Source organism: Tinamus guttatus, unplaced genomic scaffold (genome assembly GCF_059628265.1).
Source record: "Tinamus guttatus ecotype Peru unplaced genomic scaffold, ASM5962826v1 Tinamus_guttatus_pri_ptg000260l, whole genome shotgun sequence".
Classification (NCBI taxonomy): Eukaryota; Metazoa; Chordata; class Aves; order Tinamiformes; family Tinamidae; genus Tinamus; species Tinamus guttatus.
Genome location: NW_028288794.1, coordinates 1,405,968 through 1,550,146, shown reverse-complemented (window position 1 = coordinate 1,550,146; position 144,179 = coordinate 1,405,968). Strand labels below are relative to the sequence as shown.

Below are 144,179 nucleotides of genomic sequence, written 5' to 3'. Positions count from 1 at the left end.
CAAGGCAAGGCAGAGATCAACATGGGGAACAGGTTCCCTGCTGAAGAACATCCTGTGTAATTCAATATGACATGTATATGGAACTTTCTACATAAACAAAGTTTTTAGTGTTTAAAGCTGGTTATCAATATTAATACAAGACTTCACTGCATTTACTTCAGTCCAGAACTCAGATTTTAGATCAGTAAGACAGGAAAATACTTTCATTTGACATTCACTCTTTAGTGTGACTGTATTTGAGAAAGTACAGGTGTCAGATCGCTGTGAGAAAATCCAGCAAACGCTTACAAGTTTAGCAAAGCAATTGAGGACTAAAACAAAGGCTTGAGAAGTGTTAATAGAACTGCTGTACAGTGGTGTATCGTGTTCTAGTAAGTAGATTAGAAGTTTACATTAATAGAAATAACAACTTTCCCTTTTGCTCATGCTATCCAATTCAGCAAAAATGCAGAAAAAAAGGGTCAGCAGGTTTTAATCTTTTCCTTATTTAAGGAATTACTCACACAGTAATTGAGCAAAGGCATCCATCCCAAACTCCAAACTCTGGTGCACTTGCCTACTTGGATAAGTGAATAATAGATTGGTTGATTAAATATTCCCTTCCACATGAAGGCCTTGGAGGTCCATAACTCTAAAAGACCTCCTTAATTCTTGTCAGGGTTTTAACACTGCCATAAAGAAATCAACATATTTATGGAAGTGACTTTCTTTGCGTGGTGGTTACAGCATTCTCTTGGTACACAGAAAACCCCAGTTCAATTCTATATTCAAGTATACATTAATTGATAAATAATAGGCAGAAAGGTCCACCAGACTCTTAATACCTGCTTATCATGCATATACACAGGATACATACCAAATTACACATTTAATCCTCACTTCTAACACAGGTCTTTCAAACCATGTAAGGTAATTCAGAAATGCAAGGATCAATATAGTCAAGAGTCACAAAAAGTCATATACTAGTATTAAAAATAATATTTAAGTAATTTCCTACCCATCTTTTCCCTATTATTTCATGTGATTCATCTAAACACCTGCAGAGTAGGGCCAACAACACCCCATGCAAGCAACACTGGCTTCCAAGCCTCACGAGTACAGGCATTAAAAATTCTGTGTACAGAACATGAGACAGAGCAGACAGTGCTGAGGGGAAGAAAGTTATTCAGAGTCACAGAATAACACTTTTCACTTTCATATGTTTCTAGTCTGTCTATTCAACATAATGATTTAAAACTTCTGGACAATTCCATACATCACATTGCCTGAAAGGTAAACTACATGAAGTTTTTATAATACCCAGTAACACTGGAGTGCCTCCAAGGAGAAACCATAAGCCTGGAACAGTTTAAACTTGAAAACAGCTTTTTGTTATCTTGATTTTTAGGCAACATAGACCTTTATAAAAGTTACAAACACCCACTTAAAAATAACAAAGGAACAACATGACTTCTTAATACTTGTCCACCACATTTGGCACATCTCAGCAAGTGCTTCTGCCACATCAGGTTGGTCACTATGAAAGTGATGGTGGGGACAGAGGAAGCTCTAATAGATGCAACAGGCTCCTGATCCTCAGGAAGGCTTCTTTCTCAGTACCAGAAATACTGCTGCAATAGAATTGTTCCCACAGGTTACTAGTGCACTCTCCAAATAGGCAGACACTTCCAGGAAATAGATGCAGTAACAATTTTAACTATTAATTTTCTGGGAAACTCCTATTTCCAACTGAGCTATTTTTATTTGCTTTGTTTTTTAAGCTCAGGTCTTCAGATTGTGTGGACCATATTATCCCATTTCCTATCTTACTATCCTATTTCAGGAAGGAAACCTACAATTTAAGAGAGCTTCTTGAAATTCATTTCAGGAACATGCCCTCTAAACATGAGGGAAGAAGCTTTTCATCACAGACAGAGCAGTGAAAATGCCTCTTTATCAGTAGAGACAGTTTTTCATCTGTAACTGTTCCTTGTTTTGTGTAGTTATCAGCAGAAAGAAAAAATCCTTTGAAACAGTTTCAGAGTCTCACACACACTTTGTTCGCTTATCTCCACTGCACTATCAAATCAGTATTTTAGTGGGTAGCTGAACATTAACAAACTATATGGACATATCATTTTCCATTTGGCAAGTCTGCAGTGAATTAACCTGAAGAGGAAAGCCAACCTGCTCTCAGAGCACTTCTGTTTCTACATTAATTATCCTTGCTAGTTTCTAACATCCTTTCAGGATGAGGCTGGGAGGACCCTTTCTGCAGGTTCTGCAGGAACCTTCACCTTCTGTCCTCCGCATATCTGCAGGGAGGGGAACAGGAACTCTGTGCATGGGAGGGTCTGGCTCACCATTAGGTGACAAGACCTTGTCACCATACTCAACACTTCTACTATGACCACTGGAAAGGCCAGGATCTGCACAAAGAATGATGTTGTAAGGCAGGGTTGCAATTACACAGAAATATTTGTTACAGTAGCCCGAGTACTATCAAGGCTTCACCTTGCAATTCCTTTGTCCTGTACTATACGAATATTTCCTCATTTCTTTTCACATGTCTCCCTCCATTTCCTAGTCCTGCAGTAAATAAGCGGCTCCTGGTATGACTCCTGCCTTCTCCCTCCAGCATCTCTAATGGAGTTGCTAGTTACCACAGCACAGCTAATAAGGCTGCTGCCATTTCAGTACTATTTTATGTATAATATACTTACTTCTGAGATCCAATTTTCATTTGCTGTCAGAAAGCCCGTGAGGAATGTGTCCCAAGTAAGGGCTCACTTATTTTCCTCATTCTTCCCCTTCCTTCCTGAAGGAGTTACAAGACATGGATAATCATTCACAGATTTTTGCACAGCGCTTTAGGCAAGTATGTCACATTGAATTATTCTGCTTTCTGATAAGTATTTGGACCCAAGGCAAAAATGTAAGGGTTGAGACAAACAGTTTGAAAGTAACAGATCCTTGGAGGAAAGTAGCAGCCTTGGAGGAAAAATAAATAAATAACTCTACAGCCTGGGGTAAGCAAATTGAATCCAGACAATTCTTTGTGGCAAACACTGTAATCATCTGCAGCATGGCCATGGAAGGGACATCTAGCAATATTTTGAAGGGACAAAGGCAATTTTAGTAAACCCGAGTTGCTTTCCAATGCAAGTGACAACTCAATTACAGCTTCTCAGCATTTTCATTACGCTCCCTGTTCTGTTCCCGCAGCAGAGGCACGATAGTGATTTTACATGCACTGCTCCAAAATGTAAATGGATCGTATCAGACAGCGGGTATGATAACCCAGCAATGGGGCTGCACAGAAGAGCCACGATCTGCTTGCTTCTTTTCTGTAGAATAGCCTGGTTGCAAGGTCCATTCTTTGTCTTTAATCATACTTATTAAGAAAATAAATTGTGGATTTTGTGCAAGATACAATCCCCAGAAACTTCTATAGATCTTGCAGGTTAGCACAAACAGAGGTTATGTTATAACATGTTGGTTGAAATAGTTATCCTTTCTTAGGTACAGAGATGCTTACAAGGAGTTTCTCCTTCTTTGATACAAAGTTTCACAACTTCTCTTTTCTCAAATGATCCAAGTGCATAAAGCATATTTTCAGCTGCTATCCCCTTCAGTGATCTCATTTAAACATGAAGTAGGAAAGGTGATGGCATAAAATCCTTCAAGATTGTCCTACTAAAAGATTAGATTCCATGCTATTTGCTACAGGGGATGAACTGAAACATTTTTCAAGATGAGCTGTCCTCACACCAGTTCAGAAAAAAAGTATTGCTTTCAACAGACAACAAAACAAAATTAGTATTTTCTTGATTTAACCAGCCACTTCCACTAATGCTAATATTAGCACAAAAGGATGATCCAAATGAATTGTTTCATGCTGGGACAACTTTCTCAATAATGGTTCCTCCAAAAGGAAGTGGTTCAAAGCACATTTTTGGTATAGAAGTTTACCATATGATAACAGCAAATACAGGAACTCTCTTTAAATGCTTTGTTGAGAGAAAGACTTATATGCTTTTCTTTAGTAGCCCATACCTTCTTACTACATTTTGAATACTCAATAACATAAGACTTGCAATTTGCTTTGGTTACAACTTAAGACATTACCAGTTCCTGGAATGCACTTCAAGCTTGTAACTTCATCAACACTAATATAAGTACGTAGCAAGTTTGTGAGAAAACACATTTGAGCAACAGCAAGATTTTGTGGAAACACTAGTATTGGGCAGTGACTCTAATAGTTAATATATTTAAGTTGATCTGAAATCTTTTAAGTGGTGCCACAGTGCATGAAATGGCCAAAAAGGCTATTTCTAGAATTTTACAACTCCTTACCTGAATCTATTTTCTATAATGTAAAGCTTCTTTTGAAGAAATTCAAAAGCACCTTAAGAAATAGTCTTGGGTCACTGTCAACAAACACTGTCAACCAACTGAAATAGTCTTGGGTCACTGTCAACAAACACTGTCAACCAACTCTCATAATCACATTTACTTTAATTAATGTAAGCTAGTAAATAATGGCATACTTTACACAGGGCTACTTTAGCATACTGGAAGTTTCTAACAAATAAAGCCATCTCAAAGAGCTTGAAGCAAAGTGTTGCAGGCGAAAGAAAATAAACAAAATGGCTACCTAAATTTTACTTTAAAATCCTAAACTTGGTTGTAGCCTTGGTTGGATTGACACTAATAATGACCCACATCTCATATTTCTTCAGTTTTTGAATTAAGTTGGATTAATAATATAATGTTAATTTCTTTTAATATAGCAGCAAGACCAAAACAGAATTCTCAAAACAGCAAGCAGTTCTCCTAGTACTACCTGACAGTTGCTTTGTCAGAAGATTTGTCTTCCAAACCCATTTTCCCCTAAAGTTTGAAAATATTTCTACTTTTGATAAGACTTGGACAGAATCAAGCCTGCTATCTAACACAGAATGACTATGTAAGCAACTCTGTGCCATCTTGCATGTACTTTCGAAAACAAGAACAGGCTATGCCAAAAAAATACACAGCAATATGATATATAGTAAAAAGCTCATTTTCCTCTTTCCTCTGCTCTGTAACAGGAATCCACACAGTGACTTGATCAAACTTGAAAACTGCTTAGGTTCAGTTCATTATCCAAAGCCAGGCAGACTTCTTTACAGCTAGCACAGCACTTGGGCAGCGCATTGAGAACAAGGACTCCTTGACAGAACTGGGTCACCCATCTGAACAGGCCAACCTTGCAGGAAGCCACTGACAGAAGACAGGGTTTGACTACAGAACCAAGCGTCAAGGGTAGCTTCCATGCAGAATAATAACATGAAGGGAAGCCCATCACGATGAAGCCTTATTGCTTTGACTCTTCCCTTCCACCCTGGAGGCTGAAATGAGAGGATAGGTCTATCTTGGTGGCATTTGCGTGACTGACATGAATTCACTATTGCATACATTCCCGCTGACAGAGGAGACGCTACAGACCTAGGAAGTGCAGAAAGGGATTCCAGATATCAGCTTTCTTTTATATGATACAGAAATCGCTCATCTGTCCATGTTGAGGACAATTTACTCAGAGCTATCTATGGAAGATGACTGTACCCAAGTCTGGCAAAAGGCACATATTTCTTCAAATGGCTCATTAACTCACTTTGCTTCCAAGAATAATAATTCCTCCATCATTTTTGCCTGTTCTCATTAAGAGGCAAGACACCTGCCTTTATACCACTATCTGTGATGAGTTAGTGACATGATTGCACCTTTAACCTGAAGACCTTAGTGCACTTCACCCTTATCTACCAGCTTACATCTGTTCCCATGCTACACCAGGATACCACCTGGATAAGTGTGTTACTTAAAAGGCTTGACAGGGGCAGGGGGAGAGGAATCTAGCGAGCTGCTTCATTTACTTAGGCTAGAATATTTATTTCCATTTCTCTCTTCAGGGACAGAGCATTATAGAAGTCACCAAGAGTGAGTGAAAAGGAGTAAAATCCAAGAGGGTTCAATTGCTACTCTAAAATTCCTCAAGTAATTACACATTACACATTTACATTACACATTTTGTTTTCTAAGATCAAGGATAGTATACTAAGTAACAAGATGAAAAAAACTACTGTCTTCACCCCTTAAGTCAGAACCCGGTACCAGAATTTACTTTTCTGAAGAGAAAGCAAACCCCAATCACATTACATATGCACAGAAAGGGTTTAACAACAGAATTGAAGGCCCTAACAGAGAGGGGGGAGGCAAGATATATGGAATGATTCAGAATATTTTAAGTTAAACTGAAAAAAAGGTCTGGAAATGGGTTGCAGCGAGCAATCACATCAAGTGTGAAATAGACTGAGCAACCTATTATGCTAAGAGACTGTATGCATCACTTCCAGAAACCATAAAAAAGAACAAGAAAATCCACCTAAGCAATATACTTTCTATACTCTATTCAAAAGACACATCCATCCACAGAGATTTCCATCTTGATTTTTACAAATAAGAACACTTTTGTACAATTCTTTCCATACTACAAAAGTACTATGAAAAATTTCAACTATACTCATTTCTTTTTCTTGGAATACCTTATTCTCACTTCAGACATAACAGCTGAAAGTTCAGTGTTCCTGTATCAAGGAACACTGAAGTGAAGGCTACAGATTGGTTAGAATACTAAAAGACTGTGTTTATTCCATGATGGTTATCTGCACTATTTTTAAATGAAAATATATACACTTTGTGTTTTTAAATACTTCCGTAAATCCCTCACACCCAGTTTGCTACTGGCACTGAGAAACTAACAACATCTGACAGATAGCTTGCTTATTCATTTAACAGGAGAATGATCTATGCTTGACACCCTATTGATATTTCTGGGAAGCTTATTTTGCATTGTTTTCCATGTTGATCACATACATGGGGCAGTTTTCATCCATCAGTGGAAGATGTTACTAGTTCTTTGCAAAGGGATAACTTTTTACTATTTTTCAATTCATTTTATTATTCCAGTTATGCAGGAGGCACATTTCAGAGACAGTCACTATTTCAGCCCAAAGGGCTTCAACAGGCCAGTACCAGAATAAACAGCAAGCACCTAAGTGGCAGGTAGCAGCACTTTCAGGGGTTCCTGTCTTGAGGGCCACAAGAAAGAAAGCAAAAAGAAAGAAAAGAAAATCTAGTTACTATTTAAGAACCACTTTTTGTGGTAATTTTATTCAAAGAAAAATCTTTGACCCACTTTCTTCTCACAGATTCTTTTTGCTCCTTGTGCAAATTTTTGGTGTTTCCTGCTAACACTCAAATCCCAAAAAGAAGCAGGAATTGTCACTTCACTCACCCACGAATCAGGAAAACACCAACTTCTTTAAAAAAAAAATGGTTAAAACTTACATTTATTTTTGTTTTCTATTTTTCCCAGATTTTTTTATTCTCTAAACAAGAGCACTTTGCCAGTAACACTCACAGAGTCACAATGAAATTGGGGCAAAAATTGCATTCACATGGGGTTTGGGGTCTGGCTGCTTGCAGTGGCCCTTGCAACAACAGAATTACCTTTCCCAGTTCAGTCCTTGGCGATGGGGCAGTGCAGGACGCAGTACCTGACATGCCATGCAACACATGCACAGGTGACTGAGCCCACAACATGCAGCACACAGTGACAGGCACATGGGCTGTTCATGCTGTCCCAGCCATACTTAGCAGCATAAGCAGAGAGCCACCTGTATTAGGTTCTCCACACTCTTTGGAGCAAAAGTCCCAGAGCTCCTCACTACCAAGTGAGCAGAACTGGAAGTGCTTGGCTAGTTTACAAAACAATCATACAGATGGAGCCTGACAGGAGTACAAATGCTAAGCCCTTTAATTGCAACATCAGTAGAGGCCAGACTGATTACAACCAACATTTTAACCTGACCATTTCAGCCCTCCAGGACCCGGTCTGCAGCCCATATTACTAGAAATTAGTCATGCCTTGTTCATTACTTCAAAGGCATGTAACTGAACTCAAACATGCAACTTGGAATCTTCTTTGGGCAGCAGTGAATTCTTCAAGAAAGTTAAACAGATGTAGAAAAATAATATTTCTTCTATTTTTTCCAAAAAAAAAAAAAGTGTTTCTATTGAACATCCATCTGCTCACTTAACATTTTAGCCTACATACATCCAAGGGTTACAAAAGTATCTAATCATATCTTATCACTATGTAGTGGCACAAAACAAAACCAGTGACCTAATTTAGGAAGCCAGAAAGGAAGCCAAATTCATCTTAAATAAGAGGAAACAATCTGTTACAAAAGTTACTTTAACTTGCACAGCATTCTTTTCACATGCTGGAAATAATTGAATAATTATCTAGATAACAGACAACTAAATATAGACAACACATGTGAAAATCACTAGCTCCTTTCCTTTAAAAGGAAGGCAAATGAAAGCCAGATTTATCAAGCACACATAAAATAAACTTGCTCTTTGATGCAACACAAAAAACTTCCTTTATAAATACATTTAGTGTCCTCAGAGCAGGCCTTAATTAAAAGTTACAAAAGCCTTCACTACTTGTCCTTTCTTATTAATATTGAAAATCATATAACCACATTTCAAAAATGGTTTATTAAAGGTGTTGTTCATAAGCTTTGAGCAGCAAAGGCTCACTTGCAGATGAAGTGCAGAATTAATGTCACACTAAACCTATACATCCAAGTCAACCATCCAGAAACTGCTTTTGGAAAAAAAACTTCAATTAATGTAACTGCTCAAGCAAATCAGGTGTTTGTCTTAAAACAGCTTTGCCCTGGACATCAAAAATCAAAACCAACCAACCAAACAAAACCCCAAAAAATCCTAATTACTACAAAAAAAAAAGCTTGAAAAATATTTCTTACTCTCTTCTCTCCTGAATCAATAACCCATTGACACCTGCATGAGAATAGGCCAACTCCTAAAAAAGCACAATTGAAATTTTAATTAAGAGTTATATTTTGATGATCTACAACATCTACCATCAGTGTTAAGACCATAATTATCAGCATCACAGTAGGATAGGTGCCATCATCCTAAATATAGGATAAGGACACTAAAAGAAAAATTTCATTCCTGAAGAGCTTACCTTAAACGAATATTGGAATATGTGAACAAAAAAGATTCTTCTAAATATCCTTTTTTTTTTAAAAAAAAAAAAAAAGAGAAAAAATCCAAGTGACACTTGAATTGGCGTATTCCATTAAACACTTTGTGCAATGCATTTCTGAATCAAATAAAGACACATTTTGAGGCAAAAAAATATTCTTAGCAAAGCGATAATCAGCTCTAATTTAAAGTTATAAACCTGGCAGATGTCTACAAAGGGGGACTTCAACAGCATCTATTGCTTCATTAGCAAATATTTTGTGATTTTCCATTTTTTCCAGTGAAGCTCAGAGGTCCTGAAATTCTATCTTTTAAAAAGTTAAGTTGGGACTTGCCAGTAAGGAAAATTTAGTTCTAAGGTTCTAATTTTCTTTTTCCCTTTCTTCTTCCTGTTTGGCAAACATCATTAAATAAGAGGCAGACTTTTACAGCTCCAATCACTCTTTTCCCATCCAGAAAATATAACCTATATCACATCTTCTGTTACTTCAAAGTAGCTGGAAATTTAGCCTACAGACTCCCCAGCTTCAGGAAATGATTTTTGGCCACTGTATAAATAAAATCCATTTTTTTTTTTTTTTAATTCAAAAGGCTGCTGCAATCAAGGAGAATCAGAAAGTAAGATGTTACAATTTAAGTAAAATCTACTCAATTGCAGGATGGGACAGAGGCCGAGTCAGTGATGAAATATTTCATAAATCCAAGGGAAGCCTATCCAGGCTGGAGACCAGCCACACAGATTTAATAACTGTTTGTATTACCTCTTCCGAGAATTCTTGGTTGGGAAGTTACTTTTGATCTCTAGCCAGTTTGAGATGATATATTGTTTTGTTAAAATGTGATTCCATAATACACACTACATTACTAGAAATATTAGAAATCTGTCTACAATGGGTTTAGAGATTAGATTTAAGGGATCATATTTAGAACAAACATTTTCTAAAAGGCATCTACACATACCATTTAAGATTTCTTTTTAAGATTTCCTTCACACTATGCCTGAATTTTTTTAAAAAGTGTCTGAACTCTACTCTTTTCCACCTCCCTACTCCCAAGTCTTCAATATCTTTTCAGACTTTTTATTCTTCTCTGCACTTTGAAAACATTAATTTCAATATTATGCATTTGTGAAGTCTTATATTGATCAGGGTAGTGAATAAGCAAAGAATAGAGTTTCCTCAATGACATTGCCATAAAATAGTTTTATGTTTGCTTAGGGAATTTTTTTTTTTTTCCCTCCAGAATGCAGATCTTGTGTTCTTTTGTGGTTGCTTCAGGGAAGACCAAAAACAGCCTTGTTACTGAGCTTATTACAGCAAATCAAATGAGTCAAAGACTAGATCGAGCAAGGCTTCAGGAAGGAATCTCCAAGAACAAAAAGCTGCTTGCTTTTCACTTGCAGACTGCAAAGGAGAAGGGACAAGACACATAACAGCTCCTTCTCTCACATGAAAACCATTAGCATTTACCAAGACGGGGCTTAGAGAGAGAGAGAAAAAAAAAAAAAAAAAAAAAACCACCACATACACACTCTTCCAGCAATGTTCTGCAAAGGAAGCCTCTGGAAACACAGGCTGAGTTCAACTAAACAATGTGCCAAGCCTGCTACAGAGCAAGAAAAACTGAATGTCAGAAATTTCTTCCTCCCTCTTCCTCTGGGGAGAGCAGAAAGGCTTTAGTTGTCTATATCTAGCCCTATACCGAAGTGTCCAGAAAGTTCTTAGCTCTTGGTGTATGCTTATAACAATTCAACACATCAGTACAATACACTCCATCCAGTATGTTACCTATCATGCAGCAGCATAAACAATAATGGGAAAGGTCAAACGATAATGCAAAAGTTTCTCTCTTCTCCATACCTAGTAAACTAAGACAACTCTCAGTTTGAATTCTGAAAAGGATATATTTCTCCAAGACTTACCAGACTGTTCATTGCTTTGAAATAATAAATACACATGGATATAAACTAAACCAACAATTAAATTTTCAGTCAAACCCTGTTACTAGCTTTCCTGGAAAGTTTCACACTTCTCTTCAGGTGAAACTCTCCAATAGACATCTTTTGTTGTCACCTAGCTCAGGTTTCAGCAAACACTTTGCTGTGAGTAAACTTATGATGCAAGTTCTACATGCCATTTAGAGGGTCATATAGACCCTGCTTCACTTACCTTTCCTTTCATTTCAGTTGAAATAAAGTCAGAAGAGTATTAAATAATTTTACTTAAGAAAAAAAAAAAAGAATCAATACAGAACTAATCCCTGCAGCCATTTGCATTAATTTTCCTTACTATAACACCACACATACACAAACTTCTCTGTTACAGCCACTCAAGCTATGTTTCTCTCCTCTTGTTTTTCAGTCCCACAAACAAGAGCCTGTTTACCCAACACAATCAAAAGCCCAAACTACAACCTAGAAACCTTCATCGCCATAGCATCCTACCTTCAGCATTTTCCTTCTTCCTCTATGCTACAAATGAAGCCCTCACTAACCATGTACATACCCAAGGTCCAAGCACCTTCTGTGGCTGCAGAGCCTCTTTCTCTGCTCCACCCTCCACCCCCTGATGAGCTAACGAGTGTCACCTGCTGCAGGCCCTGCTCCTGACAGCCTCCACCTGTGCTGCGTGTAGGAGTTACTCCTGCACACCTCACGCTAGCCAGTGCTCTGACTTTTTTTGCAAACAAAAGGAGAAGCCAATAATGACTGTAAAGCCAATAAATAATCTTTCAAAAAGCTGCTTCCAGTCATACTTTCCATTGTTTCCTCAGAACAAAACGTTCCTATGTCACTGCCCTGACATGAGTGTAGAAAAGCATTCTGTAGCTCCTGTCCACCAGGAGCACACAGAGATATGCAGGCTCTTCTGCTTGGTCATGCTGCTTCCGAACGACCAGCGGATGTGGATCATTAACCACAGCTGACATTAATGTTCTTATAACCTAAAACACCTGCTGTCACATTTTCCCATAAAATGTATCAGGTGCCCAATAAAACTTATTGACAGATTGCAAAAGAGTTTTTTTTTAAGGAGGATTATTATTATTATTATTATTTTCCTGACATCCCATTAAGAGTGTTTCTGGCTATGGTATGAGTTCTGCATTAAAAAAAAAAAAAAGGTAAAGAAAAAGAAAGCTAGGGTACATAGAAATTTTAAGTATTAGTGTTGTTTAGGCCTAATGCTTTCTGATCTCATTCATGTTAAATGTTCAAACTAATGTTCTGTTCTTTGTATGGTGCTGACTGTTTTTGTAAGTTAGTCTTTTGGGTGACACTGTACACAGTTCTTTACTGTTTTTAATGGGATTATATCTAGAAATTCTTTCCTTAGTTCTTTTTGTCTTGAACCTCCAATAACTTTTTTTCTGCTGATTCTTTCCTATAAAATTCTCATGTGTCTACTTTGCTTGGTTAGTTTTATCAGTAGAGATAAATGAACTTATTCAGTGCCATAATAACTTGATAAAATTCATTAAAAAGGGCGGGGGGATCATTGTATAAGATAAGACTTCCCTTTAGACATATCTTCTGCTTATTAATACACACTTTCTCTTTGCAATGTTTTTACAGTCTCAGTTCTTGCCTTTAAGATGATGAACTAATTTGAAATAGATCTTCATGTCATGAAGGTTGGACCTTGTTCTAAAAGGATCTCTATACCTGCTTAACTTTATGAAGTCTACTGCCTGTGCTCCATTCTGTTAATCCTCCTGAAGTCAAATAAGTGTTAACAGTTATATTGAAGAACATTGATGTTCACCTTAGAGAGTGTTCATAGGAAAACATAATACAAAACCTGGAAAGAGTGGTGCAAACTTGTATTCTTTGTATTAAATGGTGTTGCTAAAGTATATATGAAAAAATAATCTTGTTCTAGTATCTTATCCTTCATATCATTTGTCTTTATTCTCAGGACAGGCATATTTGTAGGAGACTTGTGATATTCAAATCAGGAGCGTGGAGAGCTTCATACTTCATCTTTACCTTGTTAGTGAAGACTATTTTTTTTAAACTGGATTTGATCTGCCCTCAGACACAAGCTTCTTGGGTGTTGTGTAGAAAAACACAAAAAACACAACATATTCTTCCAAGGTTTTCATTTCAGTAATTTTGCATTTGGAAAACCCACTTTAAAATGCTTACTTGTCTGTTTTTATAGTTTTTTTTTTTTCCCCTCCTCTATTCTTATCAGAAAATTCTTAACCCTTCTGCAAAGGAATTTTGTTTAAAAATTTTAAGACATTGTTTTCTATTAGACCATGGTTTAGTACAGATAAGACTCTTCAGAATGCAAATCCTCATCAGATTTGATATGAGAACATCCTTTTAAGAAGTGTGCTTTCTTTTTAGTCACTGTTGCTTAAAATTAAGTGGATCACTTAACAACAATCATTAGCTACAGGTTTTTTGTTTGCACTATGTTTAGTGTTTTCCCAAATGGTAATTTCAGATGTTACTGAATAAATGAAGTGTCAGGATATGCTTTTATAAAGTCTAATAGAGCTATCTCTGTAAATCCATTCAGTACATGTTGCTCTAAAATTGAGGCGTAGTTGTACTTCATTTACTCGTGGCTATACAAACCTGTTCATGGGAGAAGCCAATGAGTCATTAGAGCCATGAATGTAGTGAAGTTTTAGTTTACAAACATTTTTTATCAGAACATGCTCTATTCTGTACTGATAAAGCACTGGGAAAGCAATTTTAACTTTTTTGCTTAGAGACTCATGGATGAGCATTCTTGCTTTAATTTTCATCCAAGGAATTCAATAACTTATGCAAAAGTAGCATCTGTGGAATAAACAGAGGAGGCAAATGCAACCATAGTATTTATCCTAATGCACAAATCAGCAGGTATTACAGTACAGCCTGTTGAACTTCAACAGTTCTCATCTGTTTGCATAGGAATACACCCAGGACAGTTAATCACTCAAATTCCCTTCCCGGAACACATCCTTGCAGCACCTGCTCTATCCCCTTTCCCAGCTAGTAAGTACTTCAGCATTCCACAGATTATGATAATTATATTAATGAATTAATCATGAATATGCCAAATTCCTGGGGTTTAGATAGCTAAAACAGCTAAAACTGTGTAGCTGTGACAAAGCTCAGTATATATCTCTTCAATTTTTGGAGAGGTAGAGAATGTTATATAATATAGGGGAGTTGGCAAATGTGCTGGGTCAGCAACATTAGCAGCAACTCGGAGCACATTAATAATGGAAAAAGACCAATTTTTTAATAAGAAATGCTGAAGACAAGACCTGCCAACAAGAATGACAAAGGCAGCAATTGGCAAAGCACACTCTTCTGTTCTGATTGCTTTGAAGTGTGTAAGGGCAAGACAGTGTTGTTTTTCTGGAGGTATTATTAATTTCTTTTGCTGACATGGAAAATGATTTTTTTTTTTTTTTTTTAGCCTAAGTTACTGTTGAAAGTGCAAGCTACAAACAAATGAGTGAAATTATTTGTTGCAACCCTATATTTGCTTTTTGAATTTCAAGACTTCTTGTTTGTAGTAGTAGTGTGAAATGAAAATAGTCTTATCTCGGGGACTAATTCCCAGGATATGCCAGCTACTTTGTTCATGGTAAGCTTGGAGAGTCCTTAAAAAGTTTAAAGTCTCCTTAGAGGGCAACGCAACAGACCAGTTTTCTTTCTTGACTGCTCTGCTCATTAGGTCTTTATCAGAAGTCATCATAGAGTAAATAATTTCAAAAGTTTGTAAATGTAGTTTCTGAAATGCTAGGTGATTATTTTACAGCAGGTGGACTTAAAAAGTTTAAGGAATCTCATTAAAAAGTTTATAGTGGTTTTCGTCAAACCTTTGGTACCATTAAAATAATTAATAAATAATGCAATTCTGTAGCTCCAGATTTACTCAATTTAAAATCAGGTAAACTTTGAAGATTTTTCCTCTACATACTTCAAAAGTAAATATATTTGAACATTGATTTTCAGCTTATACATAAAGAAGCAAGCTGACTGATAATACTCCATTTATTTAAAGACTTAAAACTGGAGAGTTATTATGCTAGCTAGATTCCATCCTGCACTACAAGCTTTTGCCATGTTTAAACAGTAAGGGTAATTACTTAAGTAGCACGAATTTAAGACTTCAGGAGCCTAAAAGTTTGAAAAAATCAGAAATGAAATGAAAATTATTACAATCTCATATTTTTCCACTTATCCCCTTGGAAGGGAGCTAACCGTAATTACTACTTCTGTGCCCCCATACCTAAGGGGTTTACTACTGCAGGTCACAAAACAGTAAGGAGCATGTTTTTCCCTGGCTTAATCTTCAGTTTAGCTTTCTTCATAGCTGGAGGGAGAAGATGGAATTAGAATAGTATTGGTAATTTGGATGTCCAGAATTCTGTCATGTGTCTCCAAGGGTTTTCAGCAGACTCTCATTGGATAAATTGGGAGGAATTTGTCAAAACTGGCAGCACATTTTATTCCTTTTTCCACTAGTATTTCCCTCTGAATTTGATAAATCCACTTTGCCTCGTGAAATCAGACAATTTCTCAAAGCAGGCAATATGTATCTTAAATTGAGAGCTTGAGTCAGGCTGCTTCTGTATCTTTTTGGAATGAGATGAGATTTCAGTCTCTAAATAATCTTAGATGAGGTGTGTCAGGGCTAGGGTGAGCGTGGACTGTGTTAATGCACATTCTTCTTTCCGAACTGGATTGCATTAGTGAGGCCCTAAGTAGGTATAATGCAATTTTGGGAGGATTGGTGTGGGTTGCAATAATCTTATCAAATTTTCTTGACAATTCTTCTGTCTTGCACAGCAACTCAAACAAAGCCTTTCAGGGCAAGTTCGGTGTTTGTACAGTGCTCCATCCCTGATCACCGCAGCACCAACGTCTTTGTCTTTCCTCTTCCTCTGCGGGTAGCACATCCCTCTCAAGGAACGTGTCTGCACAGCCAGATGAAGCAGGAATGTAGCGTGTGTGTAGTGCGCTAGTCTTAGTATAGCAGTAACCATCAGACGTTGCAGTAGAGCCCTCTGCATGGGGCTACACCTCCAGGACAGGCCTGCTGAGGAGCCAAAGTAACCCCCTGGGAAGGTGGTTTTTTTTTTTTTTTTTTTTTTTTTCTCTCCCCTGTATCCGCAGTGAGTGTTTAATTAAACCTAAGTCCCTTAACGTTGATGGGATTTTGATGTGTAGAGCTCTGTGATTTGCCTTCTGGAGGCACAAAACACTTCTGCCATCTCTGTATCATTGCTGGTTCAATACTTCTATTATTTCCTTTTGAGTAAAGCTGTACTTTGAGAGCTATTGGGAAGAAGGCATCAAATACTTGATGTCTGTGTCACATGTTCTAACAAAGACTTTCTAGATATAAGGAAAACAAGATAGATACCATTTGGGAGACCATACGGATGTGATATTATCATATATAATCTCTCATATCTTATTCTATTGTATGAAGTGGAAAAAGATTATTCTTTGGGTTTGTTTATAACAAATTGCCAACTTTCAAATAACAGCAATGATCTCATCAGAAGTGATACAATATGTTCCAAAAGACAAAAACCCTTTGCAGACAATATGAGGATGGAATAGTTTCAAAAAAAACCTCTCATTTTCTAAGAGAAATACTACTGAGACTTTTGTTTAATTGCACACACACGCGAGAGAAAAAAAAAAAAATTAACTGTAAGTCCTTGATAATGCAGCAAAACTCCTATATGGAAGATTATCAACGGCCCTTTCCATGCCGAGTAATGTAAAGCCTTAGGTGGAAGAAGTCTTTGGAGTTTATTCCCCTGCAGACATAATTTTAAAATGATACTTTTATATCTGTTTCTGACTCACATACCTATGGAACGGGTATAATATCTTGAAAATACTGTGATTTTTCCTATGGGTAAGTATTAACAGTTTCAGAGCTGTTTGCAAAATATAATCAAAGACTTTATATAATCGAGCAGTTTCTCCTAGGGAGGAGAGAGAAAAAAAAAAAAAAAAAAACACTAATGCAAATGACAAGAACATCCTGTCAAATTAAAACTAGTAACAAATTAGACTTTCAAGATTGGACAGATTGTCCAGGTGCCCAGTGCAGTAACTGATGACTGTCTTTGGCATAAGGTAAATATAAAGCCAAAAGTCACATACTAACTTAGAGCTTCCTGGAAAACTAGAACCTAGTTTCAAAATGCTCAGTGTTATGTTACTTATGTGCCAAGAAAAGAGATGGGAAGCATTCTCATTTATGTTCACTAGAAAGAAATAGCTTAATGATCATTTAAGTATTTCTCATTCATCTTGTCCAAATATTTTCATTTCAGCCTTTTATTTTCATTTAATCAAAATAGCAAAAATTATAAACTGACAAAAAACGGCATTCTGCATTTTAAAGATGAAAGCGAATTGCTAACTTTTTTTTGGAAAAAAGAGTTTTTTTCCAAAGCAACCTTATCTCATGCAGACAATGAGCATTTGATCACAGAAAAATACAGGTCATAACGAATGTCCAGGTTCAAGAAAGACCATCTGACCATTCAACAGAGGGGTGACCTTCTTGACTGAATACAGAAAGTCAGCCCCCTTTTTCTTCTTTTCCTCTTTACTATATGGCCTCTTTAGACTGTAGGTATTGGCTTTCTGGCATTGTCAGAAATTATTCTAATTCATGCTTAGTTTCTGTATTTTGCAACGCTTATTCTTCTCCAAGGTTATTTAGTATTTTTTTTTGCTGCTAACAGTGCCCACCTTCCACACTGAAGAAAAGTTTTGTTTTTAGTTCTAATTGGGGTGACATTGAATACAAAAAGCTCTTCCGGAAGAAATGATTCTCCATTACTGCCTTTTGAACAAGCTTAATCTTTGTATCACACAAAAAAAAAATAAAAAAAAAAATAAAAAGGAAAAAGAAAAAAGACACTGTCATGCAGGAAAAGAGCTTCTCTTATTGAACACACACACTACTGACAAAGCAGTGTAGGCAGCAAGCATAAAAACATGCAGCAATATGTCCCTGGAGCTACTAATGGAAGCAAGGATCCACTGTGAAGAACCGGAATCCTGTACAGACAGATCACTAACCATATGGCACAGAGATGAATGGACCACTGCATTTATTTAGTTAGATTTGGAGAGGAGGAAAAAAAAAATCAGAACTAAAATTCTTTTACTTCATAGATGTTTTATTTTGAAAAAGCAAACGGATAAAGAAGAATCTGTGATGTTCTGTTAGATGCTGTTTTTTATCATCAAGTAGAAGAATTTCAGTGCTGATGGTTTTTTTTCATCACACATTCTTCTTCATCTATTTGCTTTTTCAAAATAGAACATCTAAGTGAGACTTATTCTGGATTGATTGTTTATGGTTAATATTTAGGCTAAAAAAAGTAAGGAAAGACTGGGCAGTATGCTTGGAACTATTTATGAAGTATTAATGAAGAAATCTTTGCAAATAAATCAACCTGAACTTATTTAAAGCTCTTTTATCATATTTTATATTGTGTTCCAAGTATCTATTCCTTTGTTTCTGTCTTACAGATCAGGGGTGATGACTGAAGCTATTTCAAAATAGCAGCTCCTTGTTTTCTGCTTTAGGCATTGCGATCTATATAACTAGTAAATAAAATTTGACCTTTTCTGAAGAACAGACCTTCAGCCTGAAGAAATGCAAGTTTTTGATAAAGTGGGAGGTTGGGGGGGAGGGAAGGAGAGAAATCTCTTGTCATGTCATTCTAAGATGTACTAAATAACTTCCAGGAATGTTTTATGTGACTTTTTTTTTTTAAAAAAGCTAAGTCTCAACATTGATTGGCAATTTCATGATAGGGAAAAGACATTTAAGGAATGTATTTTTTGAAAAGTTTACAAAATGAATAGCCAGGGAACTTGGATACTGAATTGGCATAATAGCTATTTCTATCATTTATGACAAAATACTAGTGCACTAGTGGAGTGGAGCACTCTGGTACTCTCTGAATTGTATTTCAAATACTGAATTGCAGTAATAGCCCAGCATCTTAAAGCAAGGAGTTTTTGGTACATAAGCAGCTCATTATGTTTTTAAAATATGTGTGTGTGTGTGTGTGTGTATGTATATGTGTGTGTATATATATATATATATATATATATATGTAAGCAGTGGGATACAGTATCTGAGGGAAGCTTGAGTAACCTGTGGAAGAAATCCAAAAATGATTTAACATGGTTCAGTCATAGATAGCAATAGTTTCCATAAAGCTCGATGTAATTTATGACGACATTTTACAGATGTTTGTTGTGGACTGTTATATACAACAGTCTGTATAAATAAGCAGATTACAAAAGAAGTTTTTATAAGCAGTGTTTTTTAGGACTAAACTATTTTTTTTTCCTGTGATGATGGCAGATATGCTGAAGTGACTCAACGCTACTTCTATTTCCTTTATAGTTGCTAAAAACTCTTAGGCTATATATAGTATAAAAATTAATGCTATCTTATCTGATACATACTGAATTTTATGACAATGTATTCATTGAAGAATAAGTTATAATAAAGAAAGATAAATTTAATCATAAATAGAATTCTTATCTAACAACCTCTCAGAAAATTAAAGAAAAAATAAAAGGAAGAAAAAAATCTCTTGTTGGCATAAACTAGTTCTCAAATATGTGATGGTGATCTTGATTTCAGGAAAGTTACATGATTGGGGCAACTTCTCTGCAGAAAGGTATGTGGCTCAAGAATCTTTAGGCATTCTTGAAATGTTAAGTGATAACAGAAGGTGGCAATTGAATCCTTTTTACATTATACCTCAGAATATAAATTTTCTGTATGTTTTTGCCTCATATTGTAAATCAGACTATATCTACTTGGCTTCTCAGTTTATTGAAGCATAAAGGATTTGTTGTGCCCATTTATACACAGGGGAAGCACAGAAAGAGTTCTCCTGTGTATAAACAGGTTTGGACAAACTGCAACAACCTGCTGGTTATTGACAGTAAAGTCTAAGCCTCAGATTAAAGTTAAATTTAATTGTAAATGAAGAAAGTTTTTGAATTAATCAAAAAGATTAATTATTTTCTCTTTTAAAAGTTAAATAATTAAACATTAAATCATAGTTGATAATATGAGGTCACATGTATGCTGCCTTCAAATACTCATTTCACAAGAAAAAAAGATAAGTGACGCATTTTCAAAATGTTTTTGAAGTAAAATTATATCCCTTATGCAATTTTTGTCTCGTTTCTTTTGGGGCTTTTCTTGCAAGCTGGGCTCAGTATGTATTTTCTTTATCGCTGACTTGAATAGTGCTGTTCTCTATCTTTTCCGAAATTCAGAAACTGAACGGATTTTGAAAGGTTTGATTAAAGGTACAAGTGACAGCATCAAGATATTAATGACAAAGTGTCTGCTTTGCTGATTTGACATCTTCTGAGATGATTCTTTCTGAAGGCCTAATATCTCTAGCACCTGTCTGGTTCCTCCTTCAGATGGCCTGCATTAAGGAGTTGAGGACTCGAATGGTCTATATCAGGCATATTCGCACTCTTTGCGTATTTTCTGTTCTGTCAGGTATCGCAGGATGAATGAAGATTACGATTTCATAGCTATTTCTTCACCAAAAGAGTTGTCACATATTCTCTTTTCAAAGTCTGTATCGAGAAAATAGCATTATAATATGCTTGATAATTTCTGCAATGCTGATGCTGGCAACAACCAAGCCTAGCCTCCAAGATGGCATTAGAGAAGAGAGGCCTATAAATTCTTTTTTTGCTACACTGTCTTCTGTAGTCACTTTATTTTTCTGCTTAACCAGTTAATTATCTTAGACTGTTTTCTCATACAGTCTGGCTTTGTCAAAGCCTTTTGGTCCTCTTTGGCGAGGTGGCTGCAGGAGACTATCTTGGCAGGTTCATACCAAAGGCTTAAACAAATTGGGTTGGTTACTGCTATCAGTATGACGAAGCTGAAATCCTGACCTACCTGCACCCTTGCTGTGCCCTAGTTCAACAAAGCAAGTGCTTTGGAAAGAAGAATTTGACAAGACATTATGGTTTCTCATAAGCGAGCAGTTTACAATCAGGTTAACAAAAGATGTTCATAGTCTCGGTCAGTTTTCTTAGCCTAGTTTTCTAAAGAATGCTTTGACCACATGCTTTGACCTTTTCCCAGTTCTCTCTTCTCCTTTTCTTCCACTCCTTACTTGAATCCTGCTACAGTTTCAACCAAATTTGACAGGAATTTAAAATATTTTTAGCTCCTGTAAGTTTCACTAAAACAAATGTTCAAGCAGACGGGTGGGAGAAGCCAATATTAACGCGACAGGTAAAGGAAAAGCTGCAATGCGTGTTCAGCTGTGTTGCGAGAAAGTCCATTTCAGAGATGGTATGTGATATGGCACATTATGTTTCAAGACTTCTACTAATCACACAGTATTTTATTTAAACTACTTACATTTCTGCTTTTGTCTGAATTACAAGTGGCTGACAAGGTGCAAAGGTGAGGGGAGAATGTCAGGCTGCTTTGATTTAAACACTAAATAAGGCATGCAAGCAATGATGAGATTTTTTTTCAGAAAAATACTATACTTGAGAAAGACTTGTCTTGTTTAGAAGACACAAATAATAACTGTCCCACTGAGAGTGCTCTGTCACGTTCCTGCAAGTAAATTTGTTTTCCATTTGTGGTTTCTGCCTTTTCCACACTGCTGATGATACTGGGTGTCAAGGTCTTCTTGATAAGACAGGCCACAAAAGATGACAAATGAGAAATGCATTTTCTTCCATACTTCCCTTCCTTCACCAGGTAGCCTTTAAATAAATCTCCAGCAGAAGGTTTATTTTCATGAAGAGCAATACCAATAGTCTCAGGAGGACCTGGTGCAACTAAGCCAATATCTCTTTTCTGGCTAGATTATCTGGCATGTTTCAGTGGGTGGAAAAAAAAGGGTAAAGTGAATCTAGACCTTTATGAACTCTTTTACAATGTAAATAGCAGATCTGTTTTCTTACTGAAATTCTTACTCTCATCTCTTCCCACAGAATAATGATCAAAGACAGCTGCTTTTTATATCTTCATAATAAATATACCTATTTGTTAAAGAGAAAAGAAAATAAAAGCAATTATTTCTGTAAAAGAAAAAAATATGCCCTGGCCCTGAGAAATGTATACTTATTTCTCTCCTTGTATTTATGTACTTTTTTCTTTTCTCATGATCCGTTAGATACTGCCGATCCAGTGGTTATGCAGTACTTAGATTTGCTATACTTTGATACTCCTGTAAAAAATCTCAAGTTCCCTTTTGGAGATACAACACAAGGACAGATGGATCAATCTTCTGAAATTCCTCTTGTATTTTTCTCCTGGGCTCTTCCTCAGGATTACAGCTGTCAAAAAAAACCTAACCTGGAAGGTAGAGAAGAGTACAGGGTTTTTTTTCTTTCCGCTGAAAGAAAAAATACCTTGGCATCTCTCCCAGTTAGTTCGCATGGCTGTCATTTCTAAACCTCAAGAATTAATGTCATCTCTATTGGCTTCAAGTTGCACAGAGCCAATGTCAGAAATGTGAGCAGAGATCAAGCCTCTCCGCAGAAGGAACTGTCTGCATTTAATTCTGTTTTGCTCTGAACTGGAGCTATATTTCTTCTCTGCTCCACAGGTACCTGTGCTTTTCTTTAAATTACAGAGTCCATTATAACGACCTATGCCAAGCAATGGAAAAAGAAGCAACTTTTGATATATCAGCAAGCAAATTTGTTTTTTGCATACAGTCATGAATCATTCCTTGAATTAATTAAGAAAAATCGATACACTGTTAGGTAGTGTTACTTCCAGCAACATCATTTTATTCTCTGTTTAACTAGACTTGGTCACTAATATTTTATCATTTGAATGATTCACTTTAACAAAGGCTTATTTTACAGTCTGTGCAACAGTAATCTAAAGGTAATCTAAATGCCCTGTCTCAGAGCCTGTGTGTTTACCTGCATGAAATTTAAGGAAATAGCAAGACCTACTGTAAGCACACTAGTGAATGCATTTTGTATGCAAGCTTGCAGTGCATATTTCCCTTCAGATTCAGGGCTGATTTTAATCAGTCTTCTAGAGATGCATATTAGAGCTTACACAAAGCGCAGGGGGCTTGCAAGGACCCCGGCCTATTCTGCTGTCGTGCAACGAAAGGCCCTGTGATCTTACCCAAGCTTCTGGCAAAATTTGCAATGTCTTGCACACTGTAATGCCAAGAAGTTGGGGCTTCTCATGGTGTTAAATGCACAGCCTATTGTCAGGTAGGAGGAGAGAGGAGGGGGACCCTCTACAAGTAATTTTGCTCTAGGGCTTCCTCTCACCTGATTCCTGTTTTACAACGTAAGAAAAAAATCAAAACTTATTGTAGCTCTGTTGAGATCTAATCGTTTTACGTTTATGGAAGCTGGATATTGTCTGCTAAACTCTTTTTCCTTTTGGTCCTATGAATTAAGAAACAAAGATAATTATGCAGCTCTGTGCAAGGATTTCTATGCTCAGAGAAAGGTGACAATCAAACACCTTGCTATTTTTGTAACTTTAATGCCTACCAAAGTATATAGGAAAAAAATGAAGCAATGTTTCATTTATTTTGAAGAAAATGTTTAGAAAAAATGCTCTCATTTTCTTTCCTAAACGCATGCTCTGTATTTCAAGAGGGGGGTATGTATTTTTCAGACTCATGTTTCTAACAGAGGCTCAGTTCTTGAGCAGAGCACTCCCACTCCTGCTCATGTTAAATCTTTCTCCAGCACTGCTCGCTGGATGATTTTGATACCACAAGTGAGGTTGAAAAGGCTTTATCCATCCATGGGGAACAGTAAGAGCTACTTAGTTCTTTCTGGCTAGTTTTTAAGGAAAGCTTCCTAACCAAGGACATCAAAGTGCTTGCTGTTTGAACTGCTCACTTGCAACTGTACTCATCTTTATTTTGGAAGTTTTACTTTAATTTTTTCTAAATGAAAAAATATTTTTGCAGCTAAGTGAACTACTCTTTCCCAAAACAGCTGTTTAAACTTGTAGTTCTGTGTATACTTTGAGTCTGTTTTGTTGTACTCTGGTTAGATGTTTAAGTTTCTTTTGGAAAAGAATATACAGGCCTAAGCAGTATTTTGACTGACGCTATTGATGTTAATTTTCTTCAAACCTAAATCTTTTAAGCCACTCTGTGTTTCTTATGTTCTTTTTTTCCTATTATTATTTTTATAATGCTGCCTTCTCTTTGCCATGTAAGAAAAATAAACAGACCACAGAACCTCTCTGTTCTGCTGCTCATATGCTGAACACATACACTTTTTATGCATTATGACTGGGACATAAAATCCAGCTGGCGCTGATTTCAATAAGGAGATGTTAATCAAACATGCTTATTTTTTAAATAAAATGGCAAAAGAATGCTCCCAATTGTACTAACACTGAAGACATCTCCAAAATAATGAAACAGTAAATAGGATGGCAAAAATAGCTGTGCCTTTGTGAATGCTGTTTTCAAAGGCATAAACTTAACAACTGGATGTTCCTTGGCATTGTGTAGTACAGTGGGATTCAGGAGGCAGCAAGAGGCAATGGTATGTGCTGCATGCTGATAAATGCTCTCAGATAAAAGTGCGCTACTGCACAGAATAAGATTTAGCTTTTCATACATTAAATATGTAGTATCATTTTTCTTTTGAAAATCCTGTTGAACTCTAATGTTTTTCTTCTCTCTCTTGCTCTTTTTTTATTATTTTGTACATAAGGTCATGGTTTCCTAACTGGAAGTAGAGTAGGTAATACAAGGTACTGAACTTTGGGGAACCACTATGGAATAGCAGGGTATAGGCTGAGGGATCTTTGGGGTCTTTTCAGTATCTGATTTTGAAACCTAGTTTATAGTAATAATGCTAAATAATTCTGTCCGAATGCAGCAAGGTTTAGTACAAGGAAAACTTAACCGTGGTAGGCTAATGTTCTTATCTCAAGTAGATTTTTAATGAGTTGAACTTGTGGTCCTATGTGAGAATCTTTTTCTGTATTGCTGTAGAACTGTACAATTACACACCCGTTTTTTTTTTCCCTTGGATAAAGAGCTCTTTCTAGGGCATTTCTTTTAACTGAGTTAGGCCTTTTCCTTAGTTTCATGTTAGTTTCAAGCAGCCTCTACTTCAGAGATAGTCACACACATGGTCCCAATCCTGGGGAATGTTTGTTTTACTTTATTTTGTTCATTAAAAGTATCTACCCATCATGACCAGAGCTTTTAATGCAATACTAACTGCACTGGGTAAGCAGAAGGCACTTCCTTCACAATGTGAGAGGACTGGACAGCACTGACTCGGGGACTGTGACTGCGGTAACTAAACGCAGGGCACAAGATCACAGTTATTTTTGTTAGAAAGACAATATATTTACCTGAGAGAGTTAAATCAATCCCAGGCCTTTTGTGTTTTTGTTTTTTTAGATGTCTTTTAATGTTTTGCATGTTGCATATATCCCTTGCACCTGTTACTTTATTTTATATAATAAACTATTATTTTTTAGAAAGAGTTGAATTTTAACTGCTGTATCTGAGTGCATTTACAAGGTGTCTATAGGCTGGGAACTATCTTATCCCTTCTAAAGCATAAAAAAAGAGATTATTATGAAAGGGCAAACTCAGTAAAAATTATGCTGGATACCAAGAAAATGGAAAAAAATAAATTAAATTTTGGCAGAGGATAACAGAAGTCTCATGCTCTAATAGCCCTGGAAATATGTAAACTTCTGGCTGGAAAAGGGGCTTAAACTTACAAATGTGTTCATAAATCATATATATATAAATTCTCAGCTAATAGTTCTGTAGTTCATTCCATACTCCTGTAACTCAAGTTACAAAGTCTACAGGAAAACATGGAAGTTAATTCAGACACCTGTCTGTTGAAAGTTTGGATTTGCTGGTATGTTGGCTCAGAAGTTCATTTCCAGTGATGAGGTGGTGCTCTATTCATCTTCCTTGCTCAGAGATGCTGGTTTATATGCTGGCTTATTTAAGTTGTTTTAAAGTGACTATATACCCAAGTACAGTGAGAGAGCTCATTTCCGCAGAACACAAATAATAGCGATAATTACACTCCAGAACTTTGTGTTCAGGACTACCATATACTTGTAACTGGATGTGTGTTTTCCCTCTCTAGATCTTAGTATTTATTATACATATGTTCCATGACATGCTTTAATTTCTTTTCTAATATTTACTTTTTTCTCTTTCAATATTAATTCTATATTGCCTTCAGCATTCATACCTTTCTTCTAGCCTTCTACTGCTAGCACATTTCTTTTCCTCTTCTGTAATTTTTTAGCTTTACATTGTTTGTGGAAATAACAGATATAAACTTACACATTAAATATATCACATCTCACCAAGACTGTGATTTATCCCTCTAAGATAATCTGTGTAATGTGAAAAAAGTAACTCATCCAAAAAAGCAAATGGATCTACATCTGACCTTCTACATCTTGAATAAAGTAGAATAAAGTCTTACCAAAGACAGGCAAAGAAAAAGAGAAATCACTGGATTATGAAACCATTTGAAATATACATATAACATAATAATTTGGCCTTGATTAAAGGACTCCAAGTAGTTTTGGGCTTTTGTTAGGCCTTGCCTAGACTATTTTACTACTCAGTTTTTGAAGATTTTAGTTTTCAATTTGACTGTTGGTAAATACGTATTGTTTGCCGAGGGTACAGAATTTTCTCCAAAACTCATAAATTCTTTTCTAACATTTTATCTAAGGGAAGCCATAAAAGCATAGGCTTTACCAGATGTTTTTTGCCTTTTGAGGTTTTATTCTTGTGTAAATATTTTATTAATGTATTACTATGCTGTCTTTGAAGTCTATGGGAAAACTTGTAAGTTCGGTGAGAGCTGACTTGGAATTTTTCTTTGGTGCAGGAACTCTGAGTACATTTTTGTAGTTGCATTTTTTCAAAAACCAGCTTATTTTGAAAACTGATGATGTTCTCATAGTGTAAATGACAGAAGTAATATTTTCTTTTATTCTCTGTCTTAAAGTAACTAACCTCTTTTTTCTTTTTTTTTCTTTTTTTTTTTGTTTTGGTTTTTGTTTTTGTTTTACATTATTTTTCAAGGAGCAAGCAACTTAGACCATCTCAGGGAATTTCCTGAATAATGTCCTGCCACACTTTAAAAAATAACCGCCTCAGAAGAGATGGCAATATTTTACACTCCTGTGCTTTGCAAAGAACAGATTATATTCCTATTAACTCCTTTGCTTTTAATGAACTTTTCATTTGCTTCTTTCTTCTCACAAAACATTACAACTAGGGGTTTAAATTAGAGGCCTTAGCAGCATTTAGGAATTAGGAGTCTTTTTCCACTTGGTTTTGCAGATGTCAGATATATGATCTGCAATAAAGCCTGTGAGAAGTTTGCATGAGAAATTGCTTTCCAATTTTGAAAATAATTATTAATGGTGGCTACAATACTCTTAATTACAATCTTTGGTGAAAAGGTTCAGAGATAAAGAGACTGACCCTCCCTGAGAAGGAAATTCTGTGATGAGCAACACAGAAGATCTTATTAGTTAGGTAAACTGGAAGTCAACCTCATGCAATGATGAACAGCGACCAGTCACTCCTATCATTTCTAGTTGAGCACTGGTGACCCCCTACTCATCTGTTCTCTGAAGAGACAGTGTTCAGCATACAGATCTGAAACTGCTCAGGTTCCATAACTGGTGCAATCCCTAAACCTGTTCCTTCTAATAACTATTTCCTGGTAAATCATTCTAAGTGATTAATGTTTATTCTTTGATTTCAGCATAGTTCCAGATCTGAAAGAAAGCTGTTTCTATTCCTTTTGATCATCCTCTTTTCTTTCCACCTGGTCATCTCATCTGTTTATATGATTGGCATTCTCAGCCTCATGAGAACCACAAAACAAATCCATTCTTAAATACGCGCTTGCAACTTGGCTCCCTGAATGAATGTGATTTTGTCCTTGGCCTTTCATTTTTTTTCTGCATGTTTTGTTCAGCCCCTCTGCAACATTCAAGCAAGGGATAGCCCCAGCAATGATCTCCCTGTCCGCTGCAGGTTTCGGAGGACCTATGTTACACAGCACGACGGTTGTATTCTTCTTTACTCTAGATTTTTCCTAAAGCACACATTTCAGCATTTAAGATGAAAAGATAGCACTGTTAGAATTCCTACATTTTCACTCTACTTCTCCTCTCTTAAATACTGTCCTAATTTCATCCCACAGGTTGCCATTGATAAAGAGTAGAATGACAGTAGAAGAAAGAAACTGCTATGCAATGACATGTTCCTCTATTCCCTTCAAGAAATATGCATCAAATTAAGTTGAAAATAGATTTGTTCTGTATTTCTTTATTTAAATGTTGAAATACATATTGTGTCAAAAATATATCACAGAAACAAGAACAGGGAGCTTCCCATGTACTGGATATTTTTTCTGGTATTACAAAATGATTCTATATTTAAGAAAAAGTGGCATGAGATAATATATTCTATACTTATTTTTTTTTACTGGTTTTTAGAAGTGTCTTTTGATTTTGGATAAAATCTACCCTTTTGCTTTGCTTAACTTTGTTCAACATAATTAAAAAAATAAATCTGGTCACTTAATAAAAATATCTGCGTATCTTAATCTTCTCTGTTAAAGAATCTGCTATGGTACTGTAAAAGCATTTACCTTAATTGTACATATTTTTACTTGCCTCCTAAACTGCATTTGAAAAATTGAAGGTAACGTATTTCTGCAGCCAAATCATTTTACCTTTGTCTAGCACATGATCTGCTCTACTGCTGTGACTGATGAGCTAGAGATCCTTAGTACTTTCAGGAAAATCCTACTGAGGCTTAGTTTTGAAAAACATAAAACATGTAAGGGTGTCTATGACTTTACAAACAAATGTGTATATTTCTAACAGGTAGATTGAAATGTTGAGACTACATCTATTACCCAGACCGCAGCTGAGATAGTGTAATCAAAATAACAAACAGTACATTTACTGAACAGGTTTATGACTTCTTGTCAAATACAACAAAGGCCAGCTTGGGATGTATGTTATGAAATGTCAAATATATAAAGATGATTCCCAACACTGAGATGAATTACAGTTTTGCCTAAACAAGCAGTATAGGAGCTGCTTTGTTTCCTGAAAAAAATCAATCCCAGAATTACAAAAAAACAGACAACTAAAGTCTGAATATTTAACATAATTATTCAGACTCACAGTGGATTAAATTACTGTGGGTTTTCATTTCTGAGAAAACACTAGAAAACAAGACTCCAGGTAGCAATTTGCTTTTATTTTTTTCCACACTCACATATCCTTTCTGACCGTGTTTGACAGCAACAAATGGGTGAAGAGATGCATGCAATGCTGCTGTCAGCTCCAACAAGATGCTGGAAAAGCGTGTGCTGAAGTAGCTGTCAGAAGCAACAATAGAAGAAAAGAGTATTTGGAGCTCCAGAATTTATCTGTGCAGGGACTGCTCAAGGGTCAGATGTGAATAAAACGAAGACATTTTGCTTTAACTCATTAGACGTTTCTCCAACTCTCATTACTATTGCAGTAAAAGTAGAGATATGGTGTTTTCTGTTTTGCTTCCTTCTATTCAGAGTTTCATTTCTCACTATTTATTTTTTTTTAAATTTATCAAATTCTGCCACATCAGAACTTCCTACAAAATGGTGCTCTGGAAAAGTTTCCTGTCCTGTGTTAGTTTGCCAGTAGTTTACAAATAGCTCTGAAAGTGTATGCAAAATTGACATTCATTTTCTTTGTGGGAGAGAATGATGTGGTGGAAAGTTTCAGAAGTGTTATAGTGCCCAGCACAGACAAATGTTATACAAAGTTTCTTCATTTCTGTGCATTTTTTGGATAGTTTTGGGGGATTAGTGAATGGAAAAAGCAGCTGCACCAGTTAACTCCCCATGTAATTCACATCCATATGCACTGATCTGGGTCTTGGTTTCTACCCTTCATGCATTTTCCGTCATGATCTTTCCACTTGCAGCTACAAATAACCAACCCGAATTTTGTTTTCGATCTTACCTCTAAAAACACACACAAAACCCCACTACACAGGCAACACGTTTGCTTTGACTGCATTGACAGGTTTTGCTCTGCCAGCTAAATGACCGTTCCTGAGGTTTCTCTGACAATTAATGGAAAATGAAAGGCCAATATTAAAGTGGTCCTGTGTTGTGGGGAAAAAAAAATCAGGAGAAGGAATGACAGATGAGTGTCCCACCTTCCCAAGGAAACTGCATGTCGTCTTACGGGCAGTTCCATCGCAGAAAGCCGCCAGGGCTAAGTGGAGCACGGCCAACACGAGTTCCTTGTCTTTCCATTGGGAGCAAGTTTTCCCTAAGAAGCATTTCACATGACCACCCTTGGAATCATACACATCCACCCAGCACATTTCAGCAAGGCACATGGCACAGTCCGCGTCTGCAGACACAGACTCCGTTTCAGTGTTACCCAAGAAATGTACCTCCCAAGAACGTTGCCCCCGTTAACCCTTTTGTTTCTTGGTGGATGTTTTCTTGGGGCACACCTGTCTCCACCATGCTCTCTTCACCAGCCACAGACTCCCAACAGACTCGTGTTCCTTGGGTGTTTCTCCCGTCTCCATCTCCGCCAGCCCTTCCAAGCACCACAGCCCACATTTACAGGAGCCACCGGCTCCTTGGGGAGCTTCCCACGCGCGGGATGCGCGGGCCCTTCCACTTCTTTCTCCGCGGGCCCCGCCCCGCGCAAAGGGGCGGTTAAAAGGGCGGTTAAAGGGGCGGTTAAACCTTCCCGCGGGCACCGCTCCTGCCCGTGACGCCGCAGCTCGCGATGGCGTCAGCGAGGCCCCTGTGTGACTTCATACCTGCGCCCTCCAGCACGTCCCTGCCGCCGCCTCGCGCCGGTCCCCGGGGAGCTGCGCGCTAACGGCCTGTAACGGCCGCCCCATAACGGTCGCCGCCCCGTAACGGTCGCCCCCCAGCGCGCGCGGCGGCGGCAGCGCGCCCCCTGTCGCGCGCGCGCGCGCCCCCGCTTGCGGCGCGGGGCTCTGGGGCCGGCGGCAGGAGGCAGGGGGAGCCCGGGAGCAGCGGCGGCGCCCCGGCCCGGCGGGCAGCGAGCCCGGCAGCAGGCGGGGGCCCCCCGCTCGCCTGCCCGCCCGCGCTGACGTCAGGAAACTTTCTGGGCGGCTGGAGCAGGCGCGGGGCCGGAGCGGGCGCCGCGAGCCGGGCGCCGCGCTGCCCCCATCGCTTCGCAGGTACCGGGGCCGGGCGGCGGCGCGGGGTCCCTCCCCGGGGCGCGGAGCCGGGGAGCGGCGGGGCGGGGAGCCTGTTGCTCGCGGCGGCAGCAGCGCCGAGCCGGGCGCCCGCCGAGCCGCTGCCCTCGCCTTGAAACTTGGCGGCGGCGGGCGGGGACGGAGCCGAGACCGGGGCCGCCTGGGCCAGCGGCGTGCGCTGGGACTTGCCGTGTTTGTGCCGCTAACTTCGAGCCGGGCCACTTCGCCAGCGGCCGCAGGCGCGAGGCTGGGCGTGCGTTGGGGCTCTGGGAAGTTCTAGGAGTTAGAAGCGGCCAAATGGCTCTTTCTTTTTCTTTCCGAGCCCCGTGAGCGCCGCTGCGCAGGCGGCCGCTCCGCAGGAGGGTCGCGCAGGGTCGCAGCGCGCCCGGCGCTTCCAGCTGCCCGAGCAGCCGCGCGCGGGGCGGGCAGAGCCCCCCCGAGCAGCGGCTCCGGGCACGGGCCTCCAGGCGAGGCGGGAGGTGCGAGGGGCTTCCCTTGCAAGGGAAGTTTTGTGGGAAAGGTGCCTTCCTCCTTTCCCTGCGCTGTCCTTAGGGGTTGTTGTAGGGTAATGAGGATCAATCAAAGGCCTGTAAAGGTTAATTGTATCCTTCACACAAAGGGATTAGTGCTGTTCGGGAGGACTAGCTTTCTGCGGTTTTGTTTTTGTAATTTACCACTGCCTCGGTTTAGATCAGCTAATAGTTTAGAGCACTCATTACATTTAAAATTTAAATGCCTTGTAACTCTTAGTTTGTTGCTTTCATTTCTGCGAAAAACACAAGGTCTTGCTCCTTGTTGTTTGACTTCTGATAGTTTCATTGAAGTCTTTAAAAAGTCATCCTTAGACAGAGGTAACTGGAAACATGCTCAAAAGCCTTCAAATTGCTTTGGAAAGTAAGTTTTATGTGAAAGTGGTTTAAAGATGATCTGTATGTATGCCTATACATATGAAATGTTTTAACAAAATACCTTTGATCTTCTCAGAATAAGTTATTCTCTAATTTCTAGTTACAGAAATAATTATGAACCATGTTTTTAGAAACAGGTTCTTATCTGTGCTTTTCCTCTCCTGCATGTTATACTAAAAGTATCGTTTTAAAAATACCTTTTAGTCACTGCAGTGATAAGCAGTACTTTGGAGATTCAGACTTTTGCCATGAATGATGATGATCAAAAAGAGACAAAATAGTTCCTGCCAGAAAAATCTTTTTGGTAATTGAGTTTCTATTTTATGGCAATTTGAAAATGAACAGAAAAGTTTGCTTTCCATTACTGATTTACTCAACTGATTGGTGGAGTGATAGTACATCAGGCACAGCCTGTAATGTTCAGAGATTACCCATATGTGTTCAGGGAGAAGAAAAATAAAGCAATATGAAAATGGTGATAATAAACATATAATTATTAATGCTGTGCTTTTTGGTATGTACTGGTAATCTAAAAACAAAAAATACTTTTTGGGCCTCCTTGAAGTCATGTGTTTACAGAAGGAGTCGAACAGAGAAAGTGAGTCGTGAATAAAAACCTAGGAAAATGGCACAATGTGGAAGGATGCAAAGGAAGTTGAGATTGTGTTTTGGAATGGTACAGGGGCAGGCCTAATAGTGAAAAGAGACTGGAATTAAGAAGGAAGTACCAATTAGATGGCATTGGAAGTAAGGATGACAGTCTTAGACATGACATGCGTAGCAATAGCAAGTATCTCAGTGATGAGTATAGAAATGAAAATCCTTGTGATCCCCAGGAAAGGGGATAACCCCTACATTGCAGCAGTGAGGTGCTACTACAGTGTTCCGTGTGTTAGGACCACACAGTGAGAAACAAAGCTAGTTTTGGAGGAGCAGAAAGGAGGAAGGGTTGCTGCTCCCTCATTAGTCCTTGGCAGCAACTTGGTAATCTTTTCCAGGCTAGAGAGTCTTTGAGTTCAATTCATCTACCATCTGTAAAATGTTCACGTAGTGTAAACTTTCAGAATTTCCTTACAAGCTCATGAAAATAATTAATATTTTGACTTTAGACAGCGCTACTGTCTAAAGTTATGTTCATGTAGCCATACGTTTTTTATGCCATTTGAGTGATTTTGAATATGCAGTTTGGCAGCAGTGTGCTTGTTTGTGTACCCGGTTGTGATAAATAGGACTTGTAAAAAATAGTGGATGCTCTAAAAATCACATGATCAGAACAATGCAACTTGAGAGGTCATATATAGTAAACTGATATTTCTATCATAGGTGTAGAGTGCATCTTTCTCTTAAGATGATCCTTGGAGTATGTTGTCTGGACTACCAGATGCAATAATTAAGTGCAAACTTTAACTTGAACCAAGGGACTCATGTAATCTGAAAGAGAGCAAAAAATGAACTAATTATCCTTGAGTTGTTGACATATCTAATGTAACTTGCAGCAGGATTCTAATTCGGTCAGTTTTTTGTAAAGATAAAGTAGTGCGATGAGAGCCTGAAAAGGCCACCAGATTCACTTCACCAAAATAGTTGATTGCATAGAATTTGTAGTTACTGTCAAGGGTGAAAGGAAGAGCAGAGGTGGAGACTGTATTTCAAGTGCCTCAGCTCTTATGACAAAAAAGATCTGAACTGATCTCTGAATAGAGCTCTTACATAAGAACATGCTAGTCAGGCATAAACAAACTTTGGCCCTTTCTTCTTCTTTTTTTTTTTTCTTTCTTTTTTTTTTTTTTTTCTTTCCTCCTCCTTACTGTAATCTGATTTTTGTAGGGATAAGTGACCACAGGGAATCACCTTGTGCCCCAGACAAGGCCCCACAACGCTATTGCTGTTAGCAGTACAGCCAGAGCCTCTGCAGAGCTGCTAACAGCATCACCCTTGATACAGCCTTTTTCATTCAGGAATAGTCATTAATATCCTTGCTCCCAACCTTGAAGTCGGGCTCTTGGCATCTCCTAACCCCCGAGGTCGCAGCCTGCCTGTTATTCACACCACTAGCCTCCCTGGCCCACAGTCAGTGTTTCCCTGAAGCCGTCTCATGACGGGATGCTGCATCAAGCAGCTTCTAGATTTGCTTTTCTGGACTAGCATTTGGTACCCTTTAATATGCAGTGCTAACATGGCTTTATGCCTTCCCCCTTGATGGGGAAAGCGGGAAGGGGAGGTATTGTATTTATTTTTAATTTTCATTTTGTGGACTAACCCCAAGGCCTAGCTGTGATCTAGTGGCAGAGTGCTGTAGGAGACTTATGGTGAATTTCTGCCCGCTCTTTTAGTTTCAAATACAAATATGGATAAGGCAGGTGTCATTTGGTTGCATACTGAGGACCCACTTAGATTTTTACCCTGCTCCATGGGCACTGAAATATCCACTACTGACTATTTCCAGATTATTTTGGTTTTAAAAAGGCTTGTTATATGGTCCACAGCCTCACCCAGAATAGCAGGAAGTTATCTGAAATGTCTTGTCTTGTTGGTTAGTTTCAAAACATGTTTGCTACACGGAACATGAAGCGAAGGAGGTGATGTTACCACCCAGGTTTTATTCAGAGGTTCAGTAGAGGTCCTGGAGACCCAGCTTGAATTGCTAGGGAAGAATTCAGTCTTTCATTCCTCTTCCCCTCTGCCATTTTCAGCTAATTGCTAGCCAAGAAGGTGCTCCATGTTAAAATGTTATCATTTCCTTGAGTTGAAATGATTCACTGGTTTTGGTATAATTGTATATTGGGAAAAGAAAGTAAAACTGCAGAATTTTCAATAGATATTCCTGCAGAAGAGATGAGAGGTTTCCAACAGATACTTAAATAGCGAGGCTTTACTGGGGCAAGAAGTAGAACTTGTTTCATAACACCTGCAGTTGCACACAGGCTACTTGATAATGTGGCAAATCAGTACCAATAAGCCTCTTAAAGTATTTAAGGACTGTATTTGTTGAGTTTCTGCAAAGTTATTTTCTGTTTTGAAGGACAGACAGTACAAAATTCTGCTTATTTTTGTTCCTGAGTCTGACCTAGTCCCTTTTAGTCCTGTATGTATTTTTATGTCCAAGTTGCAAATGCAGATTTGATTGAGAATTTAGCTGGGTTCTTTCTGTCTTACTTCACTTGCAATTCTAAAGCATCAGAAACATCTGTGAAGCCAAATTGTTCTCTGATTATTCTGTCAGTGACACTTGATCAACACCAGTGCCTTGCACGAGTTTGCACAAGTGTAACTGATGGTAACCTAGTAAACAAATCTGTTAATGATGTGCTGGTTGAAGCAGAGGTTTCAGCTGGCTCAGATGCTTTTGATAACTCTGTGAAGCAACTAAAACTGTTTTTTGTTTGTTTGTCATGGGGAATGCTGGGCACTCTTTTGTGTGTATATGTGTGCGTGTGCATATTCACACAGAGTCAGAATTCAGGAAGTGTAGTATGTAGAACTGTAATCTGTGGCATCATTGTAGGCATTCTCATTGTTCATGTGTTGTAGAGAGGTCTTGATCAGTGCAAGCAGTAATTAATGCTGTTTTGCAAATATGCTTGATTTAAGGCAATCTTTTGACAATTCCATGTACCCAATGGCTCTTTCTGATGTGCATGGCTGCTGTGGAGCAAGGAGTAGAGGTTCTGTTTTTCCTGGGAGAGCTTTAAAACTACATTCAAATTTCTGTGCATTATTTTTATAAATAAATGAAATACCTTTGTGGATTATGGGATTCTCTAGATGTGTTCAAGTTTCTGAACGTTTTTTTTTTCTTTCTCTGTTATATCATCCCCCCCTTCCCTTTGTCCCTGCTTTTAATGGCCCTGGTCTTAGACAAAGTAAAAACACAGGAGCAATGTAGCGTGCAAAGCAATCTTGAGTACTACCTGCTGCGACATTTAACAGTCTATTCCAGTTTTTATTTTTCTTTTTTCAAATGCAAGGCTTAGATATTCAGGCAGGATAGGCCATTAGTAACATAGCCATTGTACTGAAATTTTCCAGGTGATGCAGGATATACTAAATCGTTGTTATCCTTCAAGTTGTTTCTGAGCTCTTAGCAATGTGTGCAAACTTGGCTTCCCCTGGGTGAAAAGCTGAGGTAGAATATGCCCCACTGGGGATGGCTGGACATGTTCCCTATGGGCCCACAGCTCCCTGGAGCAGGGACACCTCGGGGAGAGCTGGGCCGTGGGCTGGAAGCTGCCGTTTGGCTCTTGCTGGCGACTTGCTCTCTCTCTCCCTGTGCAACTGGTATTTTGCTTAGGTGTAGAGATATTTGGCTGTGTACAGACACTTGCTAATATTATCAATGTATCCACTTTCTATTTTGTCAGATTGGAAGCTTTTTGTCTATTTCTAGAATATACTGCAACAATTTTTTTTATCTGTTGTGAAATCTTCTGGAAAGTCTAACATAAGTGAGGTAATGAGCCTAGATAGGGACTGTGTTCTCAATAAAAGACGATGTTTCCTGCAATCACATCTTGAGATGTTGTTTGGAACAGCAGTTATCTTTTCATGCCAATTAAATTAGGAGTTGTTTCAAAAAAAGGAAAAAAAAAAAAGTTTGGTGTGTCCTCCAACTGATTTTTCAGAATATTTTTCTGGACCATCTTTCCAGATGTCTTGCTGTTCAGATATGTGCTGTTCCTAATTCTTCTTCTTCCATGCTGTGCTGGCAGCCGTATGCATTCAAAGATCATGAGTCACATTCCCCCTGTAAAATCATTAAATGGATTTAAAAATAATGAGATTAATACACATTTTCGCTTGGTCTTTTTTGATTTAGTGTGTCTTTTTCTTCTATAAAGCTCTATTCCAACTATGAAAGGCAGAAACTTGAAAACGTGTTTTTTTGTTTTTTGTTTTTTTTTAAACTTGGGCTCAGAATTCCAGGACTACTTGTTCTGACTGCTTGTTCATGTGCTGGCTGTAGACTCAGTGAAGTGGAGTCAATGCTAGAGCTACAACATAGTTCATAGGAGGTTTTTGATTCCCAACGCATAAGGTGTTAGCATGGACACAACCTTCACTTCCACAGCAGCGGCCTCTTGTTGCGATTCAAATAAAGGATGGGTTCATCCTGCAGGTTATGATATCCATGAATTAGTCCCATTTAGGGGTTAAAGGAATGTCAAACACCTTGTCAAAGTGGACTAATAAAAAACAATGAGAGGAGAAGTACATGTGATGCAGCATGGTAGGAAATCTTTATTAGGGGCAGAAAATAGTAGCAGGGGACTCTGTAGCCAGCAGAAGGCAGTTTGAGAGACTCACAACTACTTTTGTGCCCCTTAATCTGTTTCACATGTGTAGGCTTTAAAGATGTGTGCGCTGTGGATTTGCAAATGCAAAGGTCTTTAGCATCGGAGTTTGGTTTTGAATGTTTCCTTGATTCAAGAAAGAACCTAAAATTGCAGTCTTAGTTTTGTAAGCTATATAGACATAAGATGGAAGACACTTGAGGAAGATGTAACAAATTTTGCAGCTGGAGCTGACGTGAATCTCTCTACTGCCCAGTAATTGTAGTAAATTTTGTGCTGTGTTTTGTAGTGTGAAAGGCAGAATGTCAACACAGCTAAATTGCAACAATAGTTTGCATAATGCTAATGTTTTTGGAAGAGGTAACTTGCTAATTTGTCACCTAATTGAATGAAATATTTCACGTGCAGCTGCTGTGTATGTGGTGCTTTATACTTCCTTTTGTATTAAAAGTTTTCATCTGTTTTTTCTCCATAACTGGTTGTTCTTGTATTGAGTTTTAATGCACATTTTTGTATAGCATTTTTGACTCATAAGCTAAAAAGCACCAAAAACTGTGGCTGGGAAAGCAGGATGTTAAGTTAGCAGTACTTTCTTTCACAGTCTCTTACAACTGTTGGAATTCCCATTAAATTGAATGATATCCATATAGCTTAGTGAAAGTCTCCTAGATTGAATCTCTTTTTCTATTTAAAAGAAATATACAGAGATGTATTTGTAGATCATGAGAACTCACATAAATACATTTCCCTTTAAAAAAAAGGGGGGGGGGGAGGGTTCCACAACCTGAAAATACTGAGAATCTATAAATGGATTTTATTTTAGTAAACTTAGATTGCTGATAGAACCTTCTAACTTGAGAGGAAACTCACCACTCTTAGTTACATGAGCAGAATTGTCCTTTCTTCTCTTGATGTACAAGAAAAGAGTTGCTGTAGGACTCCTTACTTTGCAGTCTGCTCAGGCTGTGAAACAACTTGTGAAGTGTGGAGCATTCACTGGTCTGTAGATGCTGGCAGAGATGCCGTTTCGCAGGGGCTGGAAGTTGCTATTTGGAAGAAGTGAGAAGGACCTCCTGCTGCTGATGGGGTGTGTGTGTGCTGAGCAGACCTGTCCTCAGTGCCTTGCTAGCGAAGGAGAAGGGGGCTTTGGGCATGGAGAGTTCAGCAGTGGAGCCTAGGTCAGGCTGCTGCAGGGACCGTTAGGAAAAGGTTTGCTGGAAAACCTCAGGTGCCCCTTTCCCCATATTACAGATGCCTTCAGATATCAGGGATTTGAGAAGCCTTCACTGATGAAAATACAGGGTCATAAAGTTCCTTTCATTGCCACATTTGTTGCTGCATTGTCAGGGACTGAACTACTGGGCTTTGTGCCATGCTTCATATTTGAATTCAAAACTTTCTTTAGATATTGAAGAGGGGCCATTATGAAACATGTCAGCAAGTCTGAGGAGGATATTTTACTAGGTGTTCCTGTAGTAGTTTAAGTGGCTAAGAACCTTTTTTTTTTCTTTTTCCCTGTGTCTGTAGTTTTTATGATTTTTATTGTGAAAAATGAAGGTAATTCAATACAAGACATATACAGTGCATTTCCTGTCTGCCCAAGAGCCTTATGGTTAAAGTCTGTGTGGATAAGTTAGGAAACATTAGTTGGTCTCTCTCAGGTATAGGGAATCCATCCTAGAGCTTTTGCATCTCAAAGGAATGTTAAACTAATATATAAAAATGTAGTGTCAGGCTTTTCTACTTTGATTTCTTCGGAAATAAAAATTAATTGGTGTGAAACACCTCGAATAACTATGATTTTATTGTGCTAATTCTGTAGTATTTCTGTTTGATGGGCTTAGCTCCCTGTTCAGCATGCAGGTTGCTGGAAATATCAGCATTGCTGGGAATATTTATTTCTTCTGCATAGTCTAAAGATTCTGGCAAATGGATTCCAGGCTGGGACCGAGGATGGCTGGGGAAGTCTGAATAACAGATGCCCTAGTGATTAGCTAGGGATGTCCCACTCTGTGGTTCAGCCTGACTCATGGATGGCCAGGAGTTACGTGGTAGAACAGGAAATTGGTCCAGTGTCTCTGAAGTTCCTAGGTGGTTGCAAAACTATTTACGTGAAGAAAAAGATGCATCTACAGAGATACGCTTAATTGGAGTCCTTAAACCATTTCTTTTCTTCTCTTGGATACATGTAGAAACCAGCTTGTGGCTTATTATTCTGGAAGATAACGGTGGTACTTTTGTGGATTGTTTCTTGACTAAAATTCTGTTTCAAGCTGCATTGTAACCTTGATATACTGCCTGGCAGGCTTATACTTTGTCCCGAGTAGTTTGTTGTTAACAGCAGTTGAAAGTTTGAAGAATATCAATTATATGTTTTCCTCTTTTAAACTTAAGGTTTTTAACTGTATATCCCAGGTCCATTTCCCATGTCTTCCATCCCAGGATGAAAAATGCAGTGTTTTCTGTAGTCTGAAAAATAGCTATTGAGTCCAAACCACTAGCCAGCATTTCAGCCCCATATTCCTAAAGAGACAGAGGCTTTGGAAGTATCTACAACAGTTATTCTCCATGGTCAGCTGTCCTCTTGGTTTTGATTGGAATGACATAAGGTAACTCCTGCTCAGAGACATGGCAAGTCTGCAGGTGTGAAAATGCCCAGACTAAGCCCAGCCTGTGTAGGCCTGGTAATAACCTACCAGAAACTGGTTCTCACTTGGGTTATTACTTTTGAGTAGCTGCTTTGCTGCTGTGTGTTGTGTACACTCTACTTGTCAGTCTTTGACCAGTGCAGTGGAAGTGGCTGCTGATGATCTGCAACTGCTGATGAAAAACTGTCATGCTGTTTGGAAGTTCCCTTTTGTTGCTGGGTTTTCTGAGATTAAAAACAGAGTGAGGAGGTGGCTGCTTAGCAATTAGAGGGTGCCATGGTAATATATTGTATGTAGTTCAAGTAATTTAAAAAAGGCAATATATATTGTGTAGAATATTCTGAACAAGCGTTTTGCAAATTTAGTAGGCACACACTAAAACACCTACTTTACCTTCCTCCCAATATAACTAATGACTTTCAATATCTTCTATCTCCCAGATAGAGAGTGTGTTCCACAATTTTTTTAAATAACCCTAGATTCAGTAAAATGTGCCTTTGTGCATGATTTGCAGAAACTTTTACTCTTTTCACTTTTCATTTTTTTTACAAGCTGGAACCTAACTGAATACAGGATGTCCTAAGAGATGTTGACAATTTGCTGATAATTTGTATCTTTCTCAAAACATTTATGTTTTTACTTCAACATCAGTCTTTTTTTAATTCCCAATTTTCATAAATCAAGCAGCAACCTAGTGTTTACTTTCAGTTCTTTAAATGCAGAAATTCAGGCACTAAAAATAGGAAAAACTTTTTTTTCAACATTTGTTTACATATTTTATTGCAAGCAAGATGGAGAAATGAATGTTGATACAGATAGGAGAAGTGGTGTTGTGTGGGGCGAGTGAATGATTGTGAAATGTGGATAGATGAGACCTCAGAAATGAGATTTTTGCAGAGACGGATTGAATAAAAATAACAATACCTTATTGCTGTGAATAGCCTGCTTGCAGATCTGTGGTTTAACTTGGCATGGCAGGCTGCCCATGATAGCTCACGGTGCGGAACTCTGTGCGGAAGCTTGCTGAAGCATCGTGAGAAAAGGCCCGGCCAAAACTACTGTGCTCCCAGGGTTTGAGCCTCTGCTCGATCATTTGTTCATTGCCTACCCCCCAGGTTGTGGGGGGTCTTAGTCTGGGCATACCTAAAAGAGTCAATCAGTTACCATTTGGCACTTAGTCTTATGTAGGCTTTGGTGTGCTTGTTTTTTGGAAAAGTGAAGAAGAGAAAAATACGTAGATCCTTCTTAGACTGGCTCAACTGATCATTTAAGATGGACTATGAAGCTCTTCTCTGCAGCAGCTTGCTGACCACAGAGGTGTTTTTGGGCACCTTTCATATGCGCATGTGTTTCGGCAAAGCGTTCAGCAGTCAGCAATGTTTTTCATATTCTTAAGAATTTACTCATCATCACTTTCCCAAACCCACCCTTATTTAAGGAATCTCGGGTGCCTCAAGCAGAAGTTTTATGTTTGAAGTGTCGGTTATCCTCCCGTGTGTTTGCATCCTTTGTGCTGAAATGAGAAGCCAAACTCTTGCTGCTTTCTTTGCAAAATACGGTGGTGATTCCTCGGGGATCTCTTTCATTATTTCACTGAGAAAACATCAGCATCACACCAAAATTTTCCTGTTGGTGAGTTCTTCCTCCCTCTTTGGATGGAGGTGGATAAGAAGGAATTTGTTCCAATTCTTCCTCTTCCTCCCGAGTTTGAAGAAAATAGAGCCCAGTCATATTCTAATAACAAAAAGGCCTATTTGATATTTGGCATTTCTCTTGCAATTCTTGGAGGATATCCTGAGTTTTTGTAATTTAATGGCTTGTAAAGAATGCCTAAATGAGATTGTGCTCCCCTTTCCGGATCTGAAATTGTTTCCTCTGTAGCATTGTTGGGTTTGATTACAGTCTAAGAACTTTTTGAGTAGTGAGAAGGAAACAAAAGCTAAGCAAGTGAAAGCTGAGGAAGAGGTTTTATTACTGAAATGTGTAACTGAAATTGCTTTGGCTCTGACCTATAAATACAACTCCTTTTTCCGTATGTGCAACTTGACAAGTGCAGTGCATTCCTCAGACTAACTTCTGGGACACGCCTAGATGTTTCCTTAGAAGTTCTTGAAGAAAAAGCTTTCAACACTAATATCTGTCGTATAAATACCCAAAGCAAAAAATAGACATATAGGCACAAGCACGAAAGTTTACTTTGCAGGTCACTATCTGCTTTTTACTCACTGTTATGACCTATGTTGTGGTTGTGTATATGTTCAAGAGTGGGATTTGAGTTTGTAACTTGACAGTGATTAAAAGATATGAAGAAACATGACCAATGTACCATGAAATGGATCTTTAGTGAGAGATCAACTAAAAAGTATACTTAAGAAAACGAATGGATTATACTTGAAATGTTATATGTTACTGGGATAACTTTGACTCCTTAATGGCAGTTGCATTTGGTAGGACATTCAGAAGTTACTTTTGATAAATAAATTTCTTGGATTGCTCAGTCCAATCGCAAAGGAAAAAAAAAATCCAAGCAAAGAAAGTTGCCTGCATAGTAAGGAACATAACAATGCAGAAGACGGCAGTTCTGGAAAAAATTAGTGGTTGGCTGGAAATAAATGCTTTGAATTTTTTGAATTCATTCTGTTGAATTTTGCCAGATGTTCTTAGAGAGCCCTCCTGTATGAGTTTCTTATACTTACTCTGCTGTTTCTTGTACTTCTGTTTCACTTGATAGCTTACATTCTAAACACATTTTTTTCCCCCCAGACGGCATTATCCAATTGCATGTTACGTTCAGCTGCTTTTTGAACATCTGATGCAAACCTAAGTCTTAGCCAGTATTTGTGTAAGAAAAATAAATGAAACTTACTACTTTTTAGCTGGTAAATTTATTTTGATTTTTTTAGTATCTTGATATATTTCAGAAACTAGCTTTTCACTGGGTATCCAAGAATATATTACAGTGTAGGATCTTTAAGGAGATGCTAGAGCTCAAAAATATTTTTATGTTTGGAGAGGGAGTCTTGATACCTGTGTCCTCAGCATCCTGCTCCACAGCAAGTTGTGGGGGTGGTCTGTTCCAATGATCTGGACTGATCATTCCTTTAAATCTGCCCTCAGGTGTATCCTAGGAAAAACTAAATTTGTGTATGTCAAGGTATTGACTAGCTCAGTAGCTTGCATATAGAAAATGGCTTTGTAAATAGCTGCAATTATATTATTACTGATCCTGTTTCATCTTGGATGTATGAATTCTGTTCATGTCTGCTTTGACTTCTCAGACTTGCTCGGTTTGGACAGTTGCACTGTAATTCTGAGAGTAGCTCAAGCAAGCAGTGATGCTGCTGAAGTAGTCAGAGCTTTTTATGATCCGTGTCCCCACTGTTGCTGCCTAAGACACCTTGTCTCTGGTGTTGGCCCAGAGGCTTGCAACATTGCAAGGGGACCTCAGTGAAGCAGGACTCAGTACTTGGGGTGGGAAAGGAACAGCCCAGCTGTCACAGGTCCAAACTGCTTGTAGAGCAATTGTAAGGTGCAATAAGGTATCTTTTTGAAGCAGAACTTGTCCTAAGCTGTGAGCCTTGGTCCAATGTGTGTAGCCTTTATTACTGATTGAGCTAGAATCAACTAGTAACTTGACCAGAACAGGTTGATGCTTGTAATCATCCTTCTGTTCATTCACAACTGATGGGTGTTTATGCTCTTCAAGGCACATCCACTTTAACATGTGAGGATAAAGCCTGTGCAGTGTTGTAAGGAACACAGAGCTTGTTCTTACTGTATGCAGTCTATTAGACTTTGTCATAAATTCAGGTTATAGTAAGCATGTGTATTATAAAGGTTGGTTTGTTCTCCTGCTGAGGTCCAACAGAAAAAAAATACAAAACTCTCTCTTGACTCTTCTATTTCTTTCAAAATAGAGCATGCAATGACTTCAGAATACAATGGAATGCTGCTTTTATCCATTAAATGGTAACAGAGAAGAAAGAATTAGAGAAATCCTTTAGCTCACTCTTTGTGTTTGCTTTCTAGTCAATAAAAGACTTCTGTGGGTGACCCTGGTGGTCGTTTACAGGAGAGGAAGGTTGATAGTGTTGTTTTTTGTGTTTAAGTTACTAATATAATATGCCTTTATCAAGTAGGAAGGATAAGGGTTGTGGATTGAGTGTTCTTTCCATTGCTAATGACCAAGAATGTTTTAGCCTTGTCTTTATAGCACTGTAAATCAGGCAAGTCAACCGTTAGGCTAGACTGCCTGCTCTTCAGGCAGATCTTGGTGGCACTGCAGCTGTCAGTGGTCTCTCTGTGTGCTTCTGCCTGCCTCCATCAGAGCTAAACGCCTAAAGTTAATGCACAGAACTTAGGTCCCAAGTTTCATGTGCTTATAAAGATACAACAATTTCCCTGTTCACCGTTGATATTGCAACCTGCACTTCAGTTCTTCTACTTGGAAGTTTCCCAGGGTTTTTAATCAATGTTGCTTGTGGGTGCCTTTGTATTTCTTCTATATTTTTGGATATTTCTTCTATATATATTCCTTTTGTTGCTTGTTGTTTGATGCTTATTATTTTTTTGTTTGTTCTAGAAGATTTTTTCCTTCCAGTTTTTTCCTTGAATGTTCTATTAAATTTTCATCCATATTGCTTCTGTGCAACACTTTCTACTGTTTTTCTTCTCTAGATTTATTTATTTTGTTCTGTCTCTCTAGCTAGTCTTTTTAGCTGGTTGCTTGACCTGCCACCTAGTCCTTTAGTTGTTTTTCCTTCAATTTCTTATACTTCTGTTTATCTACCAGTGTTCTGTGTTTTAACCTTGCAAATGCAGGACCTGTTCCCTGCTTGTTACAGTTCTGTTGCTGATTTCTGCTTTTCAGTAGCTGTTAGTGTCTGTTCCTTCTTTCCTCATGGTAACTCTGTTGCGACTTTCCAAGGGCTTGATTTGTAAGCTTGTTTCTAAGATCATTGCAGTTTGTAGATAAGAAGTTTCAAAGTATCTTGTTAAAGGTAGTCTGGTGCTATCATATGGATTAAAAGAAAAGATGAATCATGTTCTGATTCTGCTTTCCTCTCATCTGTTCTTCTGTGGTGTCACGTAGCAAGATTTTTTTTAACCTCCTGGGTTTTTTAATACTTAATATGTTTTACAAAAGAGGCTTTTCCTATTATTGTTCTTCTGTTCTCTGTCATGAGAAATGCAAATCTCCTGAAAAAACACCACGTATAATCTTAACAGGAATACACTGCTGTTCTAAATCAGTAGGACTGTCATAGCAAGTGTGATCATCTCACAAGTCTCAGCAAGCCTTTCTGAAGATTTAAGGTAGCCATTAGTGTCAGTGTTTTTTTCCCCTCTTCTGTCTATTTTTCAAGTTCAAGAAGAAAATGGCCGTTAGACAAATCTGTTGAATAGCCTTCTGTCATAGGCATATGAAGCCCACAAAATTTACTGATTAGTGTGAATGGTATACCCAGGACGTGTGTGTGCTTCCCCCTATCCTGCCCCCCAAACTATTCCAGAATTGTCTCTGCTTTCAGGAGGCAGAACTGCCTCAATCCCTTCATAGGATCCAAATCCTTCCTAGGCTATCAGGAATGCTTGCTGTAAAACATGCTACTCCTGTTTTGCAGCATCTAGCACATCTTCTTTCTTCCCTCTCTCCTCACCTCTGTTCCCTCCAATCAATTCTGATGTTTCCACCCTCGGAGGGTTGTCTCTCACTATCTATCTTAACTGAAGATTTTTGGATACCTTCTACCAGTATGGTTGACTAAACTATGCATTACTGTCAAAAACATTTAAATATTAAAGTCTAGGTGTTGTGACTTTGCAAGGTAAGAGCAGACACTTTGCATATGTTTTAGCTGGATACTAAATCTTAATCTTTCTTGATGTTGGTTTGATACTTGATCACCTTCATCCTGGTTACTTAAAGTTAATTATGGCCAGTAGTTTGTTTTAATTACTTGCTCTGAGCCAGCTGAAAGAAACCTGCTTCCAAAGAAAGCTGGAAACCTTCTTGAAGTTCTTGAAGTATGTGTTAATCTTAGTGCTAACTCAAGCTTGCATATTTGTGAGCTTCGATATCAAAGTGGTAGAAGATTTGTTACTTGTAAGCACAGGGTTTGCTGTCGTGCTCTCCTCTATCATCCAGGAGTAACAAACCTGTTTTTCCATGCGAGTTAGCAAGCGCCAGCTAAAGCATCCTTTTTGTTTAGTCCACAGCAATGAACAGGCCAACATAAGACATAAATGGTTGAGACTGGGTTAAGGAGTTTATAATGTTTTAAATTATTAGACATGTCTATGATGACAACTTTTGCAGTCCTATAAGGAGTCTTACAAATTAAGCAAAACTGTGCAATCCTGTGCTTGAGGGTAGGAAACTGCTTAAGGAGCATGTACCTTGATCATTGCAGACAAATCTGAGCTCATCAGCCTCTGCTTTGAGCTGTCCATGTGGGAGACAGCTCCATTCCAGAAATAAAATAATGGAGGTGTGAACACAGTGTTGTGCTTCAATAAACAGCAAGAGAATCCCATTATTTCAGAGCCAGGGAGTGTTTGCCACGATGATAGGTCATAAATGGTGTCAAGTCTCACTGGCAGTGCAGACTTGTCAGAATTAAAAAAATTCATGAGGCCAACCAAGTGGGATGCTGAAAGACAACCTTTGGAAATCTCTTTAATTTCACTGTGGCCCCTATTTATTAGTGTGACTCTACTTACTCTATTTATATTTTTGTCTAGTGGTGACAGCCTCTGCATTGTATATAAGTAGAAAAACCTATTCAGATTATTTTTGTAACTTCTTGATAGTTGTTATTCAAATTGGGTTAGATTTTCTAGTACCTGCAAACTAAATCATGTTTACATGTCGACAGGGGCTATTAGGTTCATTTTCCTATTTGCCAATAGGGTGATTGGTGAGGAAAGAGAGTTTCCTTGTGTGTTTGACCCAGGAAATCTGTGGTTCATAAAAATAATTTCTACCTCTGCAGAGACTTCCTCTGTATTTCTAGTAGCCTAAGGATTTCATGCCCCTTCTGTATGGGGTGTGTTTTTAAAAGCTCTGTGTACATATAAATATATCCCAGGCTTTTGGAATTAAATAATTGACCTGAACTGTTTTTTCAATTGAAAGAGTATGTGGCAAATGGAAGGAGAATACTGACAGCTGTAGAGATTTTGGCTGGGGGAGCAGAGGCATGTGGCAATTCCCATGTGAAAATTGGTGTACTTCAGGGAATCAGGATTTGTAGCCTGTTACAGCTGTCAGCTTTAGATGTGACTTCTTTTGCACTGCTTTTATAAATAGGTTTTTCTACAAAGCACTGACATACCATCCTTTGGAAACAAGCAGGTCCCTTGTGAACATGGTGAAGACTGAAAACAAATTTGCCTAAATAAACTTTGTCATTTAAAGATTAAATTGGAAAAAATGTGGTATCGTAATGACCTCAAACTAAAAGTTAAAATACCACTTGTCAGTTATTCCTACTGACCTGTTGTTTGTCTTAAGAAATTGGTCAAACAAGTGCAGTAAGTTCACTTGCGTCTTTGGAATGCCATTCTAGAAGCATCTGACCCTGAGACTAGACACCAGGCGGAATCCTGTCTCCCAGCAGCAGTGTGCAGGTGCACATCAGTAACGGAGATTACAGAATTTATCTAAGACTGTCAGACACTTGTCACTGCAGGATACAGCTCTTAATACTGCCTTCTGCTATACTCCCACCTTTTCTAGTATGTTCCTTAAGTTGCATTGCTAAAGCAAAAAAATCTTGGAAAACCCCTGAAAATAAAGTCTGGAAAATATTAATTTACAGTGCTTCAGTTGTACTTATCAAATTTTAGGCATTTCTTATCTGAAAATTTGTAGCAAGTTACTGATTTGTACCTTTTTTTCCCTCATAATCCTCGTTCACTGCAGTTTTTTTCACAGGGCAGTGGCCGCCTACATATTATTAAGGGCCTGGAGAAGAACAAGAAGAAGAAGAAGAAAAAAAAAAAAAAAACAGTACTGAGAGCTATACAAGTAACTGGTTTGTCTTGGTTGTAAAAATTAGATGTAAATGAGAAATGAAATTTGAGCATATGGCACCGTGTTAACAATTACAGGGATTAGTTGTTAAGCTGGTGTATTGTATCTGCTTGGCACATGTTTACATTGCAGCTTTCTGCTGCTAGATATTGATGGCAACTGGAGACAAAATGCAGTGTATTTTCCTGATCATGAGTTACAGCCCTGTAACTAATATTAATAGACTTGTAAAAAATCTAGATATACTCTGAATAGTGTATCTCCTTCTAATCCCTGCTGATGGAGTTATATATAAATATATTTCCTTTATATTAAGAAACTTTAAGTGACTGAGGTCAAATGCTTTCAATTTTTTTTTTTTTTTAACCTCCAACATCTGCTTGAAAACAACCTAATGTACTGGTATTTTATAATGCTGTCAGCAGAGAAGATAGAAAATAGGTCTTTAAAGACACTGATGCCTCTGGCAGAAACTTTGACCACATATATCTGAAGCTGTCGAGTGCGGAGCACACCACACCTGGCAGTGGTGTGCTCTCAGCTGCTTGATCCTCTGTAAAGCAGAAGCTCAGAAACATAAGCCAGCTTTTTCTTTCTTCTCAATTTAACATTCGGATGCTAACTGGGCTGTACAATTTTGATTTTTTTTTTTTATATTCAACATATTCAAGTTTTAAATGGTTTCAATGTAAGCAAGTCTGGAAATAAAATGACTTATCTAGGATTTGCTTTATAGATTCCAAAATGTTTTTTGCATGTGTGAGTTTGTATGCAAATTAAAATTGACATCTTTGGCCCTATTGAGAACATAGGCTATTCTGCAATGTACTGTTGTCAAGAAAACTGATTTACCTTTCAGAGTCTAGTAAAATTTGGGAAAAAAAAAAATCTATACATATGGATGGGCTCTGTATCCAGCCTCTTTAAAACGTAAAGAATTTAGTAACTTCAGTTAGGCTACAAGGGGTCTTTTAACACCAAAACAGCTAGCTCTTGATATACTGCATATCTCTAATTCAAGACTTTTTTTCATATGTTATTATTAGGTTTATTGAATTAACTGAAGCCTGTAGGATGAAATATCTGGGTGTTGTCCTGAGGCTTCACTGGACAAGGTATTTGGGGCGCAGGCCCTCATTCCTTTATGTCAAGGTGCTTGTTGCAGTTAGCATCATTGCTGAGAATTCCTGCTTACATAGCTGGTGTTCAGGATGCAGCCTGGATATCTCGTGCTTTGGAGAGCCCTCCCTGCATTGCCGGCTGCGGTAAAACCAGCCCTGATTGGGGACAGGAGGGAGAGCGGAGGTGGAGAGACTTGTGGTCACTTAGACATCAGCTCTGAGCAGCACAGATTATGGAAAGTAGTGTTTTAGTTGCAAATATGCAGGAGAGCTAGTTTTAATGTTGTTCTCAGTTATTGAGACAATTTTCTGGAATTGCCTGCATTACACTTTGGTAAGTGCAACCATGAATGTTTAATGTAAATTAAAACAGAAGAATAAATGAAGTGCTTCTGATGGTATTCATCCTAAAATTGAGAGGTGATTATCGGATGATTAATTGTCAGGGTTGTCTCTGTATAATTTCCTTTGGTTGGATCCCAGAAATACTCATTTTTCATAGTGATGAAAAAGATGAGGGGCTTCTCTGAGTCTCCTGATTTCTTTGAGTCTGAAGGATGATGTGTGGTCATGACTGCAGGTGTGTACACCCTTAGGGCAAGGGCTGTGCTGGGTTTTCTCCACAGAGTTCTTAATGAAGTTAGCTGTGATTTGAGATTGGAGTTCTGAATCCCAGTGCCAATTTAAGTAAGTAGTAAGTATATGAGTCTTCTCCTCTTAATTTGTTCTTTATGCTGAAGTGGCAATTTTCAAGGAGGAACAGTGAAGGTTCACAAATGTACTCACTAGTACTAAGTAGAAGAGTTGCAGTGGTTTTGTATCCCAGAGTGTGTGTACCTCTCGCAGGACTCTCCCCTGCCTCTGCCTTAGGAAATCAATTAGTCCTGGGTATTGACACTATTATCTCTCTGGAGATTTAAATAAAAAGGATCAGCTATGCCAGAAGTAATCACTTAGCCTATGTCTGACCAAATATTAGGCAAGATGGAGCTAACATTCATGTGTTGGTAATACAGGCAGGTGTGAGTTGTCTGTTGCAGATTGGAAGATTTTCATATCATTTTATTAGTGATAAAGAGTTTGATCCAAAGATTGTGGTTTCTGCTGTAGTTTGGCAGTTTTCCTGTAAGGTGAGATATGAGACAGGTGAAGTAAGAGAGAAATTTTGGACCAAGTTGTTCATTGCCTCTTTTCTAAGTAATAAGCTTTTCAGTCTACTTCGGAGCTTGAGCATCTACACATGATTGTGCAAGTATGCTTTATAATACTAAGTAGCAGCCAGTTTCATGTGCTGCTTTATGTAGATAGTCAACTTTTGTTCTTTATCTGATTTCATGTTGTTGGGTCAGAAATTAGACACAATGTTTTACTGTGGTGTTTACATAGAAGAAAAACCTATAACCTTCACCAAGTCCCTCAAGCTCTTGTCAAGTTTTGTGGTCTCTGATACAGTGCATGTGTTGAGTTAGTGATGGCAGTGGCAGAAATACTGCTGCCTGGTATTAAATGTGTGGAGGACTTGGCACATTCCTGTAGGTGCTTGGGATCAGCCTTGTAGGCTTGATTTGCCGGTGATCACTAGAGTGCACAGAGGGTTTACAGCAGCTTGTTCACCTCCCTGAGCGGGAATATGATGTGATAGGTGGAGCACTAATGTGAAGAGCACGGCAGGCGTTCCATAACACACGTCCCGCTGTCTGAGCCCTTTCTGTGGTCACTTCAGGGCAGGTGGAAGCGCAATGGCTGTGATGAAAGAAGCTACCCTTGATCCTACACTGCTGTGGTGAAGACCTTTCTAAGCAGCACAAATCTCCAGACTTGCCTCAGCTGCTGCTGCTTCTGATTTCTCCATGACATTTTTTTGGATATTCTTCTTCACCTTCATGTGTTGTTTGTTTTATCTGCTGCTTTACTTTTATTTCATTGCTCCTCCTGTCAGCTTAGATCAGAGAATGTGTAGAAGCTGTTGTCAGTGCTATACAAATACTATCTTGTGTCTCTTTATTCAGAATGACATTGTTACTGCTTAGGGAGAGAACAGAAACCTGGCTGTTTTACTGCTGCAGCTTCTTGGGAAAGTGCGATGCTTCAAAAAGAGAATTACATTTCTGTTGTACTTGCCCAGCGTGTTCTATGTCTCTTCAAGTACCCATACTGGTATAAAGGGCTGAGAAGTGGCCTGGGCAGGTTGATTTTTATTTATTATTATTACTATTATTATTATTTGAAATTAGTAGTGCTCCATGTGGTTGAGCCATTTGGGTTATGAGTTTAGATTTTGAGTTGTGGTGCAGGGGAGGGGGAACCTTTCTGTCCTTTAGAAGGCACTTTACCTGTGAACTAGTAAATAAGCATGGATTAGTTCAGGTGAATACATAGCACAAGTTAGCCTTGAAATAAAATACCAGGATATTTTGATCAGCTGACTTACAGTAAATTTTATAATTCTCTCTGAAGGTAATATTGATTTTAACCTGGATGATTTATGGCCTGAGAACATAGTTACATTTCAAATGAGGCTTGTGTTTAAAGTTGGGTGGGAGGAAACGTGTCTATGGTCCTGTACTACATGGTGAGTGATATTAGATAAGTAACAAATGATGCTCTGACCTGTGCCAAGCTCCAGAGCAAATGCCAGATTTCTTTAGAAGAAAGAAATCAAAAATAGTGAGAATGTCTGACAACATTGCATAGCTTGTGAGATGTGGCAGCTTAGTAGAAATTGTGTAGATTGAAGTTGAATTGATAGCATTGTATAAGTTGGTGGGTTTGGTTTTGCTTTTTATTTACTTCTTATTTGTACATAGGTGGTGTTTTCATATCCGGTGCTGACTCTGATCTTCTCAAGGGTCAGTTTAAGTAGATCAATTGCATAAACTGGGAGACAAAAATGTAGAAATATTGGAGTTATGTGAAATGAGCAGTGCATAGAAAGTCTTCCCAAGTTCCAATCAGACATTTAAGAATAAATTTCAGCTGTAATTGTTGGTGTCAGAGCAATATAAATGGAGTCTTTTTGCTTGCCCGTGTCACATGGGACAGTCAGTCAGCTTTTGTATGAAAGAGTCTGTATGAGCCTTCTTTGTGTCAATTTTTTTTTCCCTGCCTTCCTGTTTGAAAATAAAACCTCCAGTTTCAGTGTATGCATGGTGAAAATTATTACATTGTTCAGTTACAGTGGGCAGCCTCCCTGGATTGTCTTTATTGGGTAAGTAGGAATGGGGTGAATAGAAAGTTGTTGTTTTACACTTTTAGTATCTGTTATCATCATACTCAATTTCTAAAGAAAACTGCCTTGGGATTTTTAAAATTGTTTTCTTTTTCGCTTGGTCTGCTGAAGTGATCATACGGTTCCTTAATGCTGGTCTAATATACTCTAAATGACATTCATTCCAAGGTGGCTCTTGGCATCATTAGCCCTACCTGTGAGATTAATGCACGATTTTACTCTTTCCCTCCTCTCCTTCACCATTAGAATAATTTATGGAGTTAATTATGGTTATTATGTCCAAATCAGACACAAAAAGAATTGTTCAGGAGGTATTAGATATAATAAATAATAAATAAATCAGTGCTGGTTTTGCTCTTTCTAGGAATAGGTGGCAGCATTGATCTAAGGCAAAAAAGGAAAAATGGTGGAGCCTGTATGCAATGAAAAAGAAAATACAATTCCTGTCCTTCATCCAGATGGCTTTATGGCAAGAGAAGCCTTCACCAGACCAACTATGCATGTGTTAGTCATCAGTTGGGGTGAAGTGGTTACCATAGCGTGCTTAAGGAAAGATGATAAAATCTGACTAGTTTAATAAACGCATTCAGCTTATGAATTCTTATTGTGTAAGTCTCTGGGGTAGGGAATAGTTCTTAACGTGGTAAATGTACAAATATTAATCTTGATGTGCTCAGATATGCATGTCTCTTTACAAGTTTAATGAGAATCCCTCCTTTATTCCTTTCTCTTAGATGTAGAAAAGATTGATTAGTATTTGCCAAAGAACACTGCAAATATATCTGCATATTAACCAGAATAGTAAAATCAATAGCTAACAGATGCAGCATAAGGCACAAGGTGCAGAACAAATGGAGGGAAAGCAAGGCCTGATTTAGCCTTCAGTTTGCTGGTGTGGCTGTATTACAGTGATAGAAGGCTTTATTCTCAGATGTGCCAGCCAACTGCAGGCCCAAATGATTAAGAAATAAATTCTTAGTCTTAAATGTCCCTTTTTTAATGTCCTAAGGTATTATTTCTAGGCAGCAGAGATTAGCTCCATTTTGAGCAGGGCTGAATTATTAGGAAGCAATAAAATTAACATAAATAGTGTCTACTGAATTTGAAGGGGTGAGGTGGAAAATAGGTTTTTTGTCAAAATGCAGATGTTAATGTGCTATCTCTCCTTTTGGGTTTTAGTAGGAGAGGTGCATAATTTTCATTTTGCAATTTGTCATCAATTCCAAGACAGTTAATCTGTCTGGGTTTTAAAGGAGGGACAGAGTTGCCTTCCCAGTCTTCCTATTTGAGCTGAGATTCACAGGAAGCACAGGAAAAAAAAAATATGGCATGTTGGTCGGTTTGTCACCAAAGGCAGAGGAGCAAAGACCTTTTTGCAGGCATACAAGGGAAGAGAGGTCAGTATTGTTCGAAAAGTGGTGCTTTTGGCTGCAAAGTTGAAGGCTGGCATCAAATCCACAGGGCCCAGCAGTGCACTCAGAGGAAGAGCTGGGCCAACACTGCGAGTCTGCTCTGGCTCCATGAGTTTGGAGATGGCTGCGCCTGTGGCCTGGGGAAGGATTCCTCAGGACAGCCGTATATGAATCCTTCCAGATTATGCTAGGTTTATGCTAAGTCTATCCAGAGATGCTAGGTTTCCATGTGGCAGTCTTGTTAAGAAGTAGGAATTTCATCTACGGTCAGGTTTGGGGTCTGGTGTGGGCATGTATTTTAAAAGAGGAGACACCAGTTTGGATTTCTATGGTACAGTCGTGCACCATTTCCAAAAATTCTTCAGTTTATCTCTACCAATTCTTCTTCAGTCTAATTTTACTAAATGGGGAAAATGGTGTGCTGGTGTGATGGAGACAGCAAGGTTGTGGTAGAACTGTTGTCAGACGAACTTGAAGAGATCTAGTCATCCTATAACCCTTGCTTTTGAGTGATCACAAGAATTTATTTGGAATATAAATTTCAGAAACTATTCTAAGAAGCTGAATGTAAAAAGAGTTAAGACCAGCTTCTCTTTAGAAACTTACTGCACTGTTTTGAATTCAGAGCACAGGGAAGTGGTGACCACATGTCCTTCTTGACCCTTTTATGTCAGCTGCCTAGTTGGAAAAGATGGTATTTGCTCAGCTGAAACTCTTTCATTTTCTAGGCTGAATCTGAATGATGAACTGGCAGTCCTGTAACGTGTCACGGTTAAGTTACCTTTCCATAGGAGAAGAGGAGGGGGGAAAAAGAGGGGAAAGGTGTTTGGATCATTGGAATACAGCAGTTTTTAGTGCCTGTCAGGAATCTTGCTGTGTTGCTGTTTGTTCTGTAGCAGCCTTCATCTGGACATACTGCTTTGAATACTGAGCAGGCCAGGGTTTACCTTTTGGCCTCTTTCTTAGAGCCCACAGTGCAGGAATTGGTAGACTAAGTGGTATTTTGAGGCATTTTGTTTTCATTTTCTAACTGCAAATGTACTTGCTCTGTGATTTGTTCATGCTACTGTGCACGAAAGAGCACACGCTTTCCTTTGGAAAGGGCAACTTGTTTGTAATTCCTGGATGCCAGCAAACTGCTAGGAGCAATGCCTTACTGGAAAGCACAGCAGCCCTTTGGACCATCTTTTAAGGCAGAGTTCTGGTGGCAGCGTGGAATAACCTTTACCGTGTTATCAGTGGCAAGTGTGTGTGTGTGGCTATTTTTAAGAGAACTTCCTAAGCTGGTTTGTTTATGGCTTTGTGTTGTGCAAAAACATTGTTACCCATTCCCCTCTCCTCATATTTTAAATACATGGCTTAGCTTTAGCTGTGCCCTGTGAACTACTGACTGGCACGGCAAGCTGGAGCCTGATAAATGATCCAGCCGTCTTTGTACCTCGGCTCTCTTACAAATGGCATGAGGCAGTAATTGCTTTTCATTCTGCACTTCAGTCACAGCAAGATGCAGGGTTAGAGGGTTTACTCTCCGCTGGGGAGCTGTGGGTGCTCTTGAGGGAACAGAGCCAGGAGAATTTGGCAAAGCAGCAGACTGATCATGGGAGTAATCTGTTTGCTCTGATGATGGGTGGCACTTAAAAGGAAGCTGAGCTGAAAAGCCATTTCTCATGCTCAGACAGAGCAGTGTGGGTCAGCCATGGAGCAAACGTGAGCTTTCACAGGGCAATAACAGTTGGTACCTTGTGTCTGACAAGCAGTGATAGGATTTAGTTCTTGGGACTGAGGATTTTCTTTTTTGTGGGTTGTAACTCCTAGGCTTTTTAATTTCCTAATTGCATGCTGATTTCTTTCCAAGTTCACAAGTACCTTTAAAAAAGACCCATCTAGTAAGGTAGTTTTTGTCTCTAGATACAATAAATTGCTCTAATGTCAAAACACTGATTATATTCAATTGTTGTACACACTGTTGAAAATATAGAATATGAAGCATATTTCACCTTACAAGCTGAGTTCAGAATGTGTTAAAATGTGGGCCCCTAATTTGTCAATGAAGTAAAAGGACAACTGTGCTAAAGCACCTCTGTATGTTGTTTTTCCAGAAGCAGACATGGCACGCTGACCTCGAGGTGTGATGGCAAAATCTCCACTGCTGTAAATCTACATTCGTACAGGATAACAGTGGTAAGAGACACATCCAGTCTTACTTGTAATAGGAAGTAACTTCTCCATTGGAGGGGAAAAACAGCATGTATTTGTGCAAGATTAAGTTCATATCCTCTTTAGTGAGGAGAAGAGAGAAACTATCTTTCCAGAATGTCCTTAAACACTTTATCTTGTGAAGTAGGTGACCTGAAGCAGTTTTCTGAATCGGTGGAAAGTCAGAGCTTTGTGCAAAAGCAAGGTACTGTTTATAAGCTCTTTGGCATCTTACTTCCCTCTCAAGTAACACCCTTAACCTTGGAGAGATTGTGTTTTGTTATTTACATCTAAATTTGGTCAAGAAAAGTAGTGTCTGGAATCCTGGCTGAGAAAGGCTTCCTGGTAATAATCAAATATTGAAGTTACGCCTTGAGCTATCTCTTTAAGAGACTTCAACTCTGAACAGCTTCTTTTTTGATTTGGAATTGGATCTTGAGAAATAAAATGAACAAAGAGGGTTTTTATATTGAATATCCAATCAATGGTACAGTATCTGGATAAAAAAGAATGTCTCAAAGCATTCATGTCCCATTATAAAATCTGGATTTGTCTGCTTGGAGAGACCTAGGAGACTCAGTCACTGGCATGCATGGTGTCTGCTGCCCTGTGAACACAGGAAATTCTTATCTTTAAGCTTCTTGTGATGGTGTTAAGACCTATACATGGTTCTGTATAAAGGATTTGGGCTCCGATAACCGTTCTCCCTCAATGTAATGTAATGTGTTAATTCAAGTATGCAAATAGGCATTGTGAGATTGATTACTTAAGTAGCATTTTCCTGACAATAAGTTTTTTTTTTTTAAAGTTAATTGACTAATACACTGAATTTCAGATAAAGTATCATCTGTGCTGTGACTACTAAATGAAATCAAGGAGAGCACAAGTTTGGTATCATGAGAATGTACTGGCAGTAACTACAGGTGCAACTTTCATTTTCATCATGAGAGAAGTTTTAAAAGCCACTTTGTTTTGAAAGCTTTGAAATGCATTCAGATCATCGTTATTCCTGGTGCACATGTGCACTATATCCATTCCTGTTGTTCTTGTAGAATGAACTCATACTGCAGGTTCAATCTGATAAAGCAGCAGAATATAGTCACTAGTAGTTAGCACATTAGCTCAGTACAGAGCTGCTTTTGTTTCCTTGTTATGTATTTTTTATGTGATATCAGGCATTTCCTTAGGGCTTGAATAGGATTCAAGTACTTCTGTGCATTTTAGAGAGTGTGTTTTTTCTGTTTCGTTTTTCCTGGACCTTAATTCTGAGTGTATGAATATATGTCTGCATCCTTTTACCATTTCTGAATGTTTTGAGGACAACTAAGTGAATACTGTATTTGCATACTGCTGTGATGGTGAACATATCAAAGCACGTGATAAGGCTGAGGTATCTGCATACAGAAGCATTTGCTTTTTTATCTCAGGTATTTTGCAGAAGTTGGAGAACAGCTGCTAAGATCACTTAGCCCCAAAGGGGAAATTTATCTTTGTGGTGCATGTGGTATAAGTTGCTGACTGCATGCTTATTCAAAGCATCCTGTTAGTGATCTAGTACTGATGATGCTAGTGTGATTCAAGTGAAATAATGCTGAAAATATACCCTGAAAATAAGGCAACTGTCACCGCTCTTTAATACAGCCTTAGTGATCCTTATCAGAAGAAATGTATTTAGTAAATAGAGAAGTTTGCTAGACATTGTTCTCACTTAAAGAGAAATAACTTAACACCACAGGAAAGATTTGAAAGGAAATGTATATAGGTTTTCTTGTTTTGGTGTAGGCTTGGCATACCTATAATGAGAAATGGTTAACTCTGGCAAATTTGGCAACTATTAGTCGATACATAGGAAAGGATGAACATCCAGTAGGTGCTTACTACATGGATTTTAGTCTGTGGTGTATAGAAATAACATAATGAGTGCAGTACTATTTTATTCACAAATACTGTGTTTTAAATAATTTAAGTCTAGAATGTATTCATCTAGTTCAGGGTAACCCTTGGCAAAGTCTTCCTTTCCTGCTGCATCTGAGAGAAGTATAGTGATACTGCCTTATGCTAAGCAGGATTTAGAGGAACATACGGATGATAATATATGTAATTTGTAGTTGATCCAGGTAATCATTAGAATTTCTCTTCTGTTTTTTAAAAAGATAACAAAACTAATGTAAGAAGGGGATATAGCATCTTTCCACCTCATTTCCATAATTGCTTTCTCATAGTTGCATCATTTGGTAAATTGATGCTCCAGACTTGACTGCCTTTGTGCTAATATTGTGATATATTTTCTTAGCAGGCAATTATGGAAAGCTTTATTACTTGGTGAAGCAATCAAGTGGAGTGCTATTCCTGACCTATCGTGCACTTTGGCATTGCTGTACAATGGCTTGGTGTGCCTGGTTTTACCAAGTTGCTTTGTATTTATAAATTAAAAAATAAACTGGCCACCAACCTCTACCAAACACTGACCAAGAATTGGTTAAGGATTATGAGGATAGCTGGTTTTGTGCTGCTTTCCAGTTATACTCGGTCCTTTCTGAGGATCTTAATGTTGTTTCAGATATGAATCAGGTAAGTTGAATGAGTGAATATTGCTTGGAAATAGTCCTCATTATTCCTCTGTGGTGTCACAGTACGGTTGGCATTTTTCCTGGAAGAGGCTAAGTGTGCCTGCATACCTGGCCTGAAAGACTCGGGCCATTTTTCTCTAAATTCTTCAGATTTTGTGGGTTTCAGTCCCATCTGTCCCATAGTAAATCCACCTATTAGTGGTCTCATTTAGGGTTGTTAAAGTAGTAAAGAACTGTGTAGCAGTGGCTAAAAAATCTATTATATGGCTAAGGCAGCTGACATGATTCTGGCAATAGGAGCCTGAAATTAAAGACAATGCCTGTAGATTACCTTTACTGAAGTTGTTATTGATAGGATTTCCTTCCACTAATGTTTTCAGCCACCTGAAATAAGGGTGCTAAGGGTGGATTGGCTTCATTCTTTTATAGGATTCCATGTGGTATTTTGTCAGGGGGAGAGCTCTGTAAGAAAAATAGAAATCAGGCTGGAAAGAATCTGCATCAGTGCTTGGTGGGTGGCTTGAAATATTGTACTAGATAAGTGCATCCCAGAGAGCTTGCCTAGTGTGCATTGCTCTTACTGTTGGGCCAGGAATACCAGGAAATGCAACTCTTAGCCACATTTAAAAGGATACATGCAGAACCTTCCTCTCTTAAGGCTTTGCAGCAGTCATAACCAAAAACCTAAATACATTATGAAATGTGAAATCCCAGGACTGTTAATAACAAATGGGCTGTTACTCCAGGTTGACATCTCTTCTGCAAATTCTTGAGGTTAAAGAAGTTCATCGGTGCTTGTGAGCTTAGATTGACCTTGAGGGTGAGTTGGAGCTGAAGAATGCATGAGGTGCTACTACAAGGTGGAACAGACCCATGTGAAGCAGGAATATTGACAAGGTGTCTGGATCCACAGTTATATCTGTCTGTAAGCTGTTCTTCCCCTTGATATACAGTAGGACTTAACAGTATCAGTGGAACAACTCTTTTACTAGTTTATAGTTGGAGGAGAGAAACACCTTGCTTTCAAACCAAGTAGAATTTATGTCCGAGAAGGTAATTCTGGAAAAGGCAAGTGCAGGGAAGGGAGGTGAAGTAACAGAGAACCGTTACAATCAAACAGATGCAGTGAAATTTCATGCATTGTTAGCAATATCCCTCTCTTATTAAAAGAAAACAAGCCATCTGAAATTTGCAATCTCAGTGTATTTTGTTTATGTTTTTGCACAAGTTATCTGCATCTTCTCTACACTACAGTATCATCAAGGTGAAATGAATCCTGGCAGCTGTTTTTATGAGGGGAATTTTTATTTGAAGTCTCCTAGGTGGCCTGTGCTTCATGCTGTTTAGTTGCAGGATCTTTGTGTTCTGCCAAAAAATGTGCAATATATCTTCTGAAGTCTGTCTCTTTGTAAGCAGTGAAGTGAGGATGCCTTTATGGAATTTAATTTATTGGAATGGTAGACTTCATTAATGGTAACTTTCTAGCATACAGGTACTGCAGCCACTTAATTGCTGGTGTGTATTTTGTGATATGTTTGGCAGTGCTGGAAATGGGGGAATTGGAATTCAAATTTAATGCTCTGTTTCTCTCAAAATACTGTTTGTCTGTCAATGATTTGTAAGGACTGTTAAATGAAATAGGTGAGCACTACTTTACTGCAGATGTTGCTACTGACTGTCGTGCAATTGAGAATGTTCCTGTTTCAGGAAGTTGTAGCTCAACTACCTACATCTTAGACTGCATTTATGTGTTCGGGGGTGTGTGTGTGTGTTTTTTTGTTGTTGTTGTTTTGTTTTGTTTTTCTGTTTTTTCCTTTAGTGTCTCTGAGATATAACTGGTAAACTTTTCAGGCTAGTTCAGGTAGATGGCATGAGCTGGTCAGCTCGCTGAACTCTTCTGATATGTCTGGTTGTATTAATGTTACTTGAAGCATAGATTTGAGGCATTGCTAATCACCTCTGCCTGGAATAATGGAGTGCTAGGAAGCCTGTCTGCTGTGGCATCTGTAAGTCTGACCTGCAAGTGCATTGCCCTTCTTGAGTATTTTCAAGGGACAGCAAATGATACGGCTTTGGGAGAGAATGAGGTGAAACATCAAACACACATCACAGAAGTGATATTTCCTTTGTCTGTGTCTTAATGAAATGTGATTCTAAAATACAGTCAAAACCATAGCACCTACTTGCAGACAGTTACTGAGAAACTGCGTAACTGAAAGAGATTCATTTGCAGTGAGACATGTCTGCTTATCAGAAAGAAAAGTGAGACACCTTCACTATATTGGCAAACTGTGGTTAGTAATGGATGCTTTCGTTAGAATATATAACAAGAACCATTCACTAAACCAGATGCTGGGTCACTTGCTTTAGAAGGAGGGCATACATTTTTAATTGTGATGATGAATAAACTACAGGTTGTGAGCACCACTGTAGCCATCTTTTGAAATATTTAAGTTGAGACTAGGAGTTCTTGCTAGCTTTTCACAGGTGGAGAGTACAATGGCCTGTGACAGATGCAGCAGATCCTTAAATTTAGGAATGCTTTCACTTCCCAGCTTTGCTCTCTTATTTTTCCATTTGCACGTATGGTCAACAACATGTATCCTCTTCCTCTCCAAAATGTAATCTGACATGGAGGTCGAGATATGAGGTCATTGCATTTGACATTTGATTTTGATAGAAAATCATCTGAATAACGTGAGTGCATAGGTGCATTAATAGCTGTGCAGCTGGTAATTAAAAATCAAAGCAGTGATGAACATTTTTCCAATTCTGTGCACATAAGTGACCGGTTCTACTTAGCTTTATAAAATACTATTATATTTTTTAAGGGAATGCTGTGGGAGGCATGCAGCCTCTTACTGTATAGATTACAGTATACAACCAGTGTTGGATTTGGATCTTGATAATAGGTTTTTGCCTAGAAATCAACGAGAAGGAGGAAATAGAACTCTGGTATACTACTGTAGTTGTGTTTAATATGAGTAGCATGCTGCCTCGCAGCAGCAATAGCAGTTTGTTGCAGAGCAGAGGATGTAAGGAACCTGGAGCAATCCCATACAGGAATGGGAGTGCTACTGTGAGCATCCGTGTCTCATGTCTCATGATCTATCAGTACAAGCTATGACTTCTGTTGTCTCAGTAGAGAGAACTTTTAACTGGGATAAGAAAGGAGGGAGAAATTAAAGGTAGGACACCCCTGTGAAAGGAAAAAGTGGTTTAAAAGGGGGAGAGGAGAAGAGAGGAAAACGGAAATTGGGATGCTTCACAGAGATCAAGTACTAAGTATACTAAGCAATATGAGCATGAGTATGAAGAGCTCATGCAGTGCAGCTAGTTTTGAATTTCTGTACTGACAATTTGTACCAGTTCTAAGAGTTCAAAACATGATGAAGTGGAAGAAAGCGGCTCTACCCTGTCTTCTCTCCTAATTAATTTGCTGCACGTTCGCCCACTTCTACATCAAGCCAAAGTGAATACACGTGCATCACTATCGACATCGCCAAGGCCTTGCCTTGTTCATCCATCGCAGTGAGTGGACTGCCTGAACTGAGTCAAAGCCAAATCCTGTGTTTCCATGGGAGATGCCAGGTAGGCATCAAAAGGAAGGAATCTCTTGCCTGAGATTGTTTTCTTTCTTCCAGTGTGAGTGGATTTGCTTTTATTCTAGAGAATATCAGTGTGGGACAAATCTCTCCCTGATTTATATGGAGCTGTGTTTGGGATTTTAGCTTTGTTTTTGTTCCCCTCTCAGTCCCCCTGCAAGATTTTGGCTTATCCTTGCTTTACGTAATGAAGCTTGCAAGTTGGAGTATATCTGGTTTTAGGTCACTGATCACTGCAAAATGTGCACTAGAATGTACTTAGCAAATTTAAATCCTTGAGAGAGCTTTTAGAAAAATAGGTGAAAACTAAACTTGACTATCTTAACAGGTTTTTTTTTAAAAAAACATAACTTTATCTGATGCACCTGAGAAGCCGTTTGAAAATATTTGAAAAGATAATTGTCATGCTTCTTTCTTGCTAAAGATTTTCAGCATTTTTTAGGTACCTATATAATAGATTAGATTAAAATAAACAGTGAATCATTAGCTATCTCTCGATACAATTTGGTAGTCCTGTTCTTTTGTATTGTTTCCCCCTTTTTCCTGGATACAGTCTATTTATTTACTTAAGATGTCTGAAGACTGGGACTTTGTTTAACCTGCTGTATGCTACCTTCTCTATCAACTTAGATGCTAAAAGGATTTTTAATTTGAACAATAGATTGCATACAAGTCTTGTCCTGCTCTTCTCACCTGTGTCTAATGGTAATTACAGTACCTCTTGAATGAAAGGGCATGTCTGTCTGGCCAGGACAATCTGAGAAAAACCAAGGAAGCTTCCATAGGTGCTGAAAATGTCATAATACAAATGCTCTCAACAAAGATTCAGCTTTGTGAAACGTGAAGGTTCTTTTGTTCTTTCTTTTCCTTTCTGGACCGCTTCCTGAGAAACAGGATGAAGTATCCAGGGTGAGACTGTGCGATACTTCAAATGTGTCACCTCTTGTGATTGTTGCTATGGCTTGCATCAGCCAAGGTAATTTTCTCTAAGATGGGCATAGGTATCTGTAGGTGATGTTATTGCAATATCAGTAGGACTTGCAGTGAAGCTCATGATGCTCAGCTCTCTTCTACAAGGGCAGGCACATCTTATTTTTGGTTAGTTCATATTTGGATGCTTCTTGTGTGTAATTGAGGACAAAATAGATACAGGCAATGGTAATTTATTATGTTTAATGCCTGGAGAATCCTCAAGTGCAGGGCAACAGTGAGGATCCTTAAAAGCCATGGTAACTGTAGAGGAATGCTACTATAAATTGCATTGAAATGTCTTATTTACTGTGTACCTGACAGGTACACAGTACCTTTCTTGAGGCTTCATTACTTAATTATTCTGCTTAGCTGCCTAGTTGCTTTCCTACTTTTTATGTTTCTTGTCTATCTATTCCTGTTATGATGCTGTCGTAACAACAACAAAAAAATCACAAATAGGAAATGCTATTTTAAATCACTTAAATTCTACTTCCAGATAAAATGCAGGAGATGGCCTGTAGGGGAGAAATATCTTCATTTTGACTTTGCCCAAGGCACCTTGATTCACAGAAGTTTAGAGCTGCTGGAGTAGGATGCCAAGTGCTCCAGGGAATTCCAACATAAACTGAAATATCAAAATGGCCAGGAAATCCAGACTGAGCTTGCAGGTCTCTATAATGGTGTGTTTAGGCCTTTACAGGGAGGCAGCAGAGATGTAATCAGCGGAGTTTCCAAGCGTGGGTCTATGAGATAGTGACAGGCAGAAGTGCTCTAGAACATCAATGAGGACACAGCTTTTAGAATCCAACAGAGAATTTGCCATAGAAATCTAATGGGTAAGACCCAGAAACCCAATGTGAACCTCTGGGTAAGGGAAGCCTTGAGAACCATGTGACTGGGAGCAGTGTTCACCAAGTACTGTCACAATCCCAACACAGGGAATTACTCCTTGCTTTGAATGACGTCGGTTCTGGTTTTTGGACAAAACCGCCAGGTCACACTTCAGATTTTAGTCAGAGCTTAATGAATCTGACAGTTCAAAGCCCTACTAATGGTTGGCTTTCATATTGGCAAGTTCTGTTCTGACAGATATTAGAATTCTGCAGGATAAACTCAGTCCATTAGTGTTTTTTTTAAATGGTTCTCTATATGCTTTTGCTGTAATCAATGTAACTTTTTTTACTAATTGAATGAATACTCAATACATATTCATGTGCAGATGGCAGGGGCTAATCTCTGGACCCTGCCAATCCTTTGCATCTGGGTGAGTGTCAATGAACAATATTCTCTAGCTGTAATAATGAAGGCATTTTTCATAAACAACTGCAAATGTTACTGAATAACTGTTGACATTCATTTTATTCACACTGAGTTTCAGTAGCAACAGCAGCTAAAGTAGCCAAATTATCTAATTTATCATAAGATAGAGATTTTCTTGTAGATAATTTATTTGCGAGGAACATTTTTTCATATTACTGTCAGTTACTCCAAATGTTTTTATATGTTGGTGTGTGGCACTCCTTGTGTTCACAAGTTATCAGTTATTTGGGATGGAGTATTGTATGTTTGGGAGCTGTTAATCCATTTTTGTTTAGTCTTGGAATTTTATTTTCCAGAGATGAAAAACTTTTATTAGTTTGATTCTATTTTTATATACATTTGTGCAGAGATTAAATCATCACCAATTAGGATTTCAGGGACTGTGGTGCTCAGCTTACTCTGTGTTAGGCCACATCAATTTAGGCACCTTGTCATTTGTAATCTGGCCTTGCTTAAGAAGTTTATTGTAAATCACAAATGCAACCAAAATTATATCACTAGATACAAAGAGCTCTCTTTAAAACTGTTCCCAAATGAATAATTAGTGTTTAAATAAAAATTGCTATTTGGACAGGAGTAAAGAACAGGGTTATGTAAATCTTCCTTAAGTCATTTTCAGACAAGCAGATCAGAGGTTTACAGAGAGAGACTTGAGTTCTCATCTTTCTTGTGTTCTTGATAAGTACCAGAAATAAGAATTTGCCCTGAGATCAGTGTTTCCAGCTGCCTACCTCTGATTGTGTGAATACCTTGTGCCTGACTTTGGGCGGTGTGGAGGAGCAGGGCTTGGTTTCAATCAGTTTAGATTTTCAAACATTTTGAATAGTGAACCTATTATAAAATGTAGCGCTTGCTGAGAAGCACAAGCTTAGTCTTTCTCTGTGACAGTGACTCACCTGCAAGTCTGAAACTGGAAATATACTTTTACATGTAAAAAGGGCTTTGAGGATCAAGGTAGTATTGCCTCTCCTGTGAATGGCTTGCAAACTGAAACAGAAATCCTATTTAAAAAAAAAAAAAAAAGGGCTTGTCATGAAACTGTTATGGTTGTGTGATGGATCTAATTTTTTTAATAAAAAAATTTTCATCAAGAAAAAAATGAAATTATCTTTGGCCATTAGTTTATGAATATGTAAGTAAAGCCCATTATAATACAAAGTACATAGATACCAGGGTCTTGAGACAGAAATATTTTAGCAATGTGTTCATAATAGGTGTTTTCTTTGTGTAAATGTTGGGCTGAAATTTATATAAGCATTATTTTCTGGGCTCTGCAAAAGAAGGAAGATATCAAGTAATGTAGGGAAGAAAGAATGAAATATTAATCTCTGGGAGGTGCAATAAGCATAAAACAAGGGATGTATGTATTAATTGAAGGAGGAGAATAGGTGCAATCCAAGTTGGAAAGGGGAGTAATTTATCCTAAATGGGGATCAAGGCTGTGGAGACTGTTCCAATAATCAGCTATCGGTTTGGACTTTTTTTGTGTTCTATGTTTCGTTTTTCCTGTTACCATTTAAGCATATTTACATTAGATGGGTGTACCTGTCCATGAAGAGCAAGCATGGGTATCTTGCAGGAGCTTTTGAAGAGCAGTGTTTAAATGAATTGGAACATATTGCACTGAAATGATGTCAAGAACGGGTTTTATATCTTGCCTAAAATGCTTCTCACCTTCTAAAATCTGCATGGCCTCTATTAAGCTATGATTACAAAGAGGTGTCTTCAATCTCTTGAACCCTGAACAAAAGTGGAGCATTTAGTATATAGTAGAAGCGCTCCCTAGGATTAGACTGTGTTCTCATAGCTGCATTTGTCCTCTCTCTGCTTTGCCTCCCATGTGTTATAACCTGTGCCTAGTACTGCCTATTGATGATTGCTGAATCTTTTACATGGGTTATTTTTCTTTTTCCTTTTTTGTATTGTACATGCAAATATCTTAGTGATACTATAATATCAATTAGGTTAAATGAGTTGATGTTGCTTAATGTTACAGATGCTGTTTTACCAAGTATTAACAGCATAAGAGCTGCTGCTGATGCAGCCTTGCAAATGGTTGGCTTCTGTATGAGAACAGAGCTCAAAGGGCCTTTCAGGCCTTTCTCTGATAATTCCAGTGTAAGAATTTCTCTGTATGATTTCTGTGATGTCTGTGCTTTGAATGTACCTGGGGAATTGCCCTAAGTTTCTGCTGAACATCTGAGTCCTTTGGCTGAGAGGTGCTCTGCAGCTGTAGCTTGTGCCATCCTGGCTGTAGTTCTCTGACCAGGCAGTGTGGATGAGGTTGGGGATAACAGTTTGCTGGCAGCAGCTGTCTTGGCTGCTTCAGTCACTATTGGGCAGTGGGAGAGTAAGAAAGAGAAGAGCCTTTTCCCTTGTTCTGCTTTCCCTGGAGGAATTTCCCTTAATTACTCCAGTAGCCCTTCATTATTCTTTGCTGGACTCTCTGGTTGCTTCCCATTTCTCCGCAGTGGGGAGCCCAGCGCAGGCCATGGGTGGCCCAGGTGAGACCCCCAAGGCCGAGTGGATGGGCAGGTCTAGCATCTCCCTTGACCGGCTCGCAGAGCTCGGCCTGCTCAGGCCCAAGGTACCACTGGCTGCCTTGGCCCCGTGGGTGTGTTTCTGACCCGTGATGGACTCGTGCGCCACAGCCTTCCCTGCAAAGCTGCCTTCCAGCAGGTGTGCCCCGAGCATCTACTCATGCGTGGGGCTATTCCTCCCAAAGAGGAGAGGCGAAAAAGGTATTTGGGAAATGAAAACTGCTAAATGATGATTCTTATAATAATAGTGTAGCAACATAAAAAATACCAACACCTTGGTTAAGGAAGCCATCATGTGTCTTTTTCTATTGGATGAACTCAAAACTAGTTAACGAAACTTGTTTGAATGAAATAATGATATAGGCTAAAATCATTTAATATGGAAGAATGGGAGAAAGCTTCTTCATCCTTGTAAAACAATTGAGAATATGAAGATGGAGCAAGTAAGCCTTCTTAGGGAGTCTTGGGCAGAGCTAGATATTGTCATCCTCTTGCATTAGCTGAATCATTGAAAAGGCTACAACCCCTAAAAGTATAATCCAGAAGTTCCTTCAAATTATTTTCATTTTTAAATAATTCAAGGTGAAATTGTAAATTACGATTATGCCTTAATGCTATGTGCATTAATGCTAATACATGCTAAGTATTTTTTTAAAAAATTGACTGGAAGATAGCTCTAGTAGGTCACCTCTGGCAATGGTAACAAGTGAAAGACACGTTATTTTTTTGGAAGCCAAGAATCCCTGTAGATTATGTGCAGACAATTTTTTAGGATGTCTCCAGGCTAAAGCAATTCAGTTGTCTTTAGGTTTGTGATGTGTTTTCCAAAGGGCTGCAAACAATAAGGCAGTAATGCAAGTAAATCTGTCCTGAGCACTTCAGAATAGTTCCTAGAACTTGCACAGAGTCGAAATAAATTGTCATACGTGTGGCTGGCAGTATCAAGTAAAGCATACTGTGAAGGACACCTACAGTATCCTTAGTATACAGATACTGTATATTAAAAGTATACAGTACTGTATAGTACTTTTAGTATACAATATGTATACTAATATATCTAATATCTAACAGGATAGTAATATCCTATTGCTGTATCCTGTAAGCAGGATATAGTAAGGCATTTGCAGGCTTAGTAGATGGTAGCAAGTCTTTCTGGAAAGCACAAGCTGAGGAAAGGTCCCAGTGAAAATGGGTCGTCTTCTTCTGAGTCTAAGTGGGAGAGTTGTGTTTTGTGTATCTCTATCCTGTTTATTCATTGTCTCTTCCATCTGTTCTTAATTCATTGTACGGGAGTAAGACTCAGGCCATAATTATTTATATTCCGCTGTTTGCAGTAGCTCTTGCCTTGGATATTTGTGCTTCTCAATGTTGTAATTGAAAAATGAATGTCTTGCATCAGCTCTTGAAAACAGACTAGCTATAAAACATGTAAATGATAAATCAAACTGAAGGGACTGCTCAGACAAGGTGCTAAATGTATCCCTGTTTAGTCTGGTTTTAGCTGCCACCATGACTTTAGGAAAAAGGGAAAACATGCAATTGGATTGGGCTAGATGAAAACCAGTTGAGAACTAATGAAAATTTTGACAATGAACAAGGGAAATAGTGTGAGATGGACGGACTTGCATAGTAAGACTTGGAGTTCTTTTTCTTAAGGAAAAAGAACAAACTGATTTTGTGTGTCAGACAGGGGAATGAAGCAGAGAAGCAAAGAAAATAATATCTATAGAAATTAGTCACTTATCCCTTCACGGATCAGGGAAATTATATGCTCTTGCTGATTAGGTAACAATTCTATTATATCAAGGTCTTTATCTCAGTACCTGAAGGTTGTTAACCTATTCAAGAGAACTGAAGGAAACAGTATAATTAAACATCTTGGAATGAATTATCAGAAACATCAAAAATTGAATTTGTATGGCTTGCCCAAATGTTCAGCAAAGAGGATAAGACTGAAAATTATCTTTAAGTAACTTGATATGCAGAATATGTGCTTGATACTTAGGAGGGGCAATGTCCTGTGATCCGCTGGTAAAATCGGGATGGGGAGCAAGGGCAATTATCTTTGGATCTTGCTTCTATTGGGAAGTGGGATTGATCTTCCTTATGTGGAAAAAAATAGGATGTACTTTATACAGGCTAATTTCCTAATATCCATTGGAGCAGTATTTTTTATTTTATTATTTTTTAAATAAGGTGGGATACTAATCAACTTACCCTAAAGGAGAAAGATTTGGGGCTAATGCTGCATGCCTTTACACATCCCATGTTTAGTGGAGCTAAAATAATAAATGGTTCATTGTTCTGTGTGTTAAATGGTCTTTTTGTTGGTATAGGGCATGGTAGGATCAGGGAGCTACGGGAAAGTACTTGGAAACTGGCTTCCTATTGGGAGATGTAGTTATGTTGCTTCCAGCCTTTTAGTCAAAATACTGTTAGAAAGGTTCAAATTAGTTGAAAACTGTGTGAAGCGTATTTAAATTAAGCTGTTTATATTAGAGTTTGTAAATGAGAAAAAAATCGTTTTTGTAACACTAGTGCACAACTAATGTGTTTCTTTTTGTTCTAGTACATGAGAAAGTAGAAAGCAATAGGGACAGAAGATCACCCGTACTGACAAATAAATGATTTATTCTACATGAGAACAAGTGCCTGCTCTCTTCCTTGGCAAGGAATTTGAATGCAGGAGGGTAAAACTGATCTAATTGTTGCAGTTAACTACTTTACAGTACAGGATCATGCATGCTTCCCCCTCCTCCCCTCCCAGTTGAAGGAATTCTCCCCCCCCTCCCAAGCTTGTGGAATGAAAGATTCAAGTCCAAATCTTTATTCAAGTGTTTCTAATATGTCAAAAAAAAATAAATAAATAAAGCTAAGTTTAGAGTTCCTTGCAGGGAGAGAGGTGGAGAGAAAACCTGCTTGTGTCCTTTCCCCTGTTTGAGTACCCTTGACACGAAGTCTGCCCTCAAGTATATCCAAGCTGTTGACTCTGTTACCATGTTTCAGTTACCATGCTGCTGAGGAACAGATAGTTCTCACTTGTGGTATCACTGACCAAAAATCACCTTTTTTTGTTCCTTTGAAGTGGTTGCTGTTTGAGACCTTAACATATTTAACATCTCTTTTTCTTTTCTTATGTTTTTCCTTTCTCCAACCTGATCTCTCAATATTTACATTCAAAACACCCCTGAAAATACTGCCATATCATTACTTCTCAAAAATATATAGCTAGTTTTCATTTCCCCACTGACCTCCATTGTGTCTCTTGATATCCTAACTTAGCAATTTTTGTAACATTTTGAGCACTCAAATCTTCCTCCTCTCTCTTTTTTTAAATCATCCTCTCGAGCAGGTGAGTCACCTCCTCCTTGGGCAGCTCGTTGTTGTGAGTTCAGCCGTTCTTCCCAAGGCAGGTGCTGCAGAGCGTGCCCGAGGGTGATACTCGCACTCTGATAACCGCATGTTAGTGGTGCCATGCACTTACGTGCTAATAGAGCATTCTTACTCACATGGGGCTTGCTTCTTGAAGTGGTTTCAGTTCACATTTGTGGGTCGTTCAGCGTTATTTTTCTTGATCTCATTTTTCTTAACTTGAAAAGGGAGAAAAAGATTCGGGATATCCTAGGGCACAGAATGCTCTTCAGTCTTTGGCCACAGAGCAGGTCTTGGGTAATCCAGGTGAAAGAAGGCCTGAGAGTTGGGTTGAGGCCTGGGAGACTGTAGGATTGACTTTTTAGTAGGTATTTATAACCAGGCTGTTGAATTATCGGACCAAATCTTTTCTCTGCATGTTATTTTTTACTTAAAAATATATATATAAATGATTTCATTCCACTTTTTTAGAGCATAGAGTTGATGTTTTTTTAAGCACCAAAAAAGAATTAATAGCTGCTCCCTGCCCTCTTGCAGCATTTGTCAACTTCCTTCAGAAACTCTTTGCTGTTGGCAATTCTTTTTTTTAAATTATTTATGTATTATTTATTTTGTCTCTATACTGAAAATAGTATTTTCATTTAGGGATTTGTTAAGCTCCTTAGGAAGTACTGTTGTTTCATATCTTAGGCATGCTTTGAGATTATTCCTGAATTATATGAGTGTCAAGAGAACCAAGATATTTCTGCAGTTTCGTATTGTTTTGGTAATTCTTGGCATAAAACTTTCTTGTGTGATATCATTTTGTGTTCAGACAATAGCTTGATGATGGTAGTGTTCTTCTGCATCTGTTCAGGTAATAATGAGCTTTCACTTATGAAAGAGCTTTATAGCATGGGACCAAACTGGAGGGGATGAATTCTTCCCTTCAGGCAACATCTACCCTTCTCTGTATGTGCTGGGATATGTTGGTGTGTGTGTGTGTTTCTTTTTTTTGGCTTGTTTGTTTTCTTTCTGCACCTTCTTGCCTGAAGGAGCTCCCCTGCTCCCCTTACTGGGACAGAGCCAGGCGCACTGGAGGGAAATGTTGCTTAATAGGACTCATTTCTAGCAAAACATGGAAGCAGCTCGTAGAGGTAGATACACTTGGAGCAAACTTAAGATACTTAGATTGAAATTCCTGTGTAGCTTTTGCTGCTTTTCAGAAGGCTTATAGTATTTGGAATTCTGGAATTTAAAGCTGAAGCCGTGCTTATGTGCAAAATCCTCTCCCTCTTCCTTCTCCTTCTAAAAGCACTGGAGTCTTTGGACTTTCAAACAAGCATGCCGTTTTGGTGGTGGTCACTTACTGTGGGTGAGGGAAGGCTGGGGCACTGTCAAGTTAAATTACATGGAGTATTTGCACAGAAATCTTTAAGGCAAGGTTCATTATTGTGGTTACCAAAATCTGATATTGGTTAGTGACAAAAGCTCAAAACTCTAGCTGATATAACTGGTTGAAAAACGTTTTACTCAGATCACTACTCAGATATCAAAGTTTTAATTGTAGTTTTGATTGCAAGGTGTGTAGCTGGTTGGGATTTTTCGCTATCCCTTTTTTTGATTCAAAAGGGAAGCATATTGATAATCAACAGGTTCTGCTGGATATTGTATTTAGAGGATGTAGCACTTTCCTGTGTACAGGTAAAACTCTGACCGTGCTCCCTATTGCTGACTGTGATCTCCTCATCTAAACCAGCATTTCTTCCCTTTGCTATTTATGCCAAATTGTCACCATACCTCCCTTCTGCTGCCACTGCTCATCTCTGCTTCCCTGTCCAGAACCCCTGGACTGGTGCCATCCCTGGGTTTTTGGCTTCCCAAGACTGGCAGTGGCAGCAGGGAGCCCGCGCGGGCTGTGCCCAGCTCTGCCCCGTGCCAGGTGCCAGCTGGGCTGCGCCTCGCTGCCGCTGCCACCTCTATCGCTGGGGCCCTCGTGCCGTTTGGAGCAACTCCCAGCTTGGTCTCTGCTTTTGAGAGGGACATTACACTTCTGAAAATTGCAAGTGGTGAAGGTTCTGCCATGTTTTTAATTACCTTCCTCTTTATGGGCAATTACCCTGTCCTTTTTTTTTTAAAAAAAAAAAAAAAAAAAAAAAAAAAACTGCTTCTTGCATTATTTACAGGTGTTATTGGATTATGCAGCTTTTAGTTCAACACTAGGCTTTTAGCATCACTGAAAGTCAAGTAGTTAAATGGTTCAAGGTGTTTCTATCCTGTAAACTCTTTTGCAGTGTTATTAAAATAAATTGGCTTATTGCAGTGCCTTTTGGAATAATGTGTAAGGACAAACGCTAATTGGCTCTCCCTTTAAGGTATGATTGTGATCTGTATAATTTTAGTTACTTCATTCCTGCTATTTTAAATAACGATAAAAACTGAGCACTTGTGTAGAAGAAAGGAGCTAATTGCCTGTTGAAAGTGCTCGGGGGTGTTTGCTGCCAAAATCCTAGTAAGAGTAGTTGGATGTATTAAACAGGTCCAATAACTCCTTACTAGAACTGGGTTTGTTTTCAGCCTATATCTTTCTAGAGAATAAATTTGAATTAAAGCATATGTTGTCTCATTTGTCATTTTAATTTCTTTTGCACACTTGTTTTTTGTGGCAGAAGCAAATGATCCCTGGACAGCGCAAAACCTAGTTTCAACAAGTTTCTAGTTAATCAGCTCTTGGCCTGTGCTGTGAGAAGTTAATGTTGCCCTGGTTTCAGGGAGAAAAAGCATTCTCAGGACTTCAGTCAAACTTTGCTTCTAATTTGTTTGTTCCTTGCTTGAGCACTGAATTCAGGAAAATGAGTGCCTAAAAATATTTTACAGTTGCATATCAGGTGCTAAAGAACTGCTGCAGACACTTTCTGTTGGATGCGGAATATTTTTTGGAGGTAAGGAAATGGATTTCTTATAATTGTATAGGTCTTTTCTATGTCTCACTGTTTCTTTGTTTCTGCCATAGAGTTATGGAAAGTGCTGTAATTCTGTTAAGAATAGCTTGTGCTTTGCTATTTATTCTTTAATCACATAGCTTGTACTTGAGTCAAACAAGGAACTTTGCTTTATTTGAGCATTCAACCTTTTATTGCTGGCAGTACAAAACCCAGTAACTAGACAGTGTTGTTGGTATGCTGGGAAACGGTTTTAGGACTTTGATGAAGCCACCTTCTTTAAAGTGCAGTTCCTTTAGCTATTAAGGCACTGATACAAAGTCCGATGGATCCAGTTCCATGGCTGTAGAAAACGTGCCCAGCTGCCTTGCTTGCACCCTGTGCCAGGAACTGAAACTGAATGTTCTGCCCAGACTAGTGGACTGGACCAGTAGGGTTTGCCCAATTAGATTTCTCAAGCTGCAAGGCTTGCATGGCAATTTTTACAGTGTCTACAGTGGAAAAACAGCGCAAGGCAGTGGCAGTCCTGAGGGCACGGCGGGCGCTCAGAGCGTTTCCGCCACGTGAATGCACAAGGGACAACAGCCTGGGGCGCTCCACAGCCATGTGCAGGGCTGGTGGAGGCCGGTTTGCTCTCCCAGGCCACTGCTGCGTAGTGTGTTTCCAAATTGCTAAACTTGAGTTAATCTGGAATTTGGTGGCCTTCTTGAAGGCCATATTGAGTTGTTTCTTTGAGATTTTTACTTCATTGGACTCTGATGGCTTGTGTATTAGCATTGTGGCTTTATGTGCATCTCATTTCAGCAACTAAGTGCCTTTTTGAGGAAATATTGAAAACAGGAGATATGGAGTTGATATTTTTATTATTATTTCTTTTTTTGACTCCTTATCTTGAAATCTCACCTGTATAGGGTACGTAGGGTTTCTCTGGTAGTTCCTTTTCTCCATATTAATTTATCTTCTTCCTTGTGAAGAAATTTTTATTTTCCTGGATGAATTTATTCCTTTTTGCAGATTTATTGCCATAGAAATAGCTCTCAGGGCTGAGCTGGTCAGTTCTGCATTGAATGTTTACTCTGTGATCCTGGGACATTATGGTTTAAGGCTTCTTGGCAGGACGTTTGCCTGGTGGCCCTGCTGCCATAGGCTTATAGGCTGACATAGGCTTATGTGATTAAAAGGACATGCCTAACATTACAATAATAGCAATTAATTTTGTTCTTAAATATCCATGTAAGCTTGAATTCAAGAAGGGGGAAATGGCCATGTCTTTTAGCAGCTTTCCTGTTGATGCTTATGCTGCCCTATGCAATCTGTGTACTGAATTTCTGAGCCTAGTGGTCCTGGGCCACCTGGTGACAGTGCTCGAGCAGGCAGGTGTCTTCCAACCCTAACTGTCCTTGATTCTGGTTTACACCAGGGTTGCTGAACAGAAGTTATTCTTCACTTACCTGAGAAGTACAGCTTCTAAAGAGTGATTTAGAGTATTTTATGCCACGCCTCTTAAGTTGTTTCGTCAAGGCAGAGCAGCAAAGTTCAGCAATGCATGCAAACAAGTGATCCTGTTTGGAGTGCACATATAGGCGCAAGCATATATATTCCTGCATTCACAAAAGAATGAGCTTTGGCTGAGTCTTGCATAAGTTTTCCATTAAAATAAAATGGGTTATGGAAAAATATAAAGAACTTTAGCTACACATGTGGTGTGCCATAATGACTATTCGTTATCAAAGAAACAGCTGTATGTTGCTGCAGCAACAAATTTCTTGTGTTGAGGAGCATTTAAAGCTGTAGTACCAGCAAGACTGTTTAACATTGTGATTTATCATAAGCTTATGCTTTTTCAATACTCCAAGTTATTTCTTATGCAAGTTAACTACTGTGAAATAAAAAATACCAACAGAAAGAGATGCTCGGTTATTGGTTTTGTATGGTTGATTCTTTGATAGCATAGTGAAAATATTTCAGGAAAGCAATATTTGCAAAGTGTTTGTGAAGCTGTATGTGTATATCTAAAGTATCAAGTAATCTAATTTGCTTTAGAAACTAGTGGTATTATTTGTTTGTGCTTGTCCTGAAAAGAGCCTGAGTAGCTGTATAGGCTTCATGAAATTGGGGATGTCAATGTATGCATTTGAAAGCGGTGAAGAGTAGCATGCAAGTTGGTGTAGCAGTTGAACATGAGGTGCAGTTTTATGCTGACAGTTCTGACTGTGTTATTCCTTATTATATCTTATATCTATGCTGTTATATCTTGTTATTACGTGTAGTAATGCCTCTCCATGGTGAAGGTTCTCTATGGCTACACGCTCCAAGGGTGTCATGCAAGTGTGTACACACCAGGAGCCTTTGCTCTGTGAACAGGGGGCTGCCCTTGGCCGCAGAGAGCTGGGCTTTTAAAGGGAGGCAACACTGGCTTTGCAAATGCTTGGTGCTGACAGGGACGGACTTGGAAGATGTCTGCATGTATATCCGGTGCGAGTCACTTGTTCTGCACCTGTTCAGAGACTTTTGAATATCCAGTTTAAATGGTGCCATATTTGACACATTATGTATCTATATGCCAAGTTCTAGAAACCTTGTCTGCAAACTTTAAATGGAGAAAAAAAAATGTGAAGGTGCAGTGAGACTTCCATGTTTTTGGCCCAGCGTTTAGAAATCTAGCTACTTTAGCAAAACCCACGGAGCAAAGTTGTTACCTCCGAAGGAAGGGGATCTGCTCTTAGCAGGTGTCTGCGTGCTCTTACAGTGCTTAGGAGGACGCTCCATAGGCATTTCCTGGCTGCTGGAGGCTGAGCACAGAGCAGGTGACAAACGGGACGTAGTGTTTCAGCATCATCGTTGTCAAAATCTGGGTGCGTAAGGGGCTGGTGGGGGCACACACTGGATGCGCCTCAGTGAGGTGTTTTCTTTGCCGAGCTGAACAAACTGTGAATGTGAAATGTTAAGCTCTGCATAAGCATTTGTTTCAGCGATGTGGAAGCTCACTGGAGCGGGGACTGGAATCACAGCTTTGCTAGTCCCAAGTATCCCAGTGTGATGCTCTGGTGCATTGAATGTTCCCTTCCAACCTTGCTCATCTATCACCCTTTCAACACCCACACGTTCTCCTTAGTCCTAGCTGGTTTCAAAGCTACATAGCATGCTTATCTAGGAAAACTGTGGAGATTTAAACCTTGCCAATTTGGCAATTCTATTGTGTAGTAGTGCATATATTAGTATTTTTCATTATTTCTATTAAAAAGTGCCCTGGGGGGGATCATTTACTGAAATCCAGAAGTACAATCTGTGATAAACTTAAAGAGAAAGGTTCAGCGTTTGCACATTAATAGACCTTTTTATAAACCACTTAAGCACATTTCTGATCTACAAGACAAAGAAGAGATTAATGTCATGAATATGATTTAGGTTGTTAAGTTATACTTATGTGTATAAAGAACAACGTACTGCTGTCCTTCAGGCTAAGAATTAAAGGTATGATGCTGACTATTAAAAATAATGAGAAACTTAATGGGAAAATTAATTTCCATTAAAAATGCTCAATATCACATTAAAAAAGTTTTTGTGAAGTAAGTGATATACTTTTTCAGTGCTTTTGTGGCAGGCCTCTTGAACCCTTAAAGAAAGGCAACATGCCTTGTGTATATATACTGAGATGTATGGAGTTGGCAGTGCAGTATGGATGTGTGTGAGGACTCTCCTGTGGCTGTTCATTTGCTGCTTGTTCTTTGGTATACATTTGGTATACTTTTGGTCTACCACATTGTCTTCCACTTTCAAGTAATCTTTTTTTTTTTTCTTTTTCCTTCCAACTTCATGTGTAAGGAAGTTTCTAGAACAATTTTGTGGGACCTGCTCAGCATGTGTGTGTGATGGTGACTCTAATGCACTTCTCAAGTCTGGTAAAATGAGCTTGGGTAGGATAGGGTCAAGTGCTGCCTTGGGTTCAATGATGTTCTGCCTCTAGAGAAGATCTCCTAAATGTGAAAAGCTCTTTTTTGTAGGCAAGAACTTAACTGAGCTGTCTCTAAAATTCTTGTGCTTGTGTATGTGAAGATTACTTTTAAATACCCAAGCTTTTCTGTTTCTGCCTCTTCAGTGCCACTTACTATGATGTGTTTGCGAGCATGTAATGAATACAGTGAAATTCTAGAAGGTTAATAGGAATGTGCTTTTGTTTGACTAACCAACAAATTCAAATGTTTTCATTTTCTGCAAAGGACATAATCTCAATAGGGAATTTGAAAATAATTTGTCAGTAGAGAGGAAAAAAAAAAAAGAACTTCTCTAGGCTGTATGCAGCACATCTTCTCTCTAGAGAAGGAAAGGATGATAACCAACCAGGTTATCATTCAGGTCAATACCAGGCTAGGTTGCACTTGATAGTTATATCCATCTAAGCATGGACTGTGTCTAAAAGCGTGGACTTGTGCTCTGACTATCCTTTCAGCAGGTATGTTTTACCTCTGGGAACTATTGTGTGTTGATGTTTGATAGACTCCCATCACTCTGGTGCTTCTAAAAATAAAACACTAACAAAAACTCTCCCCTTTCATGTCCGAAAGTGATGCGAAAAGCTAAGACATGTGCTCTGCTTGACCTAGGTAGGTGTCTAATGGCATAGCAAATACTGTTAAATACATAGCAAATACCTTATAGCAGAGTGAGCAAGATATTTGCCATCTGTGTGTCCCTGGATTCAGACAAAAGTGCCTGAGCTCCTTGTGAGAGAAGCCAGATAAAGCTTTTTAACTGTCCCTGACATGTGTAAATTCATGTAAAGCCTAAAAGAAATTAGGCTGACAAGACTGAAATCCATCCCCACGTTTCATTGGGCACTGCACTTGTGGCTTCGAGGAAAAAGGAAGTTGATCACGTCTTGTTATGATTATGCTATTGTAGTGAACAAAAGTACTGATTCTTATTGTAAAATATAGGAAGTTGGGGAAGGAAGAAATATTCCTTTTACTTTAAAGCTACTTTATTTGTACAGTGGAAAGAGTTTGTTCTATGAGTAATATATTTAATATGTCTCAACATAATTTTTGATAAGCAGAACACAAAATAACTGCTTACAAAGACACAAATACATCTTTCATTAGCTTAATGATTTAAAATGTAGATCTGGAGAACTAGGTATTTGTGAAACCAATGAATCTTCCATCTCTGTTTTTTCTTAATAGAATTTATGCAGTTAACTGGTCTGAAGATTTATCATTGCTTGCAGCCACTTCAAAGAAATTTTTGTTAGGTTTCCACACTGAATATTTAAATTTGGAGAATTAGTTCTTGTTCCTGAAAAGCAAAACTCTTAACTAATCTTGCTGACCCACACCTATCACCTTCATTGTTGGTTCATATTTTCTTCTTTAATGAGCAACACTTTTTCTCCTTTTTCCTTTTAATTGCTGTGAAAAATAAGTGTTTCGTGTAGTTTTCCTGACACCTTATCTCTGCTTGATGTTAATGCCGATAGCAAAACACTAGCTGCTTGCCTTCAGTCAGCTTGTCTTTGAAAAGCAAATACTTCTCTAGCTGTGGCAGATCTACTGTAAGCAAAATGCTCTACCTGTGCTGTGAGCATACTTCTTGCTATGGAAAACACATCTGTCACTGCATTATTAGATTTATCTTGTTAAGAAAAAGGTGATTCTTGTGCCTTGCTGCTGGTTTGAGAAGAGCTGGTCTGTGTTAGCCTAACCCTTCAGTTAGGAAGTTCCTGGCCATTCCTCTCATAATAAGAGGGGGCAGCATCCTGACGAGTGGACTATGTTTTAGGGCTGTGGTTCCCAGCTTTTTTTGGTGCTGCTTCTGGCTGCTCTTCCCTCCTTCCCACTCCGAGTCCAGCACTTCCAGCCAGCACTTCCCTGGCTGCCTGTTCTGCGTGTGTCCCACTGCAGCTCTAGTGCCTGCCGCGGGGCATTGCTGGGGGGAGCCTGAGACAGTTAGGCCAAAGACCGGTTTTGACCTGATGTTTTCACTCTGCACACATGAAAAAATACTACAAGAACAAGTCTCAACCTTTTCATGTAGATTTTCTTGCAGTCAGAATGTGTGTCTTAAGTTTGGCTCGAGCTAGTGAATGCTTTTACAAATGCTGAGGTTACTAAAACTTTTCAAGTCACGGTTTCCAGTGACTAATGCTCGCCCACACAACTCCGTTCGTGCTGCTGCGTGGTTGTAAGCGGCAGCGCTCGCCTACGGAGCGCGGGGAAGGGCTGCATGGGATGGGCGTTTCAGGTCTGCACCCAATTTTAGGCACTGACGTGTCAGCATCTTTTTCTCTAGACTTTAATGTTTCAGAGGAGAAAGGATGGCAGCTAGGTGTTAGTTCAGTTATTTCTAACTGAAGAAGAAATGGTCATGCTACAATGTTCATTTGGCTTGATAGAGCACTCCATGCAGTCTCGTGGTGTTTTTCTTTCTTTTTGTTGTGTCACATCTTGGGACAATAATTTTAATGAAGGTTTGGTCTAACTCGGGGCAAGATTTCTGAAGCTGTCACCATATTCCAAGGCTCCTCATGTTACTTTCAAGGATAACTTACAAGCCTATGAGTCATTGCAAATCAATGAAGCCCATTTGTAAACACTGCAGCTCTTTTGAAAACAGGATTTGAGATAATCTGTGCTTCGTTCTTTAGGAAAATATGTTTAAAAGGAACAGTATGTTTGAAAGGCTGGGTTCTAGGAGGGGAAAAAAACAAAAATCTAAGTTTTCAGTTCTTCCAAAGCTAAATTTGGCTGAGTATGCAAACTGTGTGTGGTTAGTGAAGGAGGGGCAGGTTGACCGTTTTGGAAGAATTAGTTTTAGAAGGAAGGTGGGGGGAAGGCAGTCTGACCCGGGTAATCCTTATAACCTAAGGACATGTGGGGATAGAGAGGGCTGGGGTGGCAGGGATGCGCAGTTACTAAAGGAGATGGGAGGGAAGTCGGGTGGATTCCCTCCCTTTCCTCAGTACCCTCTCTCTTGGCTTGTCTGACACAGATCTAAATTTAGCAAACACATCAAAACACTACACTTCTGCTGGAGCCCACAGGCATTTACAGCTGTCTGTCTGTCCGAAGAGGCTTGGAAGCCTCCGTATTGTTTCTGCAGCCAGGGGAGGTTGCGGTTGCTTATGTTGCAGCCTGGAAGGCTGCCACTTTCCTTCCTTTTGTTCAGCTTCCTTTACTGAATAGAGCATAGAAGACCAGACAGATGCTATAATCAGTGGTTAAAAAGTGATTCCAAGGTGACAATTTCAGCTTCAAACCCTGCCATCCTTGTACCCAGAGGAGCTGTCACCTGCAGATAGCCCAGTCAACCAAATCTCCTTGGTTCCTTCCAGCCCTTGCTACTGCCCAGCAGCAGTTCCTTCCTCAACCATTACCAGTGAGGAGTTAATGGAAGTGAAGATTAAAGGGAAAAGGAGATGGATGTGCTTGCTTTTTCTTGTCCCTTTGTTTTGTGGGGTAGTTTATATACTGACTTCCCGTGCCACAGGTTAGCACTCAGGCTGACACCCCCTGCCCAGACTTGGCCCCCAGGGTTTGGCTGGGCTCCTCTGAACTTACTTTCCAAGCTCCTGGTCTTCTCCCTGCCCCTTAAAGCAACCCCAAGCTTCCCTAATCTACATCAGTCCAAGTTCTTTGTAATTTGTCTGCTAATCACTTTGATTTTACTTGCAAGCTTGCCTTTCCAAGCTTTGATTTCTGGAGAAAGCTGAGGAAAACTCCCAGTAAGAAGGAAGAGAAACATTCTTTGCCTAGGTGTGTCTTCCTCGGTGATGAGCAATGTCCTATTTTGGTCCTCACTGCCTAGTGCTTCGGAGTCCAAACTGCTTCAGCCACTCTAAACAGAGGCCTCGATGGGACACCCCGCTTCAGCAGCAGCCGACCTACAGCCCGGTGCAGTCACCTGCCTTTTGGCCTCAGCGCAAGCTCCAAACAGGCTCTTTTGCAACTCTATTTCTTCTAGCAGCTTTGGGTATTACTTATTTGTAAAACGTTGGGAGAAACAGATCCAAATTCTATTCGGAAAGCTGCCTAGCTTCTACGATCAGAGAACAGCTTGTTCTAATTTGTTTGTGTCTAGGAATATTGTTAGCAGAGATATCAGATGCAATTAGTGCAAGCTTTGCTCTTTTCTCCATCCAAACTTGGCATTGCTACTGCTGAGGCCCTGATACCAGGGGGTAGCCCAATAGCTGAGCAGGGGGTAGCTGAGGACTTAAGGGATCCTGGAGGGGGCTCCTGCTTTACCAATGGCCACGGTCTTTGAACTTAGCATTAACATGACTTCCCTGCAGAAGGCGGAGATAATCTGGTTACTTGTAAATTCTTGCTGTTGTGTGATTTTATTTTATATTTTTTTCTTCTTCTTTTTTTAAACTAATCTGTCATCTGTAGTTTGAGGTTCTCAGCGGCTTTCTTGCAGCACAGTATCTCTAAAACCCTTAATTTTTAAAGGCAAATAAACCTTTTTGAAATCTGACTCTGAAATATGAAAACTTGTGCAAGTTTTAACCACCTGCTTTTTCTGTACCTGAGAGGCCTGTGGAGGTTGTTTATATAGAAGTTTGAGAAAATAATGTATCTTAAAAACATCATATTACTCCTTAATAATATTTTCTGTAATAAGTACAGTAGCAGTGCACTGCTTAAGTGCTAATACGTGAAAAACTAATAGTTGTTGCGCAATCCATTTCTATATTCCTTTTTAATTGACAGTATTTTTAAGGAGTAATTTTTTATTACTTTTAGTACTATTTCTAAAGAATCTATGTAGAGTATCTTGAAGGTATTTGACCATTTTGAATCTGCCATTTAAAATATTGGCTTAGCTTCTGTTTTTCTTAAAAGCAAGGATAATATTCTAGGTGTTTTCCTATGAAGGGGAAGGTTTTGGCTGGCAGATTAGAAAAAGAAAAATATGCCCAAGCTACAAAAGGTAATAGTTTTAGACACTGGATTCTTTTACATGCAAAGTCCTTCTGTTGAAAAGAAGGTTCTAATAATATGTTGTGAATCTAAAAGCGAGATAAGCATATAAAGGGATATCTTTTGTGTGTGTATGAAGAAAGTACATACTATATTACAATTTCTGTTGTAAATAAATACAATATTTAAAAAAGCAGATAGTTGTACTTGATTCTTGCAAGCTCCATCAGATGAGGCAGTTGCTGGTAAGGGTAGAAGTTCTGATATAACTGGAGCAAAAAGACTGTCACACTGATTGGAGGAATTTTTTTCAGTTTTGAATCCCCTGTGTGAAGAAGACATTTTATATTGTGCTTTTTTTAGATGGTCAAGCTCATGTGAAGATGAAAGCATGGCTTAAAATAAGCTGACAGCCTAAGTGGTGCAGAACAGGGCAGTGAATATGTGGACCAAATGTTTATATGGAGCCCTGTAGTCAGCATTCATTTTAAAGCTTATGTATAGTATTTGTCTTCATGTATAAGACCATCTGCTTTGTCTCTCATAAATCTCTTGAAGAGCTTTATAGAAAGCCTTAAAATGTCTTTTGCTATGAGGGACCCCAGCTCACTCAAACTTTTTCAAAACTGCAATTTCTTCTTTAAAGCATACTCCATTTTATTTTACTGAATTACCTCAGAATCATTGAAATCATTTGACTTTCTTTAATATGAGGATAAGCTGCTAATTTCAAATAAAATAAACAACTTTTTTTGTTTTTTGTTCTGCAGGTTAAAGTGAAGGGAAAAATAAGCTAACAGATTTTGATATATTTTCAACATGAATCGTGCTTTTAGCAGGAAGAAAGGTAAGCAGTTTGGCTTATTTTTCATGGGAGAAGTGTCTTGCATAAATATTTTAGAAGATTCAATATTAGCATTGTAAAAGAAGATACTTGTGAATAGTTGCTTCTAATTAATCAGGTAGGAAGAGATGATCTAACAGATGTACAGAGAAGCTGTTTGGGAAAGCGTGTTCTAACATGCCCACTATCTCACACTACTGAATGTCTTTGGAGCTTGTAACCATCTGAGATATACGCTTGTTAAAAGTATTTCAAACAACTAAATCTTCACATGTGCATTGTTCTTCCACCTTGCTTATTCTCTTTTCTGATCAATTTATTATTAAATAAAACCTTTAGACAGAAATTTATAGGTACAGTATTTCTGCTAGCTATTATGTTATTTTGTCCCCACTTATTTCTAATATGGAAAATGCTGTTCAGTAAAGGTAAGTTATTTCCTGTCATATAATACCCCTTCTAAAAATTAAGTGAAACATACTGAGCTAGAGCCTCCATTTTAATACCTCAGTAAACTCCATTGGAAAGAAAGCAGATATTTTGTTTCTGTAGCCAGAGTTCTTCCCTGATATCAATATTCAGGCTGGAAAGGGAGTCTGTCATAGCCTATCCCACTGTGCATTGACAAATAACTGTAGTTAGTCTAGTACACTTATTTGCTAAATCCAGATGCATCCACATCATATAAGCTGTCCGGACTATCAGAAGACATATCTGGATCACAAAGAGTATGATCACTTTGATTTTTTTATAATCTCCCCAAATACCATTGGAGGTTGTAGTGTCAAAAGTGATAGAGATCAGCTGTGTTAATCTTGAGATACGTTTATACCTTGATCATCTCAGTCTCTTTTAAGCAGTTTAGGGGTTTTAAAGCAATTGTTGTAAGAGATCTTTTTAAATGTTGTGTTTTCATACAGGTTTTTCTAATCATCAACATATTACTTCCTAAACTGATATACCCATTTGTCCTTATGTGGCTGTGTATACATGCAGTGTTTAGGTGCAAGCCAGAAGTGTTAACTGTGTATCATTTCTAGTAAACAAAGATTCATCTCCCAGTTAGATTTCGCCTTTTTTGCTAATTCTTTTGACGTTAGTATTGGAACTGGCTCATACATGTAAACAAAAAAGAGCTTGCATTTGTTGGCTTTGTCTTATCAGAAATGTGAAAGAAAGATAGTGTTTCTTTTAGATAGACTTGTTGAAATATGGAATGACTGTAATGGAAACCCTCCAGGAGTAAGAGAGTGAAACTAGGTTTTAAACCAGTGCTGAAAATGTAGGGATGTATATCCACTTTGAACTAAACTTAGTAATACAATATATGAAATTCAGTGGACATTATTGATGTTGTGGAGATTGTATATCCCAGGTGAATTTGATTCATCCTTTATTATTCCCTAATGGTCCTGCTTCATCCTGAAATAAATGTCAGCCTTATCTTACATATAGCACAATGTTCACTAACAAAGCTGCTCTTGCATGTAGAAATCTGAATTTTCTAATCCTTTTATTTCAAAAAAGGAGTTCCTAGGATTGGTAATTGCTGCCAGCCTATCAACTCATGAGATGCAGATGATATTCATAACATTAAATGGAATATATTGAAGTAATAGCCCATCACAAATCAAAAGGCTTGTGAATTCCATTTCTATGCAATGACTTTTTATTAGTCTTGTTTATGGAAATATAAACAGATTTAATGAGCAGGATCTGACAAAGCAGAAGAAAGCAATCAAAGGTATAGGATGTAGTTTCACATGGATGGACTTGCTGTGAAGTGGTCTCTAACTTTATTGTTGACTTGAGTGACGTTGCAGAGATCCCAGGATGGCAGAGATGATCTAGTCCCACCCCCTGCTCAAGCAGGGTCACCCAGGGCAGGGTGCCCCGAGCCCCAGACGCGGCCTCGCTGGGGCTGTGTAGAGGGGCAGCCGTTGGAGTGATGCTGACTGGCCTGTGCATCCCTGGATCTTCCCTCCTGCCTCTCTTTGGACTTTGGAGCGACACTGGCTTTCTTGCAATCCTCGGGCACCTCTCCTGTTCTCCATGTGTTCAAAGCTGGTTGGGAGCAACCTACCTGTGATGTCTGCCAGCTCCCTTGTGTTCTCTGCATCATTCATCACCAGGACCCCTGCTGATATACTTGGCAGATGTAGTGGTCATTATTATCTCCCATGTGGTCTGTATATATTTTTGGTTATAAACTGTCCTTTCAAAATCACTAATAGCTTTCCAAGAAAAAGAGAAAACGTCGTCTAAATTCTCTCCTTTCTTTTTTCCCCTCCTCCCCATAAAGGCTAGTAATTGATATTTGCATGTTGGTTTTGAAAATATATCTTTATTGAAACAATTTTAGCGGGTGGAAAGGTTAATTTATGTACCAAACATTTCTGTACTGTTTCAGTTATTGCATCAAACTGCTAAATGAAACTAAGTGGCCAGTTCTGCAGCATGTGTGTGTGCATGTATGCAAGTATCTATTTACTTATGCATTTTACCTAGAGATAAATTATATATTAAAAAAAAAAAATTCCCTCAGCATGAAAATAAAGCAAATGGCATCCATGGAGTCTGAAAGCAGGGGGAAGAGTTTTAGCTAGAGTGAACTCTTTAGGAAAGAAACAATTACCATAGGTTTTTAGAGGAAAACAGGGAAAAAGAAGTATGCATTGGAAATGTTGTCTGTAGAATTCATGTTGAGCACAAATAAGCCTGATTTTACTTTGGAATTTTCCTGTGGTTGTGCTGCTTCTGTTTGGGTCTCTGTAGAATCATATTTCCTTTGGTGAGGATAGCAGTTTGGCAATACCACCCCCACCAGTTCTAAATCTCCTGGCATTTTTATACATGATGTATTTTCTATTACCCAGCTCTTAGTAAGAGAGTGGGAGAAGAATAGTATAATTTTCTGCTGCCTATTTATCTACATGATCTTCAGAGTGGTAGAAATAATTTTATCTGTTCTCTGCTTAAAGAATATTGCAGGCAGCTCAAAAGAAATCCATAAAATTAAGTAATGATATTTAGCAAAATAACTTTTCATTATGAAACTTAAAATATGCCAACTCCTTAATCACAGAGCATTAAATACTTATTAGAACAGTGACAACTCCTCCAAAGTCTTAACCCTTTGAGAGTCTTAAGCTTTTGTTTTTCCCCTCTATGATAATTTCTATAGCGTCGTGATTAATGTTTTACTCTGAGCTTTGCCAGTGTTATCTTGAGATCTACAGGCTAATATGTTCTTGCTCTGGAGCAGTCATCTATGATATAGAGTTGTTCAAGTGCATTATTATCGAGCAGCTTTTCCGAGACAACTGAGATTGCTTCCCAAGTTGCATAGGTGCCCTGCCAGCTAACCGGGTATCTAATTAGAGAGAGCATTTGTTATTTTCTGTGAGCATGATAGTTCAAGGTGGACGTATATTTTTTTAGCTTCGATGGCAATTTTAGAAAATGAGTTAGAGAAAGGTCAGCAGATGTTCTTTTCAGAGACACTAATGTGTTTTAGTTCCCATTCTTCAACTTTGTGTATTATTCTATGGAATTGTTTTCATTCACTAAAATTAGAAATAAATTTTGACTGTGGACTATAAAGCCATAATTTGATAGCAATCAGTGGTGCCTTTGCTTTCCTAGAACTTTTTTTATTAAACCTTTGGTTAAACTTGGAAAAATATCTTGTGAAATAAAGCCCATAAGAATCTTAAGTGTTGTGCTTCTATAAGCAGGTATGGATGTTACAGATTAGCACTTTATAGTTGTTTAAAATGGTTACTGCTACTCCTTTCTTTCTGATTTATCTGCATTTTAAAAAAAACATTTTTTAGTCACACAAACTTTTCTATTAAATTATTTTAATGTTGTTGAATTAGAAAATTAAAATAAAAATCAATTTTAGCTTTTTCCAGTTACTGAAAATGAACCAGGTTTTCCTGTTTTTTTGCCCAGCCAAACAAGCTCATATAGTGTTCTTACTTTGACAGTTTTATGTTCTTGAAAAACTCACAATTTCTTTTAAGTTTTGACAAGACTTTGCCACATTTCCTTATACTGGGATATTTGAATAATTGACTTCTAAATGAAATGATGGGGGAAGATGATTTGTACATACTTGCTAGTGACAATTTTCGAAAAGGTTTTTGCTTAAGTTACACTTCACCAATGATGTCTTCAGTTTCTTCAACTCAGGGCTTTTAGCAGAGGCTCAGTGTAGCTCTTCTGGCAGCACCAAGATAAGAGGTAGAGGCGGAAGAGCTCGAATTTTCTTTTTTTTCCCCCTTTTAATTTAGGGCACTGTGTTTAAGTTTATAGTAACACCAAAAACTAAGTGCAAACGTGACTTGCTCATCACTGATAGCTTGCACTAATATTTTTTTATCTTTCCTTTCTTGTTAAGTGTCCTAAGTATTGCCATCCTTAATTATGTAGTGTTAAATTTGTAGCTTGTGCAATGAGCATTACTCTTCGAGGAAATGCAAATGCTAGATTCTTTTTAGTATTTTGTAACTATGCAAACTGAATGTAGCTTGTATTGTTCTGTTATTTTAATAAGCAGCTATTTAAAACCATGTCTTGAATATTTTGAGGGGAGGATACAGAATGGCTAAACATTCTGGAGAAGCCTACTCTGTTCTAGGAAGATAAGGCTTCCAGGGTCTTGGCTAAGAATGAGTATGTTTGCAAGGCACATTTTATGCTTAACAAAGGGGGATTTTTTTTTTGGAATTATGTATATTCCCTGGTATAGGCCTATATATTTATGGGGCAGAATTTGCTTCAATTTCAATTACTTAATAAGTTTATTGCTGCTTGCTGTTTTTAACACGTACAGATTGATTCAGTCTCTCTAGTTTATTCCCAGAGAAGGTAATTGAGGCAAACACTGTAGTCGAATCTTAGAAGAATATTCATAGATAACTGTTAATTTTTAGGTATGGCATCCAAATAAAAATTCTGGTACCAAGCATTAAATCCCTTTGTTTAAGGTGTCAGTCTTGCTTGCAAGAAAGAAGACCTACCTTATGAAAGCATTTTCTCACTAGCCAAAGTTCACTTTGTGAGAACCCATTCTTCTAGAGCACAGGATGAAAGAAATGATTCAAGAGGGTGACAGTTTCTGTGTGTCTCTACTGAAGACTTTTTTCCTATTAGCAAGGAAAGCATCTCTCAGTGTTAAAGGATTTTGCGTAAGGAGAAGAGCAAAAGCTCAAGTTCTTCAAGAAATTTGTATTTTCACTGTAACACTTAGGTTATTCAACTCAATCCTATATTCTCTGCGCATTAGATTAAGCGTAATGGCCACTCAGACTTACGATTTTATAAGTGCTTTGAGAACAGAGGTAAGTAGAACCACTTGTCGTGTGCATCAATGGCAAGTGTGGGATTTCAGGAAGTTTATTAAAGATGCCCTGGTAAGCAGGTTTCACTCTTTAGAGGAGGAAAAAAAAAAAAGGCAATAAAAAGGGCAAGTAACATGGAGAGGAAATTATCTGAAAGTGTGGGGAGAAGCCTTTTCTGCACTGTTATTACTTTCCCTTATTCTAGGGTCAGCCGTGGCTGCTTTCTAAGGTAAAGTCTTCATTCACTACGGGCAAGTGCTGCACAGGTCTGGGTGTCTCCTGCAGCCCCAGGGCGCGTTGGCCTCGGTGTGTGATTTCTGTGCACGTTCCACGAACACGGCCCCTTGCTCCCGCTGTGAACCTGCAAGGTGGTTACCTGCACTGCTGCAGTGACTCTGACTCGCTGGCCCTGAGTAACGTGGTGTACCGAGCACTTGATGTGAAATGCAAATTGCAAAAGGACCTTCTGGCTGTAATGGAGAGGAGCTGGCATGATTTGGAGGGCTCTGGAAAGGAATGAAGTCTCAGTTCTGAGTATGGTTAATCAGCTTACCATTAAAGAGCTCAACACCTCCCCTCCGCCCCGGACCCTTGCAATCCATTTCTCAAGCCATATGTCTTCAAAATGCTGATTTTTATGCACTTTTCCCACTTGTTTTAGCAGACTAGTATATGCTGGCACAGGGTAAAACCTAAGAATCCTTTCGCCCACGTAGAGTTCTCTTGAAAATTAGGCTGGATGCTGCCCTGCTACTATAGGGAATATCAGATTCTGAACTGCAGACTTCCATGGCAGGTATTTGGGCAGGCATTGCACGTAAGCTAAGGGATTGCTGACCCTCTTAGGCAGGGCTGTGCCTTAGGTTGTGCACCTGAATTCCCAACACAGATCCTTTCCCTCCTTTTCTCCCTTGCACTGTAGGTTTGGCAAAAGCCCACCACATGTTCAGGCCTTGTCCTGCTAGAACTGCCAGCCATAATCCTACTTCTGCTTTAATGGTCTTAGGATGGTTCACACTCAACTGAATTTTATTTCTCAACAAATATCTGAGTACTTATTTGAACTTTCATGCAAGTGTTAAGTGCAAAGCAGCATAAGCGAAGAGCTTCAGAGGAGTTCTAAAATCTATAGCTTTCGTGAGCTTTCATAGCCCACGCTTCTTCATTTTCTGCTTTCATTATGTTAGATGAATGCATTTGTCAGTTTTTGCTTTATTCAGGCTTTAAGGATTTTTTTTAGAGCTCGTGGCATTACTTATTTGTGAAGTCTCTAGATCCTTCTGCTATAATCAATAAAATAATAATGTGGATAGTGTTTTTCATTGTGTTTCAGTGTAGAGTTTCATATTTTGTTTATTGCTTCAGAATGAATAATTTAGTAAGCCGTGAAAACCCATTTAAAATTGACTTTAGAAGCAGGGGAGAAAACAAATAGCAAGCCACATGTACCTTAACTATTTAAAGGAATATCTCTAGTATCTGGTATTTCCCAGCTGCTGTTGAATCAAACTAAGTCTAAGCAGTATTTCAAACTGCTATTGAAAGATAATGGCAAGAGTCTAAAATCAAAGTTTACAATTCCACAGGAGAAGCTGGTAACAAGAATTTCTCTGTAATATCTGCATCGTGTTTTGCACATCTTTGCTATGAGTGTAGTTTTTTTTCTTTCATTGATTTTTTTTGAATGCTGTTAGAGGTGCCCCCCCACCCCCAGAAATGCTGCCATCCTTTTAACCACTACCTGCTTCTAGAGAAGGGGCTTCTAAGATCAGTGGAGAGCTTGGCACCTGTGTCAGTGTCTGCTGATGGAAATGCTGCTTGCTGACTCGGGCTTTTAATTGTTGTCTTGAGTTTTCAAAGGATCCAGGTATTTTTCTGGTATCCTGGTGACTTACTGATTTCCTCTTCCCACTGAGCTGACAGCATCCATCCATATTTCCATATCTGCCCTGAATTAGGGTGCCAGCCTGTATGAGAACTCCCTTGTTAACAGTGTTCCTTCCTTCCCACAATCTCATGTTGTTGTAGCATTATGATTTCAGGTTTGGGAGGCAGGTGGGTGGATTTAAAGTGACTTTATATCTAATAACAAAATGATAACCAGCTGCTTAACTAAGATCAGGCTTTCAGACTTGCCCCACCCCACCTCCTGCAGCAGAAATAGCATCTTTTTTCTTCAGCTTTGAACGTGGCCAGCTTGGGGATGGGAAGAGGGAGAGGAGATATTTTGGACTAGTTAAATGTATTGGTACCTTTCTAATAATTTGTCTGCCTTTAGAAATCATAGAACCTTATTGGGCTGGTGCTAGTTAGTAAGGTGAATGTGGGATTTTTTTTTAAGAAATAGAAAATATTGATTTGGGATACTTTTGCTACTGAAATCTTTTACTACAGAAAATTACTGAACACTCAAGTATGCAAGTGTCCTGCTGAAGCTGGTAAGGAGTTGAGGTGTAACAAAAGGGATGTTAAACACTTGCATCAGCAAGATGCAGGCCTATTTAAGACCTGAAGTTTCCTCTGTGTAGGTCTCTGCTCTGCTGGAGCAAGAGTGAAGGAGCAGTGGAGTCCTGCCCTGTGTGACTGCTGCCTCTGCACCTGGGTCTTTTGGTCAAACCCAACGACTTCATTGTTTGTCTGACTTTCAGTAGCGAAATAACTTGAAATATGATGCTTATATTTTGGGTTGTCAGGCTTTATTTTAATATTCTTCGTTCACATTGACTATCATTTTTTCATCTCCATAACCTCAGCTTTCAAACTTGTGCTCTATACCAAAACTAGGCTCAAATTGGAATATATTTTGGGATATTAGTTCTCTCCTTGGTCCAATATTCCAGTCACAACACACTGCAGTGCATAAGCATAGTCCTGGCTGCATCTGAATGGAGAATTCCTGTTTCCTTGGTTAAGAATTGGCACTGTCACTCTTTAATGATGGATCTGAACATTTTGTTAGATAGAGTGAGGTTTACTTAAATAGGAAAAATCTCCTTCCCTAGCTTTGGAGTTTTGATCCTGTTACAATGGTGGCTGTGGTGACTCCCCTGTGTTAATGGGTTTCTTGCTGCTTGTTTATTCAGAAAAGTTGCTTGGTGGTTTAATGTCAATAAACTTTGCAGCATTTGCTCTAGATGAGTCAAAAATAAATGGAATGAGTTTTATTTTTCTTATGTATTACTGAGAGAACAGTTAACCACTATATTGCAACTCCTGTTAAAGGCACTATCCAAAGGTAGAATTTTGCTTTAAGCTATTGTTCCATTACTTAATTCCATAAAGTCCCAGGTTTTGTGACTTTAATTCATGCTAATAAAAACAGAAAGTCTCATGTTCTAAATACTACTCCCTTTTGAATGTGCAGAAAATACTTAGTGCTGTGTTATAGAATTTCTCCTGCAGTTTTATTTTAGTATTTTGGGTCTTAGTACATTTTTGTACTTTCTTCATTTGAAAGCATTTTTAGAGGGTTTCTGAATTTCTGATACAAATCAGATATTTTTAATATTTAGAATTCCATCTTCTGTTATTCATTTTAATTGACCACTTAAGGGAGGAAGATGCATTTCAAAACCAGTTAACTCATGATATTACCATATAAAATGCACAGAGGAAAAAGTAAGATGATAGTGTGGCCTCCTGAGAAGTGCAAATCATGAAAATAAAATATGTATGTTTATTTAGAATATATAATAAAACATTATGTAAGGTCTGAATTTATACAATCTGTCTTTGTTTAGCTCTGGAAGGAATAGGACTGTTTTTGTTCATTTTCCCTTTGATAATATTTCAAGAATAATTTTTAATCTCTTAATTTATCAAAAGACAAGTCACTGAAAGGACAGCATGCAGTCAGTGCTTTAGCCAACAGAATGTATTGCTGTGGCAGAAGCAGCAAACACCCTTGGACCAGAAAATATATTCAACTAGGATGAACTGGAATTCTTGTGGTAAATAAAGTCAGTTAAAATCTGAAATGCGGCCAAGAGAGGCACCCAAGCTGTTCCAGGTAAAGGGCTGGGAAGTTGCAGGATACAGTGCCTTTCCTTCCAGTCCCAGTAGCAACTTCAGATAATTATCTGAATAAAATAAAGATGATTGATGCTATTCAGGTAGATGTTATGGTCATTTTTAACAACTGGATAATCTATTCAGTGTTTCTTTTGTCTTTCCTGTAGACAAAACTTGGATGCACACTCCTGAAGCCTTATCAAAGCATTATATTCCCTATAATGCCAAGGTAAGAAAATATGAACTTTTTATCCTTTTACCTTTAGAAGACAGCACATTGTGTCTTGCTTTGCATTTCAAAATTGCAGAGACATGAATTTGCCAAATGAGGTGGTGAGGAAAGTTATAGATGTATTGCAGATTAAAGATTTTTGTTTTCTAGATGATAGCTGCTGACTTACTCCTGTTTCATCTGAATTGCAGCTTTCTGTAAAGCATATCTGAGTTCCTGGTCTGCTCGATACTGCTCTTTAGGGGATGCCAAATAGATATAAATACTGGAAAGTACAATCAGATTGTTTACAGTATCACAAGAACAAACAACAATGGCACAGACTTCTTTTGAACAACAGCAAGGGCAATGAATCAAGAGCTTTGTCGACTTGGTGTATTGAAATAGGAAGTATTCGGAAGTACGGTATGATGGGGGTTTTGCACAGTAAAATCAGAAGTCTTACTCTGGTGCTTCCTCGTGCCAGATGCAGTGCAGTTCTGTAGTAGTATTTTAGTCTTATGGCATCTGCTCAGAGGGAGTGCATCTTGAATTTAGAAACTTAGCAAATGCCCTGCTTAAGAGGTGGAGGGAACACTAACCAAAATAACAGAGTAAACTGAGTAATCAGCAATTAGTTGCCGTTAAAAGGGAAGGCTATTTTAATAAATTCCACCATGCTCTATTCTGGATAAAACTGTTTTATCCCATAATTGGTATGATTTTAAATATAAAATTAAAGCTTTGCTCACAGATGAGGACTTGGTTTCTTACACTGGTATTCCCTGCTGTTCTATTTGCAGTTTTCCTTGGGCTTAGAATTGCCACACTGAACAAGCGTTTGTAGAGGAAACGTGAACCTCCTTCTGCTGGGTTGCCAAGTGAACATGTTTTGATTCTGTGTACTCTGAGTGAATTTTTGGCCAAAGGATGTATTACTATTTAACTGCGTTAACCTTGCCAGAAACCTTGGCTTTTATATTGTAACTTTTGGAAGGGAAGAGTATTTGCTGGAGTGGTGGTTCCATCTGTTTTAAGATCAAGCTGAAGCTGTGATTCCTATTGATGTAGGTACAGAGCGATGTCAGTAGCTTTGTGATCTTTAAAGAGAGAAAAAAAGTCATCTCCCTCATCTTGTTCCTTTTATTTTCTTTCTTGAGGGCAGGTGGATTCTTTCTCCTGAATAGATGTCAGTACAGGTACTCAAAAAGAGCTTTGAGACTAAAGGAGGCTGCAATAGGACGGTGATAACCACAGAAACAAGAGCAATTTGTGGGGAAGAGGAGGAGGAGGAGGAAGCTGCAGTACATTATAGCACATGCTAAATTGAGGTTGCCCATTTTTCCTGTTCAATCAGAGTGGAAAACTATTATTCACAACTGTCAATTATTTAATTTTGCTTGTTTTGTAAGAACGAATTATCTGCTCTGCAAACACAATGTGCAGGGTTTCAGGATGTCCACATAGGCTTTTTATTAGGATCTGGAATAAATTTGTGCAGCTTTTTTGAGATTAGCTGACATATGCAGACATAACAAAACAAAGTAATCTGACTCTAAAAGAAGTTTCCATCTCGGTTCTCAAATATTGCTTTCATTAATTTTGTTGTTTTTTTAAAGGGGGAGAATATATGCATTAATACTTCAGTTGGATTTGTAGCATTCTGATTTTGAACTAAAATATCCAACTAGGTTCACATACTGTGTTTAGGTTGTGAAATAACTAAAGGCTGAGGAAGCATCTGTAGAGCCAATATTCATGAAGACTCACTGACACTTTTCAAATGTTTGTGGATATTGCTCCCCTCTAGAATTCTGTGGTACTCTATTTGTACACCTTTTAGACTTGTTCAGGTGAAAAAGCAACACTTGCAACGGCCTTATGGCACAACATAATTATGTGTATGAAGAATAATAAAGATGGACTGTCCAGTAAATCAAATTTAATAAAACTTTGTGATGGAAAGCGATAGCTAAGGAGTTGTTCTTGCATGAGCAGTTAACTATAATCCACTACATATTTTTCTGAATGGAAATTACTTTGGATAAAAAATGTTTTTCATCCTGTTTATAAGACTGCAGAAGCATCTTTCTGAAGCTAATCTTCTGTGATGATCAGAAATAGAATTTTCTAACAAAACACCTTTTCTAATTGTGTTTTACTTCTTTCCTTAAGACACTTTTTAAGAATTAGTGAAAGCTTGTTGAAATGCAGTTTGCAAGTTGACTGATGTCATATAAAGACCAAACATAACACTAATTGAAAACTGAAAAATTTGAACTTGGTACAATTTTTTTTGGTATAAATCAGGAAGGATGTTTTAGTAGGTTTAGACCACAACTTGCTGGGATGATTTTTGACAATATTCTTTGTAAGACCAAATAGGCCGAATTGTTTCTTCTGGAAGTACAAACAGGATCCTATATGTTCTTCCAAGGCTCTTTGCAAATAGCCAAGCGACTACATGAACTTATGTCTCGTTTTCATGTGCTCATTTTTGCAGCTTGCAGATAAGAAGTCTCTGATCTCCTCTGCAGATCAGAGGAATAAGTGCAGTGCTGCAGTGATCTAATGATCAGCACAAGTGCAGCAAATACTCTCAGATTATTACATGCAATGACAATAGATGCAATAACTGGTCCAACAAAGAAGGATCATTAAGTAGAAAATCAAGAGAAACTTTTTCACAAAATGCCTTTTTTAATTAAATATATATATACTTTCTCAGTGAGAAAGACAGTCAGGTGCTCCTCAGCACCTGGCAGGATCAGGTACCAAATGAGCAGCAGGCAGCCAGGGATGTGAACACGTGTTCAGGACAACAGAACAAAACTCAGATTTTTCCCCACAGAGTTAACAAAAAAAGGAAATATGCAGGGGAAAAGGGAGGAAATTTCCTAAAACTCCAGGGTCAGTAGGGATTTGCCTGGTTCTCCACTGTCTCTTTCTATTATTTGTCTATATTTAGATATTTATTCCCTTGAGTCTGCTTGAAACTCATCAGCATCATTGGTGCTGCCACATTCTCCTTCTGTACCGCTCAGTTCCGTAGCGAACTGCTGCCTCCTGCTCCCTTTCCAGCCACTCGGAGCTACTCTTCATGCCTCCTGAGTCGCATATCCAGTGCTGAATAGTCTGGAGTTTCAACATGTAAATTATTGTATGAGAACTTGCAGGGCTGACTCTACCATAACCTCATTTGCTCCCACAAATCACTAGGTCACCAGCAGCAGTTGCTTTTTTTTTTTTTTTTCCTCCTTTAATTAGACTCTGGCATGCAGATAAAGTAACTTTTTCTCAGGCTTTCCATAGAACTGGATATTTCATTTCCCTGAACATTTTTGATGTCTATAATGTCACTCCCTTCAAGTATAACTGGTTAGGAAACTCTCCCCAAACAAACTAGAAACTGGATTATCAAAATGAGAGCACAATTTTTTGAACAACATCTAGGCAAATCGGCATGGAAAATACATGTACTAATTTTGAGAATCGTTTCACACCTCCTGAGCTTCTCTGAGAGAATTTATCTTCAAGAAACCATTGGACAGGCCTTTTAGCCACACTGTGAGGCTAATGATAAACTCTAGAATGGTGATGTGCAGTAGTCACTTAGAGATCCTGAACTGTAATGAACTCTTCTTGTTATCTCAGAAATGCATGTCTCAGGAGGTTTGCACTCAGGAAGTGTAAAACCCATCTTGCACACTGCCAAGGAGCATTTTGAATGTTCAACCTGGGAATTTAAGCCATAACTTACCAAACCAAATAGTCATTCATGGTTTGGGAAGTAGCCAAGAAAAATATTTGTAAAGCTTAATTAAAATGGTTTCATTTTCACTAGCAATTACTACTTACCATTAAAAGGGAGATTATATTGGGCTGCAGTGCTCTGAATTTATTTTTTTTTCTGCTGTATGTTTTCATCTCATCCCCCCCTCAGTGCTGCATCTTTTTACTACTTATATATAAATAGTATTTCCTTCACTTTGAATCTGCAAGGAAAACCAAATAGTTCCTGTAAGTTTACAGCTTGTTTTCAACTTGTTGCTGTAATGCTACTGAAAAGGAAGAAGCTTTGGAATTGAGGATACACATCAAATATTAATGATACATGTTGAACTGTGTTGGGTTGGTGTGTTCAAAACAATTTGAAGTGCTGAATAAAAACATCCCTGAGGCGTATCTCTTATTACCACTATAGCACTAATGTGCATCTGAAATTGGAGATGCTGGAGAAACAGAGAAGTAACTAGACAAATCAAATGAACTAGAGCTTTCCGTTGATTAAGTGGGAAGAAGGTTTTGTTTGCTCTTTGAATATAAGATTATTGCTCCAAATTCACTGAAATTGGGGAATATGTAGGTCTCCATAAGTCAGAATTTAAAGCAGCTTCATAATTTGCAGTCCACGAACCCTTGACAAACTGCAGCTGTTGGAAGCAAGCGTATTCAGAAATTGAAGAAACATTCACCAAAATTGTGTGTACGTACTTAATGCTAAAATTAGTTTTAAAATCTTTAAAACTAGGTGCAGTCCTGAATTGGAAGTGGTGCTTTCTCTCTCTTTTTTTTTTTTTTTTTTTTTTTTTTTTTTTTTTTTTTTTTTTTTACTCCCCCTCTCCCCTAGGTTTTCAAGTAGTGAAGTATTTTAGGGGCTTGCAGCTTTCTAAATCTTTTCCCTCTGGTTAATGGGGAGAAAGCAAGGTGGGGAATTTAGATGTTTTCCCATGTGTTTATTTTTTTTTTTAAGCATTTGAGCCCCCTGTGTTCATCTTGTGCTATTATGAGCACAAGTAGTAATGGGGAATGTGGCTCAGTGTTTTATATCGAATTTTAGCAGTAACCCTCAGAGCACTAAACCGAAAGAATTGTGCTGTGCTCCAGCAGGTTACTGTAACTTCTTACAATTGACTTAGATCATAAATTCTTTGAAGCCAAGCACCATCTTTCTGTTGTTTGTGCAGTCTCCAGGAAAATGAGCTGAAGCCTCTAGGTACCATCCTCATGCAAACATGGTCCTGGACCAAGGTTCTGAATAAGAAAGGGTCAGACAACCTGGGACTTGTCTCTAAGGAGCTTGCTCAACTAAAGAAATAAATAAGGTAATTGGTAATGCCCACAAGAAGTGGGAAAAGTTATTATCCTTACTTTGAGCATAGGGAATTGAAGTGATACTGTTTTTTCTATCCTTCCTGATATTGGTCCCAAATCACTATTTTCCAACCAGATCCCAGACTTTGATTTCTAGTTCAGTGCCTTGAGCTCAAGATGTCAGTTTGTTCTCAGTATGATCCCTCCTTGTATGAACACTTTTAGACTTTGCTTCTTTTCCTATTGAGTATCATACTAAAGGTGTAACTACCACTGCAATATTCCAGACCAGATTACTTTTAACACCTTAGCACCTGAAGATTGTTATTTCATTGGAAAGTATCATATTGTTTATAAAATAAGGGGCAAGCAACTTAGTATTGGGTTGATCGTGATTGTAAAATTACTTAGTAAATTCTTATGATCTCTTAAAATAGATGGAGTTGGGTATTTTTGGATCTTCAAGTTAGAAGGTATTAATGTCAAAGTGAGAATAGTTTCATCTTGTATCTCATGTGAAGAGTTTGAAGTAGTCCCTAACAAAATGCTTCATCCTACTAAGATAATCTGTCTAAGTTCAATTCCCTATTCTGTATTATTTAAAAGAAAAAAAACTGATGTCTAGATAATGCTCTTTTGCAGGTGCAGTGGAGGTTTGTTTTAAATATCTGTCAAATAGTAGATTAAAACTGTACTGTTGCCAGTATTTTAAAGTAAATAGCTCTTATTGTAGCTGGCTGTTAGAAAAACAGAATTAGCTGTTAATATTTTGAAGTTCCCGAAGGCCAAGTTTTGAGGAATGTCGATTCTTGTATATATAGACTTTACAGCTGGCTTTCATATGGGATTATACAAAGAAAAGAAACTGCCTCTTCAAAGAAATGGATTAATAAAAGAGAACATAAAAATCTGTATAAAACAAGCAGCACAGAGGAGACACTTCCAGTTACATGGAGGAAAAATGAAAGATTTAGTAGAGCTGCATCAGTGTAGGTAGTGAGTTCTTGAGCAGGCATATTGCTCGTGTGGGGTGTGCTTTGAGTCCTTCATCAGGCTTGAGAAGGTGACTCCACACAGCATTCGAGTCCTGTGCGGGTAGGACATTTGCAGTTAATGAGACCGAGGTACTTCAAGAGTATGCTTCAATTCTTAGGAAGGTAACTTAGAAAGATAGTACTAGTGATACTAGCATAGGATTAGCAGTACATTTAATATAGTTGTTGTTTAGGAAGTAATTTTTAGGAGCAAGGGGAAAATGTAGTTTTCTTTAGAAAAGGCTGACAGTTTCTTGGCCATTTATATCAAAATACCATTATTAATTCATGTAACTGTAGCATATTTATTTAAGCACATTCTTTTAGATTTTTCATGTGAGTATACAGACTCAGCATTTTTTCCCCTTTTGAAGTTGTTTTGCTAAGAAAATGTTAGGCTTATTCGTTTTTCAGTATAGGAATTACAGTTTAAGAAACAGAATAATAAAAATAAATCCATCTCCTTTGTACCTACGTACATATATCTGTCTTGTAGTGACTCTCTCTTCTGTCACATTTATGTGTAAAAGGGTCCTTGTTTGCCTACTTAGGTAGTTGTACACAACTTTTCCTGTGTATAAATGCTGAAGTTTGAAATACGGATTGTGTTCAGCTGGAAATCCAGAAGGTAAAGTTTGGAAGTGTAATTTTGACATTAATAGTTTTACTACTACTCCATTTTATCCACTCTCTTACCAAAAGGTCCTTGATGTCAAAGGTGATGTGCAGCACCCATAAAGAAAGAACTCTGTCCAAAAATAACAGTATCCTGGTTGCATCCAAGGAAATTCTGATAAGGAATAGCTTTTTTCCAGAGATACTTTAATGTGCTGTTTCTCTGCTCTGCTGTTTTGCCTTTCCTAAAGAAAAATATAGTTGCTGAAATTGTTGCGTTTTTATCATGGCTGTTGGAGTTTCACCCATAGTGAGGTAAAGAGTCAGACTTGAAATCCAAGTGAAGACTGTAGCCGAGTCAGGTGTTCCCTGTGTGGCTGTCGGAGGAGGAAAGGAGTCCTCCAAGAGGACAAGAGCTCCATCTGTTCTGTCTGCCCGGGGCTGAGTTCTGGGCAGGTGTGAGAGGAGCTGATAACGGAGCGTTGCAGAGCAGCGGGCTGTCCCCAGCCCTGCTGTCACCTTGGGGTTCAGCCTGACACCACTGCAGGGCATGACGGAGCTTCTGAAGCACTGAGTAGTGCTGGACAAACACTGAATATTTTCCAGGTACACCTGGTGTTTTCTGTAGTGAGAGTCCTGACAAGATGAGCTTTATTACCCTCTTTTCTTTTTTCTGCCTTTTTTTCCTTTTTTTTTTTTTTTTCTTTCTATTCCAGCCTGCTCTTCTATTCCTCATAGAGGTACTAGCTGTATCTTTTAAAGTTATTTTACCTTTGGGCTAAGTTTCTAGTTTTTAGAACAAATCTAGTGACAGTTTTGCTATCTGATTTGTTTTAAATATATCCTTGTTGCTCTCATTTGAACATCAGTCCTGCCTGGAGAAGATGGTTCTTTTTCAAGATATGACTGCACACATGTGGCTCCCTGGTGGGCAAAAATCCAACCATTTATGCACTCTAGCAAAAATTCATAGAGAACCAAGAAAGTTGGTGAGAGACACTCACTGTAGGGAGAAGAATGGGCCCAGAAGTATTTTTGTAGTCCATGCCGTAGACTTCCTGTTCAGCTGATGGAGAAGACACGTATGCAAGGCTGAGCAAAAAATCTTAGGACATCAACATATGATTAGGAAGTTAGACATTTGTTCATTTTTCATTCCAAGCTGGTCCCACTTTTATTTTTCATCACTCTGGTTTTTATTATAGACAGACATTCTTTTGATGTTATGAGAATGACTATATTTGTTGTCTTTTCATCAGTGAATCAAGATTCTTCCAATTTCTGCTGTAGAAGGAGCTAATTTATCAAATTTGGCTCCACTTTCCAGTAATTTTGCATTGCTTTTTCCTTTATTGTGTGGATTTACAAAGTAGTTTTTATTCTGTATTTCCTATTTAATTCTGCATAAAGGAAAACTTTGAATGTTCCGGGATTTCAGAGCCATGTTGCTGTAAAAGTTGTTTTCTTTTTTTGAGATAGAAATGTGCTGACAAAAGAACAGATGTTGTTATATTGTTAGAATATCCTACAGTGCTCTCTACTGGAAGAGCGAAAGTCCAAGAATTATATTAACTGTAGCAATAGTATTAGCTCAGCTCTCAAAGACAACTGTATATGGTGGTTATACTATTATATAGCAGAAAACTTTCGACAGTGGTGGTTTACCTTTTTCATGCCACAGCCTTACTGGTTTATTTTTATGTGTATGTGAGAGAAAAACAGGTATTCCAGAGGCCATGATGAAATGGCCATCTCCACATTTCCTGAGGAAGACAAATTAATTCTTTAATTTCATCTCTTTGAGTGTCATCAAAAACCCCTGTTTGACAGAAATATATATATTTTTTTTTTTAGCTTAGTTGATACAGGTAATGTCATAGTAATTGGTATCTTATATAAAGCAGTGTGATGACTGGGCAAATGAAATAGGAGAAATGTTGAGAACAGGTGAAACAGCAAGTAATAAAAAGATGCCATTTAATTTCAGCTGGATTATTGTATTGTAATTTCAAAATTGTCTCAATGGAAATTCTGTTAATTTGGGCAAAAAAAATGGGTCAAATATATTTAGAATATTTTTCCCTCATTATTGTTATTTTTCTATTTATTGCTATTTTTTACAGGAAGAACAAATGGGAAGGTTAACTTGTAAAGGTCGGTGATAAAATATAAGAACATTGTAATAACCAGTTATAGCTAAAATTTGAGCTTACCTGGGTAAAACAGAATTGAACTTAACTGATACATTGTGTCAAATACAGGCAATTCAGTCCATGGCATGCATCACCTTTGCGTCATATTGACAGTTATGCTACAAATTCTTTTGTATTTATAGAATACATCTTACTGTCTTTTCCCATGCCGCATACTTTTAAAGATAAGCTCTGATTACACATCCAGTACAAGATTGCAGAGTCCAATAAAAATTGCAAAGCAATGCTAAATGTAAAAACCAAACCTCATCTGGAGAGCACTGAACAGCAAATGATTGGTAGACTTGTGGTTAGTTAATAAAAATTTCGTCAATACTGTTATAACTCTCGTGATGTTTCCATATACTTCAGACTTTTTTTTCTTTTTTGTAACTATTTTAGTAATCCAAATTCTCATATATTTCTTCAGGCATTGTCAGACATTTAATCTTGTGCTTTCAGTAGTTCATCTTTGCTTTTAGATAACTGTTCCCCCTATGGGTATCCTGTAATTGGCAGGGTTTTTATGTAAAGAGCACTAAAGTGTTAATTTTTAATTTTGAGTGCATTATTATGAGTTTAAAAATTCACCAAAATTTAGTGGGTAGCTCAGCTGTGTCAGAAGCTTCATTTGGTGCTTATACGCTTTTAGGCAGCAAAATTAATGGGAGGTCCATGCCCCAGGAAAACAGTCTTTATGGAGACTGCTGATCATAGAAAGCTTGATGTATTCCTTGGGTTTATTGGCTGAAGAGACTTGTTTCCATCTTGCTCATGCCTCAGATCAGAGGGACATATCTGAGAAGGAGGGAAAGGGAAGCGATTCTCCTGCTTTTTAGCCATTTTATTCCCTTGGACGCCTTATCTATCTGGCTCATCTGCATGGAAGTAGGTAAATAAAAAATGTACATGAGTCCTGGGCCCTTCTGGAAAATGGGCTGAAAGTGAGATGGCATGCCCTGAGGCATCCAGAAGGATACTTGACACAAATACACACCAAGTTTGGGTTACTCGCTACTAAATTTGTAGTGATTTTTATAGGAATAAGATATGTTGTGTATTGGGAAGTAAGAAGGTGCTTAGGTTGATAATGCCTGAGTTTCAAAGGTATACGAACATTAAGAAGCAAGCGTGGATGGGAGGATGCTCAGCTGTCATCTTCCTTGCTGTGGATAGCAGAGGCCTCTCTTTTTACGTGTGCTGCCCATCTGCAGCTGCCAGTGCCTGCATTTGTTCAAGGTCACTGAAATGATCATGAGATACTCATGCAACAACCGTGGCCTTGACACACACCTTAGAGCAATTTTACTTCTACCGCTCTTGTGACGAGTGTGTGGTGTCTAACTGCTTTCCTCACGTGTGTTTGCTCACAAACGTTCTCTCACCTTTCCCTTTCCATCACGTGCAATATCCATGAATCATTTGTTTTTCTAATCTATGTGCATTTTCTGCAACTGTCCCTCTTCTAAGAAAGACTATTCCTTTTTCTTAAAGTCTTAAAGAATGGAAGCAAATCAGTATAAGGTTCCTGCTACATTATTAAAAAATAAGTAAGTAAAAATACTCATCTCCTAGCTGGAGCAGGAAGGGTAAAGAGCATTGGCAACAGTTGTGCCTGTATCACTGTGTTTTGCTGTCTGTGCTGTTGTGTTCAAGATGGCACCATCGTATGTCAGATGTCAGGAGTAAATTTATAATTTATCGGGAGAGCTGCAAAGTTTCTTAGCAAGTGTACAACTAGAGCGTGCTGACTAGAGTAAACTCAGTATGAAGTTTTTAAGAAATTGAAGACTTACAATGTTGAAAGCATCCATAGTTTAACCAACTTGTATGGTGCTTCTGGAGTTGCTAAGACTTAAAAATTATGTGTACCTCAATGTATCATTTTGATGGAGGTAAATGTCAGTATTGAGGTAAATTTTTTTTCATATAAAGAAGCAATTGTGATGACATGTGCATAGATAATTGTATCACTTATTTTTCTGATTTTTTTCCTTCTAAGGTTTTTTTGCTCTTTTTTGCTATTATTGTGTTGGTGTGTATATACGTAAGTGGTGTGGCTAAATCAATGGTGCCTCAAAAATTAGGCAGGTATTATCACACTTAATACGTGTACAGTAGCAAAAAAGCAAAGCTGTATAGAAGAACTTAAAGTTATTTTCAGCATACAAATGAAGGAGGAGATACTCCTAACACATTTTGCTCTGGAAGTTCATAGCTATATACTTGGTTTTCATTAGAACCTTACTTAGCAAAAATATACTATCTTGTAGAAATTCTTATTTTCAGATAAATTGAAGCCTGTTTCTTTTCAAGCTATGAAGTTACTCTACCAAGTAGAATCAAGTTTTGCACCACAGTACGCAAGATTTAGAAATCTAGATCAAACCACTGACAAGAGTTGATTTGTTGGAAATGCATCAATAACTTCTTGTATTTTTTCTTTATTTTCTAAAAGACATGATATTACCGAAACTACAGTGCCTGTATGGAAAAGGGTGCTTAGCTTGTAATCTATATATTTGTATGGGGTTAAAATAAAGTCTGTTTTAATAAAAACTAATTTAGTAACTTTGTCTAAATGGAAATCAGTTTTCATTCTCTCCTGAATAGAAATACCTATGTGAAGATATGTTGTGTAATAACAAAAGCAACTATTTAAATGGTTGTCTTTCTGAAACATTATTTGTAAATAGTTGGAAAATGAGTACTTGAGTTGGTTATATCTTGCAGTGTGTGATTTCTTAGTTCTCACCGCTTTGCAACCTTTTCAGTTTCTTGGCAGTACAGAAGTGGAGCAGCCCAAAGGCACAGAGGTTGTTAGAGATGCTGTTAGAAAATTAAAGGTAAGGAAGCATTTGTAATGAAATAGAACATATTTCTATTCTCTTACATGACATAACACACAAGAAAACAACTGTTTTCAGGTAAATATGTAGGAGTTCTAGAAGAAGTTGCACTAATAATCTCTTCACGGGATGTGGGAACTTCTCCATTTTATCTGTATTTTCAGATCTTCTTTTTGTTGTGCAAAGATTTCATTGTTCCTTATAATGCACTGTTATTTCTGGTAAAAAAATTTATGTACCTTAATGCTTAGTGCTTTTTCCTTTTAGAAATTTTAGGACCTTGTTAACCCCAAACTAGGTAGCAACAGTTGTTTTAGCTGCCCTTCTCCCTCGGCTGTTGAATGCCTGTGGTGTTAGATGGCTGTAGTCGGATGGCAGAACACTGAAGGAACCAAACCTTTCCTTGGCCTGGTAACTAGCAACTTCACTCTACCTGGCCTGGTTGTCCCTGGGCTATGGGGGCTTCCTGGGAAGAATAAGGTGGTTTGAAAACTTGGTGCACCCAAAAGCAGACGCCCCTGATCTGGGAGAACTGCCTGTCTGGTGAAGGTCTGTGGCACTGGCATGAGCATCATTCATCCCCTGACTGTGCTAGTCAGTGTTGTATCTTCAAACACTCTTGCCAGGAGAGAATAAGGTTTAAAAACATATATTAATATATTTATGGCACGGGGCATTACTGCCTTGCCACCCAGGTATCGGGCTTGCATGTACAAAAGCTGTCTGTGGGAATGGGTGCCCGATGCCAAAAGCCTCAGAAAATCCAGCCTTAACAACTGCTGCCCAGTTCCGTGCTGGTGGGCACTGCAGGACCTGGCAGGGAATGAAAACATATCCCAGCGAGAAGGCCGAAGGTGAATAGGCTCATGCTATTCCAATGCTTGGTCTCAGTCCTTGTGTGCTACTGCTTTCTAATTTTGGCCAGGGTGATGAGAAGTCATTGATTTTCATGTACTGCTGTCATAAGTTTTCTTTTACCAAGCCATTTCATCAACATAGGTCAGAACAGACAATTGACCTACAGCTCTTTATTACTCTTAATTAGAAACTTGCAGCTCAAACACTACAACTTATTTTTACCGGTAGGTGGAGCTGATGTTCTACAGTAAGATAAAGTAACTTAGAAGAACTAAGAATTTTCTTAACTTTTCAAATTCATTTTTTATCCTAAATACTGGTAGTGTGTTTTCTAAGCACACTGGGTCAGCTGCAATTAAAATACACAGTTTAAAGAATCTAATTTATTCCAGAGGTCTGCTCACAGGGTTTTATGCAGGCAGTGTTTTCCTCATGTTTTCAAATTCGAGGGTTGTAATACAAAATATAGAAATAGAGAAGAATATGTGGCAGAAACATTTTAAAGTGTGCATCTTTATTTCTAAGATAACTTGTCAAGTTCTAGTAATTTTTCCTTCCAATTTTCTATCAAACTAATTTGTAGAATGAAAAAACAAAACACTGAATGGAATATGGCATTAAGGCAATCCTAGAACATGGAGGTATAGAAGCTGTCAAATCACATTTTGTAAAGTGAAGAGAGTGTTCCTCTTAATTGAGGGAGAATTTAATTCACTGACGAAATGAAGTTTCAGAGATTGTCATTTCATTAAATGCATATAACATACACGACACTGTAATATGACCTAAAAGATGCAGTCACGGCAAAAGAAACAATGTCTTCAGCCATATGTTCCCAGGGCAAAATAGAGAAAAAGTGTTTTCCTTAAGCCAGGTAGAAAACATGAGAGTTAATATGCAAATGTTAAAACTTGGGAGAGAACATCTGTTTTATGTCCTGATGTAGTCCCTGCTCTTGAATACTTTTACTATTTTTGTGTTACAAATAACTAGTTTCACTGTTTCATGGGTGATCGTATGAGGATAAAGATATTTGTTCTAGCTAATGTGCCATCTAACTAAAATAAAAAGCATTATTAAAAAAAAAAAAAAATCTGTAGGCTACAGGAGCAGTCTTGCTCAGCTACTGCAACTATGATAGCCTCAAACATCTTCAAAGATTTTTCCCGTGCATTGACATGACTGATTTCTAACTGGAAGTCCAAGCAAAGGAAAATAATTGAACCTTTATTCCTTGGGCTAAAGGTTAGCAATCAAAATCCAAAAAGGTTAGTACCCACATCACAGGAATCTATTGCTTTGAGCTTCATGTTTGCTTAACTTCTTAAATCGTACAATGGAAAGTAATTATTAAATAAAATGGATTATGGTTTACTAATGCTTGATGCATAAGTACTGCAAATATTATTTGCAATAAGAATGTGAAAGCATGTGTTCTCATGTACAGTGATAAACCAGAGATTACATGGTAATTTTTGCCTTTCTTCCTTTTTCCTTTTTTTTTTCTGGGTTTCATTTTGAAGCTAAATGAAACCATAAAAGATAGATTTATTTGCATGTATTGGTTCCCCTAGAATATTTGGGCAAAATACAATTTATTCTAGAGCAATCAAATAAAAACTAATTCATACCACTGAACTGCTTGTATTACTGGGCCGAATCTGTGTGTCTTGCCTGAGAACAGTGTGTATGTATAAACTAACAGTTTAAGAATTTGGCCCCCTGTGTCTCTTCCCATGCCATAGTGTGATTCATTACAATTTTATATTCACATCTATTATTCTTGCATATCTTAGATCCAAGAATCGAATGTCTCCAAGTTCTCAGTATTCCTCCTCATTGTCCATTTTTATGCCAATGGGAGGCTACAGATTTTTACCCTCTTAAATAATGATGTTAGTGGGTGGACTACAAATATTTTGTTTCACATGTGTGCTAAAAGAAAATAACTTTTTAGTTTTTTTTATATATATATATATATATATATATATATAAAGTAGAAGAGCTATAACTTTATTTCTGAGTTCTCCACCTCCAGAGGTCCCTCAGAGTCCTCTTCAGGTAGAAGGAGTGTGTAGCACTAACAGGGAAAGTGGCAGATATCTGAGTAAGGGTTAGGATCTGCTGTACAGACCTAGACAAGTTAGGGAGATAGATGATTTTGACATTCTGTAGAAGGTCAGATATTAAATTACTATTTCATTACTGTATGTTTACTGTTCTTACCCAGAACACAGGTTTCATTGAGCAAATCTTTTTGAACTGGAAGTGGGCAGAAAATGCATTTAAGAACAAAACAAACAAAAAACTGTACAAGACTTTTTGAGTTTATCTTTGAGTTTATTTACACTTACTTTTCAGCCACTGGGTCCTGCTAAACGTCTGATTTTAATGCTTATTTCTCTCTCTGATTGTCTGTACTTAAGAGAGTCTTTTGAGAATCTTTTTCACCATCATCTAGTTTTTCCTTAGTCACACTTGCGAAGCTAAATTTCTTATGGAGTGGGCTGCCAGTCCTTTGCCAACTCTTGCAAATGTCCCATGAGCTTTCTACAATTTGTCAGCATCCTTCTGAATTTCAACATCTCAGAACATGAAATTTGAGCGATGGTCCCACCAGCAACTGTGTTCTCTGGTCGACTTTCTTTTTGAAATAAGGGTTTGAGAATATTGCATTAGTCTTCCAATCAGAGTGTTGTGGTTAAAAGCCTGCCATGACACTCATAATTCCAACTTCATAGTCTCCCAGGAAGGAAACTTTTTTCTCTCCCATTAGTGTAATTTAGAGAGGCTGGTATTGCAACAGAAATTATTTGTTTGCCTACAAGCAATCTGTTGTATTCTGGCTTGCTGGCATAATCTTTGCTTGCCACTTTAACAGCCTTTATCGTCTGTAAGCTATTCTCTGTAATGGTTTCAGATTTTACTACAGACCATTAGTTACTTTTCTCCCATTTTTTTTTTCAATCTTAATATTTCAGCCCACAGATTTTATTAGTAACTACTTTTCTCATGATCATTGTTCTGTCATGCTTGAGAAATAAACTCTGCTGGAATAAATTAGAAACATATCTTCCCAATGACAGTTTCCTGTTTATAACTGCATCTGGAGACTAATGCAGCTAACTTAACTAATACTTTCTTTATATTGCTTCATTTCCTAAATATAATGGCATGCAATACACGGTTAAATACCATGTCTATTTTTACAAGCTGCTTTTTTCATAAAAATATGTATTGATCATCATTAATTTTATGTTCCTTAAATTTGCTGCTTCTTGGACTTCCTTTATGTTGTTAGCGTGTGGAAGTGTAGTAAGGTTGTTTTAGTGGGTGCGTGTGTGTACGTGTTTTTTTTAATATTGGCACAGACTTTTTTGCTGTAACTTCCTTAGTATTATAAGACTTGACTACTTGGAGCAAGCTTTGTCCAGCTGTTCTAAACCTCTTGCAGACCTCGTTATTTAAAAATATCTTCAGTGTTGTAGCTGTTGTTCAAGCCCCTGATGTGTTGGTTACAGTTAGAATACCAAGCATTCCATCATCATTTTCAACGTATGCTAAGGCTTTAACTCGCTAAGGACGAGTATATATTGAATAGTTCTCCCCCTTGTATATTACTGTATAGAAATGCCTGTACACATCTCACTTCCAAAGGGCTGTCTTGAGGAGTTAAGAACAAGACAAGTCAAATGTAGCAGCTAGAAAAAGGGGGTAGGAAAGGATGGAAGGGTGTAGTAAGTGGGACAAGTGAGATGTCATTAAATGTCTATCCATCATTTAGTGAATTGTCAATAGATAAATTAGGAGAATAGGGTGATGGAAGGTACCAAATATTTCTTAGGTGTTCACATCTGTAATGCTTTCAAACTGAACCTGCTTAAAAAAAATTTTGTAGTGTAATACTTGATACACCCTCTCGATGCACATTTACAGAAATAAATATAGAATTTTAAAATTTAAAATTCCTTAGCTGGATCTCAATACATTTATCTAATATTTTTGCCCTTAATTTAAATCTTGCATCATGTTTCTAGGAGGACAGCAGAAATACAAACACCTATAGCCTTTGTTAATTACGTAAGTTTTGCAATGAATATGATTTTTTTCATATCCTAAGTAATTTTAAAATGTTCTTAAGCATAGGAGTATTTTACAGTACACAATAAGAAACTGTGTTTGTCCCTTCATTACATTTCGGAATGGTTGGTATAGTTTATTAAAGCAATTTGAAGGAGGAAAGAAGCAACTTTTGTTTGGAACACTTAGGAGGAAATAAGTAATGAAAAATAAAGAAAACTGATAGTAATATGACTGCTGTTTTGCTTTTCATTTCATTGAGTAGTTTGCAAGACATATCAAGAAGTCTGAAGGCCAGAAAACTCCCAAAGTTGAATTACAAATCTCAATTTATGGTGTAAAAATTCTAGACCCCAAAACAAAGGTAAGAAACGCATTTTTTGTGCTGTTAAACCACAATTAAAATTGTTTTAACTAGCTTTTTTTTATAATTTTCTACTTTAATAAGCATTACAGTGAAAACAAATTTGCTGATGGAAACTTGTAAAATGCTACATCATGTTATAACATATGACTCGTATCTTCTTGAGAAGATACATGATGTGCAACCCCTAAATGAGTTAGACTAAAGCCAATGGTCAATTTTACTTTTTTAATTTTTCATCTTTCACACCAGTATTTTTGAATGAGGAAGATGAAAATACTGTGGCAACTGCATACTGTTATGTATGGCACCTTTCCAAATGGTCACCATGATGTAGGGTTGCCCCCACAAAGATGTTTTCAGTGAACGAGGAGAAAACTCATTGGTAGTGATTCATTATTTGTGCTGCTGGTTTGGAAATGCGCCTGCCTTTCATTAACTTTTTTTTTACACTACTGTTTTTGAATTTGATTACTGTATCCGATCTTCCTTGGAAAGCTCATGTTTTCCTGCTGTGTTACTCATTTGCCTGTAAGCTTCATTTATAGACACATGCTATGTGTGTCATCTCTTGGTTGGTTTTCTGTTCGCTTTGATCTTTTGGAAGGTGTTAGATGCCACGCAAGCCATCTTCCTGAGACAAATAGAAAGTTAAAGCTAAACTTCCACACTTTTCCTGCAGAAAAAATGGGAGACCAATTCCTGGGCAATAAGAACAGGCTAATCTCTTGGCAGTGCTGTTATTACAGTTGTAGACTGTGATCAAGTGCAAGCAGCCACACAGAATCACAGAATGGTTGAGGTTGGAAGGGACCTCTAGAGATCATCTAGTCCAACCCCCCTCTCTGGACAGCCTGTTCCAGGGCTCTGGCACCCAGTAAGGAAATTCTTCATGTGTGTGTGTTTTTTTTTTTTTTTTTTTTTTTTTTTCTCTGCTGCTTGAAGTTGCATGTAAAATTAAATTTAAATTAGGTTTTGATTTTCTATTCAGCAAAAGATGGTTTTGAAAATGTATGCAATGGTCTGACACTGAGAACATACTGAGTACATTTCCTATAAAAAAGCTATCCTGAAATGAGCCAAGAACCCAGTTGTACTCTTTTTAGTATCAGGTGGCCGTAACACAATCTATGGGCAGTGATGAAAATTTTAAAAATCCTTTAGGAAATGTCTTAAATTCTGTATTATCCTCATAGTTGTGTGCTTTTTTTTCCCCTGTGTATGTTGCTTCTGTTTTGTTACAGAGCAATGACTATTGAGATGACCAATAAGATGACTATTAGTTGTAGTAAGAGCAGGAGGTTATTCAAGTGTCAGGATTTTGTTTCATACTCAACACAAGGAAAGCAAGGGAATAGGGAAGTGGTTCTGCCTGTGAATGATGGAGCAGTTACTTTGATCTATGGACTTAAAGAGCAAGAACAAACATGTTACTAGCTGAAACTGTATGAAAGAGCTAATTAAGTGCAAGAGATATGGGGGCTTGGGAGAAGAATGATGCCTAGATGAATGGCTGTAAGTATTGAGAAAGGGAACTGAATGGGGGAAAGAGGAGGAGGAGAAGATTGGCCATAGAGAACAATTTTTGAAAAATTATTGTGTGTAGAGCAGACATGCCCTCAAGATTATAGCAGACTGTAGCAATCCCAGATCGTGGAAACATTTGCAATCCTGGTGATACACAGGAACATTTTTAATAGATAATAGCTCAAATCCAAACTGCATATTTTTCTTTAAAGCAAATACTGCTTTCCCATGTAATAAGCCAAATTAAATACCAAGAAGAGACTTGCTGAGGAAAAACAAGGAGAAGTAGTTCAGATTATTCACTTCAGCTTGCTTAGCTAAAGAACATTATGGTTGCAACATTTAAAAATATCTGGAGCATGTCTTTTAATGGAAAAGAAAATGTCTAAGGTATCTCAAGTATGCAAACAAAAATGATAAAATTGTTTATATTAGTTTTTAAAGCAATTAGTTAGGTTTCTGATTTATTTCTTTGTGCTTCTGTGTTAGTATAGTCAAGTTGCTTTATTTCTCTTCCCTGTATTTAAGGAAGAAAGGTAAGACCTGATTATGGTAGGACTGCAAACCCTAGGAGATTGATAAAATATGAAGATGGAATGCACCCAGAAAAAGATCCGAGTATTTTACACAATCAATCCTTAATAAATAGCACAGGGACCCAGAGCAACAGTAAAAGTCTTTTGCTAAAACAGAAATAAATGTCCAAATAAACCCTTCAAACTAAAAACTTCCTGTTTACATTCGGTAAATAGGGGAACAATTTTTAGAGGAGGAGATGTTGTTAGTTTATATTATATTTGTAAGTATATTTGGGTTCTCTAGTGTATAGTGAGAGATGCTGAGAAGTGTTACGGCAACTTGTCCCTTCTTTTGTATGTGAAAAAATAAGAGACTAATATGCTCATCGTTATCCCAAGTATATATAATAATTCTTTAGTAATTAGTAATCTTTCTGTTTATTTGCAGGAAGTCCAGCACAATTGTCAACTCCATAGGATATCATTTTGTGCTGATGATAAAACTGACAAGAGAATATTTACATTCATTTGCAAAGACTCAGAATCAAATAAGCATTTGTGCTATGTATTTGACAGCGAAAAGTGTGTAAGTATGCAAGATGCTCTGGAGGAATTTGGGTCTCTAGTGTAGACAGACATGGATCTGTTTTCAGCTAAAGGGGGCTAGATAATCAAATCAAATAGCCCTCCTGCTGACAGCCATTGGCATGACATGATCTTTCACACCAGAGTGATGCATTGCAAATTAGATGGATTAATTAGAAAGGTTTTCCTTTTTTTCCCCTGAGAGGACCGTTCTTATTGCCCAGCTCCGTACCCTAAGGCAACTTTGAATTACTCTTACAGACTGTATCCCACCAAACTTGAGATGTTTGTGCAGCTGTTCTGCAGCGAGGCTGCAACGCAGGGACTACGGTACCCTGCAAAGCTCTTCCGCTCCTGCCTCTGCCTCAGACCCTCAGCTGGGTGGGATTTTGGGGGGTGTTTTTTTGTTTTATTTTATTTTTTTCTTGATCGTAATGCTCCTCTGTTCTTCCCACTCCCTTCCCTGCCCCAAGTCTCAGGTTTATTAATGCCTCTATGCAATACAAGGAGTTCATTTCACCCACCGCTGGAGTTTGCTCATGTCTGGTAGAGCAGGGGAACTGAAATCCAGAGAAATGCCATAGTAGAAAAAAATAGTATTTGAGTACAGGAAACGATGAAAGTCATGTCTGGCTGAAACAAGGCTAGGAGTTCACTCTGGAAAATAATTAACACTGAAGAAGGTGCATATTTACTGTAGTATGCCCATGTACTATATATCATTGCATATTACTTAATAGATTCTTAGATTACTTAATAGATTCAGTAGTTTGCGTGTTTCTTATGATTTTAGTTGTTCATCTGTGCTGATCCAATGCCAACTTCAGTAAATATTGTTTGAGAATGGTTGAATTTTCATAATTTTAAATACTTGGGTAGATAAATACATTTCTCTACATTTTGATAACTGGTATGCTGTAAGAATCCTAAACCCAAAATTTTGCTGAAATCCAAATTTAGAGCAAAACAGACAAGGCTGAGCATCCATTAAAATTGAAGCCATGTGTACAGCTATAGAAAAGGCTGTAGCTGCATCAGAAAATGTCAGGGAGATTTGCAGCAGCATGCTGTCTGTATGCATAGAAATTGGAGGCATAATTAGTATTAAGAATTAGCTAATGATATTTTGCCTGTTTTCCCCTCTTTGTGTAGAGAATTCTTCAGTTGCATCTCTAGTGTATTGTATGTCAGGTTATTTTGCTGAGCTGTGATTACCATGCTCGTTTGTAGTCTTGACTTTAACGATGGATGATGTAGTTGCTTTGAATGTGGCACATCCTGTAAAATATTTGGGGATCCTCTGGAAAGAAAGTAAATGCATACTTTATTCTTAATATGCTAATTTCCATCTTTTGTTTCATGTAAAGGCAGAAGAGATCACCTTAACAATTGGTCAAGCATTTGACTTAGCTTACAGGAAATTTCTGGAGTCTGGAGGAAAAGATGTTGAGACAAGAAAGCAAATTGCAGGTTTACAGAAAAGAGTAAGTTCTACAAAATTTTTCAAGAGGAAAAATATGTTCTATTGTATTTGTGTGCTACTTTTTGCAGCAGTGTGATTTTCAATGCTATTCTCAAATTGCTAACAATTTCAACACGTTCTGAAATTGAAAAGGAGCTATAAAAAAAAAGTGCCTTTTGTTCATCTTACGTAATTGCTGAAGAGAAAAGCAAGGCTGTACTATGGAAGACTGAGAAACTTGTTTAAAATACTTTTTGTAATCGGGTAACTATTTAGGCATTACTATTAAATCAGCAGAATTAATATAAAACTTATTCTCAAGGAACGTTTAGTAGCTACTATTAAAATGAATGAATATCCCAATAGCTATTGAAATAACCACTTGCTTTGTAGATTCAAGAGTTAGAAACTGAAAACTCAGAACTGAAAAATAAAGTTCAAGATTTGGAAAATCAGTTAAGAATAACACAAGTACATACATCTCCAGTAAGTACATGAATATAACTTTTATAGTTGACATTACTCTAAACTTATGATCATTGATGTTATAATTGTTAGTATTCCTGCTATTTCTAATGATTATGATTAACACACAGTGATCATGTATCAGATGAAATGCAGTGCTGAAGTAACAGTAAGGTTGTGGCAAGCCAACAAAAGCACAAGTTGCAGTCCTTCAAGAAATTGATTTCCTAATCCTCTTATGATATTTAATTGTTGGTACCTAACAACAGTCAATGCTTGTTTTTTAGAAACAGCTAAGCAAATTAACAGGATGAAGAGCTGTGTTTTGCATTTATAGGATCTGAATAAATAATAACTTTAGGGCTTTTGAATATTGGAATTTTAAGAACTTCTTGTCACAAGCATATCGTTACTTATACCTTCGTTTTTAACCACAGAGCTTTTATTTTCCATGATATGTGTCTACGTGGTATGCTGTTATGTTATGCAATTCTGGCATCTAACTTGCTAGTGAAAAATACTCTCAGAAATGAATTAGTATAATTACAATCTCTCACCATTTAATAAAATAATTCATTTTATTAATTCATTATCAGGAATTAGTGTTCACATATAATTCTTATATTACTTACTGTTTAACCTTTATAAAAATCAACCCTCTCCTATCTCAATTTTTGAGTTTTCACATGCTTAGGCTTATACTAAGAACCATCTGTTAGCCTGTTAGTACCTCAGCTTATTGGGACATACAATAGACCTAGATAAATGAGATGAGTAAATATTGAGGCAGGTCCGTAGTGACTGAGGAATCTCTATCCTTGCAGTTATTCAAAACCTGATTTTTTGTGATCCTCAGCAACCACTTCTAATTGCATCTCCTCTGAGCAGGAAATTAGACTAGATGATCTCCCAAGATCCTTTTCAACCTATACATGATTCTTTGAATTGTGCAGCCAATGATAAAAATAAATGTTTTCAGGAATATAACTTTCTCAGTTCATCCATAGGAACATAATCATGAGTTGCCATGTTCTATTAACTTATGAAAAAACATCATTGAAGTAGATCTGTTTTAAATTGTGCCGTGTAAGTGGTAAATCAGAGTTTTAATTATATTAGCATGAGTAAACATATCTAAGTCAACCAAGTAGGTTGAGGATAAAAGTAAGAGTAATGTGGAATAGCATAACTGTGAAATGGTTTTCAGCTCAGCAAAGGGAGAACATACCTATGTTTAAGATAGTTTGATTGGTTTGCTAAATGGACCGTATGTTGGGGTTCATATATGCAGTGTATATGATTTGATGATGCATCTCAACATCTTTATATTGAAAAGACATTTCTTCTTTTGCCTGAAAATGGAACTAAAGTTCAAGTGTTCTGATTCCCAGATCATTTTCCAGTTAAATGCTAGATTGTATCTCATGTTTGGATTTCATAGTCTTCCCTCTTTCCATCTGAGAATATGGCAATGATATTTCTAGGGGTGTTTTGCTTTTGGCTTTTAAGCATTCAAGATGGGCAGTCAAAACTCTTATTGAGGAGTTGACTTCAATATCAAAAAGCAATAGTTTGAGAGGATCTGTAAGCTGTGGAGGTAAAAGTATAGTGTGTGTATATACTGTGTATATATATAATCAAATATTTTGCTCACTGCTTTTCCAAAAAACTCCTCACTTCTCCCTCACTTCTAAACAGATACAACTAGGTTGTCATAAAGTAAACTTTTCTGGCTTCCTATTGTCATTTAAAACAGTCTTCATAACTAAGTACAAAGATGTATGTTACACGCATTTGCTGAAATTCATATTCAAGATCAAATGCAATATGGCCGAGAGTTAAAACTTTGATCTTCATTACTTCCATATTATTTTAAAGATGTTTGGTCCAAATATGCTGCTTTATAATTCTCAAGAACATAGTTAAAAAATGTAATTTTCAATAACAAATTCCATATTCAAGGCTAGACTGCAATATTGGAAATTACTGTTGGAGATTTACCTCTCTAAAAGGAGATAGACAGGGGTTCATATATTGAGCTCTTCAGTAATGATGCGGAACACTTTATTGTAAAACACAGTTTTCAATAAATTCTCAGTTTTCAATTAAATCTTAATTTGTAGTTACCTGTCATCAGAATGTTCCCAAAGAAAACTAGATGCTCACGCATGCAAAATCCATCAGGAGTCAAAATAAACAAACAAAAAAAAAAAGTGCAAGCTCTTTGTGTATTATAAGCCAACACTTTATTTTAGCAGTTCAAAATATTTTGAATAATTGACTGTTACACATGACAGAACATTTTTTTGACCTGGAACATCCACCACCAGTTGTTTTCATTGCATTTCTTTTTCTTAGGCAATAATAATAAAAGCAATCGCTCTGTTATTAAGAAGGAGAAAATATGCTCACATGTGTAAACAGTAAAAAATAAATAAATAAATAAAAATAAAAAAGAAATTGTACCCGAGCACCTTTGCTCTCTATGGTTCAGAAGTAGTGTTAGTTATACGAATGTTTGGGAAACAAATGTCTCATGTAATACAGAACTGATTTCCTGACTGTCCTTACCATACTGCTGATCTTTTTGCAGACCATGTAATTATGTTGAGGACTTATTTTAAAATACTGGCAACTTGAAATGGGTATAAACTATATGCATAAAAAATGTTATATTGCAACACTTAGAATTCTCAAACAGTCTTATTGGGTATTCTTGTAGTATTGCTCTTCCTCGGGACTTTAAATATATACTAACTCAATCCCATGATGCTAACTTTGAAAAAATAACTCATTGGCTATTCAATTTAATCTGAACAAGTGCTGAGTAAAAACTAAGAAAATCAGTAACACTTTGTCCACATCTAACTTCAAAGGCTCCTGCATTTGCACTTTACACTAGTTTGAAATATGTGTATTTTTTAATGTACTTTTTTTTTCTGATGTTTAAGTGGCTGCAGACTATTGAAAGCCGTAGGCTTCTGCTTCTGAGGGGTGTTTTTGCTCCCATGACCAAAATGTTTCTGTGGTTGATTTAAACCTCATCAAATGACCATGCTAACCTCAACCTAATATAATTACTCTTTTTTGTCAATACATAAACTGTGTATGGGAAAAATAAAATTTCCTTCTAAATCTATAAAAGAAATCATTAAAACCAATGAGAACATAGTTGGAACCACAAAAAAGACAGCTAGGTCTTATAATCAAAAGCTGTAGCATAAAATCTATTGGGAAAGTTAAAATACCAAATTATGAATCTTCCTTTTCTGTTGGATTATTACAATAATTTAGGTTTATATTTATACAGTATGTTCTGTAAATAATTCCTTAGTGATGTTTTTGGCGTTATGTTTCAGTATTGCTAGTCTAACTAAAATTCTTAAAAGTTGGCCACTAAAATATATATATTTGCCAGTGAAGATGGCTTATGCAATAGAAACTGTTGCCTTTTTTATCATTTCCTGTCTAGATTTCTGAAGGGCATGCTGTATCAAAATGTGGTTTCCTTAAACCTTTTTGCCTTTATAGCTACACTTATGTTTGGCATAGGAACTGTTGGCATGGGATGTTTTTTGCTTTGTCTCTCACTCCTTTGGATGTACAGCTAAAGTTTCCGTTACTTTTCTATCTGTGCTGTTTATTTTTCTCTGTTTTAGTGGTTTGGCAATACATTAATCACTGGTCTTTCTTGCATTTGGTCTTCATTATGTAGGGACAATCTGATTTTCATTTGATTTTCTTATTATGAGTCTGTTCAAGTCTGTATCACAATAAAAGTATGAGTACTGCCCTGCCTCTAAATGGACCCTGCAAAGTTCAGTGCATCCCTGGAAGAACTAGTTTACGTGACCTCTTATTTTGGTGTTCAGTGACATTCAGCATATTTTTACTATTGGTCTTATTTAGAGTTTCCTAGATTAGAAAACTGGTCTTATTTTGAGGTCTTAGCTGTACACCCAGCCTTTGTGTGGGTTACCAGTTGCATACAGTTAGCACCATCAATTTTTCTAGTAGAAGGAATAGTAAATCATCTTTGGTCACTAATAAACCTCTACTGAGACGAGAGAGATTTTTATTTATTTATTTGAGGAATCGTTGAAGTTTCTCAAGCATTCCTTGAAAGCTTTCTCTTTGAGTGAGATGGTTAAGCAAGGAAGGAATTTGTGACTACTGCATGGGTCCACCTTCAGATAGAAGAGACAAAAAGCAAAAGGAATATTCAGGAAGTAGAAATCAAAGGCAGTAATAAAAAGTAGAGAAAATGGTAGGGAGAGAGAGAAGAGCCCAAAAGGAACTGTGTTCCTTCCCTAACCATCAGTGTCAAAGATTTCAGCTCCTCTTTTCTTTTTGCTTTTGTGGAAGGGTGGGAGGATTCACTTTCTAGTTGCTTTGAGATCTTCACAGAGATTCTGAAGGAACAGATCATCTTCTCAAGTAGATGTATGTATTCACATAACTCAATCTGCCTTATTGTGTCAGTGTCAGAAAAAAAAAAAAAACATTTTTAGCAGTCGTAGAGCATTAAAGATATTGGTTGATTAGGTTTTTTTCTTAGTGATACACAGACATAGGTCACCTGTCCAAAAAAAAAAAAAAAAGGAAATTGCTGATGTTAAGTTTTGTGTTATTGAAAAAGTATTAAATGAGTTGAAGATATATTTTTAATATAGTTACTAATGCTTTTACGTTAGTTTGTGAATTAATCACCTAATAACATGATTAGTCCCAAATCTTAAGTAGCTTATGATGACTAGTTTTCTAACTAGTTGCATAATTCGTTCTAGGTGACAGTTTACTTTTGTAGTTGGCTGTTACTGTGTTCCCTACTTGAATATTGTAAGAAAAACACCAAATTGTTTGCCCACTTACGTTGTTACTATTGGTATATGACAAAGCGATTAAACGCAGTGTCTTGAGAAACTTTAAAGCCATTTTTAAAATGATTTTTTGTTAAGAAACTCAATCATACTGTATTTTCCACTATAAAGCAACCAAACAGTCCTTCAATATCATGCTAAATAGAATATATATATATGTATATATATATATATAAAAATTCTTTCACAGCATGGAATAACACTTAATTGCAATCAAGATCCAGTCCTCTAAACTTATACATTAACTTCATTATTTATTGCCATCGAAGTTGAAGTGGCTGAGAAGAATCATTGTCACATTGTTCTCTTGTGTTGTTGAAATGAGACACAAATGGGAAAGTCATAATATCAACCTGATCAATATTATCTGCTCAGCATTACATAGTGGGAGGCTCAGAAGATATACTGTTACCATATAATATGGCAATCAGATATATTTTTACTGTGTTTACTCTTTTTACTTCCTAAAACTACTAAGTTTCACAAGTTGCAATTGTGTAGAAAGCACTAGATATGTTTTTCTGTAACAAAGGGAGCTTTTATGATAATCTAAGAAATACATAAAACTTTCTAAAATCCTTTTACCATGTGTTTCTATTCAGTGAAAAGGAGGGGCTTTAGGACACTGATTTTGATCTCTCCCTATATGACACACTTGTATTGGCAGCTTCACAAACCAGGAAATTGCTGGACTCCCTAGTACCTCTTTGCCTAACTGATAAGTCTTGTTTACAGATCGACTCTTGGAAGACCATGTAGGAATTTAAATGAAGAACAGACAAGCTTTTTTAAATGAGCTTCTTAAATACACCTTGCAAAAGCACAAGGAAAACAGAAGGCTGCATTCTTTAGAGAAAGAGGCTGTTTATTCTCCTTTTGAATTTTCTGAATTTGTTATTTTTTGCTTTTTAAAGCCCTGTACCACCTATGGCTGTAGCCTTCCATTTGTTGTTTTCCATTGCTGCATGTGCTTTCCTTCTGGATCTATCACATCAGTGGGCTCCTAGAAGGACACGGGAGAAATGCTGAGGAAATGCTGGCAGAGCAGCATTCACACAATGAGGTGGTGTGATTCCATAGAGCACTGAAAATTTAAATATATTAGTGAAACTACATGTATTTCCACGGTGGTCATATGAAGTGCTACATAGTTTGCCCTGTTGTTGGGAGAGCAATGCATTGTACAAGTCGTCTGTAGTTGTGGCATACTGACACTTGAAACTTTATTCAAAATGAAGCAAGTTTTCTCTCCATTTTTATGGATTGCTGTAACAAATTTTAAATTTTGCAATTCCAGATTAGTAATAGAACTATTTGAAATAGCAATAAAAACATTACTTTTCCTATCAATTGCTGATGTTGAACACTGAGTTTTGTGATTTGTTGTTAGTGTTCCCATAAATATGGGACTGTTGTTAAATTTGCACACTTATATCCTTGACCTGATTTATCTCTAAAGAAAAGAACTGATTTAACTTAAAAACAAAGTGTTTGTCTTTCTACATAACTAGGAAAAAATGGTTTAAATCATAGATCAAATCCTGATCTTATGCCAGGCTTGTAATGAAATAATGGTGTCCTCTCACTTATGTAACACCATATGAGGAAAGGAAACTCTCTTCAAACAAGCCAAGGTGATTTTTAGGCAAGGCATCTACAGGACAGGTCAGTTCCTTCATCTTGGGTGTGTAATCTCTTGCCCTGGCCCAGGACAGCCGTCTGCACAAGGCATCAGTCCTTTCGTTAAGATTCAAACATGAATCTGTCCTTCTCTAGAGCCTTATGGAATATATGGTCATGTACTTCACATTAATGTGGGACAAGCTAGGTTCAGCTGCTTGTCTGTCTGATTTAGATGAGGACCTTTAAGACATTTGCTTATTTTTTTAAGTCGACAACTTAGATGAATGCTCTTAACATCTGCCAATAGGCACTGTAGTGTGGATATTATTTGTTTGCCTCTTGAAGCTCTTCTGTGATTGGCTGGTAAAGAGCCCTAAAGATCCAAAGAATCTTATAGTCATCAACATTTATATTTCCCAAGCAGCAAAAAAGTTTTATTCTGTCCTGGATCCTGGGCAGTAGTAGAGGTGTGAGCTTTCCTTTGTAGTTGCAACAAAGAATCTCTCCTTTGTACTATTCAGATCATTCTCTCAAATTAATTATTCATGCACATAGAAAGGATTGCAGAAGGCCATTGCATGCTTAGGTTTTCAAAATCCTTGGATGGGAAAATTAAATCTAGCGATTACTAAAATATAGTAATTGGTGTTTTACAATTTGTAAACAGTGAACTTTTTTGGCAGGGAGGGGGGAGAAAATTTTAGTTAAATTTTCTTTCAAAGCTGGTGGGATATTAATGGTAGGTGTTTCCTGGTAAAGACATCACAATGAAAATAATATTTAGGCTATGCTGTAACCACCAGAGTAACTCACTTTCCTGGATATGTGCTTAACTGTGATTTCCATGTGCTAGTATGAGATAGTGCTGATATTATGGTAGATACAGATATTTGTGAACGCATCTACCACATACACCTTTGGGAAAATGCCTTCATTTTCCTTTGATGCAACCTAGGAGCAAATCTTCACTCCAGTGCTGGGCTACCTTTTATTGTGGTACAGGTTTAGATTTTATTTTAAAAATATCAGAGAGTTCTCTGTCTTGTCACTATAGCGCTAAAAAGCAGATTGCAAATGAGCTTTTTTTGAAGCATGAAATGTATTTCTTCTTTCTCTGACGTTACTGTGTTCCGTTCCTCAGAATGTTTTTTCTTTCTGTAATTCCTTTTCAGCTGCTGCACGTAAAGTGTGATAATGATGAACATATGTTTCAAAGACCCTCCTCTGCTTTTTTCTGGTGTAACAAAGAGGATTCACATCCTTGTTTAGATATGTCTTCCATTACCCTTACTCCTAGGAGTTCTCCTGACTCCCGATTGCCACCTGGATTGTTAATACCACCACCTTCAAAAAGTGGTCTTCAAAAGCCAGCCAATGAATGCAGCTATCCAAGACCTCGCGTAATCCTGCTATGCAAAAGCTTTTTTATTTTTTTAGGCTTTCAGATGTTCTCTGTTCTTTCTTAACATGTATTAAAATTGTGCATTTTGGACAGCGATTAGAGGACAGATGAAATGTATCTTAGATTGTCTCCTCATGCAAGTACAGAATTTGTGAGGATTTATTTCTGCCTAGCTTCTCCCAGACCCCACTCCAAAACTAAAAGTTTTTACTTTTCCAACTTATTTAAAATTCTTATTTTAAAACTAGTCTATCAGTGAATCCTTCTATATTTTATATCAATCTTTTGTTAAAATCATTATACTAAGAATAGTTTCTCAAAGTGAACAATTTAAAGGTCTGATTTGAATGTCTTTTTGAGTTGTAGAAAAAGTCAGCCACTAAATATCCTTTAATATACCTTATACCTGTGCAAACTGAAGACTGAAAATTATCCATATATGTGAAATAGGCATATTGCCAACTTTTCACAGCAATATGCTAGTACTCCCAACTATTCTTCTATTTGCAAGTAAAATTTGGCTGTGTTTGGCAAATATCATGACTTTCTGCATGTGTTCACTAAGAAAAGCTTCTTGTGCTTATATAGATTTAGAAATATATCATTCTTAGAATAACTAAAATATGTTTCTACTGCTACAGCATTAAAATGTTCAGCAACTTCATCAGAATGACATGTAAACAGAAAATGTCAGTGAAAAGTTTGTTTTGCCAAAAAGACTCATTTAAGACTAAACATAAATACTGTTTATTTATATATCTAGCTTCTATGAAGCCATAAACACACTAATAAATGCAGGAAGCTCTAGTGGCATTTACTCTCCCCAAGTCATTCTAGGATTTTCCATCCCTGTCAATAGGAAGTGTAGGCAATGCACAGCGTGTACCTTCTCTCATTGAACCCTGTCCCATGTTCCAGATGCAGACAAAACCCATTTTCTCTGTTTTTCCTCTCTGAAGGGTATGGAGTTCCCTAGGGGTTTGCTTTGGGTCACAGTATGTACATTGACCTGCTCTGAGTGGAGGCAGTTGACCTTCTGCCATCTCTTCCCTCTTGAGCAGTGCTGAGTCTGAGGTCAATGCAAGTCCTATGAGCATCATGCTAAAAGCCTATGGTGTCTATTTAGTATTCACTCAAATCTTCTTGCAACAGGCAATGCTTGAAATTGTTATGCCAACTCCTGTTGAATTAAGTAAGATTAGTCTTACTTAGAAGTCTTATAAAAATAAATAAATAAATAAAACTATTTTAGCCCTGATCTTGGAGGCAATAACATGGCTGTGAGAAATGCCTTTTAAAAAGATCAAAGTGGAAAAACAAAATGAAATGTAGGTAGCTTGTGCTTGGTACTTCATTGTTCCTAGATAGAAATATCCCAAATTCTTTGTGGTAATTAACAGTTCTAGATCTCTACATTTCAAATATGAATTAAAATTTTCTAAGTAATAATAATAGTGAAGTAATATAAGATTTCCTTGTCTAGTTTTCCTTAAGTGTTGTATTCAGTGGAAGACCATGCACCTTATCCTTTCTTTCTGTAAAGTCACTGCAAAATCCAGAGAGATGTAGTTCAAGGCTACCTAGAGACTTGGCTTAGAAATTTGTGACATGTTTGCTGTGATAGGGTTGCTTCAGCAGCTGAAGCACAGACTCTAAAGGAAGTAATATTACAAAATAAGTTTTAGATGAACCTCTTAATGAAACTCTCATGGACCAGCAGTAATAAAAGTTAGCAGTTTGCCAGGCTGTGATATAGAGATATTGTGAGTAAAAGAACGTGACCAGTTTAACTTGCGCTAAAGATTTTTGTGCAAGGACCGTGGTTAAACTGGATCTGTTTTAAAAGTAGCAGATTGCCCCTGTGCCTGGCGCTATCGTCTGTTAGTCAGCATGTAATATTTGTGTATTTTTCCAAGTCATAACATTAACATGCAAACTAGTTTTGCACATATATTTTACCTTGAGTTTGTCAGTGTAAATTTTAGTCTATTTCTTCAAGTGTTTTTTAGCATTTAGTTTGTTTTGACTTAACTGCCTTGTTTATGTCCTGGAGTAATGGACTGATGGCAGGAATGAGTCATTAAAAATAAATATGGCTGTAGAACCACAGTAATTGTTGAGTTGGAAGGGGGTGAGAGCAGGGGTTGTTTATCTAGCATTTTTTGAAGCCTGCCAAAACATCCCAGGCTTTACTAACACAATCTGTTCTGCTTTATATTCAAACTGAGAAAACTTTATTTTCATTTTTGCATTAAGCATATTGCATTTCTAGATTGCTATTCAGTAAAAATACACTTGAACCTTTGATCACAGTGGCTTTTTTTACATTGTCAAGTAATCACATGAAGAATTAGTAAAGAAGGAATACTGGTGTTGTACCTTTTACGTTCAGCAACTGGTTCTGTGCGTTCAGGGATATATAAGCATATTGCTATTATCTTATTATCTTAAATGGGTCTTGTGGACAATATCTCTATTTGCACTTCTTGGTGGAGTATAGAACTGTTCGTGTCCAGGATTTTCAGGTTTAATTGTGATATATTTCTGGCTGTATTAGATGTACCAAAAATGAAAAACTTAAAATGGTTGGAGAGCTTTAGCATGTTTCGTAGGCTCTGGACTGCAAATGCCATGTGCTTGTTGTTAGGAGCTGGGTTTTGCATGCTGTTGTTGTTTTTTGTTTTTTCAACTTTTAACTTTTTTGAAACTGTTGTTATTATCTGCATGCAGAAGAATTCAGTATTGTGGTTTTTTCTTTAATGTGAACTACTGCCCTAATACTTATTGTCCTTATTGTAGGCAGGCAGTGTGACACCCAAATCACCCTCCACTGACATCTTTGATATGGTTCCCTTTTCTCCCATATCCCCTCAGTCATCAACACCTACTCGCAATGGCACACAGCCTCCTCCAGTACCCAGTAGATCTGCAGAGATCAGTAAGTTTTATAACAACTGACCTAATTTTGCTGACTTTATATTTTTAATAAAGGTCTGAAAAGATTACGTACACTTTGTATGACAAGCTTTTGTGTAAATCACATTTGATAATGCCACTTCATTTTATGCCATCTTCCCCAAAGACTTGTTGCTGCCAAGTGTCATTGTAAACGAATTTATATACTGCTAAAATATTAACAGTTTAAGGAGGTTTGTGGATTATAAATTGACTTTTATTTTTACAATTTTTTTTGTAGTGAATTCAGGAAGTAATTTGACACTAAAATAGCTCTTTCCATATAAAGCCACACTTCTAACATCTACATTTCTGCAAGAATCAGTAGATGGAGTAAGTATGGTGAAGATGATTCCCAAGAGAGCTGAAGAAATCCCTGAAGCAGCAGTGTGTTGGCATAATGACTTTAATATTATTTTTCCTGTCATCTACAGCTTTGTTTTTCAGCCACAGTTGATGCACCTCTGCAGCTTGTGGACCATCTCTAAAAGCTTTCTAGCAAATGTTTAGGAATGGCGAGCTGCATTTGGGGTGGTTAAGAAAAGGCTTTCACCTTCACTAGAAAACCTTTCAGAGTCTGTGGAAACTTCTGAATTGGGGATGGAGATGGGAGCAAACACAAGCAGTGCTGCAAGTTGTGGAATTACAGGACAATTTTATTTTCTTTCAATTATACTAGGTATTGTTTTGCCTTTGCTTCCATTGAAATAAGTGCTTAAATTCTTATGGACTCAACGCTGGACATAAGTCCCATCTTTATAGATTTTATACCTGTTCAATCAATGAGGTTTATATTATAGATAATGCTATAAATTACATGTTTATTCAGTGATATAGGCTGATTAAGAAGTGTTATAGTTCTGCACTTCTTTCTTTTGCATTACATTAAAATGATGTATTTCAGAGTGGCGGCAGTCAATGCCATGCTTCTTATTGCTGCTCTTTCAGCCTATGTTATGGTACTCTAAGCATATGTGGATAATTGTTAATTCATCAACTATTAACACCCTTTGGCATATTCAAAAACAGTTTAATACAAGATGAATATTATGTAATCAGACAGGTACCTACAGTCTTGGATGAGTAATTTCAGATTCCATAAATATTTCATTCAAGCTGTGCAGTGCTACACTATTCAAATAGTGTACAAGAATATATTCTCTGTTTGGCATTGTAGCTGTATGGACAAGCTGGCATTTCTTTCTCCAATATATGTCAAGTAGATGGCAACCAAGGGGAGCCAGAATTTGAAGTATCCCCTTTTCCGAGGCTCTCTTTCATGTTTTTCTCTTTCTTGGCCACTATACTTGCCACTTGAAGGAAGGTTTTTCATCACTTCTGAAAAATTTACAGAATCATCTTCTTCCCATTCCTTAACTTGCTATGTTAGATATTCGTGTTTTCCCAGTTTATTCCAAATATTTTTGGGGGTGCTCATACTCACTGTAATTAATTTTTATTTGACAGCAGAGCTGCTCCAAGATGTTTGCAGAAATTGCATATCAACATCAATGTATATCTGCATGGTAGCTACTATAAAGATTGGGGTGCAAAGTGAAGCAGAAAAGTCAAATGCTTGTGGAGTCTTACTTGATTCCTTCCAGCTTTGAGTTTATTACAGAGGAGACAGACTGCTACTCTCCAGTATATTTTTTTCTTCTCTGTCACTCTATCCTGAATGTCAGCTAGGTCACAGGAGCAATAATTTATCCCCTGTTTACTTTTTGTGTGGTTTGGGTTATGGTTATGAAATATTAGCAAGTCATGGTTTAGCCTTTTTTGGTCACATTTTCCAAGTTGTGAATTTATTCGCATCCAGGAACGAATCAAATTGGCCTGAGTGGGGAAAAGGAAGTCATATATGTTGTTTGAAAAGATCAACTTCAAAGGTTTCCTGGTGGCTGTATATTGGAGAAGAACCTGCCTGCCTATCTGTAGATAGTTTTGTTATTTTTAACATAGCTCCATACAAATTATCTAGCATGAAATCAAGAGATACTGACTTATGCTTTCTCTGTTAAAGGAGGCACCCTCTGTACTGTGTGGTAGCACTAGCAGATGAACCTTTGGAATCACTTGCAAAAGTGATGGCTTTTTAGAACTGAACTGCAGTATTTATCAAATTTGAACATATTCATCAGCCTCTGTTTAAACAAGAAGCACCATTGATGCTATTGAAAATGTGTCATGGAACTTTGTCAGTCTGAGACTGTAGCGGTGCAATCTCTCATGTATCTCTTAGCTTTTTCAGCCTGTGCACTGAAATGGTTAAGAAGTTGTTATAGAGGAAGTTCCCAAAATAATATTTTGTAGAAACCCAGCTAGGAAATAGCTATCAGTTTGGAATGTGATTGTCTACTGAGCTTTTTACACTCAGTCACTACTTTCAAAGTATGCCTTGAATAACAAGGTAATGTAAGTAACTGTCCACCTGAAAGCAGGTGAAAACAAGAGAGCTCCACCTTCTGCTGTTCTGCTACTGAGTTTAGAATTGCTCTCATTAGTGAAAATCCAATAATTAGGCATAACTAAGAAACTAGTCAAAATATGTGCCAAATATTTGTTTTGGAGATAGTGCTAAGTCATATTTTAGTGAGAAGAAACATGAGAGCTGGGTTTTTTACTGTTTTTTTCTTCTTTTTTTTTCATAAATACATTCCTTGTGTGTTTGCTAAGTGTTGAAACTGGCTCCTTTTAGATGTCTGATCACACAGAAAATTGACAGCTCCTTTTTAGAGTAAAGAGGAAACCATGGAAAGAAAGAAAAAATGTTCCTATATTATGACAAACTGTATGAGGATATAAGGCATGACCTTCTCCCCAGTACAGGCGAGACTAACCTTCAATAGATCCAAAGGTTGCTAGGTAGGGAGCATCAGAGCATGGAAGGTCATCCTGGAGCAGGACAAGAAGCAAGACACCAAGTAGAGCCTAATTTTTACATTAGCTTCTCCTAGTCGGAGTCTCTTTTGCATGGAGGTGGCCTGCCTCTGCCAGTAAATATTACACTTTTATTAATTCAGATGGGCAATAGAATAAGCCTCTCAGGTCTGAGCCATTGCCTGTTCCACTGTGACACTTTGTAGCTGTATGGTGAGTTTTGAGGAATATAATCAATAAAACTCCTGCCTGTTTATGTACTTTATTTTGAGACTAGAAATAGCTGCTCACTGTTAAACTATAATACTGGGCAATGCAGTTTGATAACACTAATTGATTAGATCAAAGCCTATGAAGAATGTCGTGGATGCTAAAACATAGAAGAGATTTGACTACTGCAGGGCTAAAACTCAGGGATGTTAAAATAAATACACTGTGATTTGGCTATATACACATTCCTTAGCATTAACAACAAATGGTAACACTACGATATGAATTCACTTAATTTAGAAAATAGTTGCAGGGTTCTATTTAGTGCTGCATAGTCTATTGTCAACTTCGATCTTATGGTGTTATGGATAACGTTTTGGGCTAAAACACAAAAACAGATGGTAGTTCCAAAGATATTAATATAGATCTTTTTACTTTTATGGTTTTAACCCAATATAGTTTTAAGCTAATACAATTGTAAGATAGTGCATTTATCAGGTATCTTACTGGGCCAGCGTGCAGATGATTTAAAAAAAAAAAAAAAAAAAAAAAAAAAAAAAAAAAAGGCCGTATTAACTTTACTCTGCAACTGGTACTGTCAATGTGGTTAAATTTGATAGCACAAGGATTTTTGACTGGTTCTACTTTAGATAAAGCCAATGTGAACTAGAACTGACAAAGTCAATGTGAACTAGAACTGTTTCTAGATAGCACCCTTATATGTAGGGAAAAAAACTTTCCAGTTGTAAAGTGAGTTAAAAAAAAGAAGTTGGGGCTATCAGATAAAGTATAACAGGAGTTATGGTGTTCTGCTAAGAAAAAACGGTTCTTGGAACGGGCAATTTCTGTCTAGATAAACCTAAAAGAAGCTCAAGTCCGTTTTTCCCATCAAATTAAGAAAATCACAGAATTTAGAAAAAGTGAAAGTGGTAAATTATATGGCGTTGACAAAGAGAAATTTTCAGTCATTCTATTAAAGGATCTAAGTTTAGTGGATTGCTGGGGTAAGTGGCTTTTAATGGTGGTCTGCTTTTTCATTCTTAATTGATAATCCCCTCAGAGATTTTAAAACCCTAGAGGTTGTTTTAGTTCCTACATGCTGTGCTTTGAGGAACTGTCCAATGAAGGCTTATGCCCTATGAGTGAAGGTAGTTTGTCTTTGCAAAGAAGTCCTTAGCCTGGCGATAAGTAATAGATGGGGGGCCTCAGGGCTAGTTTGCTTGCAGCGATGTTTCTGATGGAATCTTAAATTTCCAAGTTCATATATGTTTGTTCCCTCTTTATTTCTGAAAATCCCATATGTGCTGGTTCTAGAACCCACTTCACTCACTAGGAGATCTTGTACTTAAATTGGAACTACTTCCCAGAATTCCTGTGAAAGGTAAAAGCATTAATGAAAACTAAATAAAGTTTTAAACAGAAGCTGATGGTGTTCTTGGAAATATATTTTAGTATTAACATTTGGAATGCTAATCTAGGCCTGTTTCAAATTTAAGTTGTTTGTTTTTGTTTAGTTTTGGTTTTAGTTGTTAGCCTACTGCATGATTAGGTGTACTATTATTCAGCTTTTTCAAGTAGCTGTCTCCTTTCAGAAAGCTGTTGTCACAGACTGCATCTTTTCTTTCAGTGACTCATTGTTTTGTTATTCCAGAGAGAGACCTTTTTGGAGCAGAACCTTTTGACCCTTTTAGCTGTGGAGCAGGAGATTTCCCTCCAGACATTCAGTCCAAACTAGATGAGATGCAGGTAACTACTGAGTTATCAATTATATAGTTTTTCATTGCCACATTAATATTCATGAAATATATGTTTATAGTAGGTTAAAAATACATTTGAGACGGCACATAGAGTAAGAAGTATTTTTGACTTTGAGTAGGAATTGGAATTTGTCTGCCTGGGGATCCTTAGAAATGTTAGCCCATGGTGTCGCTACAGACACCCAAACCAATCAAAGGTTCTCCGTAGCGCAATAAAAACAGAGGCTGCTGCCCCTGCCTAGAGGATTGATCTGAAATAGAGAGCTGAGGCTCTAATATGCTGAACTTGTCACCCTCCCCATCCCCACTCCTATACCATGCTGCTTCCCTTGGTGGCAGGAGTCTTGGTTTCTGTAGTGCTGGCACAGGTAAAGCAGGAGCACCGGCTATGGCAATTCATTGCCTGTAAAAATAGCCTGCTTAGACTAGGGTACTGCGATATTTAAACTAACGAGAATCTTTCTCAACTGATTTTTTTGTGAGGAAACGTTAATCCTGAAGTATTGTATGGCATCTGAGTAGATACTGACCTTATCTTGGTTGAATTAATATTTAATATCTGGTTCTCTTCCTAAGTATATTTTTTAATTAATCATCCCTGGAATTTCATTTTCTTGGTCAAGTACTCCCCCCCAGCACATTGGAGTTTTGATTTTCCAACTTTCCTATGTGTTTTCTAGTGTGCTAGCATACCTATCTGACACAACCTACCTGACACCTTCACTGAAAATTAATATTAGTGGGTCTTTGAGTAAGTACAAGACTTGCTTTGGTGTCATCCAGTTGAAATTAAGGTTAAAGTTGATCAGATGTGAGAAAAAAAAAAATGCTTTGACTTTGACCAAAGCAAAAGCTGCATACAATTAATTATGACATCCATTGGTAGATTTAGGTGCCAGGAATGTGTAAGTTCTTTCTATAGGTGATGTTAGCATGAATTTGTGCTGTATAATACAAATTGAAAGATGCGTTTACTAATATGTCTTTTATCTTCTTATGCTTTCTTGGGTGCCTAGCGTCAGCGATGGTTGGTATATCATATTTTAATAATGGTATTTAAAGTATTTACAATTAAAATGTGAGTGTGTTCATGTCTGTGTGTATATATGTATGATATATGTATGTAAATATACATGTGTATATATCTATGTAGAATCTTCTAAGATTTTTTTATTCATGCTTCTATGAACCATGCTTAATTCTATAAAAAAGTACTTTATTTTTTTTAAAGACCTACAACTTTTAATGATAGGGAAAGCCAATTCTGATAGGTCTGTTTTGTCAGCCCATAGTATTAAACCTTAGTTTTCATTGCTGTCTGTTTTTCATTTTCATTAGTGAAGTATTAACCTTGGATGCATGAATTTCTGTGCTAGTATGTTCATGTTTGTAAATCTGGTTTTTAATTAGAAACAAATATTGTCAAAAATTTAAAAGATTAGAATGAGCAGAGGATAGCTATTGTAATGTGAGATACAGCCAATAAGGAGAAGGATGAAATGGACACTGGAAAATGTAATGCCACAAAAACTGCTGTGTGCTAAGAGAAATATAACAGTAAGGAACATTAAAGAAAAACTTAATCATCTTCCATAGCTTGAAATAACTTTGTATTTCAGTGTAAGAGGTATGAAGTCTGTGTATTAAAAGTTGAGCCTGAGCTGTAGTAAATAGGTATTTGAATAAGGGGATGGAGGCGAGTTGTTTATTAGCGCACCTGATGCCTCACCGCGTGCCGTGCGCTCATCGAGCGGCCTGGTGCCAGCCAGGGACGGGCTGCCTGGAGCAGCTCCCTCCAAATGTCTACCCTGTTTTAATGCAGACCTATGTAACCTCAGCCTCAGCAACGTATGCCAACATGAAATAAAAAAGGCTGGCTAGAGGCATGTGTCAGTTGGGAGAGGTGTGAGTGAGATGGGGTAGGAAAGCAGAGCAAAGAAGAGGTGCTGGAGAAGACACTTCAGGTAGCAGATGCTTTTCATTTATGCCCAGTACTCCAAACCTAGTGAGAGTCAGTGAAGTTTGTTGACCACTGGCAGAATATTTTCGTGTTTAAACTATAGTGAGCATCCAGACTTCACAAATTTCACACGCTTTCTCTACTCCCTTTCTCAAAAACTCTGTTAATTTTTTTGGAGGGCTCAAAGCTTAACTCAAACATATGCTGAGATCTGAACTTAACAGCTCAGACCTCTCTGAGTATCCAGTCTCCCGTTTCCCCTCACCCTAATGCTGAAAAATATTTTCATCTTCTCAACTTTGACTTTATCCAAACATTTCTAAAATTAATGTGTCTATTTTCCCAGAAATCTTGTAGTAAGGGGAAGTTTCCCTCCATCATGAATCATACTGGCAACAGCTGCTATAATTTATAAAAATGTTCAGGTGGTTGATATCATAAAGCTTCCAGGAGCTGCAAACTTTCATCCTGCATGGCCTGAAGCAGTCAGCAGACTTCTCTCATATCCCTCTGAAATAAGCTTTTCTCAGCCCTCTAGATGATCTTCCCAGAGTCATATAAATTTATCACTGGTTTCTTGGCTCCTTACGCGCACTGAGCGCAGTCAGACTATGCAGCGATAAAGTGAGAGCCACAAGGGTTGACTTTGGCAAATTTACCTTGCGATAGAGTCAAAGCGTTTGTATTTTGTTGTGCATCCTTTTTAAGTGCGGAATAACTTGCATGCCTTGGATATTGTGAAGGTTCTTGGGTGGATGTTTGGGGTTATTTTTTTCTAGTGAAAAGGAGCTTTGCTCTCCCTTGTAGAGACCAACCCTGTGGGTGACTAAGGTGCTCCGTGCTTGGGTTAAATCACCTTGGAAGTAAAACTGTAGCTTCCTGTTGCCTTTATGGAGGGCATAATGTACGTGCGCACTCCAGAGTTATTCCTGTTCCCACTCTTGTTCATCGTCAAGGGATGCTGCTTTGCTGCAGATTTTAATTATTTTCTGGCTAAACGAGGAGTTGCTGTTGCCTGAACCTTTAAAGTATGGGAGGCTGTGGCACGCATGTTGTTTTAATGAGCAGGGAATGTGTTATGCTAAGGATTATGTTACTGGAATGTGAAATACTGCATTTCACAAGGCAAAATATGTAAAATACCATGTATTAAAATGAATTTTACATGTATATGGTATTTATCCAGAACCAAAAACCTGACTATATATGTCATCTTTAAGAAAAAGTATTCTGCCTGTTAATATAGTTTAATAGAAAATAATAAAATATATTTGAGAATGTGTTCTCCTCCTCAGATTTTTCCAACTGACATTGTTGTTTTTACAGCTGTGAATACTGAGTTTTGGAGTGCAAAGTTGAATGCAGGCATGTGCTGTATCATGAGTGTCATAATAATCATATAGCACCTTAAAATAGGAGCCGCAAGAATTGAGAGAAGCCTGTAGTTTGGGTATATGAAAGGTGTTTCTGGAAGTAGGCATAAATCTGTAATTTTTCTGCATTGCTTAAGAACCACAGCATAGGATCCTTTGTACATCAATCACAACCCCACCACGCTTCAATTTAAGAGATCCTTTCCTTGCAAACCACCTCTTCCCACAGCTTGGTTGACTGCAGCTGATTGGACTTTTTTAGGGTATCACGTGTCTGCCAAAGTATAATTTTGCAGATTCCAAAATTATTTAAGAAGTCAATTCCCAAACCTTGTAGGATTGCTGTGGAGATCTGAAGTCTGGGCTTTTTTTTATCTGCAGGAATTTGATTGCAATCATTTTGTCCGGGCATTCGCTGGCCTTAAGATTTTCTGAATTTGTTCTTAGCTGCTTGTGAAATACAGAACAAAACATTGAATGTGCCAGTGAGCTTTGGCAACGCCATGTCACCTCCGTAAGGCAAAGTGGTTGCCGGTGTATGTAGGTAAGGTTTACAGTTCAGCGGCGCCTGGCTCATCATCTGCTAGGGTCAATTTGCTTTTAGGAAAATTCAGACTCTGGAAAATCTTGGGCCATTTGGTAATCGTCTCCAGGAGGTTTATTTTATTTCTGAGAATTATTCTCCTGATGGTCATATCTGGTGGTATTATTAAACATTCATACACTTTCAAAATTCTAGCCTGTGACTTAAATTTGTTCAAAATGAAACTACTTTTGATTTGTGATTTATCCTTTAAAGCTGTCGTCTGCTTTTGAGGTGCTCCTAGGATTAATGAGAAAAGACTTGAGTTTAATCCCAATTGAAATGACTTTACAAGAGAATTTATTTTGTTTTACCAGATGTGTACATAAAAGCACGATTTTTTGATTATCAAAACACATGAGCAAGGTTCTCTAGGCAAACTATGTAATAATGTGGTACTTAGCTACAGGTGCCCCCGAAGTCAATGTTCTCATGGCATTTCTATGCAGAGCCCTTGATTCCATTTGCGTATAGTTTTGCAGTACTTCCACTTAAGAGACTGAATTTTTCTTGACTCAAAGGTGACTTTTATTTTGAAGATCAAGCTATAATTATTCAGCTACTTAAAAAAGACAAATGAAAACAAGAACCCATTCCCTGTATTAAAAACAAAGATTTTATTTTAGAACTGGTGCAAAGCATATTTTTAAAGCAGAGCTACTTATAGAATAAAGTTATTTTCAACAGTCTCTCTCAGTTGGCAGTCTCTCTCTTAGTAGAAAAATTAAAATGTTTCTAAGGAAACTAAAGTGAGCAAATAGAAGAGTTTTGGTTTGACCTTTTTAATAATTTCTTTGTATTTTTAAATGACCATTTTATTGCATGGAGTTACATATTCTCAAAGTTTGTATTTTGTGCATTTGCGGTAGAGCAGATGGGACTTTACTTTTAGCCAAGCTGAGGTGACAGAGGCTGTAGGATGTGCACCTGCCACACCAGCACAGTGAAGAGCTCAGAACAAACCTCCCGGGTTCTGCTGGGTCTTTCAAGCGTTAACATGATAAGCAGCTTGCACACATAGCACTGAGTTTTCTTGCCTATGATTTTTCAGTCATGTTGAGTTTTACACAGGAACAATGTGGTGCAATCAGGCTTGTTTAGGTATATGAATATCTAATATTTTCTTTAATATTTTCTTCACTTATATACGTGTTTCTTTTGTTGAACTAAGGATATAGCCTTTTATAGGTTAATGACTGGGACATATATTGAATATCTGACAATATAGTATAAAAATCTGTGATTCACTCTGAAGTATCATTATGAAAGGTCTCAGAATGCTGCTTGCCTGCCTAAAGATGAGCTCACATTTAGAAGTGAGCCCTAATTCCCTAGAAATTGCTTTCCTCTTTACTAACTATGTCTTGTTTCATTGCAGGAGGGGTTCAAAATGGGACTAACTCTTGAAGGCACAGTGTTTTGTCTTGACCCACTAGACAGCAGGTGCTGATGGCAAGAAACTAAATATGAAATTCTTTCTTGGTGTTTTTCAATTCCAAACACACATTCACCAATATTATCCATGTGCCAAAAAATATTTTTCAACACGCTAATTTCTGTAAGGTTTGCTTCTGTAAAATTTCAATTTACTTCCAGTATTTCCCTGTACAAATGTAAAAAGTTGTACTTGTTTATGAAATATGAATTAAATTAGTGTTGTGTTTCTTTCTTTGTCCTGGCAAAGTTTTCCAGAAAGCTCATGCATACCTCTCTCTGTTAGCAGACAAGCAAGCATGATTTTTGCTTAATATTTCACATGGTGGAATTTTGAAATGAAGCTCTTAAGCCATTATTTAATGTCCAACCAGTAATATCATTAATATCTGGTTTTAAAAAAAATAGAATTGGAAAGAAAAAGTGCTAATCTATGCTTAAAACATTAATCTGTACTCCATGTAATTAATACATATCATTGTATGGTTACTATGCAGCATATATGTTGTTATTCATTAGATCCAGAAGATTTTTAGAACTGTAGTTCACATTTTAGAAACAAACAAATTGTTAATCTGTTATTGGCATTTAAAGAGCATGGAAGGACTGTTAAACCGCAGAGCGGACAGTCATTGCCGATGGTTTTATTTTATTTTTTCTTAAGTCATAAAGTGTTTAATTTGTAATTCACTACATGGTAATCATGACTTAAAAATAACATTTGGATCCTTCCGTGATATTTATATAATTTTATGCATAAGCAGACACTCCGTGTTTACTGGCATCACTCAAGTTACTGGCAATACCAGAGTGTCTACAGTCTAGGTCCATTAGTTTTTTCACTGCCTGCTTTAATGTTAAATGTTTTATAATTTTGAAGATTGCTGCAAGAATTCAGTGTAACTTAGTTCTTGATACCCACTATAACTCATGTTACAGAAATAACTGCACACCAAAATTTTCAGCTGTTTGTAAGGTTAATGCTAACTTGTCTATGCATACTCTTCACTAATCTATCATAAGCAATAAAATGACATTTTACCCCAGAGAAGTATTATCATTAGCATTTTAATGTCCAATCTCTAAATTAAATTCAGTCCTTTGGAAACTCTGTTTTTAGACCTGGAAAAAAAAAATCTTTTTTTTTTTTTTTTCGATATTTTGTTTCCTTTTGAGGGAAGGGTTTTTTGATGACACTTCTAATCTTAGAGGCTACAGTTTACACAAGACAATGTATTTTGTAAATTTGTTGTTGCACATATATCTTTATGCCTTGTTCAACAAATCACTTCTGCATACAGCCTTCCTTGAAGTCCTGTGACATGAACGGGATTACTCCTTCGCTTAAAGTTTGACATATGTTCGAGTACTGTGCTGAATATGGGCCTTCATCTTCTACGTTATGGTAGTCTTCCACTCTTTTATCCTTTGTTCAGCATTCATATAGAGTATTATATATATATAAATATATAAAATCACTAACTAATAGAATAGTATATGTTTCATAAAGAAAAGTCTTTATAATTTTGTTTGTCATATAGTATTTTGGAATTTGTATAATGAGGATGTTTAGTAGCCATAGCAATGGCCTTTTTTTAACAAATAGAATTTGTATTTTTATTGTATTTTAAAAAGCTTTACATAATGAGCGTATATTTAGTGGCCATTTATTATCAATGGTAACAATACTAAGATAATATTTGCACATTTTAAGAATACCTTTTCTTTACTGATTTTTATGATAGTTGACTGCAAATGGCATGGTTATATATTATGTAACTGATTGATCCATCCAGAGTACTTTAATCAACACAACAGTACATTTTTGATGGAAAGGTTAAGTGATTTGATTGGAAATTGTATTTCTATGTAATCTCAAATGTCTGTTTAATTTTGCCTAAAATAAATGTTTTTAAATTGTATTCCAGAGCATAATATTCATTTAGTAAAATGCCTGGTGGAAGAGAGGGTGGGACATTGCCTGTCTTGAGCAAAACTTTAATATGAAAAGTGATTTCATAGAAATCACATAGATTTAGGGCTGAAATGCATCAAGATTATCCTATAACCTGGAAAAGCTGTTCCCAAGAGTGTGAATTAGCTACACAGTTGCACTTTCTATTTTTCGTTGAGTTTAGCCTGATCTGTAATTAGAAGAGAGACCTTGCTCCATATGTAGTAGCTAATACAAGTAAATAAGAGTATTTATTTCTGTTTTCATTTTTTTTTCTCTGACTCTTCCAATCTTTTGTGGGCTTAATAGACCTTTTAATTGCTTTGTTATATTTAGCTACTAAAAGATCCCAGGAGATATTGGAGAATTAAGAGACATTAAAGTCTTTCTGAACTGTAGAAAGCAAATGTAAACCTGACTTGTTGGTGGGACACACTGCTGTATATGGTGTTGATGCTTTGGATCTTAAAACAGTCTGATGATTATTTCTATTGCAAAAGGTCTGAACAAACAGCTGCTTAAAACCCATTTTACTTTTTCCATTTGCAAAAAGGGGCTTGGATAGTTTTTAGAAATGGATGTTGTCAGTGCTAGCAAGAAATAGGTTATGTTAAAAGAATATTAGTATTAAAAATATGCATTTGATAATAGCCCAAGGGGTCTAAGTGGCTGATCTGGCACTGAGTAATTAGGAGCTTTTCCCTTGCTGAGAACAGAATTTTATTTGGCAACTGCCTTGTAAAAATTACTAGTTGCTAAACTCTCATTTAAAAGTATAGGCTGCAGAGTGTTGAAGGGTTTGCTTGCCTTGTAGAGAGGGCAGGGAAAGGCAGGTCACACTGAGAATTCAGAATGGTTCTGCTGTGCTAAGCGTGTCGTCTTGGGGATTTCACTTAACAGGAGCCTTGTGTTTTAACAGTTTGCTTTTAAAAAAAAAAAAAAAATCTTTTTAATTGACCACTGCGATGTCTGTACTGATGATGCTTTCACTGCCCCACTTCCTGAACGTGTGATAAGGGACTTCAGTCCCATTTGTCAGCTAAGTGGCTACTGCAATGATGTCTGTCTTCATAAGCACCTAGAAGTGATAGTCCTTAATTTCTATCACTTTTCTTGTATGATGTAGACTATTTTTCCTGATTACATCATGTGTACCTGTGGCTCTTAGGTTAATATTCTTAAAGCTAATAAGCTTATCTCTGGTTTCTTCTTTTTTCTTATTTTCTCTGTCTGGAGTCTTTCTTGGATGAGTTACTGAGGATCATTACAGGATGTCGTCAGCTTAAGCTTTGATCTTCAGATTGTTTGGTTTCTAAGTAGCTTTTGTTCATCCTTCCGTGCAATAGATGGGACTTGTGCTGGACATGAATACTTGAACAGGTCATTCAAATTGGCAAAGGGCAGTTTTTCATGTGACGAGGAATTTTTTTTTTTGGCTTCATTTTTGGAAAGGCAGAAAGGAAAAAGAAAGTCCCTCAAGTTTTCTAACACTTCTAGAAGCAAGCATGATTATATAATCCCAGTGGTGACTGTCCTTGCCAAGAAATGGAGTTGGCTCTGAGACTTCATTATTATGATTATTTTTCAATTTGTTGAACTCGGCACCATCTCATTCTCACCAAGAGACTCTGCTTCACAAGAAGAGTCTCTCCTACAGCAGGAAAACGTGATACTACCCGAGAAATCTCTAGCTAAACTAGTGCAGAGGCGCTATTTTCATTGTATCCTATCAATGACTATAGACTGGCACCCTTTTAAGACAAGATGATGTATAAATAACTGCATCCTATCTCTCAACTTCCTTAATTTGATATTTCAGATGTTTGTTGTTGTTTTTAGAATAACAGGATGCAGGAGTTGCTCTTAAAAGTTGCTCTAAATAACCGGTAATATGTTCTAAAATGCATCTCAGTGCTTCTTCTGTCAACTTCGCCTAACGACAACAAATAAACTTTGGTAGATAATTAGCCTGCGTTTTTCCCCTCTTAAGAAAAATGTTTGCTTTATTGAGAATCTGTGACACGTTGCATTGTCAGCTATGATTAGTACATACATAGCAGTTCTCATCAAAATACATTTTTTTCTATTATTTCAGCAGGGTAGGCAACATTTTATCAAAATATAAAGTCTGTGAATACATATCCTGAGACACTTCAGCATTCAGGGAGTATCTGTGCATGGATTAAAGAAATTCAGCATTCAAATATTTTCATCAAGTATTTTCATGTCAAAAGACATTCTGAAACTAAAATTCTTAGTGGATTTCATGGACTTGACAACATGTGAGAGACAGGAGGTAAAGATTTCTGAGCTTATGAATATGCAATATACCTTTTGCATTTAAGAAATTTCTCGAGAGTGTAATTTATATGTAAATAGTGAACTGTAAGTTCAGTCTCCAGCAGTGAGTTTTGAAATAGATTGAACTCATTTTAAGGCTCATATGAATAACAGTGAGAATCAGTTTGAGCTTTTACTGTCATTTTTTCACCTTTTCCAACATTTAGTTCAAGAAAGCTTGGCCTTAATAATTAGGAATATAAATGAAGTATAGAAGAAAGTTCAAAGGACTTTTTAATGTCATTTTGTGCAACATTCGACAAGGTAATGTGCTGAATATTTTGTGAATGCTAGTGATTTTATAGGATGTGTCTCATTCCGCCACATCATGTTTTTACAGCTACCTCAAGTTCACACAAGGACTGCCAAAAAGCAGATATGAGTTATCTGCAGTCTATAAGAACTGCTACTAGAGCTGTTTGAGCTAGCCATAAGCAGTGAGTGTTTTTCCTACCACTTGTATCATCATTGCATAGAGCAGTTACTCAGTGAGCCTCTTCCAAGATACATGCCTGTCACCAGCTCCTATTGATCCTAATTTTGTGCCATTTGTACCAGAAGACCTGGCCAAAATGCTTGTCTGAGGAAGATTTCCAGAAGGAAAGTCTTGAAACATTACAAATATGTTCTAGCTAATTGTTTATTCCTATTTTGAATGGAAAGTGTGTCAACCAAAATAACGTCTATCTTTTGATTATAGCAAGTCCTTTCTAAATGTCCATTAAAAATGGTTAACACATAACTTTAATCTCCTTATGATAAGAGCTTTTCCAAAACAGGAGTCTTGAATACAGTTCCCTTTGCAACTTCATCCTATACCCAAATTCTTCTGATCAAAAAGCAATTGTTGGAAAATGAAACATTTGTAAAGGTTGATCAGGGCTCTACTATGGGTGACAAGTTTTATTTCTTGCATGTTTGAATGTATTGTGTAAGCATTTTATTTTGTAAAAGCAAGTATTTTTGTAAGTTCTTGCACAGAAACTAAAATGTACTTGCAAGTCTTCTGTAATTTTCTTCAGGAAAATGAGGAATTCAGAAATTGAAAGGCTTTCTGAAATGAGAGTTAGAGAAATTTGTTTTTAAACGCTTGCAGAATAGCTGTAAGCTTCATGGAAAAACGGTTCAAAAACACTATTAATTTGATGTAATGAGGCATGAAAGTAGCGTGTTTGAATTGGATCATCTAAATGTGTTTCACTAAAAAGAGTGATTTCTTTACAAATCTATATATGTTCACTTCTTAAAACTTCACTGTGCGTTTTAAATCCATTGCTGCCATTGCTTTTAAGGGGAACTTTTTGAGTAGAATCTTCCTTGACATCACGGTAAGACCCTGAGAAAATACTTATCCTGTGTGCTGTGTTGGGATGAGATAGTCATGAAGGGTTTTTTTTTTTTTTTTTTTTTTTTTTAAGAGAAACAAAGTGTTTGAAGGATACTACTGTACTATAAAAACTAGTATTGTAGTAGATCTAAACTATTTAGACAGTTTCAATGACGCAGCAGTAGACACCAGAATAAGTCTGAATCTCTGAGATAATTCAATCCTGTGAAATAATGATATTGACATGTGTAACTTATGCTAGATACTTCTGGGATGTAAAAATAGTAAACACATTTCTAAAATGGGAGAGGAGGAGAGAGCGGGTAATATATCTTTCATGATCTAAGGCAGAAATTTTACATAAGATGATTATCCCATAGAAAAAAAAAAAATCAGAGGAAGGTTTCTGAAAATGTTCTGTTGTACTGGTTGCTGCGTAGCAATGCTAGGATTGCCAAGTGGAACATATGCCTCTGGGAAGTGTTTCATATTCAAGAGTTTTAATCTTGACTTTCCAAGTTGTGTGTCTATTTGCCAGCCTTAAGGTCGGGAGTCTACACTAAAATATATCCTGCAATATGTTTAAGGATTGCTAGCATGCATTTGTACATATTTTAATAGTGTTTGTAGATTGTCATAATATTTAAACTACCCTGCAAAAGGTTCATACAAGCCTGTGCTGTATGATAACAAAACTGGTTGATGTTGTAACATCACAGTTAATTGATGTATAAAACTGAAGTAGAACAGGGACAAATGAGGTTCAGTGATTTAATAGTCTTTTGAAAGTTTAAATATTTTGTAACAGCAAAAAGAAAGTGTTACTTAGAAGACAGATATATGTGATTAGAGACCTAAGTAAACCAAAAATGCCACTTAGCAGTCCAATAAGCAAGCTAGTAAGACCACTAAAGCCTCATGAGTCATATAACCAAACCAAATGTACTTTGGAAAACAGGGATTTTTTTCTCAGGACCACAGATGGAGTCTCTCACAGCCTCTGCACTTAAGCTGAATGCTGTAAGGAAAAAAAAAATCTCCCACAATAATCTAAACATCTTTTGACCCTGATCCAGCATATTGCTTTAGCTAAGTTTGTGCTAAGGTTGAGCTAGAAACATCATCATCAAAAGCGTAATGCAGACTGCATATTGAGAGAGCTCATCAAGTTAGAAATAACATTACTTTTAGTAAGAGGTATTCTCCATTCAGTAAGTGTAGAAGATGATTATCTCTACTGACTTTAGCAGTCCTATTTTTCAATATGTTTGGAGGAAACATCTTGATGCTCAGGTGGTCCTGAGTGGATTTTATAGTAGCAAAAGATGCTGGGAAATGAAAGTGGTGAAAATGCAAATGCTAATATGGGTTTAAGACTGGGAAATACTACCTGTAAGAAAAAAACTTCATTTTCATGACAACATACACCCGGAAAACACTCCTGTGATATAGTGACCTGAGAAGAAAATATTTTGAACATCTGTTAACTTATAAGTGATTCAAAAAAGGTGGCTGAGCAACATATGTCAAGTATCTAAAATACTACTATATTATTGTATATTATATACAATATCTCTGTATCTGTATATCTCTCTATATAAAGCAAATGTACATATTTAAGTACATTATATGTACATTTCTAGGGTTTTATGTTTATTCTATAGAGATGGATGTCTCCAAATGCAGCTTGGCAATAGAAGGGGAGTCTGGTGATTAAACTGGGAGTTGCTTCATACCTCAGTTTCTGAGCTGAAATACAGGTTAAAAAGAGCTAGCAAGGTTTGTAGAAACCTCAAGTCAACCAGTATGTCAAGGCGAATGCCAGTAACTGCAGACAGTGCAGAAAGCATTTGAGACCCTGGCCCCTACCAGGAGCCCTTCTAAAGCAGAGAACATGTAAAACTCTTCAGGCCAGCGTAAACCCATGGAAAGAGGTACCTCCAGACGGATTCCTGCAGAGCTATAGCAAATTACACACATTCCTGACTTTCCCATTCTATTTAAGAAGCAAAATGCAAGTCAGAGAGAGTATAATGACACTTACAGAAAAATGCATTATTTCCATGTTTTGTAAATGCAAGTTTTCAAAACTCGGAGTAGTTATTTGTACACAGAGACTGAGGCACCTGTGTGTTAGAATGATGCTTATTTTTTATCATAAGTTTACTTAAATTTTACAAATTGATCTTTTTTTCCCCCCACAATTTTCATTTAGTTTTCTGGTAAACTGTGAAATGCACAGATTTGGTGTATGTTAATATTTCAGCATATTACTGACTAAACCCAAGGACATGACACCTTTCTTAAAGGCTGAAATTCATTTTTTTTTTCCCTGGGAATCACAAATTACATGCTTATGTTTTTAAAGAGTATGCAAGCTTGCTAAGGAAACTGGAAAAAAATATTGTGCTTGGCCTTGAGAAATGTGTCATCTTCCAGGGGTGATAAGCCAGTTTGAAGTCTAGAGCTCCATGTCTTCTTACAGCTTCTTTCCACACCTTATGCGACAGCATCACGCTGCTTGAATATTGACTGAAAATGTTCCAGTCTTGAACACTTGGAAAGCAGAGCTTGTGGCTAATGTCCAGGAGGAAACTATTTTAAGTACAAACTAATGGACAGTTTGCGTCCATTTAGATGCAGACTTACTGTGGATCCAATTCTGTATGTATTGAGCCCTGATAAAAGGAAGGGAAAATTCAGGAGGTTTGAATCTTTGCAGATTCCTTGAGCAGCTCAGCTCACTTGTTCTGATACCAGAGGAAAATATATTTCACCGCCAACCCTGGCTTTCACTGAATCCATCTGTGTGGGTTGACTGCACTTGCAGTTTCCCATTGTGAGACCGGGACAGGATGGAATAAAAAAAATTGGTGTTGCTGCAAGGACCACAAATTGATGCAACAACTTTCTAAAAAACAAAGAATCAAAAAGGGAAAAAAAGAAAAAAGAGAAAAAAAAAAAAAAAAGCTGTTCAGGGTAGTGTTGCTA

The 144,179-nt window shown here is 37.6% G+C and overlaps 1 protein-coding gene across 1 annotated transcript; it reads left to right on the top strand.

The window, feature by feature from the left end:
* Positions 1-31,212: 31,212 nt before the first annotated feature.
* Positions 31,213-135,878, top strand: GULP1 (GULP PTB domain containing engulfment adaptor 1). The gene is made up of 15 exons (XM_088526986.1): positions 31,213-31,371; positions 56,136-56,217; positions 69,809-69,929; positions 83,224-83,300; positions 92,824-92,885; positions 104,577-104,648; positions 109,855-109,953; positions 112,447-112,584; positions 113,951-114,067; positions 114,439-114,531; positions 122,186-122,413; positions 125,215-125,353; positions 130,112-130,206; positions 131,234-131,244; positions 135,512-135,878. Exons 4-15 carry the CDS (start codon positions 83,273-83,275, stop codon positions 135,531-135,533), a joined length of 1,104 nt encoding a protein of 367 aa, XP_088383112.1. The 5' UTR covers positions 31,213-31,371; positions 56,136-56,217; positions 69,809-69,929; positions 83,224-83,272; the 3' UTR covers positions 135,534-135,878.
* Positions 135,879-144,179: the final 8,301 nt, after the last annotated feature.

What these genes read in the sequence shown, in the direction of transcription:
- GULP1 (XM_088526986.1), top strand. Translation starts at nt 83,273, where the DNA reads ATGAATCGTGCTTTTAGCAGGAAGAAAG. An exon ending in ATGCTGTTAGAAAATTAAAG is followed by an intron (nt 104,649 to 109,854) that starts GTAAGGAAGCAT and finishes TTCATTGAGTAG; the next exon opens with TTTGCAAGACATATCAAGAA. An exon ending in TTGCAGGTTTACAGAAAAGA is followed by an intron (nt 114,068 to 114,438) that starts GTAAGTTCTACA and finishes CTTGCTTTGTAG; the next exon opens with ATTCAAGAGTTAGAAACTGA.